Source organism: Perca flavescens, chromosome 1 (genome assembly GCF_004354835.1).
Source record: "Perca flavescens isolate YP-PL-M2 chromosome 1, PFLA_1.0, whole genome shotgun sequence".
NCBI classification, from domain to species: domain Eukaryota; kingdom Metazoa; phylum Chordata; class Actinopteri; order Perciformes; family Percidae; genus Perca; species Perca flavescens.
In genome coordinates this window covers 6,257,671-6,401,849 of record NC_041331.1, presented here as the reverse complement: position 1 = coordinate 6,401,849, position 144,179 = coordinate 6,257,671, and the positions used below count along the sequence as shown (strand labels likewise).

Genomic DNA, 144,179 nt, shown 5'->3' with positions numbered 1-144,179 from the left:
GTCCCGTGTGTCAGCTCAAAAGCATTGACGAACTTGGTTGCTATAGAGGTTGCAAATATTTGCAACTCTACTACTACTGAAGAGTCAGACATAATGTGTGTCACTTCCTGGAACAGGTTAAATGCTATGGTTCGCCATGCCTGCAAAATGTTGAAGCCATTCACCGCCAAGATGAGAACCTTGTGCTCAGCTAGACCACGTAGTGAGAGACGAAGTCGGACCGTCTCCATGAATAAACTAATGGTGGAAGATATAGAGAATGACACTGATGTCCACTCTTTGTCACCCGTTTCCACCACAACTATGGAACCAGAAACCCCGGATGTCTTACCAAAGGACAGCATTGAGACGGCAACAGCTCAAGCTGTCGAAGATATAATTAAGGAGGAGATGAATAAGATCACTGAACCTCTTTTGGATGTAGTGCCGGAGCCAGAGTATGAGCAGCTGAAATCCAAAAGCTCTCAGGAGATTTCAACTGTTGCAAAAGACATTGCTCAGTCAATTGTCAAGAGCTTGGAAAAGACTGATGCTGCAGAACAGAAGCCAAAGCGCGAACTGTTTATAAAAAAAATAAGAAACAAGATCAAAGCCTTTTTTGCAAAGTGCTTCATCAAAACTTGGATTCATCGTATGCTGGTGCAACTGAAGGCCAAATTCCACCAGGACTCCAAAATTGAAAGCAGCCAGTCAGTGTTGTCACTCCTAGATGACATTGACTCTCTGCTTCAGCCACAGCATGGTGAAAAAGCACGCTGTGGAAACAAAGTCACTGTATTCCGGGAGCTCAAGAAGATTTCCAGTGGTAAAGACATGACATTCACACAGGCACTTTGTGATCTCCTCTCCAGTCACATCTCACCTGGGATGATCCCAGATCCAACTAGAGCGAAGGCATCTCACAGGACACATCCTGACTTGTATGCTGACATACAGAACAAAATGTGGAGTTTCCTGGGAATGCTGAGGTGGTGGCTGAACACTAAGGTCAGCGGGCACAGTCAAGAAGCTGTTGAGCGATTGGAAAATCGATCACTGGCACCAACGCACATCACACCAACACACATCACACCAACACATGTCACACCAACACACGTCACACCAACACAGTCACCAGAGGCGTGTGAGGATGCAACAGCAAAGACATCAAGAAACAGAATGTCCATCAAGGTGATCATGCAGAAGCTGCTTACACGCATGTTCAAGAAAGCAAAAGTAGACTGCAACCTTAACAACCCTGAGGACTCCATTGATCGTCTGCTTGAAAAAACATGGGCTGCAGTCAAGGGTGTTGATTTCGATACCACCACAAAAACTTTTACAAACCTGGACAAGGACATTTTCCAAGACGTGTGTAGGAAGTGGGGCTGTGCAGAAAAATTGCTGGTCTCCATGAATTTAGGGGAACCAGCACTGGAAGACTGTATTGTCTACTGTTTCAAATATCACCTGATGAAATCCAAGAAAACAGGGTTCTTCTCATCTGTGTGTAAAGCCATCTCCAATATTTGCAGACGCAGAAATAGGGATTGGCGTTACATGTGAGTAAAATGTCATCCGTCTACTATGTTAGGGTTTTCTCCGGGTGCTCCGAGTGTTTCTCCCATATTTAGTATATAAATATATAACAAAAAACATTAGCTTAAAAAAAAAATATGATTTTTTCCTTTAAACTTAATGTCATAAAGAGCTCCAGTCCAGCCATATAGCCACGTCTCCACCTCCTCCACTGGCCTCCGCCCTTCGTGATGGAGGGACAGAGGCCAGTGGAGCAGGAGGATATCTGGATATGAGGCAGGACTTTAGCTCTCAGGGTTTCCCCCGGGTGCTCCGGTTCTCCCACATTAAATGCATATTAACATTTAACAACTACTTCAATAAAACTGAAAAAAAAAAAAAAAAATCTGGTTACCTCTGTGATCATTTACAATAAGAACTGTAAACATTCAACTCAGGCTGAAGTTCTGCTGATAATAAGAATAATTTATACTTTATTATACAATGTTTTCACTCTGTTGTTAGAATACACATTACACACAGGCCTGAAATACACACACATGCTTAGTACCTGCACGTTGGCAGTGCCCAGTGTCCAGCTACCAGTCCACCACCACACTTTGGTCTGTATGGGCAGTTGAACCAGTGACCCTCCGCTTCCCAAACCTACTCCATACGGACTGAGCTACTGCCACCCGAAATTTAATTTTTTCAGTCAGTTTCATTCATGAATTTCACATTTGTGTTATAAGAACTATTAACCTTAATTAATTTCTACATCTAACTTTTGGAGAAATGCAACCCCACGTCACGCAGTTATCTTCGTTGTTCTTACTTCAATGACCAGTGGTGACTGGTAGAAGCTATTAACGTTAGGCCTGCTAGTTTGTTAGCAAGCTAACCCTAGATAGCAGTAAGGTTAGTTAGCCGGGCTAATAAAACAATAACGTTAGTTACATTTCTAGCTTGAAGCGCACGTCTTTGAGGCTAAATTACAGAGTATGAGACCGCAAAGCTTTATTTTTAAAGTAGCATACTATTACAAAATACGGATTCAAGTTAGGCTAATGCTAGCTTGTTTATGGTGTGTATATTTAATTCACGTTACATGACAACAAATTATAGACAGCATGGCAATTTTTTGTCAGTCTGTTCTTTGGGCAAGAGGACACCTAGGTAGGATTAACAGGATCCCAAATGCAGCCAGTGTGGTGACCTCCATCAGGAATATCTTCCCATCCTCAGAATACCAAGGCTTTGAATATTTGTATGACATTTAATCAGAGGTGGTATTCATCTGCATAACTAAAATAGATTGATGAACCTCACTTAAAAACTATTTTTTATCTTTTCAGTGAGTATTCTGGGACTGTGAAGGTTCAAATTTACTCAGATGTCTTGCCACTGATTGAGCTTTTGTCAGGTTTTTGAACACCTTTGTCCTGGGCCAGGGTGACTGTTGTCTCTGTTTTCTGCTGTTGTAGTGCCACACGGATTAACGCAGACTTGCACCTGCGGATCACACCAGACACAATATCCTTTCTGAAGGTATAGTCCTTGTCCATCTTTCTGGGTGTGACCACAAACTGTTGAGCACTTTCGGAGTACTGGTGTTTGGGTTGTTTCTGACCCTCCTTTGTTTTCACAGTCTCTGTTGACATTACAGTTGTGGTCCAGCTACACTAAGGCATGCCTCAAAGGTCTGCCCCGGGAACTTCTTCCATTTTGTAGTGTATTTAGTGTACAGAGAGATAGGCTCTCAAGGTGCCCTTTATGAATGCCTTCAGTAGTTTTTTCCCCAGTTTTTTTAAAGAGCGCCTTGTCAAGGACTATTTTTTGAAAGTGTTCAAAGGCAGAAGAGTTTAGCTTAGGGTGACCAGATTTCCCGGAGCTAAAACTTTGCACGTGACCGTAGTGCTCGTGCACGCACACGATTTTTAACGTGAACATGTGCCAGCCCAGGTCAGACATATCCACAGACAGTAACTTCATTATTTTGATCGTAGGCTCCTCATCTAATAATAGTGTTTTTTCCTGTAAAATTAACAAAAATGCAGCAACAGCCTTTTTCAGTTTAGTGTGAGATTTATGTTGAGATTTTTTCTAAAAAAAATATTCTTTGAAGTGTTATTTATTCCAATAACGCCAAAAGAATTAAAATAATTTATTGAAAATTTTGAGCATAACCACTTCATTTCCTGCATTCTGGTGAATATTTATGCATACATTTCTACCTTTTTCTGAATCAATGTATATTGCAACCTGCAAATATCTGTAGCCTAGGCATCATTTAGCTTACTCCTCCTTCCTGTTTGGCGTCTTTTGGTGAGGAAGTAACCTCCTTAAATGTGCATATGACAATTATTCACCTCAATGATACATTAATTTATAATAGACCCCTGGACTGTAATATTTCAGATGTGTTTGAGCAAGATTTCTGCTCATGTCCAAAACTTTGTGCACCTTCAAAATACAGTATATGTGTTCTCGCAGGCAGTTTCGACTTACATTAGCTGTTTAGGTTTAATTACTAATGTTAACTAGCATGTTAGTTAGCAATAATTAGCCTGTGCTTATGTTATCTCCTTACATATACCTACACTCTCCGTCTCTGTAAGATTGGAAATTATTGAGATTTCTCTTGGCACAGCTACCAGAAGACTTACAACTTTCAGACACGTTGCTCACGTCACATTTACGTTGTCTCTTTCAGTTGGAGGCTGCGCAGTAAAGCAAGAGATCACCGGAAAAGTGCTTCTAATAGCCTTCACTGGTCTCCGTCCAGAGCAACGAGGTCTATTGGTCCATTATATATGTCAATGCGCCAGGCCCGCCAGGCCCCTTGTTGCTGCCTAGGCCCCTTGCTTTCTTTGCCTTCAAAATAAAAGCCCCTTCTTTTTTTTTTTACTTCACAAAAAAAGCCCCCTTCTTTTTTGGCGGGGCTATCGGCTAGCTAGCTAGTTGCTAACATCAGGGTTGGCTAGCATGACTGTATTAAGATCATGCCTATATAACATTACTAGCTACAGACATAGTGATTACATGGCCTTGGTTCTCTCTTATGATACATCCTGTATGCTGTAAAGCTTTTAACGTGGATGAGAGATAAAGCCATGGATGAGCTCTGTTCCTGAAACTGCAGGCTAACTGCTAGCGCTAGCTAGTAGCTAGCTAGCTAGTAGCACGACATAATGATTAAATCTCCTTGGTTGTCTAGTTAAATACATCTATCGTTTATTTAGCTAAGCATGTAAACGATCAGGAACAACGAAAACACAATGTTTAACGTTAGTGAATATTTTCACTGTCCCGGTCACGGTTTCTGCCACTGTTCTGGAAAAATATGGCTTTTGGTCTCGACCGAGTCAATGTGTCTTTGTTATGTGTATAATAATATTGGAGGGAAAGTGAAACACAGCTTGGACGGGGATGCTGTTCGGCTTTTCACAAGTTTAGCTAGTTAGCTAACGCTACGCCGACGTTTGCTAACGTTAGCGCAGCAGCGTTAGTTAAATACCGGTATTACAACTGCCTTCGGAGCTGCGTCCACGTTGTCAACATAAGACATGTGGCGTTAGAGCTCATTTTGTATCGTACTTTTATTGAATGAAATATTAAGCTTTGCTCCTATGAAATAGGTGTTTTTGTAACATTACACACAAAGCTAACTGGCTATAGTTAGCCTGTACGTATGCTAGCGGGATTAGCTAACGTTGCGTAGCCAGCCAGCAACTTTGGCAATCGGCAGTAGTTTCGGCAAGCTAACCACAACAGTATGTCGCCCACAATCAACCTCTGCTGCTAAAAGCAGTCAATCTGCAGTGATGTTTGAAATGGAGACACATGGATGTGTTAGCTGCCGTTGTTAGCTCGCCAAAACTACTGCAGACCTGCCAACCTGTACGCATTTTGCATAGTAGATACGCATTTTGACATCAAAATACGGTGATACAATTTGTCACTTTAAACTACGCGAAAATCAGGTGACTGCTTTGAGTTCACTTGTTGACGTGCAGTAGCCGTCTCAGTCTAACTCTTGATGATAGTAGGCAGCAAAACGTATGGCTAAAACAGCGTAGCAGCCACAAGCATGCTGAAAAAAAAAATTAAAGAAGAAGAGTTCGACCAATCACACCGTCGGGTCCCTTCCTCTAATGTCAAGCGGAAAATCGGCTACTGATAGTGTTATTCATTCCTCCCTCATTCCTGTTTAGTTTGGTTGGTTTCCCCCATATATCTATGGGTTTCCCCAAGGGAGGATGGTGCTTGCAAAGGTAAACGGATTTGATGTAGAAAGGTGAAATTGTGAAATGAATTAATTTACATAGCTTACCTGTCAACTTTGGAGAAATATTATTTATTTATATTATTATTATTAAAGCCTTGCATTTATAAAGCCTTGGATTTCGTTACAAAGGTCTTATATTGTTTTGCCTTTCCTATGATTAAGTTCATACCGTAACAAAATTAACTGTTACTAATGTAGGCTAATTAAAAACTGACCGGAGGGAGCCCGTCGCTGGACGCACCCGAGACACAAAGTAAACACCCCTCTCTGACCTATACCGGGGGGTTAGCGGTTAAACTGAGCGGAGGATGCGCGGAATGTGTCGGTGTCTGTCGGACCTTGGCCGGCCGCTCGGCCCCTTCAAACAAAGCTCAAGCTAACAGACTAACGGCTTATTAGCTAGCCAAACACCGAGCGGTAACATCTGCAAAGATTGGCTCTGTGAGCGCATTAATCTGCTCGGTGTGCGTAACAAACAGAGCCAGCAGCCGCCGGACTCTAACACCTGTTGATCCGTGCAGGATCACACTGTGAGCGGACTGTTTAGAGACGATGTGACCGGCTGGTAACGTTAGCGGTTAGCTGCTACTGTAGCAGAGCTGCAAGGAAACGCTGAACTGAGCTGTGTGTTTTCAGTGTTAAACACTGCTGCAGGTGTTCATGCACAACTGTTGTTGGTGATTTGCAGAGGTGGAAGACTCAGATTATGTATTGCAGTAAAAGTAGAAAAAACAGTGTTGTAGAGTTACAAATTACTTGTCAGTTACAAGTCCTGCATTCAACATCTTCCCTATGTAATAGTACAAAAGTATTATCAAAATATACTTAAAGTACCAAAAGTAAAAGTGCTCATTATGCAGTGTAATATATTTTATTTTATTGGATTATATTATGATCCAATTAATTGTATTAAATATGACCGATAATTTAAATAAAATGTTTTATTTAATTCAAGTAGCCTACTTGAACATAATTATTTTCTAGGGTTTAAAATGCATACAGATTTGACATTTAATGGCACATTTATTCCGGGTGCGTGCCACTGTGTTCATGAACCAGAACTTCGACAATAAATCAGTAAGTTGCTACTCAAAAACGTTTTTCAAGGTTGGCAGGTCTGCTACTGCCGAAGCTGCTGGCTGGCTATGCAACATTAGCTAATGTCGGCTAACATACGTACAGGCTAACTATAGCCAGTTACCTTTGTGTAACTAACAAAAACTCACCCATCTCGTAGGAGCGAAGTTTAACGTTTCATTCAATAACATTATGGTTCAAAAGGAGCACTAACGCCACAGGTCTTATGTTGACAACGTGGACGCAGATATAGGAAACTCCAAAGGCAGTCGTAATATTTACCTAGCTGTCTAGGCTAACGCTCTTACGCTAACGTTAGCGAAACGTCGGCGTAGCATTAGCTAACTGTCTAAATTTGTGAAAAGCTGAACAACATCCCCGTCCAAGTAATAAATAAACACTAGGCAAATATGTTGTTACTGGAGCTAGTAGGCTACCATCAAAACGTGAGATATCTAATCAATATGTTTACAACTGTCGGGGGGTTTCACAGGTGGGACTGGCAAGTTAGCCCATAGCTAGCATGATGCTTTGTATTTTCTAGATCTAGATAAGTTTACCAGTACTTATCTGAACTAACGACATGATCACTGTCACTAGATATAAAGAAAACATTGACTTTCACTTGGTGCTATTCATTGACAGTAAAAACACATCTTCCTCATCCCAGTCAGTCACCATAGTTACAGTACTAGGCTGATACACAGTCACCATAGTTCTAGTACCAGGCTGATGCACGTCTCCCCAACGTGACGTCATCCCCGAATTGTTAAAAAAAAAAACCTGGCCTTTAACAATGATATACATATATTGAGTGCTATATGTACCTATTAATCAACAGTGGTGGTTAACCTGCAACATGGGCTTTAATACATCCATGGTCCAACTGCGTCTTGTAAACTAATGGCGCGTTCATGCCACCTCGGAATAACAGGGACCACCCCCGTGGTTACGTTGTTTTTCCGACTGGCAGCGTTCACATGGTCGGGATGAGTGTTCTTCTTCTTCTGTTATATTGGCGTTTGGCATAACAACTTTTTGCATGACTGCCACCAACGGTTGGCCGTAGCCTAGAGCATCTGGTGTGTGAAAACATGGAGGCCACAATAACAAAAGATTTTCTGCTGTTTTCTTATACGAGCATCCAAACAGCACATGGACAGGTGTTTGTTTGTGTTATCTGCAGGACAACCAACGGGAAAAGACACGGATAATGTGTTGTGTTTTTATACATAGGCCTATTTATGAATAATTTGAAACATATTATGTCTGTGTATGTTTCTTGGCAGAGGCATTTGTCCACATTAAACAGTTTATTGTCATTAAAATATGTTCAGTGAACCAAAGTCACCTCCATCAAACGTCAGTTGTCAACAACGCGTCACCAACTGGGGAACTCGGGTATCAAAATCCAGCCCGAGTTTCCCACCTCTGATTCCCACAGGACTTTAGGTGAATGGTGACGTTTTCACTCGGAAAAACGTTTTTCCGATGTCCATGAACGCACGGTATCCCTGAAAGTCTGAAGTTGCGTGCCAGCAGGGGCGTGGCGTGAGCAACTGCTGCAAGCTGCAGTTGGACCTGGTTCTCCTGGTTCGAGCATAGTTGCTCCTCAATGGATCAAGTCCAGACCGAAACGGCAGGGCTAAGTTTGGCTGGCATCCAGGCTACCATAAATCTACATGAATTGTAAATAAAACCTTATAGTTTTAAAAACTAACAGCCGCCTTGGAATTTTAAGGTTCTATCTTCATAAACAGAGCAAGGATGGCTCAGTGGGTAGAGCAGGCACACGTATACTGAGAGGTTTATACTTTGACGCAGAGATCCAGGGTTTGAATCTGACCTGTGAAGCTTTCCTGCATATCTTTCTCACCTAGTTGTCCTGTCAAAAAAATTAAAAGTGGAAAAGCTTAAAAAAAATAACAGAACAAGGAACAATGATTATCAAAGAATTTTAACGATTTACTTATACATACTGTATACTGTGTTAATGTTCAATTTATAGAATAAAAAGGGTCTTTTTATTGGTTAATATGTTAAATCTTACTGCTATAACACAATATTTTTTCCAGTGCATCTTTTTTCCTTTCATCTTTCTTATTCAAGATAACAGTAAATAAAATGTTAATGAATGATTTTAAAAATGCATGGTCTGATGTAGGTCAGGTTCTTCGGTTTATCAGAGTCTTTTCAGTAGAAAAGCAAAACGAGTTGAAAGAATATTTAAAATCAGTCTTTAATTTGATAGTTTATCAAATCATTTTTAAAGAATTTAAATGTAAAACGCGTCATACAACATTACACATAGCCAGGGCATGAAATTAACACCCGCCAAATGCGGGTGAATTTTGCAATTGGCGGGTAACACTGTCAATCTACCTGCCACTTTGGCGGGTAGCCAATGAGAATTGAGTGATTCAGATGCGTAACAAGGAGTGATCGAGGTAGAGGTGGAGTGACCCTGCCCGGAGGAAGCCCGGGGCCCCCGTCTGGATCCAGGCCCAGATGGCGGGCTCGTCAGCGAGCGTCTGGTGGCCGGGTTTGCCATGGAGCCCGGCCGAGCACAGCCCGAAAAAGCTACGTGGCCCCCATCTCTCCATCCCATGGGCCCACCACCTGCGCCCGCCCATTCACTTCTCATTCTCTTCCAACTATTCATTAAAACCAAGTCCGCCATATAAATCAAAATTAACAAAACGATCAATTGTATCAATTATGTGGGCTACGTTACTGTTTTTTTGATTCAGCCCTGGAAGTTACAGGGAAAATGTACAAGTAATATTTTATGTTATGTGCCAGGTGTGCTCAAATGGCTATTGGTGTGCTTGAGCACGTTTTAAATGTCTAGTTGACCAATCAGATTGTCTGGTCGGAACTACTTGTTGTATTTATTTATTTATTTTATTAGTTTATTTGTCAGGGACAATGTACAAAATACATTAATCTTACGAAAAGATGTTTTGTACCAGAGTTAGCTAATGCTAGTTTCCATCTGCAGTCCCCGGGCAGGTGCACACAATATTAAAACATATTACAAATAACTGTCAATAGTAATAAGAAATACATGCAAGATTACACTAATCAGATGTTTAAATAAAAAACTAATCAAAAAACCATCACAGTCTAAAATATATACAACATAGTCAAAAGCATTTACCTCAATATTACATTTGTAAACTTTTAAGTGTGCTGATGCTCACATAGCTGGTTATCAAGGATGTATTTCTTTAAGTTTTGAGAGAAATTATTCAAATCTACAGACAACTTTAGACTGCCTGGGAGTTGATTCCATTGTTTAATGGTTTTAAATGAAAAGGCTGTCTGTGCAAAGGCAAGTTCTGTTTGTATGTTCAGAATAAAGTTCTACAAATTTTTTCATTGAGGGTGGAGCAATATTATTAACAATTTTAAAGACGGTATTTTATATTTACTGAGAATATTACAATGATGAAGGGCTTTTCTATCAAGCACTTTTAACGCTTGATTATAGACCGATCTAAGGGATTTGAGTGTAGTCTCGTTGGCCTGAGACCAACAGGACAAACAGTAGGTGACGTGTGGTGAGATCATGGCATTGAAATACATGAAAGATGCTTCAATTGTCAAACTATTCCTAATGTGTCTAAAAACAGAGATATTATATTTAATAGAGTTGCACATTCTTTTAATATGTTTTTTAAAACTTAGAGTTTGGTCCAAATGGACACCTAGATATTTTATCTCCGTGACAATGTTAATTTTGTGTCCATTAAAATAGATGTTAGGCATATCTTTAACTTTATTGGACTTAGCGAAATACATTCCAACAGTTTTTTCGATGTTTAGTGTTAAGCAAGAAGATTTAACCCAATTACTTATTTTGTCCATGGCTGAGGACAATTTAGTAGCTACTATTTTCAGCTCTGTTATTCCACTCTTAGTTTGCATCTTTCCAGTTAGTTTGTCTATAGTTTGCCAAAGTTGTTTAGAATTACCCTTTGCTTGTTTAATTATATTCAGATAAAATGTTGCTTTTGCTTGTCTTATCTGCTTAGTGACTTTGTTTCTAAGTCCATTGTAGATCAGACGATCAGTTGTAAGTCCCATTTTATGAGACTTTTTTAATGCTGAATCTCGAGTTCTCATCAATTTCCATAGATTATCATTTAACCAAGCTAGAGGGATTTTGCCTTTAGGCTTTACCTTTTTTCCTTTAGAATGTTTAAAAACAAGCTGTTGAAACTTCTCTATCAACTCACTAGTAGCTACATTACTGTCTTTATCATTTACCATTTCAAACCAATTTACCTGTCCTATTTCATTATCAAACTTCTCAATATCTTTCTTGGGGATATAGAGTACAGATTCATTAATATCAGCCTTATTTAAATTTCGGTAACGCGCTTTTGACAGTTTCCTTGCAATTAATGTTAAATTATGATCAGAAAGACCGGTTATTAAATTATAAACTTTACCGATACGGTCTGCTTTGTTAGTAAAAACTAGATCAATAAGTGTTTGAGAAGTCTTAGTAATCCGAGTTGCTTTTTCAATTATTTGGGTAAAATTAAATTTTTGAGTAATCTCCTTTAGTTTTTTTCTACTATTTTTATCCATCCAATTTATATTAAAATCCCCCATGAGAAGTATTTCTTTTGCCTCACATTTTTTAAGAATGTCAGTTAGGTGATCAAAAAATATATTATTTGCTGTCGGAGGCCTATATAAAACAAGAACAGCGAATTTCCGGAGACAGCCGAATTTTTATCCCCACACATTCCAAAACATCTCCTACTGATTCCATGTGTACACATTGAAAACTGTCCTTGACATAAATCATTACTCCGCCCCCTTTACCATGACCACGGTCACGCCTGTAGATGTTGTAGCCTGGAATATGAACAGCACTATTTGAAGTGGTGGGTTTTAACCAAGTCTCAGAAAGACACAAAAAGTCAAGGTTGGAATGTGTTAGCAACTATTCAAGTTGTTCAGATTTCGATACAGCGCTTCTTATATTTAGGTGTCCCCCAAATACACCTTTAGGTTTATAATAATACCTGACAATGGACACCTCATCAGGGATTAACCCTTACTTATAATACCTTAAAGTGCTCATATTATGCTTTATTGTGTTAAATATCTTTTTGTGCACGTTATTGGTTTACAAAGTGAAAAACCCCAAAGTCCACCCCAAAGGGACTTACCATCTTCCAGAGAAAACACTGTCCACAAACTGCTCCAAACAGTTCTATTGTAGTCCAGCCTTTACTTCTGTGACGACCGTGCGTCACTTTGTAACACACGTTATAATGCTCGCCTAGCTGCTAGCATGGCACTCCCTCATGCTCTGCAACTGACTAGCTAGTAGTACTTACCGCGTATGTGCGACTCCCAACAAAGATGGTACAGAAGTGCGATACCTCACTCTCAGTGGCGGCTGCTGGTCATTCAAAGAGGGGAAGCTCATTTTTGGCCTACATAATACAAATTGTCCATTTATTTATGTTAATATTATAATATATATATATTTATATTTATATAGTAATGCAATAATTTAATTATATAATAATAATAACTAATAATGTAATTATTATAATAATTTACAATATCCATGGGAAGGTTTCATCAAGAGGAATGGCCAGCAGTACATTTTCTTTGTCACAGCACAGCCAGCTAACTTTGTCATACCAGGAGAGCTGAACAGACCTGTTACTTTGCCCTGTCTTTTGCACTAAATCAATCTTAAGTGTTGATCTAACCCTGCTGTTTAATTCTAAGTTTCTCCTCGTAAGGAAGACTTTCAAATGGCTTCGCCAAAATCAGGTCGACAATATTAGCAGTGTCTGCCATCGTGTGCAGTTTTCTAGCTGGCTAGTTCACCCCTACAACACTAGCCTAGCCTACTGTATGAATGAACAAACATCTAACAAAACAATATTAAACTCGAAGGAGGAAATGTAGGAATTAGGTTAAACTGAAACAAGGAATTGGGTGTATAATTGTATGAAATGTATGATGAAAATTGGCTAGCAATTTTGCCAGGCAAATACCAAGAAATAGGTTGCAGCAGTTCGTGTTTCAACTAGACTTGTAAAATCTGCGAAGGGACTGAGCTGAGCTGTGCTTGAAGTTGAACAGCTTCGGCGACTTTTTATAGTACAAAATCGCTGTCAATCAAAAGGAGATACAGGCCTTCGACAGACCCTCCAATCATCACGCAGAAGCCCAGCGTCCAGGCCAGCCCAGTGCTCCATTGACCCCCAGAGACGCTGAGCGTCCGTGGGCGGGACATAATCGCAGCATTTATCCAATGACCGTCTAGTTTCAAAGCGCTGAAAAAACTGCTCAAAGCAGTCCCATTGAAGTCAACAGACGCTAGGCTTCAACGGGGAAATGCACTGAGACGCTACGGGAATGTATGAGAAGGAAATCAAGTCGGCCAATTCTGAACCAACTCGTCTTCGAGATTAACGTATTCTAACGCATTTTAGTCAATAAAATGTTAACACAATAGTACATATTTGACCATTTAAATTTTAGACATTTTAGGGGAAGCTGTCTTAAAGAAATCGCCACTGCTCACTCTGTAGCTAAAACAGAGAGCTCAACACAGGGTGAAAAGAGGAGCTGCAGCAATACAACAAAACCACATAAACCTATTCTGGTACAACCTTTAAATACAATTATGAATCTGAAAGTGAGCATAATATGAGCACTTTAAGTTCTTAAAGCAGGACAGAGGAGGCTTCTGGTTTTTATTCTTGCTATCTGTGCAATTAACTGAATTTAAGGTTGGAAAAAAATCCCAGCAGCATTCTATGTTCTCAGAACAGAAACACCCTTTATTTTATAGGGTGTGATATCTCCAGCGATGTAATGTAACTAAGTACATTTACTATTGTGCTTAAATACCAATTTGAGGCAACTTTTTGGTTTTACTCTGCTACAACTCAGAGGCAAATAAATACTGGCCAAATTCCCATGAAGTTTGGTATAACTTTCATGGTCCCAAGAGGATGATCCCTAAAGTTATTAAGTGACTTCCTGAAGCATTAAATATTTCCTTGGTCCAACACCTTGGATCATGACATGTTTTCTTTTAAAATACTGACCAGATTTGCTTTCAATTTGCAGGAGATATAAACTAAGTAATATAAATGTACAACATTTAGTTGATTAATTGATTAGTCAACTGACAAAATAATGAATCAACTATTTTGATAATGAATGAATTGTCATTTATTAATCAAAACATTTCTTTCATTTGTCACTTTCTGGTTGCATCTTCTCCAAAGTAAGAATTTGCTGCCTTTCTTTGTTATATGTTACAGTTTTTGCCCAATTGCTCAAACACGTTCCTTAAACTATAGCTGAATTTCTAAAAAAACTATAAAACACAAAACTGAAAAGAGATGACGATTCTGTCAAAACTCCACAAATATCTTGCAAAACTAAACACGGCACTCAAAACCATGTTTTCACTTCTCATAACGGATTATTTCACCAAAACTACACACACAGCTATAATGTGAATATCTCTTACACAGCATCACGTGAACACTGGTGTTATGAATTTAAAACACTACACTCAAAATACAGTTCATATACGTTTTGGCTTCATGAGGTCATGTTACATATTGAATTGTATTGAATTACGTAGAAATACACATACAGCATAACGACTGTTGCCAGATTTTAAAACTGTAAATATATCATAAATATACTGCATTACCACAAGCATTGTATCAGCATATGATAGGCTAAAACGGACTTGTCTATCCGATGAGCTCCAGTTGGAAAACATTCACAACCCAGCTTCATTCTGTAAACTTAAAATAAAAAAATATAAAAATTGTTTGAGTCCTAAAGATACACAAATGTTACTTATTTTGGCAAAAATCTAAAGTAATTGCACTGACAAGTAAAATTAAATTAAAATTAATTAAATTGAATAGCAGCACAATCTATTTAACCTAATCTTTAACTTTACCTTTAGGCTTGAATCAGCCATATTTGATTCAAGCCTGTTAATTAATCCTAAACCTAAACTAAATTATAACTCTTTTGAAAGTCTTGTTCTTAATCTTCAACATCCAACACGGAAATCATTACAGCCAATTATATTCGTTGTTGTCTACCGAGCTCCAGGTCCGTATTCTGAATTTTTATCTGAATTCTCAGAGTTTTTATCATGTGTAGTCCTTAAATCAGACAAAGTACTTATTGTAGGTGATTTTAATATCCATGTGGACGTTGACAGCAATAGCCTTACTACTGCTTTCAACACACTACTAGATTCTATTTGCTTCAGTCAGAGTGTGCATGAGGCCACGCACTGTTTTAACCACACCCTCAACCTCGTGCTGGCATATGGTATCAAAATTGAAGATGTATTAGTATTCCCGCAAAATCTTTTATTATCAGACCACTTCTTAATTACTTTCGAATTCTTAATACTGGATTATACGAAATTAGATAAAAGCTACTATACTAGATGCCTATCTGACAGTGGTATAGCTAAATTTAAGGAAGACATTCCAACAACACTAAACTCATTACCTTGTTTTAATACAACAGAGGACCTTTATGTAAACTTTAGTCCCTCTCAAATCGACAAATGTGTAGATGGTATTACGGCCTGCCTACGGACTACTTTAGACTCTGTTGCTCCACTCAAAAAGAAGAAGATGAAGCAAAGGAAACTAGCACCTTGGTATAACTCCCAAACTCGTAAATTAAAGCAAAACTCGCGAAAACTTGAAAGCAAATGGCGCTCCACCAAAATGGAAGAGTCTCGTTTGGACTGGCAAGACAGTCTGAAAACCTATAGGCCGGCCTTCAGACATGCCAGATCAGACTATTACACAAGGTTTCTTTTCAGCACTGTAGCCAGGCTGACAGATAGTCACAGCTCTACTGAGCCATCTATTCCTCTAGCTCTGAGTAGTGATGACTTCATGAGCTTCTTTAATGATAAAATTATAACAATTAGAGATAAAATTCATCACCTTTTGCCCTCAACTTCTAATGGTTCACCTTTCAACGCAGGACTGCTAGAAAGAACGACTAGACCTGACATATATTTAGACTGTTTTTATCCTATAGACCTTCAACAACTAATGGTAAAGGTATCTTCAGCAAAGCCATCTACCTGTCTCTTAGACCCCATCCCAACGAGGCTACTCAAAGAAGCATTACCCGTGGTTAACACCTCTCTACTAGATATGATCAATATGTCTCTATTAACAGGTCATGTACCGCAGTCATTTAAAGTAGCTGTGATAAAACCTCTTCTGAAAAAACCCACCCTCGATCCTGAGGTCTTAGCAAACTATAGACCTATATCCAACCTTCCCTTTCTCTCCAAGATCCTTGAGAAAGTAGTTGCTAATCAGTTATGTGATTTTCTCCATAGCAACAGCTTATTTGAAGACTTTCAATCAGGATTTAGAAAGCATCATAGCACAGAGACGGCACTGGTGAAAATTACTAACGACGTTCTAACTGCTGCAGACAAAGGACTTGTCTCCATATTTTTTTTATTAGATGTTAGTGCTGCTTTTGACACTATTGACCATACAATCCTGTTACAGAGATTAAAACACTTAGTCGGAATTAAAGGAATCGCACTAAGCTGGTTTAAGTCTTATTATTCTGATCGATCTCAATTTGTTAATGTTAATGATAAATCCTCTAAGTACGCGAAAGTTAAACATGGCGTTCCACAAGGCTCAGTGCTTGGACCAATTTTATTCTCCTTATATATGCTTCCTCTTGGTAATATCATTAGGAAACACTCAATTAACTATCACTGCTATGCGGACGACACCCAATTATACTTATAAATCAAACCAGACGAAACAAGTCAGTTAGCTAAACTTCAAGCATGTATTAAAGATATAAAATCCTGGATGACCTATAATTTTCTGATGTTAAACTGTAAAAAAAATGAAGTTATTGTACTGGGACCTAAACACCTCCAAACTTCATTATCTAAAGATATAGCTACTCTGGATAGTGTTGTCCTGGCCTCCAGCACTACTGTCAGAAATCTAGGAGTTATTTTTGATCAGAATATATCCTTTAACGCCCATCTAAAACAATCATCGAGAAAAGCCTTTTTTCATCTTCGTAACATTGCCAAAATTAGGAATATCCTGTCTCAAAACGATGCTGAAAAACTAGTCCATGCATTCGTTACTTCCAGGCTGGACTATTGTAATTCGCTACTGTCAGGTTGCTCAAATAAGTCCCTGAAGACTTTCCAGCTGATCCAGAATGCTGCAGCACGTGTTCTGACGAGAACTAAGAAAAGAGATCATATTTCTCCTGTTTTAGCTTCTCTGCACTGGCTTCCTGTGAAACTCAGGATTGACTTTAAAGTCCTTCTCCTGACCTATTTTGAAGGCCAGTGTTTTCCAGGTGAATAAAGTGTGCTAAATAATGTGATTTGTGCTTAGAGTTTTGCAAAAAAACAGTGATTGAGAATTTATATTTGAGTAACAACAATCCAATTGTGCTTAGTGTTTAGCAGTCTGGAGGCTTGTTGTTGATACCATAGATATATACATATTTATGGTTGATACAGGAGCTTCAAATTTTTAGAATTGTGTGCATAGTTCCATTTTTCGTGTGTATACAATGGAGAGAAAACCCCATTGTAAACTGAATATCTCTTTGGAATGTTGGTCCAATAAAACAAGATGTTACTTGACTTCCGAGAAACTGGAATGGACATTTTTAACCACTTTCTTACGTTTTATAATTTAAAAAAAAATATTACTAACAACGGTTGCTAAGCAGCAGTCATTGTTGGGTGGGCGGGGCTTATGGAACAGTCAGTCAGATTCTAGAATACCTTTGATGTCTTTGATCCTTTGATGAAAACAGTATAGGGTCATTTAATTAACTCACCTTTCATTCTAACTGAATTTCCTTTGGAAACGAGACATGAAACGCAAGCAGCAAATAAGCTTATTAAATTAACGGACCAGTTTGTGATCTTATCGAAAATAATTGACCATCAAAATCCACCATTGAAATAATCGACCATCGAAATAATCGACCATCAAAATCGACCATGGAAGTTGAAAATAATAATACACCAACAGTCATAATGCCTAGACCAGGAACACCAAAGACCGAAGACATCCCGGAGATTAAATTAGATGTTATTCTCCCAGCGGTCGAATCCTTCTCTAAAAGTATGACAAAGGAACAGTGGGGGTTGTTGAATTTAGGCACCCCTGATCATGCCACTGAAGTTATGTTGGCAGAACTACTTTTGGACATTATAAGATCACTGTCACAAGCCTTGTTAAAGGTTAGGAGCAAAAATGAAGTCCTGTCTGAGGAGAATGTTCTGTCCAGTATTGGCAACAAACTCTCTCAGAGTTTTGGCGAGGTTTTGGATGTTGAGAACCAAGTCCCGTGTGTCAGCTCAAAAGCATTGACGAACTTGGTTGCTATAGAGGTTGCAAATATTTGCAACTCTACTACTACTGAAGAGTCAGACATAATGTGTGTCACTTCCTGGAACAGGTTAAATGCTATGGTTCGCCATGCCTGCAAAATGTTGAAGCCATTCACAGCCAAGATGAGAACCTTGTGCTCAGCTAGACCACGTAGTGAGAGACGAAGTCGGACCGTCTCCATGAACAAGCTAATGGTGGAAGATATAGAGAATGACACTGATGTCCACTCTTTGTCACCAGTTTCCACCACAACTATGGAACCAGAAACCCCGGATGTCTCACCAAAGGACAGCTTTGAGACGGCAACAGCTCAAGCTGTCGAAGATATAATTAAGGAGGAGATGAATAAGATCACTGAACCTCTTTTGGATGTAGTGCCGGAGCCAGAGTATGAGCAGCTGAAATCCAAAAGCTCTCAGGAGATTTCAACTGTTGCAAAAGACATTGCTCAGTCAATTGTCAAGAGCTTGGAAAAGACTGATGCTGCAGAACAGAAGCCAAAGCGCGAACTGTTTATAAAAAAAATAAGAAACAAGATCAAAGCTTTTTTTGCAAAGTGCTTCATCAAAACTTGGATTCATCGTATGCTGGTGCAACTGAAGGCCAAATTCCACCAGGACTCCAAAATTGAAAGCAGCCAGTCAGTGTCGTCACTCCTAGATGACATTGACTCTCTGCTTCAGCCACAGCATGGTGAAAAAGCACGCTGTGGAAACGAAGTCACTGTATTCCGGGAGCTCAAGAAGATTTCCAGTGGTAAAGACATGACATTCACACAGGCACTTTGTGATCTCCTCTCCAGTCACATCTCACCTGGGTTGATCCCAGATCCAACTAGAGCGAAGGCATCTCACAGGACACATCCTGACTTGTATGCTGACATACAGAACAAAATGTGGAGTTTCCTGGGAATGCTGAGGTGGTGGCTGAACACTAAGGTCAGCGGCCACAGTCAAGAAGCTCTTGAGCGATTGGAAAATCGATCACTGGCACCAACGCACATCACACCAACGCACATCACACCAACACACGTCACACCAACACATGTCACACCAACACAGTCACCAGAGGCGTGTGAGGATGCAACAGCAAAGACATCAAGAAACAGAATGTCCATCAAGGTGATCATGCAGAAGCTGCTTACACGCATGTTCAAGAAAGCAAAAGTAGACTGCAACCTTAACAACCCTGAGGACTCCATTGATCGTCTGCTTGAAAAAACATGGGCTGCAGTCAAGGGTGTTGATTTCGATACCACCACAAAAACTTTTACAAACCTGGACAAGGACATTTTCCAAGACGTGTGTAGGAAGTGGGGCTGTGCAGAAAAATTGCTGGTCTCCATGAATTTAGGGGAACCAGCACTGGAAGACTGTATTGTCTACTGTTTCAAATATCACCTGATGAAATCCAAGAAAACAGGGTTCTTCTCATCTGTGTGTAAAGCCATCTCCAATATTTGCAGACGCAGAAATAGGGATTGGCGTTACATGTGAGTAAAATGTCATCCGTCTAATATGTTAGGGTTTTCTCCGGGTGCTCCGAGTGTTTCTCCCATATTTAGTATATAAATATATAACCAAAAACATTAGCTTAAAAAAAAAATATGATTTTTTCCTTTAAACTTAATGTCATCAAGAGCTCCAGTCCAGCCATATAGCCACGTCTCCACCTCCTCCACTGGCCTCTGCCCTTCGTGATGGAGGGACAGAGGCCAGTGGAGCGGGAGGATATCTGGATATGAGGCAGGACTTTAGCTCTCAGGGTTTCCCCCGGGTGCTCCGGTTCTCCCACATTAAATGCATATTAACATTTAACAATTACTTCAATAAAATTGAAAAAAAAAAAATTAAAAATCTGGTTATCTCTGTGATCATTTACAATAAGAACTGTAAACATTCAACTCAGGCTGAAGTTCTGCTGATAATAAGAATAATTTATACTTTATTATACAATGTTTTCACTCTGTTGTTAGAATACACATTACACACAGGCCTGAAATACACACACATGCTTAGTACCTCTAGATGCACTGATGGAGAGTGTGTGGGGGGGCTGCAGCTGTCCATGGACAGGTGCCCCGAGCAGTTGGGGGTTTGGTGCCTTGCTCAAGGGCACGTTGGCAGTGCCCAGGAGGTGAACAGGCACCTCTCCAGCTACCAGTCCACCACCACACTTTGGTCCGTATGGGGAGTTGAATCAGTGAGCCTCCGGTTCCCAAACGGTCTGAGCTACTGCCACCCGAAATTTTATTTTTTCAGTCAGTTTCATTCATGAATTTCACATTTGTGTTATAAGAAAGTGTTTTCTTTTGCAAACAGTGTTATTTTTTTTCACGTGAAAACCATTTGCATCAGCATTAAAGTCACAGTCACGACCCAGAATAGTAAGTAGATATGTAAGGGTTAGGGCTGTTTAGCAAATAATACTAATTTTATTAACCTTAATTAATTTCTACATCTAACTTTTGGAGAAATGCAACCCCACGTCACGCAGTTATCTTCGTTGTTCTTACTTCAATGACCAGTGGTGACTGGTACAGTAGAAGCTATTAACGTTAGGCCTGCTAGTTTGTTAGCAAGCTAACCCTAGATAGCAGTAAGGTTAGTTAGCCGGGCTAATAAAACAATAACGTTAGTTACATTTCTAGCTTGAAGCGCACGTCTTTGAGGCTAAATTACAGAGTATGAGACCGCAAAGCATTATTTTTAAAGTAGCGTACTATTACAAAATACGGATTCAAGTTAGGCTAATGCTAGCTTGTTTATGGTGTGTATATTTAATTCACGTTACATGACAACAAATTATAGACAGCATGGCAATTTTGTGTTCTTTGGGCAAGAGGACACCTAGGTAGGATTAACAGGATCCCAAATGCAGCCAGTGTGGTGACCTCCATCAGGAATATCTTCCCATCCTCAGAATACCAAGGCTTTGAATATTTGTATGACATTTAATCAGAGGTGGTATTCATCTGCATAACTAAAATAGATTGATGAACCTCACTTAAAAACTATTTTTTATCTTTTCAGTGAGTATTCTGGGACTGTGAAGGTTCAAATCTGGGATTGTGAAGGTTGTGCGACTTGAACAGCTGAGTAGCAGCGACACCATCAGCTGGTTTGAGTCGAGCTGAGACGGGCAGGTTGAGGATTTTAAAATTAATGCGCTGTTGATATCTTCTATAACAGACGCAATGGCGGAATCTAGCTACACATTTCCATTCTCCAGCGAACGAACAAATTCAACCCGAGCGTTCTTTGGTGACGTGGTTGATTACGTTACTGGTGATCATCTGTCCATCATCGTTTAAAGCCCGCCCTGACAATTTGAGTGGTCCTAACAGCTCTGTTTTGAGCATAGTCGCTCCTCAATGGATCAAGTCCAGACCGAACTTCCCAACCTCAAATGTTGTGGGCGGGGCTAAGTTCGGTTGGCATCCAGGCTACCAAAAATCTACATGAATTGTAAATAGAACCTTATAGTTCTAAAAACTAACTTGGAATTTTAAGGTTCTATCTTCAAAAACAGACTAAAGGTGGCCGGTTTGGCTCAGGGGGTAGAGCAGGCACACATATACTGAGATGTTTATACCTTGACGCAGAGGTCCTGGGTTCAAATCTGACCTGTGAAGCTTTCCTGCATATCTTTCTCACCTAGCTGTCCTGTCAACAAAATTAAAGGTGGAAAATCTTTAAAAAAAATAACAGAACAAGGAACAATGATTATCAAAGAATTTTAACGATTTACTTATACTGTTTTAATGTTCAATTTATATAATAAAAAGTGTCTTTTTATTGGTTAATATGTTAAATCTTACTGCTATAACACAATATTTTTCCAGTGCATAATTTTTCATTTCATCTTTCTTATTCAAGATAACAGTAAATAAAATGTAAATGAATGATTTAAAACATGCATGGTCTGATGCAGGTCAGGTTCTTCGGTCTAAAACTTTTCAGTAGAAAATCAAAACGAGTTGAATGAATATTTAAAATCAATCTTTAATTTGATAGTTTATCAAATCATTTTTAAACAATTTAAATGTAAAACGCATCATACAACATTACACATAGCAATACTGCCACTCATTCAGATGTAGGTCCGTGGTCCGGTGTTGCAAATTTTGCCCTCACTCCAACTTTAACTTGCTCAGAATCTGGCTCAACTTCACCAGCCTGTGGGGAAATTACTGATATTATACCATTGCTGTAATCATATAGCGCAATAGAAAATAAATAAGAATCAAGTATAAAATTAAAATCCTTTTAGGCCCATGTATTCCTCCATTATCAATTTTAGATAGTAAAGAGTAGTGCAATAATTAAAAAGTCCTTTTCTTTATAGCAGTTCACAAACACACACACACACACACACACATACACACACACACACACAAACACAATCAATGAGAATCAAGTATAAAATTAAAATCCTTTTAGGCCCTCTCTGCCTGGTATTTTCCTCTCTACAAACACATTACAACACCATTAGAGAAACAAATACAGTCACATCCAAACAATGCCTTGCCAAACATCAGTCCAAAATAGATTTTTATGCTAAGCTAGCGCTAGCTAACATTAGCTAGCATTAGCTAACATGTCCTAATTCTAAATGTTGTCCTCAGCGAAATCCAAATGCCCTAATGCAACTCCAAATGGAAATTCAGTCATATCCAATCATTTCCTTGCCAAACATCATTTCCAACGTGATTTGTTTCGTATTCTAAGACTAGTTACTGCTAGCTAATGTTAGCTAACATTAGTTATTTTTAAAAGTTGTCTTCAGCAGAATCCAAAGCATGAGAACAACAAAATCCCACTGTAGGTTAGGACTTGCCTCAAAATGATGGCTAAATTACATGTAGGCTACTAAATTAACATTAGCACACTATCAGTAGCCTGGTATTATAGATAGCCTATTTGGTAGTGATTATCTCCTCAGCTAATACTGCACAGGAATGACAATTTCCACTAAAACTAAAGCGATTTTAACAAGAAAACTCACCTGTTCTTTGTTAGTTCATCGATGAAATCAAGAACCCTTAAATTGCAGGTAAATCTGGCTTTGATTTTACGAGACATTCTAAATACTGGGGTTAAAAAGACAACCTGGCACCATAAAGAGACAGTATTTGATTGGTTCTTCTGTAAATATTCCAAAAGATGATTGGGCTACATATAGAACCTTATAACTCCAAGTGTAACTTTGTAGATAGAACCTTTTTGTTTTCTGAATAAAACACCCAAAATGTGTGACATATATATATTGCCAATAAAATGAAGTATTTTTTTTATCAAGTGTCTGGAATACAGTGAGTCTACATTATTGATCTTGAGATATTGAATATGACATAAAGGGTGTCATTGTCATTGTTGTCGACTATCCACTGTCACTATCTAATAAAGCTAATAAAGCCCTGAAAAATAATCTTTAATGGACTGTTCGTTTTTTATTTGAGGGGCTACCAGTGCCTGCCGGGGTAGCTGGCTTGCCGCCCGGCCTGTCCACCTTCACAGACCCCGCTGTGAGCTGGCTGGAGCTCTATAGACAGGATTGGAGATGAGAAGTTTAACTGACACGTAACCGCGATCAGCGCTCACACGCTCCACTTAGCACCAACTGCAATGTCTAATTTTAAATAAATGTAGCCTACTGGCAGTCTGGCACACGTGAATGCGCAGTATTTTCCGTGGGTGCTTGAGCTCGAGGCAACGTGAAACCTTTGAGCTAGTCACCTTCATTATATTCCAGCTCCATGTCAGTGATGATACTTTGGTAACAGGTTGCGCAGTTAGCTATAGGGTTGCATTCTCAAAGAAAGCAACTCCAAACTCATGTTGCTGTCATGTTGCGATTTTTGGTGGATCAGACCCATCTGCTAGCAATTGGGGGCCGAGACTGAGAGCTAAATAGAACAGTATGCACCAAACAAGCCACTTTGAAATGTTGCTGTTTTCATGAATACAAAAGTTGTATTATTTTGTAGACCATAAAATGTTGGGTGACCCTCCCCTCAACAAAGAATAAAAAGACATGACCCTCCCCTATTTTCCTCCGGTGGTCCATTCCATAAATACCGACCGGTCCCTAAAAATAAAAAGATACAGTATATAGGCCTACTATTTGTATTGCATTTAAAGTATATGTGCTGTGTATCTGCTTGTGCTTATCCACATCTCCTTTTGATCTGTTTGGATAGATTTACCAAGGGAAATCAATTATGAATAAGAAGTCTTTCTCAATGGGCATTCTTGTCTGTACTTGTGTTCTTGTGGACCTGTGAAATGTCAGTCACAGGTCAAGTTCAAAGTCTTAAGATCGACCAGAAGTGTTGTTCTGTCCATTTTACCCAGGATGTGTGAACTCGTTGTGGACAGGTATCCCAGCATTGATTTTGTGTCAAACAGCAGCAATGTTGGATGACAGCCAAACTTACAAATGCTATCATTTTTTTCTATAACTAATATTGTGTCACCAAATTTAGTTTTAAGATTTTTGACTTTTTTTTTTGTATTGTTTTTTAAGATGCGAGAACCCACTACCTGGTCAATGATGGTCAACCTCTTTCTTCATCCCCAGGGACAACAGTTTTATCTCTGCAAGCCTTTTGGTAATTTACTAGAGGCACTCAAGTCTCCAATGTTTTAAATATTGGATATAATAATTCAGGGTTGTTACTAGAAATATTTCGTCTCCAGTTCTTTGGCAGCAATTTTTTTTATTATTATTATCCCATTCCAAGGTATGATTTTTCCATCTAAAAGGTTATGTACTGGGAGAGAGAAATGTGAGGATTATAAGATGCTGAATCAGTTCTCTGCTCCCGCGGTGTCAGGGACAGAATGATGTCTGTAAGGCTTCACTGTTTTTTTTTCCCACTGTCATCCACTTCTACTAACGCTGCAACAACTGTCCATTTTAAAATTACAGTACACCTCAAAATACAAATGCAGTCATTATCTACAACGCAGTCCAATGAAATTCCTTTGAAGTAGGTAGTGAGCAGCAAGTTTGTACCCATGATTTTATCTTCCATCCCAAACTATTGAAATTAAAAGGGCCATCTTCCCACGGCCACAAAAAAAGCATAAAATATCCATCAAATTAGTGCAAACTGCATGTGCAGCAAAAATTAAGAATTATGTGTCCACTCTATTCCAAAAGATAATTTCCCTACTATCAGTCTTCTGTTTTAGAGGTGCTAACAGAAACCAATCTAAAGTCTTTAAGTCCTATTTTACAGATAAATGTCATAATTTTGAAGGTCAAGACAATCATTTCGGATGTGATCTCTAACACCGCATAAATTAACAGATTTTCTGGTCACGTGGGGACAGTGGAAACGAGCCATAGCCATAATTTTTACCAGTTATTGCGATGAATGGAGCACCTGTAACGCCGCTAATAATCCCTCACTCATGGGTTAAAGTGGTCCAGAACTATCCAGAATGGTGTTCGGGCACCTTTTATTAATACATTAATTAATGTATTAAATTGTTTCCCGTTTGTTTAAAATAACACCAAATATAAATTTCAGTGTTTTCCCTATTCATTCTTTGCAGCGCACCGTCGTGAGTCCATGAACAAGGCAACGGTCTGTGGTTCGTTCAATTGTCTAAAAAAGCAGGACAGACGCCTACTATCTAAACTGGTAAAGTCAGTTGAACAGGTGAAGATCACGTTGTCTATCATCACGTAGCCTAACGGTTACAAACAGGCTCGGTATATCGACATGGTAGGTAACGTGCTGCTGATCAAAATTCAGTTAAAGGATTTGTTGATGCTGTTTTGCCCTCATTGTTCTCCGTGAGGTTTGCTGAAAGTGAATGTAGCCCCGGTGTTTTATGTGGAGTGACTGTGTCAGGCTCCGTTAAAAAATTTGCCTTTTAAATGCTTGTCAGCAGCAGGTCACATGGTGACTTAGGTGGCAATTTGGCCTTGTGTGCTCTGATTAATTTGCCATGCAGTTATCACACCAGTCATAATTTAGTTTTAATAAAAACTCAACTCCTGCTGTTTTTCACCACTGTTTTGGAAGAAGGAAATAACAAGAGGGTAACAGGTGAACTAGCTGAGTGAGTTCTCTTTAAGTGCTTTGTAGTGGATGGAGACTTTAAAGTAGTAAGAAACTTTAAATTGTGAAAATTGAGAATTTAGTGTTGTTTTAGCCGCACCTCCCTGCCCTCACTGCACATAAAACTGTGTTTGTGCACAACTACAGGTACAAGGTAAATAGATACAGTAACTCCCCCCTATAAGAGAGCATAGACTCAGGTGGAGCTTGTGTAGCTGTATGAATATAGCTGCCATGTTCATCAGGTGACAGCATAGCTTTCAGGCAGTTGGCCTCATTAACATTAACAAGTTCCCCTATTGGCAATGGGTTATTTTGCTTTTCACTTTGACACCAAATCCTCCGCCATCGTCTTGTTGGTCAGCTCTCCTGACTCCTGCTACTCTGCTGCTGCTGTATGGAGCAGACGGCGTCAGTTTTAACCGGACGTGTGAATTATTCAAAGTTCCAGTAAATCACTCTCAGTGTTCTAATCAGTCAAAACGACAGACGGCCTTCAGATTTTTCCGTCATTGTTCAAATAATTTATTCAATTTAGTCACGGAAATTATTTGATTAACGGCGACATTTCACAAAACACTGACATTCCGCAAAACACAGTGACATTTCACAAAACACTGCCCTCTTGACTGCAATCAGGCCGCACCTCTGGGTTCACGACACTAAATCCTGCGGTGTCCTCTTGTGCGCACAGAGCAGTAACTGAAAATTGACTTGTGGAGGTAAACAGATAAAAATAAAGAGAAAGTGAAGAGAAAGTACAGTAACTGACAGCTGCTGATTTTGTGGACAGACGGGATGGTCATCTGAACTGAGCATCATTAACATGTTGAATGAGAACTTCCGTTTGTTGTTGCTGACAGGCAGACAGCGAATTGGAAATAAATTCCCATTAAAATCAAGCGGCGGCTGTTTTTTTATTTTTCCTGTAGCCGGCTAACTTCTGCAAAAGCGTCCATATACACCAACTGGCAGAAGAGGTAACAATGAAAAAGCTAAGCACTGGACTACACACAGGACAATTTGTCTCATCAGTCAATATGTCAACTAATCAAAACAAGCCGCCACTGTTTGTTCAAAACGACAATGGCGAACATGATAGACAAGCACCTGCCAGGTATTTTTTGAAAGTGCCTGCCCTTTCCCATACAGTTCCCAACGATGAACAAACCATGTTGAGGTGGTTCGGGCATCTGGTAAGGATGCCCCCTGGGCGCCTCCCTAGGGAGGTGTTCCAGGCACGTCCAGCTGGGAGGAGGCCTCGGGGAAGACCCAGGACTAGGTGGAGGGATTATATCTCCAACCTGGCCTGGGAACGCCTCGGGATCCCCAGTCGGAGCTGGTTAATGTTGCTCGGGAAAGGGAAGTTTGGGGTCCCCTGCTGGAGCTGCTCCCCCCGCGACCCGACACCGGATAAGCGGACGAAGATGGATGGATGGATGGATGGATGGAACAAACCATGTGGCGTGTCAGGTTATATACAGTACCATCCATTTTTGATCAAGGAACCGATATTTCTTACGGAGTTGCTCATCTTTTGTGCTGATAATTCAAGAGAGATAACAGAATTAAGGCCACATTTGACCCTTTTCACATGCATTCATTCAAGTAAAGAGAGGATCAAACCCATAATCCACCCACAGTCTCTCACTGAGGGTGGCCTGTACAGCCCGCCTTTTACTCTGGATGTAAAGAGTGAGATGAAGCATAATGGAGGAGGGACGGAGGGAGGAGGGAGCAGACCAGTGAATGTGTGGAATGAAGAATTGACTATACAAACAAATATTGCATACACACTTAATATCGTGGTAGATTAAATTGGCATGGCAGCTGATATAAATGAAATTGATATCCAACAGTGCTCCTGGAATCTATATCTCTCTGCTTTCCATTTACAAAAGCCCATGGTAGGCAATATTGCCCTAAATGAGGTAATGTGGAGACGGCCAGTGAACGTGATAGAATGCGCACGGTTTATTTTATTATTGTTTATGTTGACTTGCCCTATGATGTGTGAGCTTAAGTGTTTGCACCTGGATGCTTCCCTGCATGTTGGAGACAGATGAATTTGGTTAAGTGTAGTGTCTGGGACTCCCCACTCCCCAGAACTGAAGAAGAATTTTGGATGAGTAGTGACAATATCTGCAAGAATCAAGCGACAAATAAAACAGGTGTCCTTGTCTGGATCATCTTACATACTCAAGATGAGTTTGATGTTATTCCTCAATTAAGCCAATAAGGATGTATATTTGTATTTTTGGCTAATGTTACCATTTTGGCAATTGTGATAGTGACTGTTGTACAACATTGCGCAATTTTAATTTCAGCTTTTAAAAAATGCTGGTCGGGGGGATCAGGTGACCAGCACCCGCTATGGTTGCAAGAGACTAGAGCTCACCTCCGTATTTCATTAAATAACCAGGTCTATTACTTTTTCTTCTACGCCAAATCGTTTTGTTTGTTATCACGGTGACTCAGTGAAACTGAAGTGAGATGCAGGAAATTATGGTATGTGAGACGTAGCAATCTGACTGCGTCACATTCACGATCAAACGGCTTCGGATGCCTGAAGGGATACAACACGAGCTACACGCTGAACGCAACTTGGACTCGTTTATCTGCTGGCCGGCAGTATATTTGGAATAATAAACAACCTAGGCTAAAATACTCTACCCTGCAACGTACCTCAAACACGGGAGGCTTGGCCCTCCCCAACCTTAAAGTGTATCACAGAGCCTTTCAGCAACGGGCCTTCGGAGTGTGGATGGACCCCTCATCTACAGTCCCATGGAGAGAAATAGAGCAAAACCTCACTAGAAGTCTAAGACTGCAAGACCTTGCCTTTGCAGGTGTGTGTCCAAAAAAGTATATGCTAGCCTATGGCCCTATTATCACCAACACATTGACCAACTTTAAACAGGTGGAGGAGCAACTACGCTACACAAACAAGTGGCATTTGAACATCCCAATTTGGCACAACACACACTTAATGTCTGGTAACAAACCCTTTGCTTGTAAGCAGTGGAGTGACAGAGGAATTTATACTGTAAACCAGCTATTCAATGAGAAAGGTATGTTGAGTTTTAAAGATCTAAGAGATAGTTTTGAGGTCCCCAGGACATCCTTCTTCTTGTATTTGCGCTTAAGCTCAGCCCTAAAATGTTATGGAGTACCATGGGGAAACAGTCTTGTGCCGCACCCAGTCATTAAATGGTTTGTTGATTTTCCTGTGAGAGGATTACCATCCAAGATCTATGCTAAACTGATGCAAGTATCCATAGGAGAACTCCCAATAGTAAAGAAATGGGAGCGAGAGCTGAGCCCTGAGGGGAACGCAATTAATTGGGAGACAGTTTGGGACAACATTAGCCATTGTTCCAAAAACCCAAATCACCAGCAGATCCACTTCAACATATGTCATAGGAAATATTGGACTCCTCAGAAGAGATACGTCTCTAAAGTCATTCCCACTCCCTATTGCACGTTCTGTCAACCTGAACAAACTGGAACTTTCCTGCATATGGTCTGAGAGTGTGAACAGTTGCCTGAGTTCTGGAATAAAACAACATCAATAATATCTGATGTGATAGGATGTCGAATTCCTACTGACCTGATTTTTTTGTTACTTAATGACAACTCTAAATTACACCTGCTTGGGAGACAGAAGAAAATCTGGCTAGCCAGTTCAACCGCAACCAAGAAGATGATAGCTCCACGCTGGCTCCTGTAAGATATATTTTTTATGAGAATAAAGTAAGAGGCTTTAGAGTTCATGAGCTGACCTTGTCGTCGCTGCTTCTCTGGGTTATGAGAGGCCATCTGGTTTTTGATAGTGATAAGAGATTATAAAGGGAGTATGGGATATATGATTGGGAACTGAGAAAGGTCTTGTCTGACCGGAGGGGGCAGAGACGACAACGGAGCAGTGTTTTGCAAGTGCGAGAAGTGTAGCACAGGTTATGAAGATGGCCTCAGCGCTCACACAACTGCAGAAGATTAAGGTTGATGTGTTGACAAAGCATTCCACTTGACACAGACATTGCTGTTCTGAAAAATTGTCTGGCTGCCCAAATTATTATTTTATTAATATAATTTACTTTTATATATACATTATTTTATATTTAACGTATGATTTACTTATTATTGAAAAACAATATGTCTGTGGATAGACTGGACGTCTATCAGCACTCACAGGTAACGCTAACAATGACTTTTAAAGCATGGATCAATGCATTCTCATAAACAGGCTTGTACAACAAAAATGTACGCACACCGTTGCGTACAATATCTTAGGAAAATAGGTCACCGCCGGCTGGTCACATGACGCCGGCTACAGAGCTCCGTGAGATGTCGCTGTATCAGCGGCAGTTGGTCATTCAGTTTACCCGAGAAACGGTTACTGGGAGGCTGCTACAGAGCTCCGTAAGATGTCGGCGTATCAGCGGCAGTTGCTAGTTGAGTTTAACCGATAAAAGGTGACTTTGAGACGGGTACGGGGCACCGCGAGCTGCCGGTTAAGTTAAGGCACCAAAACGACTTGTTAAATTTAGGAAAAGGATCATGGTTTAAATTAAAACACTCCCAAGGTACACGCATTTCTTGGCTGACAGTCTTTTGTTTTCCCAGGAAGCAAACTATGCTCTGCGGTTTAAAAGTCCTGTGTTTTATGATCCACACCTATCCACTCCGACCTCCTCCCTACACGGTCCACAGCATTCTTATACAGCGGCAGTCACTGTGGTAGCCTGGCTCCACCCTCCTACGTACTTCCACTCAATTTTCATTTCCCTTCAGTACTCCGTCTGGGTTTGCGGTATAGTCTTGGGTTTTCTCCGGCCAAATATTTGGCAGTCCAATCAGCAAACAGAGGGAGTGGCTGAGAACAATGACGTTGAGGATGTGCGCTAGAAAGATGCGAGCGAAGCCATTCGGTCCGTTGTGGCAACGCTGGCAAATATCCAGATGTTAAAGCCCGAGCAAGAACAATCTTTGCTGAGTTGTGTTGGTGGCCATGATGTTGTGGCCCTCCTCCCCACGGGGTTCGGGAAAAGTTAGATTTTCCAGCTCGCTCCGTTAGTGTTGAAGGAGTTGACTAAGGCTAACGCTAGCGATGCTAATGCTAAATATAAGCCGATAGTTGTCGGTCTCCCCTCTTGTTGCACATGCGCATGACAGACAGTATGTCACAACCAAACATTAGCAATTGGTTATGGCAGATCCAATAGTTAACCGAGTACCCGCCTTCAAGGAAGTTGACACTTGTCAATGGAGAGTGGCCAGACTCTCTGTACAAATGAAATGTACCAGAGTCTGGTAGGCTATCACTGTGATGCATGCAGCAAAAAATGTGGAATGCTTACGAATTACAATGCATTACTTTACGAGGCTTTTTGTATGAATGGTTCATGAGAACCGCCTGCATGGATATACACTGAAGAGATAACCCAATAGTGCAGGTATGTCCTTTAACTCCGGGCTTCATCAAGACTGTGCTGCATCACAATATACTGGGCATTTCCCAGACGGTTTTTTTCTGCTGTGTGTGTGTGCGCATAACAAGGTATGGCTGAAATATTGCTCTGTGTGCGTGTGTGTGTGTGTGTGTGTGTGTGTGTGTGTGTGTGTGTGTTCTATTTAGATTACAATCCATTAGCTGTGGAAGTGGGAGTGCCTGTGCTGAATGGAGGCTTTTGTTCGGCAGGCGCATAAATAAAGAAAGCTAACACTGAAATAACCTTGCTAATGACATGCCACATTTTAATACAAGTACAAATCGCCCTCCGTTCTACTTTATAGTTGTTATTATTCCAATTGTGTGCGTGTGTGTGTGTGTGCGTGTGTGTGAGTGCGCCTTTTGTTTTCACAGAGAAAGAGAATGCAGAGTAAAATATAGCGTTCAAGATTAGATTATTTCCAGACTTTATGTCCCATCTACTTCAATACACAACTACATACATGCACATACACAAAAGGTGACCTTTGAATCCTCATACCATCCACAGTACCCCCTACCCCCACCCTCCCCATCCTGATGCAAAGCAGAAAATAACAGGCTGTAAACTTCCTAATGTTGAATTTAAATTATGAGGCATGGTGGGTAATTTTAACTCTTGCACACTGACCGGGAGACTCACATAATTGACATGTTACACACGCCTCTTTTGTGGCCACGCTTACCTGGTGCATCTGTGCCACACGGGGTGGGATCAGAAATAACACATTATTATAGGTGGTACATAAGAGGCTGTGACAGTAATGGCCAAGCACATTCACTAGATTCACCACCTTTAATCACAGACCTATCCCTGTCATGGCGCACTGACAGTTCGGGAATCCTGTAGACAGCTTTTCCTCAGAGGAAACTTATTGCTGTCTGGGAGAGACATTATTTTTAAACCTTAGTACCAAACCCAAACGATCTGTATCACATCCAGTGGTGTAGTCTACGTGATACGCAGGTATACGCAGTATACCCACTAAGAAAGCTCCAGGATTTCCATGTACCCACCTAAAAATGTGCAATGGCATATAACAACATACATAGGCTGAATAAATGTATTTCCACTTTAAATTGGTGCATTAAAGTGTATCACAATGCAGAAAATGAAGTCTTTGACGCTCAAAATTTCCTCGGGGGAGCAGACCCAGATGGCCCACTTTGATATGTCCATTCTGAGCCATATATTTATGTAGAACAGTATACCCGCTAAAATACATTAGACTACACCACTGATCGCATCATGTTTCTCAACACAGCCACACATGTATATGGTTCTTTTTGTTCAGTTAGCGGAGCGCACCTATGACGTGTGCACACAAGCTGGGAAGTTGTGGCTCGTTTCGAACCACTGTTCCTACGATGACAAGTTTACATACACTAGTCAAATGTAGAATGAAAGGATGTTTTGCTGCCTTTGCCTTTTAGCTATAGACTGAGAAAAAAATATGTAATTCACTGTGCAACTCAAAGGCTACCGCCTGCCGCTACTGGTGAATTTTGGGAACGTGTTCTTGCATGTTACTTGATCCATGAGTTGACGCCATGAGTCAGTCAACACACCTTGAATGTCAAACTTCCATTTATTTTTGTTTCTCTTGCTTGACCTAAGCTGAAGTGATTATTGGATCTTCAAGCACACGCTATAATATGAATTTCAACCAGGCTATATTAACTGCAAATATTTGATTTCCTCACTTAGATAAAAAGAAAAGGTGGCGGAGCGTCGTTGTGGTAAAATGTATTCCTGTCAGGGTGGGGAAGCCTTTAAAAAACATAATTTTGACCAATAGGTGTATGGGGCATGGAGTGTGAGGAAGCAAATAATTGCTATTATACTTTAGATCTTACAGGCAGCTAAATATGTACCTAATTGAACCGCTACTGAATCCTTAATGTTGAAATGGCTACAAACCACTTTGTGCTGCCTAAAGTGAATTAATCTATTCACAGCCCCTTTGGTCTTTCCATTAACTTATCGATCAAGCTACATCTGAAATACGCTTCACGTAAACCCACGATTAAAACCAGCACAGTATCCTCAGGAAATATGTCCACATTGGACAATTCTGCACCTCACAATTTACATCCAGTGCCAATGTTCCGTGCCAATGCAGAAAGTAGTGTGTCCCTTACTATATGGAGCAAGGTGGAAAGTAAGGGTGTGGAGGTTGGGATGGGAATGTAGGTTTCATGCAGAAAACTGGAATTTGCATCCCACCAAGCTGTAGTAACCTTTATAAAAATACATTTTTTTTGTCATATCTGCTGAGATTGTCACTTCATCCTACAGTTGTTCCCATGTGCAGATATTATAGAAAGTGAGAATACTTAAAAACTTTAGCACTGGGTGAGAAAAAAACAAAGGTTTCTAAACATAATCTGTGGTTTTGCAGAATTGTCCGGTGATGGAGGATGTATTCAGATCCTTTACTGCAAGTAACAGTCCTGTATTGAAAACGCCACTTAAGTAAAAGTACATGAGTATTTTTGGCAAAATGTCCATATTTATAATGCAGATTAAAATTCCCCCTGTAGTGTTATACTATTGCTGTATATATTGGATTTGTATTACTGATATGTAAGTAGAGCAGCATCCTATAGCTGTATAGCTGTTCAAAGTAGAGCAAATTTTAAATACTTCACCGTTTCGAAGATTAATCCACAAAATGCACCATATTTTATAAAAAGTCATGATAGTTTTGTTTTAAAGGTCCCATGGCATGAAAATTTCACTTTATGAGATTTTTAACATTAATATGCGTTCCTCCAGCCTTGCTATGGTCCCCCAGTGGCTAGAAATGGTGATAGGTGTAAACCGAGCCCTGGGTATCCTGCCCTGTCTTTGAGAAAATGAAAGCTCAGATGGGCCGATCTGGAATCTTCTTCTTATGAGGTCATAAGGAGCAAGGTTACCTCCCCTTTCTCTGCTTTGCCCGCCAGAGAATTTGGCCCACCCATGAGAGAGAGAGAAATCATGGTTTCAAACAAGCAAAGTGGCAGTTGGTCAAGGCTACGCCCCCACCCTCCACTTTGCCCCCCCTCTCTCCTCCTCAGTAGCTACAGACACAAAAATGGCACATCCTAAGGAAAGCTCATTGTGGGACTGGCTCTAGTGGCTGTAATTCTGCACCAAGGCTGAATTTCGGGAAAGAGACTTCAGATATAGTATTAGGGGACCACTAAGGCCTATATAAAAACATCCACAGAGCACCATGTCATGGGACATTTAATGTAAAATCAATCTTTAAAAGTAACTTAGCTAAAGCTAAAGCTGTTAGATAAATGTAGTGCAGTACAAAGTACAATATATCACGCTGAACTATAGTGAAGCAGAACTAGCATTAAAGTGTCCATATTATGCTCATTTTCAGGTTCATAATTGTATTTAGGGGTTATATCAGAATAGGTTTACATGGTTTAATTTTCAAAAAACACCATATTTTTGTTGTACTGCACATTGCTGCAGCTCCTCTTTTGACCCTGTGTGTTGAGCTCTCTTTTTTAGCTACAGAGTGAGACATCTCACTTCTATTCCATCTTTGTTGGGAGTCACACATGCGCAGTAGCTAGGTAAGGACTACTAGGTAGATTCTAGCGCAGCTAGCGCTTAACCACCTCGTTCTTAATGGCAAAACACTGCTACAACACTAACAGAACTACTTACATGTCCCTCGTCTACCGGTATTCCACGCAAAGATGGAAGTGCACCCTCGTTTAGAAGAAGGCTCCCAGCTAATCCTGCCTTGTACAGGCCCAAGTTGGAGAAACATCTAGCTGATGTGGTGTTAGCTAAAGTGGTTAGCACACACCAAATGTTTCGGCCGATGACGTAGACGGCCCTGCCGATTTTGACCAGCTCTCCTGGAGACTGAAGGCAGGTTACATTCAGAAACCCGTATCTCACTCAAAACAGCATGGATGGTTGTTTTTTTCCAAGTTTGTATGCGTGCGGAAGCACCACAGACACAAAATAACACCCCAAATCCCAGAAAAAGTGATTTTTTCATAATATGGGCACTTTAAAATGGAAATACTCAAGTAAAGTACATTAAACTTGTACAGAACACCCAGTCTCCATTCGTATACTGTAGCACTCTCCCTACTCTGTCTGCTCTGCATACGGTATATTATAATAACTTGATATTGCTCTACTTCCCCTGTCTCGCTTTTTCCCTCTGCAATAATTCGCCGTTTATTCTGCCCCTCTCCTGTTTCTCCCCTCTTTTCCTCATCACGAATGACAATTTCGTGTTTCTTTCTAATCATTTCCATTTGACAACACGCTGCACTCACACGCAAACACCGTCTGGAGAAACAGCATCTTTATCCCCACAGGAAGCTGTAGTGTGTGTGTGTGTGTGTGTGTGTGTGTGTGTGTGTGTGAGCTCGGCGGTGTGTGAAAGGGTGGAAACGGGTGATATTTTCTCCCAGACACACTCTGCTCCAGCTCTCTGACTACACCATATGGAGCCCATTACACCCATTTATGAACATTCTACATCAGATACACACACACACACACACACACACACACACACACACACACACACACACATTTATGATACACTGGTACTCACATACAGGAAAACAGATTTGTTTGATAGCACAGCGACGGCATAAAAAGAGCATATGTCATGTTATAAATAAGAGAGCGTCAACATTTACCCCTGCAGTGTGTGTGTGTGTGTGTGTGTGTGTGTGTGTGTGTGTGTGTGTGTGTGTGTGTGTGTGTGTGTGTGTGTGTGTGTGTTTGTATATGCATAGTGTGTGTTGAAGAGGCCTGTCAGTGCAAGTCTTCATATCTGTGTTTTGTCCCATGCGCCTCACTGTGTCAGTGCTATCACACCCTTATCAGCTCACTGGCACCAAACCGCTCTGTCTCGTACACACACACACACACACACACACACACACACACACACACACACACACACACTGCCTCAATTTACCCGCTCCTCTGTTTCTCTCTTTATGTCATAACTCTGAGGGATGGTCAAGCCGGTTTCAGCTGATACAGCGTTATTTGAATTTGTTTGTCGGTATCAGGTTCATGCTCGAAACTGTGTGTGTGTGTGTGTGTGTGTGTGTGTGTGTGTGTGTGTGTGTGTGTGTGTGTGTGTGGGAAGGTGTTGGGTGTTTGGGGGGTTGTTTTGTCAGTTTCCTCTATATAGTTGTAAGACTTGGCTGCTCTGCTGCGCTTCACTTCCTACATCTTAGGTGCCAAGGAGTCCCAATGCCAAGCTGTGTGTGTGTGTGTGTGTGTGTGTGTGTGTTTGAGAGAAGAGAGAGAGAGAGAGAGAGAGAGAGAGAGAGAGAGAGGGAAAGAGAGAAAAACAGAACGAGATACAAACCTCATGTTATGTGTGTGTGAAGTTGTCACTGTGTCATCACTATACAGTTCAATAGACTCTGTTGGGGGCAAGTGGTTGAGTGTGCACAGACACACACACACACACACACACACACAGACACACACACAACCTGTATATACTGTAGAGATGATGGTTTGTTATTAACCAAACCGTAACTCTTGTAATACAGCACCCCTCCTGATAAAAAGCTCTGTTAAAACCTGCATGTAATTTTTATTTCTTTTACATACATATCTGGTGATTTCCTTTTTTTTTTTATTCTAAATATGCCATATCGGTTCGATATTTTTCGAATATGTCACAATATTTCATTTTCTAAATCAATAAAATAATCATTATATTAACACAATGATGAAAGTAATTTTCATTTTAAAAGCCCTGCGTCCTACCTGACATTTTAGGGATTTTATTTTTTTCTATAAAGGATAAAAAAAGGATATGTAGGTTACCATATATGCTATATGTACATTGAAAGAGTATTTGGTTGCTGTAATCATGCCTCCTCTCTAAAATAGAGATGTGTACTAGAGTGCGGATCGGGACACATTTTTCCGTAACCGAACCCGACCCAAGCCCGACAGGCATTACGATATTTATGTCTGAGCCCGACACAGTTAAAATCTCATTTTTTTTCTCATACTAATGACACATGTACATGTAGCCTAATATGCATGTGTTTCGTTATCACAGCTACGTACATAAACAAATTTCCCCACACAGGAAGACGGATGTTAGGGTAATATTTTAAATTTATTTTAATCACAAAAACGAACCTTTGCATCAAGTGAAAAAGGCCCATTGGCTACCTACATAAATAAGCTGTTTTTAATTTAAAATGTCCAATGCCTTATCGCGCTTTTGTGACCGAGCCTGACCAGAACCCAACCATAATTTCTAAATAGCTGTCCGAACCCGGCCCATCGGGTCCCATCGGGGTCGGGTATCCATCCTCTAATGTGTACTGAAGTGTCATGACTTGGACTCAAGTCAGACTGGAGTTATGAATCTGATTTTTTACACTTCAAACTTGACTTTGACTTTAACACCAACGACTTGGGGCTTCACTTGGATTTTAGCTTGTTGTCCTGTGTGACGGGGCGCATGGCTGACGTCACGGTAGCGATACGCTACCTATTTTTAGCTCATAATACTGAGTAAAGAGGTTGCCTGAATATGTTTGTTTGACGTGTCCATATGTTCGGTTATTTATGCTGGTTTTATATTATCGATCATTTCATCAAATTCTCCATATTAATCCAGTTGTTTTATGCGCAAATGTAACATCTAATACTGCGGTGATCAGCTATAACTATATTCATTTTTCCTATTGTTAAACCGTACGGATTGTCACAAACAGAACCACGCATGTCGAATCACGCAACCATAGGTATGTCTTTGTTAACTATGTATATTTATTGTGTTTAAAAGCTAGATGTCTTGTGTCTTTGTTTAAGGGAATGATTAATCATGTACATGAGATTTAAATGTTTATATGTATTTTGGCTGTATTTAAGCTTTATTCACACACCTGCGCCACCCCTGTATTTTCTATGTTGGTATGTTCCAATTTGAGGGGCTGGCATCAGGCTATATAGAGCCACGGTAGTATTTGCTCGAGAATGCGAAAGTAGGACGTAAGTCTGTTGGATGTCCTCAGTGAGATGACTTGAATTAAGGTCAATGATTGTACTGTCGTATATTTAGCTTATTTACTTGTGACTCAAGTCAATTTTTATTTTATGTTCTTGAAAGTATCTTTTTTGTTACTTTCCTTAAGTTTGTTAATTTTTATGTTATTTTTGCCTATCTGGCCTTAATTTGGTCAATGAGAATAAAAGCCCATCCTTTAAACTTTCATCTTCGTCTCACCCTGAGTGTCAACATCTGCTCACGACTACTCACCGCATCTACCCTCAACATCCTGGAATGACTTGATATTCTCCCAAAGCTCCCAAAATGTGACCAGTGAATCAACTCTTCATTGTTCTGACAACGGATACACTTTGAATTAATCCGACACAAACCAATCACATAGTGCGGCAGGAGAAAAAAGGTGTGTTCGTTGCTAACAGGCCCAGACTAACCTCAGATTATTACATACTTGTTATAATCATTCAGCTCAGAAATTACAAATGACTAAGTGTATCAAAGGAATAACACACGTAAGACTGACCGGATCGGTTTGGGTTTTAAAAGTTGTGTGTTTTTGATAATAATACACGCTCCTAGTTTTAAATGATGTTTGTGAAGGGGGCAGATGGCCGCCCACCAAGAGTTTAAAGGAGGTTTTTCCTTGCCACTGTCACACCAAAATGCATGTTGCAGGATCACAATTCTTTTAGTCGTGAAAGGAAGAGGAAGTTTGATTACTGTCGAAGCTGCTTGAGACCAAGAAATTGCACAGTGACAATCATGGAATGCATAAAACTGTTTTCAGTTTGATTTGCTTTGGCAACCTTGCTTAACATTTTTACATCTTTCTGAAATTCAGAAGCCAATCTAACACAATACAGAGATGTTATTTCTTAACCTCTTCCTGTTCTGTGTATACAGCCTGGTCCATTAGCATTTACGAATAATTTATTGTCTGATGGTAGCCGACCCTTGGATAGTCTTACATTCCTGGACCTATCTCCACAGTGGAGTAAGGTCTGGCTGCACCACAGATACATTTTGGGATAGGAGAAATAAGATGCTCTGGGTTGTTTGCATTTCTTTAAACCAATCAGAAACGCCTTGGGTGACCCTAAGCTCCAGACGCAGCAACGCTCGCTCTACAAATTGGTCTCGGGAAGGAACTTGTTTTTGTGTAACATTAGCAAAAGCAAACGCCACCAACAATATTAAAGGTGCCCTGCCACACAAAACCGTTTTTACTTGCATTTTTTTTAAATATGTTAGGTCCATATGTGTTATGTTATGTTGTGAATGTGAAAATGAACTGCTACCTCTTTTGTCAGCTCTAGCCACTACAAAGAAATACGCAGAGAAAGCAGGCCAATTACAAAAGCTGGTCAGTCTGACATCATGTTGCCGGAGCTCTTTACTATTCATTAGCTCACCCAGTTGGGCTGGGTAAAGGATTCTGACAGCCAGGCTCTCATTGGCTAGTTGTTAGCCAATCAGATTCAAACAGCTTAGCTTGTTGAATATTAATGAGAACTGGAAGTCTTCCTGTAGGCTTTCTATACCACACTAGAATGGCTTGAAACAAGGTAAGCAAGGCATTTTTTCCACAAAAAAATGTTACAGAGTCCATGGTAGAACTTCAGACATTACCACAGAGCAATGAAAAACGTGTGGCCGTTCACCTTTAAGTGAAGTTAACGCAATACAGTAATGTGAGCTGGTTAAATTAGCTGGATACATCAATACATAAACCTCATTTGCTCTTACCAGTGTATCACCGTGTGTACTTTGTCCACAACAATCCCACCAGTCGGTCCCAAAATGTCCCAGTTAGAGAGGAAAGGCCGTAAACATATTCTTTGTAAATCTTTACAATCTTTCCCAGAAAGAACCAAGCAGGCCTGCCTTGTTGCACAATCCAAATTTTCTTCAACCTTGTCAGCATGTAGCTTGCTAGCTCAAAGTTAGTTCTTGTTTCCATCACACAGAGAGCATAAGGCAATTATCTCAAAAATGTACTCATAAGGCAATTATCTCCAGACTAACCCTTGGATCAAAAGCATGTTGACATTGTAATGTTCCAGGGTCCAAATGCCATATAGGATGCTATCCATTAAGTAAAGATATGATAAAGGAGGAAGGGAAGAAATGTCAACACCTGATGCATAAGGATTCCAACTCCAACTGCATCACAATGGCGAACACTGCTACAACATCATGTTTGGTGGCAGTTAGCAACATTTGTCAGCCATAAAGGGGCCTGCGTGGAACAAGAAATTGAGGTATGAGTTGAACTACCACAACTCCGCAGAGGCTGAAGCGTCTGGCTAAACTTTGGAAGCATCTTTTGACAAAGCTGTAAAACTGTCACGGAAAACACTGGAAAATAAAGTATTTTTGTAGGAGACGTTCATGTTATTTTGTCGTCTTGGTGTCGGACCAGACCAACACATCAGTTTAAACCTTAATTGGCCTGTTGTAAAGGATGAAACCTTGACAGTGACAGAGCTGAGCTGTTCAGCGCACAGCAGGTGCATACCATACACCCTCAGCTCCACCAATCCACAATTTTTCACTCATACTCTCACCTGATTGGCTGGCTAATTGATTGGCTGTCAGGGTGACTGATGCCGTTGGTGCCCCTATCCAACATATCCAAGGTAACGCACTGATGCGATACCCGAAGCTCCCCAATCAGCATTTCTCAGTGAACAGAGCGAGAAGGCGAGCTGTGTGTTCATCTATCATTCTGATAGTAACTGGTACAGCTCCCCTGGCTCTCACAGTTGACCCCATTCAAACCGTCTTTTAGTGAAACTGTACTGTCGCCACACACGATTGATGTGTGAGCTTCTCTGACCTTCTCATGTAGGCTAATGGAACTCCATAATAACCTGCCTGCATTATGTGGTTGGTTCACAATGGTTGAAATGACATGAAATTGTATTCCATCCTTGCCACCATACGCCACCTCTGTTTTTTCAGCAGCCATGCATTATGCTTTGTACATGTGTTTTTAGGGGAAGAGAGGGAGAGACACTATTTCCCCCAAATACTTACACTTTAAAGTGGGCATAATGTGAAAAGAAAACCTGGGCTTTCATTGGAGGTCTTGGGGCAGTCAAATGGAGATTGTTGTGTGTGTTTGTTCTCTATTGTGTTTCATAACGATCCACCCTGGTAAGTGGATTTCTAACACCCAGAGTGTTATTATTGCATCTTTCAATGGTTTCACTGATCTGTTGCAGTTATTTGAGTGTCCAGTTTACCTGTTGGCTGTGGAGGGGTCAACCTCTGCTGCTCTACATTTGGACTTTTAATTTGTTTTACTCTTCTTTATTCTACAACCCTTAACCCTTCAAGGAGGTATATGACATGTAAAAAAAAATTAAATACTGTATATAAAAAAGGAAATAGAAATAAATTCAGTGGAAGGCAACACTGTCCGATAAAGGGCAAATAATAATAATAATAATAATAATACATTTTATTTAAAGGCGCCTTTCTCGGCACTCAAGGATACCGTACAGGGATACATAAGACATTTAAAAACCAGCCAAAAATATAAATAAGTCAATAAAGGTGAGGTTAAGGTTGTACAACCTCAGCCAGATGCCTGTCAACCCCACAGTGATGACAAGACTACAGGAAGTAAGTATGACAGCACACAAGCTACAAAGTCTGGCACAGTGGTTTTACACTTTTGTTCCGATTAAAGAAACAGTTCATTTTAGCTGTTATTGGCTGGGGGGTTACACACCCACGTGGTGCCCAAAGACTCTTAAAGCACTGAATATAAAACCATCAATGTGCTTCAGATGTTTGTGGGATGGTTGAACAGCATCTGAAACCACCACTGTAACCTTCAAAAAACTACACTCTCTCAAAAACTCACAATCTATCTGAGAATCACGCCCACTTCGCGCAGTGATTGCCCAGGTGTGCGAAGGTGCGCCAGAAAAGCCCACAGAGAACTATTTGCGCACAGTAGCAAAATTGGCGGTTAATAATTAGCCTACATTTATTTATTTTTCATTTTATTGGTTTATTTGATAGGGACCGTGCATATTCATGAACATTGCTGTACAAAAAAACACCATGTAAATATGCCAGAATTAGTAAAAAAATAACCAATAAATAAATAAATAACCTGCTGTAGGCAGGTGACATAGGACTAACATAGAGACAGCCAGCAGTCATACAGCACTGGATCATTCACTGTAAATTAAAAGGTACATAATGGTGACATATACGTTGCCAAAAATAATAAAATATATACAAACATGAGAGGCAGAAACTGTAGCTTTAATGAATTGTGGTAACAGTCCTTTTTTCACAAACTATATTAGCGGTGGACCAAATTGCCATAAGAAGATGTTGAGCTGCTTTTTCCTGAGTATTACGGTAGGAGGCGGGCCATGTTAGAGCGTGGCTGCTCGGCTGGGCGTGTTTAGTCTTTGTGTATACGGCACGGCTCAACGTCGCAGAGACGGACACATAGCCTCTACGTACAGGGGCAGAGAGAGGGGCGGCGTATGGTGTATGGTGTATGGTGAGCCCCAAAACAAACCGTCCGTGTGTCAACACTGCCGGCGTCTCCCCCTGCGGTCCGGTTGGATTTACGGTTGCGTCTGCTGCAGCTGAAGGAGGTAGACTATAGAGCTGGTAGAGCCACTGCAGGCAGCAGGAAGGTCAGGAGCGGAGGATTGAGCCAGCGGAGGCAGGCAGGCAGAGAGGCACAGGAACCCCGTTCACCGAGCACCGGGACCCCGCCCGCTCGGCCGCAGCATTCCACCGCAACGCTGGAGCTCACCGACGGTCACAGCTGTCATCCAGGTAACATGCATGGAGGGCTGTAGTATAGAGTTTGGGGTGACTCTGTGGTTGGTCCTCTGCGATGCCCCGTGTAATTCCATTATACTGCTATATAGACCTGCGACTTTACTCCACCTTTATTTTGTCCATTCGCAGCACTATGTTACTGTGATAGTCATCAAAGTTTGTGGAATTATACAGACGCTTTTATGCTCTAAGCGCTCTTCTGCTTCTTCTGACTATAAGTTTCTATAAATGATAACAATTGGCATGCTTTTACCACTCAATTATAGTCTATTTTATTAATTAAAAAAAACAACTAAATATTGTATAATTTATTTCTCTGACAATCAGTTAGTTGTTTAAATATTTTTGAAACAAGTAATTGCCACTGGCACCAGCTTCCCAGCTTCATACATGTTTGATGGTTGATTATGGATATTTCTGAATTCAAAATATTTCTAAGAATCAGAATACCTTTTAGGTTCTGAACTCAAGTCGGTGAAAACAAACATGCTATTTCCTATCTTTTCACAGACCAAACAATTCATTGATTAATGGGGAAAAATAGTTTGCCGACTAAACGACAATAGTGAAAGTGGGCCAATCTTAGTTGCAGCCAAAAAACATAAAATAATCTGGCTTTTTCTCAACAGCAGGCTCCATCACGAGGCAATTATTTTCTTTCCTGTACTTCCAACCATGACGCAGACTCATTTTAGAGATGCAGTTAGTGTCTATCAAGTTGACAGTATCCAAAGTCAGTCAAAAGTTGTTGCATTTTCATTCAAACTCCGTGCCTGTTAGTGGTACACTGATACTTGTAATGACTAGCCTATAGGTCAAGTTCAGGTAGTGACCTCCTTCCCATCAACTTAATTGTCTCCGGGGAAAATGATGCTGTAGCAACGACCCCCTGTGGTTCTCATCCCTCCCTAGGCAAAAGGCAGCCGGAGTCTGTTTGTTTGGTTGTCACCGAACAAATTCATCATTAGTTTGGTTTTTCCGTAGTACTAGTAGTAGAATAGTGAGTTTATTGCAACATGGTCACACGTATTTGGCATTTTCTGTCACATTATGGTCACTTAAACCCCCTGAAAAGCACATTTTGAGTAATGTTTTCTCAAGGGTATTCTCCCTGGCTGATTATGGAGCCCCTGTTTTAGTGCTGTTATCTCAGAAGTCATAAAGCCATACTGCTAATATTCTGGTAAGTGAGTTTGATAAAGCTGGGGAGGATAGGAGGGTTGCGGGGTAGGGAGTTGAGGGCATCCAGGGTGGAGGATTATGTCATTAAGAGTGTTTGTTTGTGTGTGTGTGTGTGTGTGTGTGTGTGTGTCTACCTCGAGCTATAACCTCTGTTGCCTGCTTTGGCTATGTCTTATCAATGATAGAAATGCACACACAGGCACACACACAAACACACACACACACACACACACAGAGGCACACATACACACAGGCACAAACATTTCTACTACTAAGCATACCTCCTGCTAATGGATCAGTTATATTTTATCGTGTGTGTGTGTGTGCAATCTATAGCACTGATGATGCACGCACACAGACACATGCTCATGGTGAAGCTGTCTACTTTGTATGCATACAAAATTTTCACAGTGTATACTAAATGATGTGCATGCTCTTACGTTATTTGCATTCTGGTGTGTGTGTGTGTGTGTGTGTGTGTGTGTGTGTGTGTGTGTGTGTGTGTGTGTGTGTGTGTGTGTGTGCGATCGCATGTGTGCATGTGTGCGTGTGTGCGTGTGTGTGTGTGTGTGTGTATGTGGCTCAGTCTCCGGGTGAATGAGGAGAGAGGGGAATACAGTGGGGACATGGAGGGAGGGAGAAGGAGGAGATGGGGGATGGAAGGTAAAGGAATAAGGGATAGTGAGAAGGAGGTTGAGAGGAGAATGAGAAAAGGATGGGGGGGGAGGAGGAGACTTCTCTCCAGTGTTTTTCTTGCTCTAATTTGCGTTGACAGCTGCTCCATTGGCTCAGGCTCTGAACCAGCCTTTACGTTGTTTTGGAGGGAGAGAGAGACACTAAGTATCCTTCACTGTCTCTCTAACGTGGCTTAATTGGTGAAGCTAAAGTAGCTACAGTCAGACTGGTGCAGGTCTGTAGTTTCACTACAGACGTTCTGTAGCCGTCTCTCGTCTTGCTAATTGTCCAATACCTCTGCTTTGTATTATAAACCAACCAGAAACATAGATTGTTTTCTGTGAGAGTAATTAGGACAGCAAGGGTTCATTATATTCAGAAAACAAAAAGATACGTATCAGTTTTAATTGTGAAAATATTAAGGCTGTTGATCGATTTCAAATATATTTGATCACGATTGATCGCATGATTTTCTATACTCAGGATTCATTGCAAATTAATCTAAATTTTTTTTTTTTTTTATCAGTTCTAAATGTACTTGTATTTTTCAAGTTCTTAATTCTCAAGTGGTATTTGAGACTCGAGGTACTCCAGTGGTAACTCAGTTCACATCGACGGTACATTAAAATAACTTAAGTCTTGTGGAGAGAACCATCTGGAGGGGCTTTGAAACTCAAAGCCAAAAAATGAGTGGCGTTGAAAGGAATTTACGTTAACTTGTTAAAAAAAAATATGAGTATCAATATCCTTAAAAATCTCCAAATCTACACACTTTTTTAAAACGAGCAGCGTGATTTGAAATAGTAGTAAGCTAGCTTTTCTGAGTATCTTGTGTCTTCCAAGTGTTGTGTAGTGTGGTGTTTGTGTTGCTTAAAGGTCCCATGGCATGAACATTTCACTTGATGAGGTTATTTAACAATCAATATGAGTTCCCCCAGCCTGCCTATGGTCCCCCAGTGGCTAGAAATGGTGATAGGTGTAAACCAAACCCTTGGTATCCTGCTCCGCCTTTGAGAAAATGAAAGCTCAGATGGGCTGATCTGGAATCTTCTCCTTATGAGGTCATAAGGGGAAAGGTTACCTCCCCTTTCTCTGCTTTCCCCACCCAGAGAATTTGGCCCACCCATGAGAAAGAGAGAGAGAGAGACATCATGGCTTTCAAACAAGCGACGCATGGCAGTTGGTCTAGGCCACACCCCCACCCTCCACCTTGCCCCCCCTCTCTCCTCCTCAATAGCATTAAAAGCTACAGACACAGAAGTGGCACATACTAAGGAAAGCTCATTGTGGGACTGGCTCTAGTGGCTGTAATTTTGCACCAAGGCTGAATTTCGGGAAAGAGACTTAAGATACAGTATTAGGGGACCACTAAGGTCTATATAAAAGCATCCAAAAAGCAGCATGTAATAGGACCTTTAACTTCTGTCAGGAAGTAGTTTGTAGCATTGCTAGCTACAGTTTGCTAGTGGCTTCTATTAACACTGGAAATTACGGATTTTTTTTTTTCTCAACCAATTTCTAAAGATTTTACGTCTTCAATAGGAACCAATGGGCATGGGGCGGAGAGCCACAGACAGGATGGGGAAATTGGATAGTATTGAGAGATTGACTTTAACACATTGTTGGTTTTTGACTTTTCATGGGATTCGTTCACAATAAGAAATAAAATGGACAGCATCAGACTTATCATTTAAAGCATTGGAAGTGGAAATGAAATCTTAAAAACTGACAGGCTCCCCTAAAACAAAAAAAACAGTCTAGCTCTTTGGAGGTTTAAGTAATCTGTTAACTAGGACTGTTCCAAACGATTATTTTTTAAACGATTAATCTAGCGATTATTTTTTCGATTAGTCGACTAATCTAACGATAAATTTTTCGATTAATCTAACGATTCATTTTTCAATTAGCGATTATTTTCCCATTGCTCAATTATTAACAATTTACACATTCCAATTCCAATTCCAATAAAGTTCAAATCTCTATTTATTAAAACTGTTTAACACTGCACTGTTCAAGTAAAATGAATTTTTAGTGTAACCTGAAGCCAGATACAAAAATAAAAACGAAGAAAAAAAGAAGTTGTACAGTTTTTTTTGTCTCGTTCCAGTGATTGGCACATCTGGGTGATGGCGTCGGATATGCGTTAGCATGTTGGATGTATTTCCACTCACATACTCAACAACTGCTGAACAACGCCGACACACAGTCCTCGTCTTATCCACCACTCTCTCGCCTGTAGCCTACTACTGGAACTGACCCGAAGACCAAAGTTTTTGAGGCGGGGATGGAATGAGACGAGAAGTCATGACACGGGAGGCTCCAGATTGCAGTCACACAAAGTTTTCCCAAACTTGCGATCTTAAAGAGGCTGGCACGGAACTCTTGTCCTTTCGTGCTGCTACCTCTCACTCACTCACTGGACCGTCGACCTGACAAGAAACTGCACGTAGGCGGTAGAGCTCGGCTAGCTTCAGAGCTAAGGCGGGGCTACAGTTTAGGTGTCCCTAGAACCCGCGTATCTAACAGTAGTTCCACATTACATTAGTTCCGCATTACATTAATTAATTTGCACGCAAGTTTTATTTATTTATTTTATTTAGTGACGCGTCAACGCAAATTATTTTTGCCGATGCATTTACATAATCGATGTCGACGAATCGTCCCAGCCCTACTGTTAACCAATGCATGATCAGAGCATGGCACTAAAATAATATAATATAATAATGACGCGCCAGATAGGTTGTTAACACAGAACCATCTGAGAAGCTGTCATTGGAAAGTGTTTGGAAAAGGGCAGGTACTTAAAAAAAAATACCTGACAGGTGATTGGATGAAACATCTGTCTATCACGTCCACCATTGTTGTTTCAAGGCTCTGACACACCAGCCCCACGGCCGATCGTCGGCAGAAAAGGCAGCCGGACTGATCAGTCGGCTCCCAGAGGGTCAAAAAAAGTGCCTCGGAACACACCGACTTGAGCGTACGTTCTGCGCGTGCGCGAGACGTAATACGTCTCCGTAACAGCGGGCGGCGCTAATCTGTATTGTCGGCCAAAAAATGAAAACCAGAAATGACGGAACATCTCTCTAGTCCTAGTAAACACCGAGCACGCTGTCGTCAGTCATTGTTTTCATCAGAGAGTGGTGATAGTAGTCAGGAAGGATCGTTGTTGTCACTCGCTGAACAGAAGAAAACACGATGGCTAGTAATAAGAAGATACTGGCGTTGTCAGCTCCAGTTTTCTTGTGCACTGATTCGCTAGTCAAGGGCTAGCACACCACCAATCAGATTGGTCCTTGAGTCCGACTGGTGCCCACTGGCCGATTCAACAAATCAAATTGGCAAAAATGAACGCCGACTGACGACAGCACGGAACACAACGAACAGACTTGAGTCACTGACCCCTGTCCGACGGCCGATAAAAAGGGTTGGTGTGTCAGCGCCTTTTTAAAAGGAACAGTCGCGGCCGTCACACACCTAAACCACGCCAGTAGCTGCTCCCCAGACGTCGATTGGTTCAGTCCGCTGCTGTTTGGACACAAACCCATTTACTTGAAGCCTGATAAGATGGATTATGGTGTGACATGTGATCCCGCAATTCTTGTGTGAGCTCGTCATTTCACAAAAATCCCGCTGTTGTGCAAGCTAAGCAAAATAACCCCTGTGTCCAGATTTGTGTTCTCAGTCACCTGCCTGTGATGATACATTACGAGTGTGTTTGTCTTGTCCTCCACACTATTATTTCAGCTTATTACAGCTCGCGGCCTGTTTTTACATGCCGACAAAGTGACAATTAGGCTTTAGACAGAGCTCTGGTTTATGATGTTAGCCAGGCTTGTGTTCACACGCACACAGATTTGTGCACATACACACGTTTGGCATAGGCTTTAGTCTAACTAAAGCTGTATGTTTTCGACGATATGGTTGCGTCGTCTGTATCAGCATCTACTGTATTGGGCTGTTCTCCAGCCCGTGGCTGTGCTCCCACTCTTTCTTCAGTGAGAAGTCATATGAGGATCTGTGGTGACTGTGTACATTTGCACATATGCAGGTTTTGGCACCGGGGGAGCAACACGGGACCAGATGGATGAAAAGAGGTCGAGTGTAAACGATGAGGATAGATGGATGAGGAGAGAGCAGCAGGCGAGGGAATGGTAGAATATTGTGATAGATAGCTCAGGGACAGAAGATAGTATGTCATCATGTAGCACCCTGTGGGCGTCATACGTCAGCTGTCACAGCAGTACGTGCACCGTCCGTCCACCCTCCCAAATGCCGCACTGGACAATTCGCTCAAAATTCGAGAAATTGATTTGTGCTCAGTGGGGTGAAATAAAACTTCATCTTCAGAGCAAATTACTTTTGAAAATAAATTCCAAACTCTCAACTTAAACTGAAGTCCTGATGTCAGATGACTCCTATTAGGTGCCCCATACAGATGAGAAACGTGACAGGGTTGGTCAATAACACTGAAGTCTATATCACAAATTGGCACAAAAAATTCAATAAAGATAAATGTAGATATAAGTTGTTTTTTTAATCATCAGTCATTTTCATGCTTTCTCCTGTGTGATTTCCTTGTCCTGATTGATACTAGGGATTTGGCTATCAGCCAAATTGGTTAAAATTGAAAGAGGAATTTAAATTCCAGTATATAATATATAAAGTACATAAACATAGAATTGAATTAAAATAGATCAGTCCAATTGTCACTGATACCCGATCCAGCTGTTTGAGTCAGTATTGGCCTGATATCAGTAAGGGATCGGTGCATCCCTAATTTATACAGCATTACAGATTCTGCTCAGGTCGTGTTCTTCCACTCTGTAAATGTAGCGTGTGTTTGTGGGCACCTCTCCCTGACTGCTTGTTTTCATTTTATTTCCTCATCAAGTTAACAAGCTCAGCAACTTAATTAAATGAATGAGTTGGTGGTTTTGTGTGAATGGATCATAATCAGTACAGGCAGCTTCAAGTGCTGTGTATGTGTGTGTGTGTGTGTGTGTGTGTGTGTGTGTGTGTGTGTGTGTGTGTGTGTGTGTGTGTGTGTGTGTGTGTGTGTGTGTGTGTGTGTGTGTGTCTGGGGACTGGAGCTGGAGCAAAGGATTGTGGGTGCTGTCTGGTTCTGGTTGACTGGCCGAGAGAGAGAGAGAGAGAGAGAGAGAGAGAGAGAGAGAGAGAGAGAGAGAGAGAGAGAGAGAGAGAGAGAGAGAGAGAGAGAGAGAGAGAGAGAGAGAGAGAGAGAGAGAGAGCCTGTAATTAGTGCTCAAGGCCAACCGACTGCCACATTCCACATCTGTAAATGACAGAGTGCAGGCTGGACTCTGTCTGTCTGTCTCTCTGTCTGTCTGTCTGTCTGTCTGTCTGTCTCTCAGTCTCTCACAGTTTGGTCAGACCAGTTGTTTCCACATCATGGCGTTTAAACCCCCAGAGGAGCAAGGAGATGAAGGCGGTCCTTATCGTCCTCCTCCTCCTGTGCCTTTATACTCGCTCGTCCCCCCCTCTCCTCCTTCTGTTACTCCATTCAGGCTTTTCTTATCTTATACTAGGTGACCATTCTGCCGGTGTTTGTGCTTCAGCAGATCACTAGTATCTTCTTGATGCTACAATATTCTTAAAGCCAGTTGATTTAATGTGCTCAGTTTTGCACAGTTAGCTAGTTACTATAGTGTTACAATACTCCATCTCCTAAGCATCCATGAGCAGGCAGTGTTTTATTTGATTGGTAATTCCTCTTCTAGTTCTTAATGTAACTGTGCAGGTAAAAATAATTTTGGGTGGGTCGTGATGATGTCTACTTTGTGCATAATGTATCCTTGTTGCATTTAGTGTTGCTTAAAATATGACCGATGCGTTTTTTTGACTGTAGCTGAAGTTATACCTTAACTTTGAGGGATTCCTGGCATAATGTGCTTCTGCTTCTGGGACAGAACATTTTTTCAGGAAAAATATTAATCATAATCAGAGGTGGGAAAAGTACTAAAATATTGTACTCAAGTAGAAGTACCAATACTTTGATGAAATATTACTCAAGTACAAGTGAAATGACCTATCTGAGTAAAAGTAATAAGTAGTTCATTTAAAAAACCTGTAAAATGGGGTGGGGGGGATCTCTCCCATGTAGTGAAAATAGGACAAGGGGACATAAATCCAAAACTATTTAGTTTTTAATTAAAGAAAAATCTATACAAATGTATAAACATCTATACAAATGTATAAACATGTAATAACAACACAACACATGTCACACATGACATTAGATGTATGTGAATTAATTTAGCCAGTGTCCTACATACGTTGACCTACGGGTTGCTAGTGCTAGACAAAAATTAGCAATGCCAGGAAACATGTTTAGCTAATTGGCAGTTTGCTATTAGTCATGAAAACTTAGTTGAAGTAGGGCTGGGCGATACGGAATAAATCAAATATCACTATGTTTTTGACCAAATACCTCGTTATCGATACCGCAACGATATTGTAGTGTTGACTATTGGTGCTTTCACAAAATATTTACACAATGAGATTTTGAATTTATAATCATCAGTAATGTGGATATAATGACTAAGTGGGTAAAGGCTTATACAACAGTTAAAACAGTCTGGTAAGTTCAGAAAATGAAATCACTTTACTGTAATGCAGCCTTTAAAACCAGGAATAGACAACACTTATGTCATATTACGATATCCAAAATCTAAGACAATATCTAGTCTCATATATCGATATAATATCGATATATTGCCCAGCTCTAGTTTGAAGTACCAATGAACAAATACTTACCAAAACATGCTTCCGCAGATTAGATGTGGAGTTATTGAATGCTGCCAGTTCAGTCACCATTCGCAGGCACATCTGGCATTGCATGATGATACTATGGACCTTTTTCACAGCAGACATTTTGACTTGTCATAGTAGGAAAAGCACAGCTGAAATTGATAACCTTAACGATGGCTCAATTCCATAAAGTGTCCCAGTAAGCTATTTCAGTGAGTCAGCATGCACAATACCAGGACCTCTCCTAAATGGAATGCAGTCATCAGTAATGGCTTTGAATGCACCTGTGCTTTTCCTACTGTGACGTGTCAACATGTCTGCCGTGAAAAAAGGTCTATTGTAAAACACTGCAGCGGTAACATTAACGTGTCAACCTCAGCTGAGTACGGAGGAATGTCTTTGCCTTCCCTACCGTTTATTATGTTAAATGTCTCCTGTAGAAATAATTCAGAATAATCGGACACAAAATATAATTAATGGACTGTCCATTCCTCCTCTTGTGCAAAGCTGAAGTGAGGAGCAACTTAAGTTTTTTTCTTTTTTTTTTCTTCTTCCGTAATCGGATATAGGATAGAAGACAGCCATGAGGATAACTAAACAATGATTATTGTTTTCATTATATTTCATATCACACTGTCTGTTCTCCTGGAACTTTTACCAGCCAAAAGTTAACTAAATAAAAAATGCGGTGATGCGGTTATCATCATAGCCCTGTGGGTGTGTGTGTGTGTGTTTTATGGTCTGATGATTTGCTATAGAGCTTTACTCCCAGGTCTCTCCCTCCTCAGTGTGATGGATAGCATAGCGCTTGCCGGCTGTCCCCTGCGTTAGACTGTCTATATGTGACACTCTCCATAGAGGAATCAGTCAATACCAAATAATTCTTTTTTATATAACAAGGCAAGAGAGCACCAATCTGACCGTAGGCTCTGTAACAACACTACTATCTTTACAAACTCATGTTAAATGCACATAAATGGAAAATGAAGTTCCAAATATGCCATGCTAAGGGGTCAAGGAGGTTAGAGAAGATGGAGAAGAGTTTTTTTGGGGTTGGAGGAGGAGGACTGAATTTTGGTCTGACAGAAAGAGCTATTGGCTGCAGAAATAGAGGCAGTGAAGGATGGGGGAAGAGACTGATAGGTAAGCAGGTCGTCAGGGTGTTTTGATTTCCTTTCCGCTGCCCGTATAGTTGGTCTCCCAGCACGCACTGAGTCAGACAACCACGGAGCTGGGGAGGGCTCGCCGTGAAGTAAGAAGACAGAGAGAGTCTAGAGAGGAGGCTAGAGTACCGAGGAGAGCATCTGTGGCAGAGTTGGGATGCACGAGATCAACACAACGCATTTAAAAATTGAAAACATTACACCTCATAAGGTATTGTGTTTCGTAACACAAATAAGTGCTGGGTCCGGATTGACTTGCCGTTCGGACCTTGGTCCGGACTTTGAGAAGCCCTGGTCTAAAAAAATCCAACGTTTAGCTACACGGTGTATAGTAGAGGGCAGTAATAAAAAGAGATTATGGTAGAAGTAGGGCTGCCACCTCTTAGTCGATTAGTCGACTAATCGGTCGTTTTGGTCTTAGTCGACTAAGATTTCTTTAGTCATTAGTCATTTTTTATGCTTATTCATGCTTAATTACTTATTTCCAAGAAACTTCTGAGCACATTTATGGTAAACACAAGATTTATAGTGGTGCTTTTGCAGGATTAATTGTGGAGAAACTCAGTTTTACTGATGGTTAATTAACTACATTTATATTGTGCTTTTCTAGTCTTAACCACCTCTCAAAGTGCACAGCTCTGTCAATTAATTCAACTAATCGATTAGTCGACAAAATCGTATAAGTGTTAGTCGACTAAGAATTTCTTTAGTCGAGGACAGCCCTAGGTAGAAGCCAACATACCGATGCAACACAGCGTCTATCCTCATCAGCTGTGTGTCTTTGTGTGGGTGTGTATAGACACTCGTGTGTGTGGACACCATGCCCAGCTGAATTATCTTTGTTCCGTACTGCCTTTCCTACCCTAAAGTCCTGTCAGTACTGTGTGATGGCCTGTCACACTTAGACAGTTCGTTTGAGTGGTAGGGAGGTGGGCCGCGTGTTTGCGTGTATGTGATCCCTGGCCTTTATCTCGGGAATCCTTTCCCCCTCCTGTGTGTTTGTGGTCTAAGGCTTAAAAAGTACGTATCTGAAACAGTTCTCCTGATATAAATCTGCTTTCGTGAGTCTGGGTGTGAAGCAAGTTGTTAGTTCTTACATTACCATGATGGGGAATCACATGCAGAGACGTTCTAGCATAATAGGCCTGTTATATTCCCGCAGCCGTGATGTCGATGAGCTGCGTGATAAAGCAGCTGCTGCTGCCTGTGTGTCTGAGTTTCTGTTGCAGCATGACCACAGATAAGGAGTGGAATTTAAAGGAACGTTCAGACGTTTGGGGAAATATGCTTGTTTTGGCTTTTTCTCCGCGAGCCAGATGAGAAGATTAGTAACCGTTACGTCAGATGTGAGACACGTTTGTGTCATATCATTAACCCCACCCTCGAACCTTCAAATATATTCCAATGTTTCTGTCCGAAGCTTTGAAGCCCCAAAAACGGTATTCAGGACAGCCCTAGATATTTGTCATCATTGCCGCCTTGGGACTCCTGTTTGTAGACACTCATTATCTCATGACATGGTGCTCTTTGGATGCTTTTATATAGAACTTAGTGGTCCCCTAATAATACTGTATCTGAAGTCTCTTTTATATAGGCCTTAGTGGTCCCCTAATACTGTATCTGAAGTCTCTTTTATATAGGCCTTAGTGGTCCCCTAATACTGTATCTGAAGTCTCTTTTATATAGGCCTTAGTGGTCCCCTAATACTGTATCTGAAGTCTCTTTTATATAGGCCTTAGTGGTCCCCTAATACTGTATCTGAAGTCTCTTTTATATAGGCCTTAGTGGTCCCCTAATACTGTATCTGAAGTCTCTTTTATATAGGCCTTAGTGGTCCCCTAATACTGTATCTGAAGTCTCTTTTATATAGGCCTTAGTGGTCCCCTAATACTGTATCTGAAGTCTCTTTTATATAGACCTTAGTGGTCCCCTAATACTGTATCTGAAGTCTCTTTTATATAGACCTTAGTGGTCCCCTAATACTGTATCTGAAGTCTCTTTTATATAGACCTTAGTGGTCCCCTAATACTGTATCTGAAGTCTCTTTTATATAGACTTTAGTGGTCCCCTAATACTGTATCTGAAGTCTATTTTATATAGGCCTTAGTGGTCCCCTAATACTGTATCTGAAGTCTCTTTCCCGAAATGTAGCCTTGGTGCAGAATTACAGCCACTAGAGCCAGTCCCACAATGAGCTTTCCTTAGGATGTGCAATTTTTGTGACTGTAGCTATTGAGGAGGAGAGAGGGGGGTGCAAGGTGGAGGGTGGGGGTGTGGCCTTGATCAACTGCCACTTTGCTCGTTTGAAAGCCATGATGTCTCTCTTTCATGGGTGGGCCAAATTCTCTTGGCGGGCAAAGCAGAGAAAGGGGAGGTAACCCTGCTCCTTATGACCTCATAAGGAGGAGATTCCAGATCAGCCAATCTGGGCTTTCATTTCTAGCCACTGGGGGAACATAGGCAGGCTGGGGGAACTCATATTAATGTTAAAAAACCTCTTAAAGTGACATTTTCATGCCATGGGACCTTTTAAGCATTAAGGATTTTTAAGTTTAGAGTGGAGGCAAATATTTCCAAAACTAGCGTTAAAGCACAATATCTCACAGTATATAACAACACATTGAAGATGGTTAGTAGGGGTGCACCACTCAGAAAATGTCACGATTGGATTCTGTATTGATTTTGGGGGGGGGCATGCGTACATTTGTGTTTGTCTCTGTCTTTGACAAACACACACACACTTGACAGGCGCCAGTCTCTGTAATATCTGTAGACAGCTCAGTGGTCCATCCCAGCACTGGCAGATGGTGTTCATTGACCCTTCCCCTTCCTTCCTTTCTAGCTCCCTATTTCCTTACTAGCTTCCTTCCTTAGTCCCTCCTTCCTTTCTCTTCTTTCCTACATCCAATCTGGATAAAGGCATGTCCTTCTCCAGCTTTGAACTTTGAAAGCCCTCTCCAGACTGTAGCAATTGCCAAGGATTTAGTGCTACCCACTGTGTGTGTGTGTGTGTGTGTGTGTGTGTGTGTGTGTGTGTGTGTGTGTGTGTGTGTGTGTGTGTGTGTGTGTGTGTGTGTGTGTGTGTGTGTGTGTGTGTGTGTGTGTGTGTGAAGTCTGTCTGTGTCCAGCTTCACTGCTCAGGGATGAAACTGTTGAGGTACGTTTTATAGAGTAGTAATTCACAATTTTTGAATACTTTTCTACATATTCTTTCAATTCAATTTTGATAAAATTCAATTAGGCTGCATTTTAAAATGGATTTGGTTTCCGATTCAATAGGATTCAATATTTTTAGTGTATACATTTTGAATAACTAAATAAAAAAAGATAAATAGTTTTTCATCCCATTTTTCAATTACAGAATCAGAAATATCCCAGATTTCATGTGTAGTAGGTAACTTTTTTGCCAGTACTCAAATGCTGTCAAGTGTTCTCCTCAGTTCTGGGGTCAGTGTCATCCATCTAACTTAGCCATATGAGCACATGTCTTTGGTAATGTAAATCAAACACCTTATGACTTCAGGAATTGGTCTTCAACCAGGAGCATTTAAGGGCTCGCTATCAGCAGTAGAGATGGCCCGATACCATTTTTTGCTTCCCAATACCGATTCTGATACTTGAACTTGCGTATCGGCCGATACCGAGTACCGATCCGATACCAGTGTGTCATATCTTTTATTATGTTTTAACAACTGTATACTACTATCCATGTATGGATGTGATATGATTTCTATCTTTTTTGTCGGTCTGGCTCAGGTTAAACTCTTTGTGAAACATGAACAAACACAAACCATGAATGCCACAGAACTTTCTTTTATTATCCAGTTTGACAGTCAGTTATAACGGAAAAAGAACATAAATAAACTACTTTAAGATTTTCTTTAGGGCTTTATTACGTGGTATCGGATCGGTGCATAAAACTCCAGTACTCCCCGATGACGATACCAGCGTTTTAGGCAGTATCGGAGCCGATACCGATACTGGTATCGTTATCGGAACATCTCTAATCAGCAATCTAAATATAGTATACACAGTAAAGAACTTTTTTCAAAATTCTGCAATAATACAAGTGTATTACATAAAGTGGGCTTCGTGAGTGTGTTTCTATGTACGTACATTTGTGTGATTGGAAGGACTTGTTAGAAGCTAAGGCTGGGATCCAGGCCCCATAATGTGGTACAACAGTGTGACAGTGTGCATCAATGTCAATGGTGGATTTGTTACTCACTAAAACTAGTCATTATGATGGTTACACTGTCACACTTCTAGACTTTCCAAATTTTATCAGACTGAATAAATCAAATTCTCAGAGTGAAACGAGTCTTTTTGCGGGGGTTGTGACGCTAAAAAAAAAATGTATCCACTGATTTACCGATGTCTATTTCTCCATGTAAGTCTTTGGGGAAAGTATTTTTGGGCCAGAGGGCATCACGTGACGGGCCGGGATTTGCAATTCCACTGTTTGGCCACTTTGTATAATTTGCTTCAAAGCCCGGCGCACTTCCTAGAGGCCTGGCACTAACCAGGCAAGTGCACCAGGGATCGTTCAACTGAACCAAACAGTTTAGATGTGAAAGCACCCTAATATGATTGATGGACCATGTGGTGTTGTTTGTCTCTGTTGCAACTAATGTGGAAGAATTTCCAGCTTACGAGCTCATGCCGTGAAGCGTGATTTAGGCTTCCGCATTAAAGGTGCCGTAGGTAGGATTGTGAAGATCAGTTAGACACCCCCCTTGGCCCTGATTGGTGCATCTGAACAGGGAGCGGTGGATTTTTGCAAATCGCACTACAGGCTGTAGGTGGTGTTTTAAATCTATGCCGTGGCTACTTATGTAGAAACACTACACCGGACCCCACGCGGTAGCCTGACGTGCACTTCTGAAAAAATTTAACTCGCTCCCCTGTGGCTTGGTAGCGTTGCGTTTCCCCCCCGACTCATTTCCTGGTTCACCTTCTCCGTAAACAACATGAAATCAAGTAGAGGGTTAACTTTTCCTGCTACAAATTTCCTAACGTGGTCAGAAAGCACAGGGGAGACACTTTGTTTCTCTCACTATGACTCTAGAGTCGGTACTCGCTCCGAAGCTAATCACGTCACTCTCTCACTTGCTCTACCACACACTCCCCACGCACACACACATGCCGGCCCTGCTATTCTCTTAAAGGTCACATGACATGGTGCTCTTTGGATGCTCTTATATAGACCTTAGTGCTCCCCTAATACTGTATCTGAAGTCTCTTTCCCGAAATTCAGCTTTGGTGCAGAATTACAGCCACTAGAGCCAGTCCCACAATGAGCTTTACTTAGGATGTGCCATTTCTGTGTCTGTAGCTATTAAGGAGGAGAGGGGGGGGGAGGGGCAAGGTGGAGGGTGGGCTTTGACAAACTGCCACTTTGCTCGTTTGAAAGCCATGATGTCTCTCTCTCTCATGGGTGGGCCAAATTCTCTGGGCGGGCAAAGCAGAGAAAGGGGAGGTAACCTTGCTCCTTATGACCTCATAAGAGCAAGATTCCAGATCGGCCCATCTGAGCTTTCGTTTTCTCAGAGCAGGATACCCAGGGCTCAATTTACACCTATCGCCATTTCTAGCCACTGGGGGAACATAGGCAAGCTAGTGGAACTCATATTAATGTTAAAAAACCTCATAAAGTGAAATTTTCATGCCACAGGACCTTTTAAAGAGATTGACGCACACACCAACGCACAAGTATAAGTCGAGACAGTGGTACCCCAGGTCTCATTCAGGTCAGAGTCCAACATTACAGCAGTAGGTCATAACCTATCTCAGGCAGAGTAGAAGTTCAACTCTGTGTCTCCAAGATGACGGGAGACATAACGGCTGTTTGATAAGACAGCGCTGCCTCAAAAACTCCCATCCTGCCAAGGCCAGGGAAGGAAGTTGCATACACGTACTTACACATTCACTCACTCACTCTGTCACATTCATTCTGGCAGAAATGGCAGTAGAAACACTGGATAAGATGTTCGTTGACCCAGACTGTCAAAGATAAATGTGCAGCTTGGTATCTGGGCTACCTACAGTACAACTGGACTTGTTAGGGAGGTAGGAATAGTTGTTGTACATGATCCAATAGCATCTTCACTAATACATGGATGATTGAAGAAAGACCTTATTTGGTAATCTTTAATATTGTATGTCCAGCAGGAGTTAAAATACACATTCAGGAAGACAGGAACTTCAGAGTTGGGATGGCACTAAATGACACTACACTGTGGTTAAACTGTACTGCTTAATCCTAATTCTTTTCGATTCAAGATTCATTAAATGCTTGTCTGAACCTTGTTTACTTATCCATACTTATTTGTCCAGCTGCCACTGAGTTTTCCTTCACTAACTACAAAATGCAATGCTTTTGAAACCTGTTGGAGACAAGGAGGTCAGATCAGATCAAATCAGATCAGGCACATGTTCGTCAGACCCTTTACCAAAAAGTATCAATAAGACATTATAAAAATCAGGCTTTAATTGTTGGATTGCAACTTTACAGAAAACTGGACAAATCTAGCCACTGTTTTTTTTGTTTTTTTTTCACAGCGTTGCTTTGCCCAGTGCAGTTTGTAGTCTCGCTAAACTGCCAAACTGTGCACAGCGGTGCTTTGAGCTACATGCTGACATCAGTTTTCTAATGTGATTATGGCTCTGGATGAAAAGTCAGATCAACACTAAGGTTGTTCATCCTGAGAGGGGCAGGCAAGTTTTATACCCACATTACGCTGCATCACCCAGTTCGCATTGACACGTCTCTCTGGCTGGCTGCCCTGCCTGTTTCAGAGCAGGGAAAAAGTCATGACAAGCTGCCAAATGAACATAATAGGCACTTTGCTGTCACAGTGAAATAGTGTATTCTGTGCTGCATGAAAATAGGCTTTCATGTAGTCTCACTCAGTGATATGATACACCCCCCCAGGTTTCTCCACGTTGCTTTCAGATTCAGGAAGTCACTTTTTTGTGTTCAAAATGCTCCGTTTTATAAATGTATTTAGATACTTCACGAATCCACTTTATTATGGCTCTCTTGTGATGGGAAATACGAGTGGTTATGGATGTGAGTGTTTATAGTGTATGCATGCAATCATCTGATATGGGGCTGGAGACGGAGTGTCTTGTCTGTCTGTGGCCCAGCTGTCCAGGGACGTGTTTGTGGGTGAGCGTGGGAGTGCAAGTTTGTGTGTGTGTGTGTGTGTGTGTGTGTGTGTGTGTGTGTGTGTGTGTGTGTGTGTGTGTGTGTGTGTGTGTGTGTGTGTGTGTGTGTGTGTGTGTGTGTTTATCCCCACCGTTATCTGTGACAGATAGTTATGAGCAGACAGACTGACGCTTTCCCAAGTGTTAGCCTTGGGGCGGACTGGGGAGAGTGTGTGTGTGTGTGTGTGTGTGTGTGTGTGTGTGTGTGTGTGTGTGTGTGTGTGTGTGTGTGTGTGTGTGTGTGTGTGTGTGTGTGTGTGTGTGTGTGTGTGTGTGTGTGTGTGTGGGTGTGGGAGAGAAACAAAGAGATGAGCATCTGAAATGCTCTTTTTTTAATCGCAAACTCCACCACTTTTGGTTTTCTTATTCTTATTTTCACAAGTCATTCAGTCTCACATCCAGTGTTAAAATGCTTCTTCTTTCTAAAAGGACTAAGCCCATTTACTACAAATTATGCCTACTTTATTTGTACATTAAAGAATTGGTTTGCATTTTATTTTCTGGCAGAGTTAGATGGGAAGATCGACAGTGGTTAGTTGGTTAGGTTGGTTAGTGGTTTTAGGGAATGTAACTTGTGCAGCAACTTGTCAGGAACAAAAACCATGCATTAAACTTCAAACTGGAAATAAATACTGGAATTGTTTAAATGCTCTGAGTGATTAAAATACAACGCATGTTCTTGTAGTGTCATTGTTTTTTTTTCCTACATTCAGGGCTTTTCCTGAATAGATAAAGTTTTGGCGCCCCACAAAGAGGTTTTAGCCAACGCCAAAGGAAAATCACGAGCGCCAAGGCGTCTGATTTTCAGCATTCAACATCACTAATAATTTATTGGTCAGTAGAATGTATTTCAAACTGGAAAACATTACACTTCATAACTCTTTGTGATTGTATTGTTTTACAAATTAGCTACAACAGTAATAGCAGTTTATGTGAGTCACTCCTAAATTGTTCAACTTCGGAGCAAAACGTGCTCCTTGGGTAAAAAGTTACTGTCAAGTCCTTTTCATATTAATAAAAGAAACTGGACTTTTTGGTCAAGTGCAGTAGGCCAAGGTCCTGGATGGGAAAGTCCCCTTACTGTCTACGGGAGTGGCGTGGCTTGGACCCAAATGCAGAGAACACAGAGCAGTGTAGGGTTCAAAGATTTAATAAAGCAAAGGGTACAACAAAAAGAGTCCTGAAGAAACAGGCAAAATATTTCCAAAAAGTACTGAGGGTTACAAAAGACCAGGAACACGGAACAAACTGGAACACCGACAACATACCATACCAGACAAGAGACGCATGACACGACACGACAGTACAGTACAGTACAGTACACAACACCACAATCCAAGGCAATGATCCGACAAGACACAAAGAAAACACAGAGACTAAATACACAAGTAAACGAGAGTTAACAAGGGGCAGGTGACACATGGGCTGGTGAACAGGTGAAAGACAATCACAAAGGCTGGAAAACCAAAAGACAGGAAGTAAAACAAGACAACACATAAGAGAACAGAGAGACTAAAAAATAAAACAGGAAATGGAAAACCAACAGAAAACATGAAACCAACTAAACACAGAAACTTGACACAGGGACGAGACGTGACACTTACTGCATTATATTCCATAGTATTTTATACTTCTAATTAGGGGTGGGAATCACCAGAGGCCTTACGATACAATATCATCACGATACTTGTGTCACGATACAATATTATTGCGATTTTAAACATATTGCGATATTCTGTGATATATTGCAATTAATTACCTTTTTTCCAACTTCAAATTTTTCCCAATTTCAAATTATGTCCCCAAAAGGAAACTTTGTCAACATCTGTTTTATCTAAAAAGATACATTTTATACATACATTCACTTGGCGTCTGTGTATCGATACAGTATTGCCACCGAAAATATTGCGATACTATGCCTTATTGATTTTTTCCCCCCACCCCTACTTCTAATTGTTACCTGCCACCAGAATGTTTTGTTTTCTTTAAACATAAACGCATTACCCATAAATCAGTGCCTAAAAATGTATCAGAATGCAAGAAATTAAGTATTTGACGCTGAACATGTACTGGTGGAGGACCCCCAGACGCCCAATGTTTCCCATACATAGGTTATACTTGGGAGCCCAGCCCAGGCAGATTGTGACTCGCCTAGGTAGATAAAATCGGAATAAAAGTTTTTTTTAGAATGCAGACAGACCAGCGGCCTCCAGCCCCCCACTGAGGTCGCGCCTACATAACAGCGCCAACGATTCACTCCAGGCTCAGAGGCTGGTAGTAGCACGCTGCTTGTAGTGATGTGGCTTTCCGTGGGATTGACTGTACTGATGAAACGTAAAAATGCCGCAGCTACACCGCTGTGAAAGCGCCCGGAACGTCATCAGTCAGTCGGTTTGAAAAAAACGACATTTTATTAAGTTGGCTGTAAAACTTTTAAACTACAATCCAGATTTTTTTGGAGCTACTGTTCAGATGAGATCTTGAGTGCAACAGGACTTAACGTTATATTACAAAACAGTGTGTTAATTAGGATCCTAGCACTTTCAAAAAGGAACGACGTACAGACAAACTAACCAAATTGAATTCACGTTAGCCATAACAACGTTATTGTCAAGGTTTGTGTAATAGCAGGCTTGGACCCAAAATGAAGAATGGAGCTACAAACAAAAGGTAAAAGCTGGCAACCGAGATCCAAACAAAAATCAATCCAGTGAAAACTAAGGAGCGCAAGAAACGACAAGGAATAAACTCCACAGGGAGAGACGCAGGGAATGCCAACGATCGGACAACAGACAGAGAAAGCGCAGAGACTAAATACACAAGGTAATAAGGGCAGTAACGAGGGGCGGGTGACAAGAGGACTGATGAACCGATGAGACACATCAGGGCCGGTCAAGACAATCACAAAGGCGGGGAAACGCACAAGGCTACAACACTACAAAATAAAATAAGAAAAATGAAGGCATCAAAAACACACACAAGGAGAGAACCGGGAAACCAAAACAGACCATGAAAAGAACCATGAACAGGGAATGAGAATACAGCAAAAACAGGAAACGGTGAACAAACAGGGAATGAATAAAAAAAAAACTGGAAAAACCACAACTGAAACCACAGCCCTAACAGTTATAATGCACCAGCGTCATGGTTATAGCTTGTTCCATTTGAGCATGTGCAGGAAGTGATAAGGGCAGCAAGTATGTATGGGAGCTGTTATCAGCAGCAGCCAGTGGAGTATACGGGTTTGCAGCACTGAACAATCCCAGCACCTTCAGTAAGCCCCCGGGTGGAGAATGTTTCAGTCAGTGTCAGCCCCCGCACAACTGTTTTAAACAAGCTGAACGTTTGTCACGCAGCACTGAGTCAGTTTTGTTTTTGCGCCGGTTTTGGTTGTAATGCTTTTATTTCAATTGCCGTTAGAAGTGCTGTAGGTAGGATTGCGAAGATCCAGGAATTAGCCAAAATATTTGAACATCGAGAACTTCTGAGTCTCTCCCCCATTTCCGCTAAAGCCCAAAACTGTCTCCTAAGCCCCTCCCCCCACAAGGGAGAATGAATGCGTGTGCATGAGCAGCGATTGACACGCAGTTAGACAGCCCCCACCTGGCCCTGATTGGTGCATCTGAACAGGGAGCTGTGGATTTTTGCTACAAGCTGTAGGTGGTGCCAGAGGAGCTGGATTTTTTTTTTTTTATTACCTGCTTCATGTAGTTCTACTGGAACATAGGGTCAGTTTCAGCAAATATGACAGAAAGTTAGTTTTATAAGTAGGGCTGGGCGATAAGGAGATAATCAAATATCAGTATATTTTTGACCAAATACCTCGATATCGATAACGCAACGATATTGTAGTGTTGACTATTGGTGCTTTCACAAAATATTTACACAATGAGTTTTTTTTTAAATAATCATCAGTAATGTGGATATAATGACTACGTGGGTAAAGGCAAATAATAGAACAGTTACAACAGTCTGGTAAGTTCAGAAAATGACATCACTTTACTGTAATGCAACCTTTAAAACCAGGAAAAGACAACCGTTATGTCATATGATGATATTACGATATTCAAAATCTAAGACGATATCTAGTCTCATATCCCGATATCGATATAATAACGATATATTGCCCAGCTCTATTTATAAGTCTTACCTACTGCACCTTTAATATATAAAAGCAGAGTAGGCTGGAGATATTGGGACCTTTTTAGTCAGTGTTGTACGAGTGCGACAGCAGAACATACCAATGCAGACCTGTTACATACCGAACTTAACCCTCGTGTTGTCCTCCCGGGTCAAAACTGAAAATCAACATTTTTTTCAATTTTTTTTCGACATATTTTTTGATGTTTTTTTGAACATTTTTGACGGGGTTTATTTTTTACGTTTTTGTCGCTTTTTAAAACATTGTTAGTGCCTTGTTTGATGCTTTTTTCAAAGCTTTATTCTGCTGTTTTCCAGGCTTTCAATGCCTTCAGTCGCTTTTTTTCAATGTTTTTGGTGCTTTTGTCACTTTTATGTCATTTAGTCAACATTCTTTGACTTTTTTTTTTTTACATTTTAATTGCGAGAGCGCTGCTTTGAACAATCTGTGTTATTTTTGGGCAATTTTGTTGAAATAAACCCACATTTCTGATTTCTGATATAGAAAACTTTGAAAAGGGGTCAGACTTGACCCGAGGACAACAGGAAAAAAAAAGTATCCAAAGCAAATATTTGTTCTGATTGAAGTTTCTTGTATTCTATAGGGCTCCTGTCCTGCTCTGTGGCCCCTGAATCATTCCGAGTCTCATTCCACCAAAGGCACCCGCAACGGATACGATCCCTCACTGGCTTCTCACTACTCAACACAGGCAATTGAGTTGTAGGTGAGTGCTTTCAAACCCTGCACCAACCTTCACATTCTGATGCTTTTAAAATATCTTTGAAATGTTATTTGGTTTATTTAGAACAGGTGCATGTATAAGTATACTTTTCCCCATAGACTTACATGGGGAAAGAGACGTCTGTAAGTCAGTGGGTATTGGAATTGGTGCATATAAATTCAGCAGAATGCCGAAAATTAAGTTTTGACTCTTACATGTTTTTAGGGGAACGACCGCCAGATCCCCCACTAAATATATGCCCCCCACCACACACACAATGTTTAAATGTAACTCCCGGCCTTTGCGTATACACATACAGTATGTGTGTGTACCATGTGCAGTTGTGTGTCACATTAATAGGATAATAATATGGGCCAGGATTACAGACAATGTGATAGAGGGATTACCAGGATGAGTGGAGGAGAAATAGGAGAGAAAGGGGAGGGAGGGAGGGGGGGTGGAGGAGGAGGTAGGGAATGAGGGAGGGAGCTGGTGCTTGTTTAAAGGTGTAACAGAGTGTAACTGCATGGGTTAGAAAAAGCTCAACTCTTCATACAGTAAAGGCTGCTATCACAGACATACACAGCCATGCTGTAAAATGCCAACAAGATTGGCAGTGGATACAGTTTCATTATTGTTGGAACAAGGAAATTCAATCAGCCTATAAAGAATCATCAGAGCTACTTTGATTTTTCAGCAGCTCTCTTCCTCTCTCCCTTTTGTTTATGCTTTTCTCTCCCCATGGGTTTTTGTTTGCCCTGTTGGCTTTCTTTCTTTCTCTTTTTCCTTCTTTCCTGATTTGCAGATTTAACATGAGATGACACGTAATCAGTTATGAGGGCTTTTCTCTTGATGGCGATACATAACAAGTGAAGCTTTAGAAATGTATAAAGAATCAGCCAAAAATCTTTGCGCTGTTCACCGAAACTTAGAGAGAGCCTTTAGTTAAATATGCATATTTCTTAAATGACTATGAACCTAATTTAATTGTGTAACGCATGCTAACCCTGTAGCTGTCGCTACCCTGTGGCTGTCGCTACAGGGTTAGCCTAGCTTAGCATAAATACTGGAAGCAGGGAGAAACAGCCAACTTGGCTCGATCCAAAGTTCTGAAGACCACTTGGTTAAAGGTATACTATGCAGCTTCCGTTTTTTTGTCAAACAGCTTCCCCTAGAGTCGCTGTGTTGTGCGTATAATGAAAGGCACTCAAAATAGATATCTATTGCTGGTCACCGATGTCCAAAAGGTTCTGGTGGGTGTAGTAGATGTCAGCAGAACCGATAGTAGTAAAGCAATTTGTGATTCTCGCGAGATTTTGTCGGGGCGCCATCTCCCAAACCTGCATTGCTGGTTTGGCCAGCGGCGTATGTATGATGTAATGTCTGATGTAAGCATGTTATTTTCAAGATGTGAGGGCTGAGGGGAGATGGCTTCCCCTCAAGGCAGCAGGTATAGTAGCCACATGCTAACTAGCACTTATTAGACACCATGCCATCAGGTCAACATTTCCACTTGTACACCAAAAAAATAGCAGATTACCATGATATGAAATAGCTGAAAGTCTGCAGAAAACTGCTTCGTAGAGAGAGGCCTGCTGGAATTTAGGAGATAAGTATGTGGATAATACCAGCTCCTGTGCATGTCCGAATGTATCCAACTTCTAAGATAAATGGGCTGACTGAAACGCAGGTACGTAGATTATTTCAAAATGAATGGATAAGTTTGAATGGAAGGAGAAGAGTGAGAGATAAAGAAGAAGAGGATGAAAAGGAGGAACTAAGAGTGAATAGCAGAAGAGGAGAGGAGACAGGCATGGAGGAATAGGGGCTGATTGGCTGACTGATTTCATGAGTCACTTCTCTGCAGGCTATAGAGGCTGGAGAGACAGGTGGCTGTGTGTGTGTGTGTGTGTGTGTGTGTGTGTGTGTGTGTGTGTGTGTGTGTGTGTGTGTGTGTGTGTGTGTGTGTGTGTGTGTGTGTGTGTGTGTGTGTGTGTGTGTGTGTGTGTGTGTGTGTGTGTGTGTGTGTGTGTGTGTGTGTGTGTGTGTGTGTGTGTGTCCACGGCTCACTGTAGAGTGTGCGTGCGTCTGTGTGTCGAGGCATACAGAGATACTGACCAGATTTGATTTTTGATGTTCAAAAGTCTTAGCCTGAGAAGGAAAATACTCAGGAGAGGATAAAGGTCATAACACACAAACATACGTACACACACACACACACACACACACATATTGGAGATGTAGAAGTTGCAGGTTTGTACACAGACAGTCGACCAATACTCACACAGCATTGAACAGTCAGCCAGTTCATATACAGCTCAGCCTTGTGTATTGTTAATTTTTGTTGTGGGAAATTCTTCAGCTCTGTAAATTAAATCATGTCATTAAAAAAAATAACATTGTATCTTTGCTGTTTATATCACTGAAGCTGTAATCAGATGACATGTTCTCACAATGAGCAACCTCTAAAGGGAGAACATACCAAAACCTGCTTCATTAACATTTTTACGTTCCAAATTTGAAGCCCTTATGTATGCATTTTGAAACTGCCAAATTTGGTGCCTCCATTTTTTGTGTGCAGAAAAACACAAATTTGGCTTTGGTTTGCACGTGCAAAGACTAATAAAGCTAATAAAGCTAATAAACACGTTTACATTAAAAGACATCATACCACATCCAGACAGGACACATTAAAACATTATAACACATCCATGGTGAGGACTGGAAAAGTAGATATAAAGTGCTCTTCACTAGTTTAGGGGGGCGGAGGGGCTTTTCTGAGTTGCCTGCGTGTTTGCTGTCTCTGTGTCGTCGACGCACACCTAAATTGAGGATCTGTGGGATTAATTTATAAAAGAAAAGGAAACATTGTTGCCCACGTGTGCATGACGGCAGAGCACCGCTGATGATATTACTTGTGATAGAGAGCGCCATCTCTTTCACGCTCATTACACCAATGCATCACAGTTCATTTGATTGTGATACAGACACTGTTGTCAGCGTCGATCAGAGGAGCCTGAACTGTGACTGGATGTGTGTTGTTGCAGGGAACACTCCATTGATTCAGTGTCATCACACACACAAACACACACACACACACACACACACACACACACACATGCGCAGAAAGAGCCAGCGCAGGATCAATGAGGCTGCATCAGTCAATCAATGTTCTGCCCTGGTTATGAATTAGATCTTGCCTCGACAAGATCGTGTGTGTGTGTGTGTGTGTGTGTGTGTGTGTGTGTGTGTGTGTGTGTGTGTGTGTGTGTGTGTGTGTGTGTGTGTTTCCAATAACTTATCACTATTCATGCAGTCTGATGGTGCAATTTAAAACCCATTCCAAAGTACTTAAAGACCCTACGTTTTCATCCATTGACATTTGTTTTTTAATCATTAACACTTTTTTTGTCTTTAATTTTTCTTGTATTGTATTATTTCAATACATTCTTTTATATGGCTAGGACAGGTGTATCAAAATGCACAGTTTGAGTGTGTCAAAACAGTAACTCAGTTTATTTGGGCTACAAGGTCTTGGAGCCTTTTTGGAATCTTTTTGGAGTGATGTGGCCAGTAGGTTTATTGTCCCTTCTTTTACTCTGTTTGTGACAGGATCACGAGTCATCCCCCCCTCAGTGTGTTTATAACACACACACAAACGCTTATTTAGCCTACAGCATAGTTTGTTTTGGATAACAGTTGTTGTATGGAAGTCCACGGATGCCAATATTAAAATACAATAATTTCATTAAACTGAAATCTAATTTTCCATTTGTGTTTGCATGATTTATGAGAAAATTTCAATGAAAAAAATCAAATCCTTCTTTTCATTGTTTTTATTTGGCAATACAAATTGTGCAGTGAAATACACAATGGCATACTCTTGAGGCTAAGCCAAGAAGGCTAGTGCAATATAGGATCCTAATTAAGAATTTGAGTAAATTAGAAAAAAATATACACAAGGGTCAAAGATACAGAAATATTAATATATGTATTTTAATCTTTGAAATTCTATAGTGTATACTGATCCCAGTTATAAAGCAAACTATACAATATTGTACAGTAGTGCAATTATTCAATGTGCAGGGCATTGCAAAGGATTCACAGAGGAGAGTGTGCTGGACAACGCACAGGATATACTGCCTCATTTAGTTTTATCATGTGTGCCCATTACAATCAAATGTTTTTATTTAATGTACCCAGGACTCCCTGCAAAGTACCGTTGGTTTCATTATAAGGGAACTTTACATTTAACCAGACGTCAGTGCAAAGCTGATGAAGAGGGGCCACTGCTTTGACACAGTCAAGAAAAAGCTCTGTAAAGTTGACTTCAAGTTCTCTCTCCACTATCTATGCACACTTAGGGCCCTATCTTGCACCTGGCGCGGCAAAACGCAGCGCAAAGCCCGACGCAAGTGTCTTCGCTAGTTTAAGACCGAAGCAGTTGTCAATTTCCCGTCCAGCGCATGCGTCGTTTAAATAGCAAATGCACCTGCGCCCATCTCTGCGCCCATGGGCGTGCTGGTCTTACAGGGAGGTGTGTTCAGGTGCATTCTTGGCGTATTGCTATCTTGAGGCAGTGGGAAGTGATCGCACCATTGACCAAAAAAAAAAAACATGGTCTAAAGTCAATACATTTCGGCATTTCATTGTTATTTTAACAGCAAATTAGTAAAATGCGCCTAGGCTCGTGCACAGCGCGCACACTATGCTTGTTACACACACACAACCCGCAAATTCGCTATCATAATAGCAATGCGCCAAGGTACAAACGCGCCTGGCTTTTAAAGGGAATGGGAGATGACACTCTGATTGGTTTATTGCATGTTACGCCCAAAACACACCTATGAATTAATTAAGACGCTAAGTACAACCCTTTTGAACAATGCCCCCGGCACACGGCCCCTTTTTTCCGCCATCAAACTAGCAAAAGTGGATTTGGACACGCCCTAAACGCACCTGCGCCATACACTTCACACCCTGCGCTTAGTTCGTTAAAATAGGGCCCTTAGTGGGATTGTTGATTGCATACCAAACCTTTTTTCATACCAAACCTTTTTCCATGACCCTGCCATCATAAAGTTAACCTGCACTAGTGTTGTTCTCTCATTTTCTTTTCTCTTACTTTCTTCATCCAGTTATTTCCCTGCTGGCGATGTTGATCTTTTGACTTTAGGTGAGGCTAATAAAATGACATTTGATGAGTCATTTTGGGGATAGGTGTATGCTTTTCTGTTCTGTTTAATATGTTTAAAGCTTTACAGCTACTGCTCTAAGTTATGTCATGCCAGCTGTACTGCTCGTCTTCTTTAATTAACTGCTTGACTAGTATCTAACAGTGGTTGTGTGACAACGTTTTGCTTCTGAACTCAGATAAAACGGTCACTAATTGTCACCCCTGAAAGTAGAATCCAAGGGGGTAAGCGTCTGTCAACAACCCATAGGTCCTATGGCGCCATTTTGATGCTACCAAACAATCACCCGACGTTAGCATCCCATTGACTGCCATTCATTTTGGCGTCACTTTGACAGCGAATAACTTTACATCTGAAGTGTTTAAAGACTTTATTTGTCCATTGTTTATTTCTAAAGAAACACGACAATGTGTAAAAGGCTCCATTACCTTGTATCTCACATTATGGCTCCGTAACGACATTTTTGTAAAAATAGGCTAACGATTGTGTCATAACCAAGCGACTTACTGTCGCATAGTAAAGGAATTACCGTATTGTACAGGAGAAGCTCGCAGGCAGTTTTGACTTACATTAGCTGTTTGAGTTTAATTACTAATGTTAACTAGCATTTTAGTTAGCAGTAATTAGCCTGTGCCCATGTTATCTCCTTTTGTATACCTACACTCTCCGTCTCTGCAAGATTCGGAATGATTGAGATTTCTCTTGGCACAGCTACCAGAAGACTTGCAACTTTCAGACTTGTTTCAGGTTGTTCACGTCACATTTACGTCGTCTCTCTCAGTTGGAGGCTGCGCAGATTGGTCCAGTTTATATACTGTCTATGGTAGAATCCCTCAGATAAAGCAGCATATGGGTGATTTAGGCTTGTCTGTCCAGCCGAGCCTCAGGAGCTTAGGTGTTGTTTTTGATTCAGCAATGTCCTTGGAGCACCACTCTAAACAATTAGTTAGAAACTGTTTCTTCCAACTGAGGAATTTTTCCAAATTAAGAAACACTGGTGTCAAAGGGTGAGTCGGAGACGATCGTTCATGCTTTCATTTCCTCTCGCTTAGATTACTGTAATGTCTTTTTACCTGTTTGAGTAAGAAGGACTTTACCGTCTCCGGGCTGTTCAGAACTCTGCTAACTCACATTAACAAAAGAGCACACATCACACCTGTTTTTAGCGGCTCTTCACTGGTTGCCAGTCCAGTATAGAATTCAATTTAAAATCCTGGGGTCTCATTTATAAACGTGGCGTACGCACAAAACGGGGATGAAAACGTGCGTACGCCACTTCCCACGCAAAGGTTGTGATTTATAAAAAACAAACTTGACGGGAGAATGTGCGGTCCTCCACGCACACTCTGACCCATGCGTACGCACATTTTGGAGACAAAATAGGAATTGGCGACGCAGATGGTGAGGTGGTGAACTGAAGTCAGACTGCAGAAAGTACATGTGGGAATAAGGGTTAGGCTACTCTTAATATGTTTAAAGGTGCAATATGTAATATTGTGTGTAATACTGGCAGCTAGCGGTTAAAATAGTTACTGCACTACCAACTCAAAATACTGGAGAGTCGTCTCCCCCGCCCCCTCCTGCCCAGACTCGAAGTTCACGGGGGTTGCCAGGCTGAGACCGCAGCATTCACAACAATGTTGCTAGACGCTTTTCTCACATAGCCAGTTATTACTCCACAGCACAGCCGAGTAGCTAACGTTAGATGCTGGCTATATTGACAGTCATAAAAGCCCGTGCTCACGTGGAGCTCTGTAACCAACTAACAGACACACTTTTTCGGCTTAAAATTACAGTATGAACCACTAAAAACACAACAACCTCACTGTTCTCTCCAGACGCCAGTCAGGCACACTTCCTCGGCTTAGAATTACAATACGAAACGCTAAAAATACCGCTACCTTGCCGACGGAACACACTTCATTGGCTTAGAATTACGGCAACAATCGCTAAACACACTGCAAACTCATAGTCTCCTCTTTCCGATTTACAGCCCCCCTCTCGTGGCTTAAAATAACTCACTGTTGTCGGCTCCAGCCGCTGAACTACACATTGTAAACAGCCATGGGCTGCATGCCTGGTCCTCCCGGTAACGTTAACAGTTAGCAGGGTTAGCATGGCGGCGTTAGCCAGGACCAGTCGGGATCACTTTACTGGCTATGTCTCAATTGTTTTTGCGAGTAACCAACTCGGTTACTCTAGCTATATAATTCAATGTGAGTACACAAATGTTGAAATGACAAAAAATGCCCGTCCCTAGTAGCTGTGATAAATTAGCGTGGAGCTAATGCTTACCTGTTCAGGAGAAAATAAGCCAACTCTGCGTCCTTTTGGGCTCTAAGCTGTCTCCATCTTTCAAATACATCTCCAATATTTACCAGGGGGTTGTTACGTCTCTGGTCACGCAACTGTTAGAAACATGCTGTTTTCTTTTTTTATGTCATGTAGAATCTATCTCCGTTGATCCTGTTCGTTTGTTTGCTGCTTTCATGGCTGTACTACCGTTACAGCTGTAGCGCGCTGGGTTTACGTTTTTACAGGTATATATCTGGCAACCCGGCCTGCCTGTCAAACTGGGCCGTTGATAACAACACACAGATCAAAACATAAACATAAATTCCGTCACGGAATGTAAATTTCAAAAAGAAAAAATACTGAAATTAGCATTGTTGTCAGAAAAGATAGTATTTCAGTTTAACATGTTTCCTTAATATCTGATGAGGCATTGGTGTCATTTTTGGATTTATTACAGTACAAATATTACATATTGGACCTTTAAGTATTAAAAAATAATGCCTCACGCACATTTCTTCACACCATATGAAGATTAAATCCAGCAGTGTTATTTGCGCTTGTACTGAGTGATAATTGTTCCATAAACACCTCAAACTCAAATCTTAAATAAAAACTCATTCTTAATATTTAATCAGTGCTGTCTCACCGTCACATTGTCCGCTACGGAGCGCAGGAGGAGGAGATGGCCCGACTGCATGGAATACAGGATAGCATCAAATACCCTACCATTAGATAACTGCACAACACAGTGTAAATAACTAAATATCTGTCTTTAAAACTGTGCATATATCATCAAATGTCAAAGTCTGGAAATGCAGCCGTTAAGCTCTCGTGCAATCGTTACGCTCTATGTCCTTGTTATCGGTCTAAATTTAATACTGTTTATAACCAACCCTGCATGAAGAAAAGTGTGTTTGCTTATTACATTTCGATTTCAAATTGTATCTCGGAGTGAGGGATACCACTAGTTGTTGCTGTGATTTTAGCAAGGTGTCAACAATCACAAATTGTTGTAAACTAAACATATAAATACTGCGGTGAACCTGTGCGTAATGCTGCATGATGGCACTCCTGGCACTGCAGGAGGACTGGAATGAATGAATCAGGAGAAAAAGAGACTTCAGGGACCATGACGATGACTGGCTCATATGCCGATTTAAATTCCCTAATGTAGCTGTAATAGTAATATAGCTGCGCTCTTGGATCTATGTACTGAATTGGGTCCAGTAGAGAGGGCAACGCGCCGGAACCGTGCCATCCTGGTCCAAATACAGGTCCTCGCCACTCTGGGTGGAACCGGCTGTTTCCAGAGGGAAATGGGGCTGTCAATCGATTAAAATAAATTAACTAATTAATTGCACAATTTGCTGTAATTAATCGCGATTAATCGCTTTTTTTAAATTGAGACTGAAGCTTATAATAATGGATATTTAAATGCTAAATCACTTAACTTTGCAAATATGAAGAAAAAAACAAGGAAAGGTTCTGCTAAGTTCAGAATGTTTAATATCTTTCAGAACAACAGCAGCAACAATTTGGCTTATTTAGTCCTGCTGAAGGCTGCTGAAACGGCTAGAAACTGTCTGACTTGAGAGCAGATTTTTGTCACCGTCCCCGGCTGCTGTCGCCTGCTCTCGTCTACTTTACAGGCGAGGAGCAGTTCATCTCCAACAAGCCTATGTTCAGTCCCGGCAGGGCAGTCGGGACTCACCTGGAAATGACGAGCGCAATGAGGTGACTAGAGTCTCTCAAAATCTGACGAAAATCTTCTAAACTGACCTTTGTTGAGCTGAAATGAAGAAAGATTTAGCAACTGCATCACGGCCTATTTCTCGCTTAAAATATTTTCAGAAACCTGTTTCAGTGAACTATTTTAGTACAATATGAGCTCGTATTCTGAACGGCCGCCATGACAGTCTGGCTTTGGATTTCCGGAGAAAAAAAACCAATGTGACGCGTTCGTCCAATCAGCTGCCGGTTTTCATTACTTGGGCAACAATACAGAGTAGCGCCGCCTGCTGTTATCGAGGCGTATTACGTTTCTCAGCCGCCACATGAAGTAAACAAACACAGCTGCATTAATTTCGTTAATTTTTTTTAACGAGTTAAATATTAAAAAATTAACGCAAAAATTAACGCGTATATTTTGACAGCCATAGTTTTTTTAAATAAATATTATACATAATCTTCAACTACATCAATAAGGCTTGTTTGGATATAATATATAGTTCTGTTAAATCTTATTATATACGTCAGGTATATCGAAGCTGTCCCCGAGTACGGTAATGCCTGCTGATTTGGAAGATTTTATGAATAAATGTAGTCTATAGATCCGGTTTCCATACGCTGTGCGACGACAGGCCGAAATTATAATTCAATTGGCAGCAATTCCCGAGCGTCTGAGAGGTTTTTTGTTTGTTTGTTTGTTTTCTCCGCCAGTCGTCATGATTTGGCATGTTTCGGTGTAATGAAGAACAACTGCCAGGGTCATTAACATACTGATCAGCATTCACGAGGTGCTTTACATTGACTATTTATGGTTAAAAATGGGCATGTATAGGGCGGGATAAGAGGCTGATCCACGTACGCATACTTGTAGTCAATCTGTGATTTATAAAGAGAACATTGCTTACAGGTGTGCGTAGGCACGGTTTTATAAATCTGACTTTTTTCCGGCGTACGCCAATTTGGGTTTTTGGGCGCACGTACACTTATAGTAAAGATCCTACGCACAGTTTTATAAATGAGACCCCTGGTCCTTACTTTTAGAGCCCTGCACAGTCAAGTTCCTCCCTACATCTCTGACTTGATACAGCTTCATACTCACACCCGTAGTCTGAGGTCATTAGGTCAGAGGCTATTAGTGGTTCCTCACACTCATTTTTAGAACTAGAGGGGACTGATCACTCCAAGCAGTAGCTCCTAGGCTGTGGAATGACTTGCCTCCCTCTCTACGTTGTGTGAATTCTGTCGAATCTTTTAAAAAGCAATTGAAGACTCTGCTATCCAAGCAGGCTTTTAGTTAGTCAAGGTTATTTTTTTATGGTTGTTTGTTTTGTTTTCTATTTGTATTTAAATGTTCTTGTATTTTAATTTGTCGTATTGTATGACATTTTATTGTGAAGCACTTTGCGATTTTTATCTGTGAAAGGTGCTATACAAATAAACTTTACTTACTTACTATACTAACCTTCTGGGTTGTTTACTTTTTACGGAATAAAAGACGCAAATCATAATAGTCGTTGACTGTTGTAATGATGATGTTCCCTCTTTTCCTTTAACTCTCATTCTCCAATACACCCATGCCCTTTTCTGTCTTTCTTTTCTTTTTTATCTTTCTCTTTTATGCTCTCTCCCTCAACAAATTAACTATATATATATACTGTATATATATATATATATATATATATATATATATATATATATATATATATATATATTATAAGTATGATTTGCGCCCTATAAATGTTTATATGTCCTTATTGGATGTCAGTTTCATTTGTTTAGCTTGCAGACTGAGCTTTATAATGCTATGTGATCTCCTCTATACATCTGTTTTGTAAAACTTTTGGATTTGTTCTTATTTGCGCAATCTTTTCATATCTTTTGACCAAATATGTCTGTACTTTATGTTTGAACAGTGACAGTGCTAAATAGTATTTAATTGGAAAGTAGATGCCGCTAAAGGATTTTTCTTTTACATGTGAATATTAGGAGCCTTTTACCAAAAAATGGATTCACTCAGAATCCCCCCCTCCCCTCCAGCCACAGTGAAAATAAGCTTTTATCTTTCAGGCTCCTTCTGATTGGAATAAGTTACCATTAAACACTGTTCTCTGTCATCATTTAGCTTTTTTGAAAATGTGTTGTTTTGTCATCTTAAAGCAGATTGCCAGTATTTTTAGTTTGAGGCTTCCATATAATATTTCTTATGTTAATGTGGTCAAATACTGTGTGGCCGGGTTGGCTCAGTTGGTAGAGCCGGCGCACATACAGTACATAGAGGTTTATGGGTTTGAGTCCAACCTGTGACGATTTCCTGCATGTCTTCCCCCTCTCTCTTCCCTTTCTCACCTAGCTGTCCTGTCCATTAAAGGCGGAAAAGCCCAAAAAAATAATCTTTAAAAAAAAATTATATATATATATATATATATATATATATATATATATATATACTGTATACCCAGTTACATTTGTACACTTATGGAAAGGGAGGCAGAAAGAGTTTTTGGGATAAGGGCACTCCATACAGTAAATGCATTGCATTCGGCCCTCCTGGTCATAATGGTGCTTATCCAAGCTCAGTCATTATGGATTTTTTATGTTGATACTGAAGCTTATAGGTTTCGTTTCAGTGGACTTAATAGCATATTATCAAACCTGACTTATGATAGCATAGTCAGTGGATCATTGAGTTCTGTATGGGACACATTACCTGAAACAGGAATACTTGAAAAATGAAATGGAGGGGTCTGGTTTTATAAGCTCATAATAATGTCCCCTTTCTCTTGCTCCACAGTTTCTTTAAAGCTACAGTCCTGTGTAGTGTGAAGAACAATGCACTCTTCCTGTTTTCTTCTCTAAAACAACCCAGCAGATTTCCACCACTGTATCAATTAATTTCCATTACATTTTTCAATTCAATTTTATTTATAGTATCAATTCATAACAAGAGTTATCTCAAGACACTTTACATATAGAGTAGGTCTAGACCACACTCTATAATTTACAAAGACCCAACAATTCCAGTAATTCCCCCAAGAGCAAGCATTTAGTGTGACAGTGGCGAGGAAAAATTCCCTCTCAGGAAGAAACCTCGGACAGACTCAGGCTCTTGGTAGGCGGTGTCTGACGGTGCCGGTTGGGGTGTAATGAACAATGGCAATATTAGTCACAATAAAGACAATAAAGTGACTAGAAGTAGTAGTTGTAGTAGTTCATGGCACAGCAGGGCACTGCAGGGTGTCACAGGCCACAGCAGGGTATAGCAGGTCGTCACAGGACGTAGCAGAGCACTGCAGGGCGTAGTAGGTGTAACAGGGCATAGCAGGGCGCGCAGCAGGGCCACCGCGACAGGCTGCAACCATGATTTAGGGACTACCCTAATCCAAGGAAACATGCTGGGCAAAAAGAAAACATATAGACTCCGGGGAATAAGCTCCCCAGAGCTAGGTTAGTAACAAGAATTTCTGGGACATGGATGTACACAGATGGAAAGAGAGATGAGAGAGAAGCTCAGTGTGTCAAAGGAAGTCCCCCGGCAGTCTAAAACTTTAACAGCATAATTAAGAGAGACAGGTTAAGGAGAGGAGCCTGGTCGGGCTAGAACTCTCCCCAACCAGTTCGGGCTATACTGGCCTGCCTCCCTCTACTTTGATTATATCATTGATTATATGGTAGATGAGTCTAACGACTATGAAGAGAAGCAGAGAAGAGAAGGGGTGCCGTGTCTGTAACGATTCACCCTTCCCCGCCGGTCTAGGCGAACGCTGCAACTCCTCACTCACTAACTATAAGCTGTATCTAAGAGGAGAGTTTTAAGTTTACTTTTAAATGTGGTGACTGTGTCTAAGATGACTATCTGGGTACCTGTGAGCTTTAATGTATTTTTAAACACGGTAGAGTACAATGATGGTCTAAACTGCATTTGAGATTTGATTTGGACACTATTAGTTTACTTTAAGCAACCGCTAGTGTGAATACATCAGTAAACTTCCAACTTCATGAAGTTAAAATGACAGTTTCTCTGCTTCTATAAACATACATGATTCTATCGGCCCATAAGCATGATTATTCAAAGCTTTGCCAATGAAGTATTTTGTCATGGCGTGACCAGTAGAAGATAATTCATGCACGGTCAGAAGTTGGTGGTAGTTTAAACAAACCTGCGGAGCCTTAAACCGTCTTGGAAGATGATTTGTTTTTGTCCCAGTAGTCTAGCCTGACAAGTCAGACCCACATCAAGATGTTGGGTCTGGGAACTCACCATTGGCAGGGCTCAATCCGAGGGGCGGGATATACGGTTGTCTTTCAAATTACCACTGCACTCATAGCCAACCAGAGCAACGCTAGTTGATAGATTAAACTTTTGCCGTATCCGGTCGGCAAAACTCCGAACACATCTTCCTTTTTTTAAGAATGACTTCAGTGCTTAACTCCAAGTCTTCCAGAGTTGCAGTTGCTCAATGGTGTTTTTTGCCTCCAACGTCAAACACCGTCGTGGCTAAAGCCGATTCGAAAGACCGATGGTTTTCAAGTAGCAGGGAATTCACGTGGAACCGCCGCAACTCTGCCGTCCTTATGTTAAGCCCGCCCACCCACTCTACACACGATGTGATTGGCCTGACCAGAATTAGTTTTTTCCAGATCGCAAGCCAAACTGAGAGTTGCTAGACTGACCCTGGCTGCAAATTACATTTGCTGCCCCTAGGGTGCATCTAGATTTCTAGGCTACCAGTAGTCATCGCTACCAGAACAGCCTGAAAGTTTGTTTTGATATCAAACTGGGGATTTCAATGACTGCAGTTTCCAAATAATGAGAGATTACATTATTAAGGTGTTAGGATAATAATTTTTTTTAAAGAATGGATAAAATCACTGGAGTTCTCTTAAAAGTTTGTTTACTTGCGGCAAGTAGAGTCAGTTTAAAGCACTTCAGCATAAGTACAGAAAATGAAAAAAAATGTACAGGGAAAAAGGGAGTAATATCACACAAAGAGAAAATTTCTTATCTCTGGTCAGGCTTGTCGTCTCCTCCACATGCCCTGCCCTCAGGGGTTTTCTTTGCTTTCCACAAGGTCAGTGATAATCATGATTATCACATGAGAAACGAAAATGGATGCAGTTTCTTATGCAAATAGTTTAACATTAAAATGAAGCAAAGACTATAGCAAGCATAACTTTTCTAACATAAAGTCTTAATATGAAGGTAAATATGGTGCAAAATGTGAGAACTTGTAGAATACGATGTGAGAACTCGCAAAACAAAAAAAATTTGAATCTGTTTTTTAAATGTGAAGTCACAGAAAAAATATTAAAAAATGTGTAAATTGATTATTACATGAACACAATGACAGCTGCAAACGTGTAATGCAACTTTACTCGTATACTTTTTTTTTTTTTTTACTCTGGTTCATTTTCCATCACAACCACAACTCAGTGATTACTGTGGTGGAAGTTTCCTTTGCAGCAGGGGGAGGAGTTTTTAGAGTTTAGCAAATTGAAACAAATAAGACAGACTGAGACTAAAACCAAATTGGGTTTTTGTATTTTATTAAAAAAGATATATTTGCAAATATGGAGCAGCATGATTTCACAAAAGCCCTCAGCCCAGTGTAGAGTCAGTTCCTCAAATGATTGAACAGAAACACCAGGCTTATATGCATCTTCAGAGTGACAACACATACGCACTTGGCTTAGTATGACGCTACAATTTTGACAGGCAATCTGATACACGTGAAGACAATCAGAGAAATACAAGAGACATCTTGGAGTCATCTCACCTCCTCCTCCCTGTATGACTTTCACCCCCCAGTTACATCTTAACTGGCATGGGAAAACATGAGATAGTTTTAGGGTGACCTTGTACCTTTATCGGTTCAGGCTAACAGCTCACAAAATGTTCCAGACTGGATGTCTCACAAAGTTTGAATCAAAATCTACATGTGGAAAATGAGATAAACTCTTTCAGCATTTGTGAGAGAAGTAAAGTATAAATTAAACATAAAAATATAAGGAACTGTGCTTAAATGTAATTTTCCCATTACATTACAACCTCTCAAATCTGTCACTGCAACGTCACACATGTGCTCTCTCGCATCACAAAGTGGCGAATCTGCGCGCCTCGACTTTTACAACACTTTTGGTGATACATTTGGTGCAAAACTAATGATAAACCTGTGGACTTAGGCTGTGGAGCTCTGAGCCAACAGAATGGGGAAAGCAGGGTTTTTATCACCAGATGGGGGACAACTCTGCTCGGCTTATTTAGCTATGTAGCATGGAAGCTTGGTGGAAAAGCAAGCTAGCGTTAGCTAACTAACCAGCCAGCCCGCTTCTAAATAAATACCTTTTAATTATCTACACACTTTTTAACAGTCAAACTGAAACACGTGCGGTGAGCTCCAGGTCCTGCAGACTTTTTCTGTGACTTCACATTAAGAATACAGGTGTGTGAAAATTTTCTACAAGTGCACATTTCAACTTACAAGTTCAGGTTTTTTTTTTACAAGCTCTCATGTGTTTATTTTCTTTGTGTGACTTCAAATTCAGATCACATGGGTGTGTGAATATTTTTTACAAGTGCTAATTTTAACATACAAGTTCAGGTTTTTCGTTCTGCAAGTTCTCACATCGTATTCTACAAGCTCTCACATTTTGCACCATATTTACCTTCATATATTAAAGGGTAACTGTGATATTTAAAAACCTGGACCCTATTTTCCTATCTTTTGTGTCTAAGTGACTGATGGGAACATGTTTTTTAAATTGGTCCAGTATTAAGCAAGACCACTGCAGCTGGCAGCGGCAAAACAAGCTGCAATGTAACATTAATGGGCAATTGCGCACCTTCCATCCATCTGTTTATGCCACTGACAGGCTCAGATTATTATTTCTAAGTGTCTGGCAACGTTGTGGAAAGGATCCCTACAGAGATAGACCTTTTTTGTTAGTTCTAAGTAAGATCCTTTTTGTTTAACATAAACATCCCCGAATTTGCTATCGCTAAACTCACCAGACTGCAATTATCCATGTGGCAAAAAAATGTTTTTTGCCTTTGTGCAAAGACCACCGCAGGCTGAACAATGTCAGAGAGAAAAAGACAAATTACATCTCCAGACTCAGAGCTACAGGTGCTGACCGATGAGGTGCAGAGGAATTCCTCAAAACTTTAGACAATTGGAATTTAAATGTGACAGAGAGAAAGCATATTTGGGATTTAATATCCCTGTCTGTCGGTGCTGTTGGTGTTTTCAAATGCACAACTTCAGACTGTAAAAGAAGATGGCATGATTTGAAGCAGAGGACACTCTTTATAAATGTGTTTTCATTTATCACCAACTCCCTGAAGACGCTGATAATATCACCGTAAGTGGGTGTGTCTGTTAGTGCTGATCTTTGTAAATCTTTTGTAATAAGGCTTATTTGCATAGGAAGGGGCCAATTTTCGATTCAATGCATCTTTATTGTCCCCAGAGCACAATTCAGGTGCAGCATAAAAAACAGAAAACCTGGGAGAAACGTACTGTACACGACAACAAGTAACAGTAGTAGAAAGTCCAAAGTGCAAAAATAATTAAGTGGAATATAATTACATTTTTATATAGGCTATGTGCAAATAGCACAGGAGCACCCAGATGCTAATTGCTAGGCAGCGCAGGTAGGGGTGCATTTGCCATGGCTTTGAGAATTACACGGTTTATTTTTGTCTCATTTGTGCAGGTTTAGCGGCCCCAAAAGCTGTGCAATCCTTTTGTGAAATTGCCTTAGTTTCTCTCTTAATAAACAATCTTTCTAATCGCATCACGGCATGTTCTGACAGATAGTTCTGGTTAGCAGCAAGCAAAGGTGTAGGAAGTACTTCTACTTGATTAGATTAGATACATTGCTAGTTCACACTACACAGTTTTTTTAAAGTGCCCATATTATGAAAAAAATTAAACCATGTAAACCTATTCTGATATAATCTCTAAATACAATTATGAACCTGACAATGAGCATAATATGGGCACTTTAAAGTATAATTGCTGTAAACACAATATTAGCAACAAGTTTCCATTCAACTGTAGCATAAAGTCAAAGTTTCGATATTGTGAGTTGGGTTTTTTTTCTTGAATTTTCTGCGTTTCCACTAACTTTTTTTATCTGCAAATTAATAATGCGCATGAAGATAGGTGGATGGAAACGCACCTAGCGACAAATTAGACTTTGGCGAACATGTTAGCTAACAGCTATTCAGTCAGCTCTGTTTTGGTCTCCACCAACTCCTGCTAAAAATGCTCTGTAGCCGCTAGATGCTCCACTATGTTCACCAGCTAGTCTCTAACTGTGTCTGTCTGCTGTTAAATGCTGAGCAGGTAGTGCACGTTGAGTTTATTAGAGCCTTTTTCACAGGTAAACAGCTTCCTGCTGCGGCTGGAAACAAAGTTAATATGAGCAGGGAGACCGAACCCAAAACAGGCAGGCTGTAAAGTTTCACATAACACATAGTCATTCAATCCATTGTTAACATAAAAATGTCACATTGTGATATTTTCCCCAAATCCTTTATGCCTGGTACCTGGTTGTACTCAATGAAAAATGAGGAGTAAGGCCTACCAGAGGCTTTTAGTCGTCTTAGCAATGTGCTTATGTATTTATGGCATTACATACTAATGTCCACAAAGTATTGTGGTTATAACTCATTCATGTTATAATTCATGAATAGCTCACCTTGAACACAGAACATCCTGAACAGAAGATTTATTAAATGTGGTGCAATTGAACACCTCCATTAGGACAAACCGAGATTATTGTTGTATTTACACATTCATATGCACATGTGTTTAGTCCTTGACATCTGTGTGTGTGTTTGCATGATTGTGTGCTCTTGAATTTAGTCTGATTCTGTGTATTTGTTTAGTGTTTCATAGTCTTTTGTGCCTGAGCCATTAAACCAACATCGCCATAATGATAAGCCTCTCTCGGTCTTGTCTTTTGCGTGTGTGTGTGTGTGTGTGTGTGTGTGTGTGTGTGTGTGTGTGTGTGTGTGTGTGTGTGTGTGCGCGTGCGCGTGCGCGCATGTGTGCGCGCGTGCGTGTGTGCGTGTTAATGATCCCCTTGTTAAAGTTTAATGTCTCTGTTCCACTGTTGTCAGGGAGATTTACCACTGAGCCCTATGGGAAATGTCTGCCCCACTGCTCTTAGCCTGATGGCAAACACACACTCCCAAACACACCCGCACATTAGGTTGCACAAGTGCATCTGCATGCACAGGATGCATAAATGGCTGTATAAGTCATGTCACCTCCTGTATATCAGTTTCATTACCGCAAGTGAGTCAATGAAGACAGCAAGTGTCCTTGCTCTCTGGAGGGGAAGTGTGTATGTGTGTGTGTGTGTGTGTGTGTGTGTGTGTGTGTGTGTGTGTGTGTGTGTGTGTGTGTGTGTGTGTGTGTGTGTGTGTGTGTGTGTGTGTGTGTATGTGTGTGTGTGTGTTGCACATTACTTCACACATGGCTTACTCCAGCACTAGGTCAGGCATGTTGTTTATGTCTTTGTGCTTAAAGCAGTCCCTCCCCAGGCTGAAGCAGTGACACTAGCTCTCCCTCCTGTATCAGCTAAATGTGACATAACGGTTTATTTGGACTTGGACATACTGGCTTTTGAGACCATCATGTCCAAAATCAAATCAGACAATATAGTTTGTAGTACCCTCCTACATACAGTATATTGTTCAGTTTTACAATGGATATATTTTTTGTAACAGATGATATAACAGCTCTTGCCTCGATAGAGAGGTAAACATCACAAAACGCATTACGACAGACTTTCACTTCAGATTCAGATTCACTTTATTAGCCATTTGCAGTGTAACCCACATTGGAAAAAAAGTGCAAGTAGCTCAAAGTGCAAACTCAACACATAAGAAGACACAACATAAAAACAGACAAACAAAGCCACATAAAACCTCAATATTAAAATGCTCAATATTAAAATGCTATACAATGAAATCCATACATAAACTTGATAGAGATGACCTGTTTTTCATTTACATTTTGATTGATTGATTGATTGATTGATTGATTGATTTTGCATTTATCCATTATGCATTTATCGCATGTGTTCAGATCTTCATTACTGTGTTGGGTAGTAACTGATCATTACATGTAATCAGGATTACTTAATCAGAATACAAAAAATAAGCAACTATAATCAGCCCATCTGAACAAAAATGTGTAATGAGATTATAGTTAGTATAGTGTTTCGCGATACCAACTCTAAATGCTGAATATGTTGCAGTGTATATCAAAGTAAATTACTTTTTTAATGGTGACCTAACTAATATTTGTTTTAGTTTTTTAATGATGATTTATGAATAGTTAAGTTTTTAATTCCTCTTTTATTCACATTGAAAATGGAAGATGAACATTTTGAGTGAGTGCTCCTCTTGCGTTACAAGAACAAAGTCCTCCATGTGTCCTCTCATTAAACAAAACTGTACACAAAGGAAACAGCATCCCGCATGTTGTAGACGACACACAGTAAATATTTTATGTTCTTCTTTACCGATGAAATAAATGTCAGACTGGCTGACTGACATGTGATGTGCATTCTTCTTAGAAAACAATCAGTTTTTAGAAATGTCTCATGATATATTGTCTCTAGAAGGGTATCATTCAACTTTTGTTTTTGTTAAAGAAGGAAAAGAAAATCTCAAAACTATCTCAGTACTTCTAGAATCGAAAGAAGCAAGCGGGACAAAAGCATATCGTCCCGGCCCTACATCACATCATCACGTCATTTCATTGTTAAGGTTGAGTGCAGCTTTAACAAGGATGGAATGATGAGCACTAATGGCACTGTTTCCATATTTGCACATAGGTGTTAACACTGTAACCTCTTATCTGCAGCCGCTTTGCAACATAATAAATGCTGAAAGGAAATGATGAAGAGATCAGGGTGTTTTGAAATGTAAATGTAACTAGATGGAAGCAAGGAATAAACAGTGTGGCATGATGGGTAAGCAGGCTTTGATTAGAGAACAGAATTAACCTCATGCATTTTTTATTTCCTGGATACATACCTCCTAATAGATACTGCCTCCTGTGATATCCTTTGTGGAGCATTACAGCTTTATGCCATAGCGCTATACGCACACACACACATGCACACATACACATGCATGCTCAAACCTGTGCTCATTTACTCAAATTCAAACACACACACAGACTCCAACAAAGGCAAATAAAACCAGACATTACAGCACGAAGGCATGTCACAAGCAGCCATCCCCACATACTTGCCCCCAATAATGGTGTGTGCCACCAGCATGAGTAATGGACCGTATTGTTGTGCTCCTCACTCTTCAATGATTAATATATATTTATATTATATCCATTTCTGCCTCTCTCTCTCTCTCTCTCTCTCTCTCTCTCTCTCTCTCTATACCTCTGTGTCTGTAAATTTCCTAGAGATGCCAAATATGGAGATGAGGGAAGACCCATCTGGTGAAGAGTGAATGAAAGAAGGACGGAGTAAAAGAAACAACAAAAAAGGAGAAGAGCAAGAAGCAAAGAAGGAGAGGAACAAATCAGACAGGAGATTTGAAAGGAAGCCAAAGGAGGAGAAAAAGGGATGGTGGGCAAGATGTGAAGTGCTTCACGAAAGAGGAGAGACGAAGGTGAGGGTAAATAGAAACGGGGAGCGTTAGAACGAGGACACCCACAAAGTCCTAGGAAGAGACGGACAGGATTCAAAAGTGAAAAGAGAGGAAGCCACACAGGACCAAGAAGCCGGGAGCTCTGGAACGGTAGGAAGAGAAAGCGAGAGACTGGTTGAGGAAGGGGGAGGGAAGAAAACATCTGGATGGTCTCCACAGCGACAGCCAGCAGGTTACCCCCCCTCCGAAGATGGCCTCCAACTTCAACGACATCGTCAAGCAGGGCTACGTGCGCATGCGCAGCCGCAAGCTGGGGGTGAGTGTGGCTTTTATGTGTGTTCCCTCTCCATTCATGTTTTATCACACTCATCACAGAAGGATAATCTCAGCTTTACTCAAGTCGACACATGTAATGAGCTGTACCTGAAAAACTATTAGTTGTAAGGTGTAGCTCAACGGAACTACAAAGCAGGTAAAATATCGCGCTGGCAGGAAGGTTTGCCGGGAACACTGGTAGACTTTTATTTTCAGTCTTCAAAAAAACATTAAAACAAAGAATAGCACAGAGGGAACGCCTCTTTACTCTGCTCAATCCAAGGGGGTAAGCCAGCCTCTGCAAAGCGTACCTACTTTGGAGCCATTTTGATGCTAATAAGCCATCACCTCCCGTTAGCATTCCATTGACTGCCATTCATTTTGCCGTCACTTTGACAGCGAATAACTTGACATTTGAAGCGTTTAAAGACTTTATTTGTCCATTGTTTATTTCTAAAGAAACACGACAATGTATAAAAGGCTCATTACCTTGTATCTCACGTTGTGGCGCAGTAGCAGACGTTTTTGTAAAAATAGGCTAACGATTGTGTCATAACCACGCGTATTTCTGTCACATAATAGACAAATTAAATGATTAGTACACAATTGTACTAATTAGACAAATTAGTTCAGGAGAAGCTCGCAGGCAGTTTCGACTTACATTAGCTGTTTAAGTTTAATTACTAATGTCAACTAGCATCTTAGTTAGCAATAATTAGCCTGTGCCTATGTTATCTACTTACATATACCTACGCTCTCCGTCTCTGCAAGATTGGGAATGATTGAGATTTCTCTTGGCACAGCTACCAGAAGACTTACAACTTTCAGACAGGTTGCTCACGTCACATCTACGTCGTCAAGCTCAGTTGGAGGCTGCGCAGCAACGCTCAGCACTCACCGGAAACGTGCTTCTAATAGGCTTCACTGCTCTCCGTTGCAAGTCTACGGCGTCGCTTTGTCCATTAATTTTGGTTAAATTTGGCTCAAACTGTTCTGGTGCTGTTTCTCAAACAAAACATCAACTCTCACATTCTACACACACATATAGGATTAGAGCCCGCTTCTCCGGTTCAAACAATCCTTCATCTTTGTTAATTGATGTAGGAACTTTAAATAAAGAAAATTAAGAAAGAGCTATGAAGAGTAAATGTCTACATTTATTAACAAAATAGTTAGTGAGGGAACAAAATAGCTAAATAGTTAGTGAGGGTGCGGGTGCTTCCTCACACTATTTTTCTAAGACTCCTTAAGTATCTATCCCCACAGTGTAACGAAGGGGATTATGTGTGTGTTAGTCAGATTATGTGTACAGTAATTATTTGTAGATGGTGCTTAGACGTTTTATTTTAACGTCATGCTTTCTGAAGTTTTAACAGTCTAAGGCAATCCACATTGCATCCATTGTATTAATATTTCAGCCATTGTGTGTCAACTGTACATGATTGCATTGTGATGACACATTGTAATGATGCACAGTTTGAGTTATTATGAGTTATATATTGCGTTGAACTCTATTACGTCCATAGGCCCCATTGTAGTATAACTTGGCACATTTACACAGCACAAACTCCATTCAAGTATCAAAATGCTCAATATTGCACGGTAAATGTAAGTCATGTGCATAATATAATGAATTACAATCTACTCACTTCCATTGTATTCATAACACTGCCTGTGTACAGCGGAGTAAGCTTTAAATATTACATGTCAAACAGCTTTTTCCATTTTTATTTTAATATGGTGATAGAACGGCCATACAAGTGTGTGAAAATGCTAAATGAATTATTGCATTTTCATTTTTGCTCAGAAAATACATAAGTGTAAAATTATGATTCTAATGTGGAATTACATTAGCATTTTCAAGTTTCCATTGGCATTTTAATTAAGTCCCCTATGGACTTCCATAATATTCAGTACAAACTATTACATTTTCAGTCAGTATTTTACAATGATCAACTGTAGTGGACTCATTTAATCACGCTGCAAAAAGCCTCGGGAAGGTTTTGGTGGAACATGTGTACGTTCAAAGGTTGTTTTAGTCGTGCAACAGAAAACTCAGATTGGACAGATAGTCTAGCTAGCTGTCTGGATTTACCATGCAGAGATCTGAGGAGCAGTTAACCATAGTCCTCATAAATCCACTGGAGTTTAGAACGCCAGCACAAAGAAAGAGGAAGGTAACGGACATCCGGCCGAAAATGAGGGACATCCAGCGGAATTTCAGGCGGCACCGGAGCAATCCCAGAAGTGGAAGGTCGTCGATATAGACTACTCTGACAGAGACAATGTTAGATACCAAGCCACCAAGATGCATCCTCAACTGCGCAAATAATTTTAAAAAGTATACAGCAAAAATTCATGCTTTCAATTATAATATAAGTTATTACACACATACATTTCAAAACGGTCAAAATGACCCTGATGGCTGTTTGTTGAAAGCTTGCAGAAGTATTGTTCCATCCAAAAATCATGCTAATCTGCAGAAATGAGCACAGCAATCCAGTGGTACTCCAGTTCCACCTGTTACAACTTCATTGTCCTCTAATTCAGGAAGTTTTAAACAAAGTGTAGGTATTTTGAGGGGAGACACTACAGGCAAAAACATAATTTTTCAATTTTGAAATTTTTGGGCTATTTTGCTTCCATAACATGTCTTCTTTCAGATTAGAGGGGGAAAAAAACATTCAAAACACACATTTAGATGTTTAGTTTACCACAGTTGTCTATTTGCGCCTGTACATTTTCTCTTAAATTCACCAAACGTTAGCATTAGATAATTAAACTAAACTTACACTTCAAACAAATTATCATACAAAAAAATATGTATGTTATTGCAAGTAATCAACTGAGGAAGTTTCATGGTAATATCTATTAGTTAATTAGCTTTCCCTATTTGCCTGCAGTGTTTCCTCTTAAATCACTTCAATTTCTTTTCCCGGACAGCTTTAATTGTTTTTACCTTACTTGTATGATGTGTTAATACAGCTAATCAGTCCACTACAATCAAACCAGTCCTTACAACATATATTAGTAGCAGGCAGATTTGTATTGGCAGATTATTTCAGTCGGCTTATGAGACCTAAGGTTTTAATACTAGGTATGTTGCTAGATGATGATGTATGAGCTCTTATTAAACCCATTGAACCTCCACTGTCTGTTCTGTGTACACTCCTGCCTGTGGCTTGAGCTGCATGGGGAATGCTAATTTGAGTGAGCATGACTCACATTCAGATGGCGTATGCACTGGAATTCAACTTTGCATGACTCATTATGGAAACGGACAAAAATCAATTTTAGCGGACTTCCGGTAATGGCGGCGGACTGATTAGTCGTGTTTTCAACTCTCCCGCTCCACGTTCCTGTTATTCGTTATCTACCTTCACCCATCTTTCTAAAAAGCCATTATTTAGTTGCCTTATTGCTTTTTCAACATGCCCAAGCCGTCAAAACAGAACAAGCCGGACCATTCTCAAGGTTTTACGGAAGAATGTGCTGATTCGTGCGATGGTGGTGCTAGCAGTAGCCATGCTGCTAGCAATGAGAGCTCGTTACCTGATTTATCACATGGGGCTTTGTTGAAACACATTGCCGAAGTTGTTGCAGAAGAAGGTCGAAACACGCAAAAGATGCTGAATGACTCTTTTGTTAAGCTGGAGTCTGGGCTGGACGTGAAAGTGGATTGCATCATCAAACGCATCGATGAGGTTGCTGCAGCCACCAACTCCTTTGCGACGCGCCAGGCTGAAACAGAAACTCGTATCTCTGTCCTGGAAGATGACTTCGCTCCGCTTAAAGGGAAATTGGCCGCACTCAAGAAGCTTAACTTGGCACTTACGGAGAAGGTTACGGATCTGGAGGGGCGTTCCAGACGGGACAATATCAGAATCCTCAACCTCAAGTAGTCCGTCGAGGGAAGTGACTCCATACTTTTCTTGGAAACTTTCATCCCAAAACTGCTTGAGTTGTCAGTCCCGAATATTGCTATTGACCGTGCACACCGAGGGCTTGGTACTCAAGATTCATCGCTCTAGAGACGTCGCTACAATTCTGACCGCTGCTAGACGCAAAGGCCAGCTTCGATATGAGGATCAACCTCTCCGTATCGCTCCTGACATTTCGCCTACAGTTCGTGCCACAAGGAGATCCTTCAATACGATCTGCACTGAGCTTATTAAGAAAGGCATCCGCTTCCAAATGAACTTCCCAGCCGTGTTGGTCTTCAAAGCAAACGGCACGCAGAAGACCTTCAGAGACCCGAAAGACGCCAAAGCCTTTATGGACGGTAATTTGTGAACTCTTTTGGCCTTTCGCTTTACTGGTAATAAAATCCTGGTGTTAAAGGCTTCACCCATTTTTCATCAAGACATAAATCTTATTCTCGAATTGACTTTATTTTTTCTTCTAGAGATTTGTTTTATTATATTGTTAATGTTAATTTATTACCAGTGGCTTTTTCTGACCATAATGCAGTGATTGCTTCTGTGTTGTTAAATTCAAATCCAGCTAGTAGATGGAGTTTTAACACCACGCTACTCCGAGATGAAGCATTTAAAACCAAGTTTTCAAGTCAACTATCAGACTTTGTAAACATAAATAAAGGTTCTGTGGAGGACCCGAGGACAGTCTGGGATGCTGTTAAAGGTTTTATTAGGAATTTTACTGTATGTTATGCCTCCAACATAAGGAAAGCTCGTTCATCCAGATTACACAATTTAGAGTCCAAATTATCAGCATTAGATAGCCTATTACAACAAAGTTATGATGAAGAGGTTAGGCTTCAATTTCACCTTGTGAAAAAGGAGATACAGTAAATGCTATTATGAAACAGCGGGCCGAATTTTTAATTCATAGGACGCAACAGTTGTACTATTTTAATGGGGATAGACCCAGCCGTTTATTAGCCCTTAGATTGCGGTCCAATGAACACTTTGCGAATATCAGTACAATTAAGTCCAAAAATGGTGATATTCTTAGTGAACCCTCACAGGTTAATGCTACTTTCCGCAGCTTTTACGCCTATTTATATAGCTCTGAGATATCACACAATCAAGATACTTTTACTTTCTAAACAAAATACTGCTTCCTAAGCTGCCTGAGGAAGACTCCCTGGAATTAAACACCCCCATTACCTTAGATGAGCTTAAGGAGGCAGCGCTTATATGTGTGACACATGATATGTGTAGCGGCAAGTCCCCTGAGTTGGATGGAATTCCTCCAGAATTTTATACTACATTCTGGGACAGTTTGGGCCTACTATTCTTGAATATGATCCAAGCCGCTATTGAGAGAGGGTCCTTTTCCAGGGATGTGAATATTGCAGTTATTACGCTTTTGCTTAAAAAAGACAAGGACCCCAATGATTGTTCAAATTATAGGCCTCTATCCCTTCTAAATGCTGACTTGAAAATTTATGCTAAATTGCTCGCGCGGAGGCTCCAGCCGGCCATGACTAAGCTTGTTAACTGTGACCAGACAGGCTTCATTAGAACTAGATTAGCATCTGATAGTGTTAGGAAGTTACTCCATATAATTCATGGGTCATCTTCGTTGACACCTCCTACCGCGGTCCTTTCCCTAGCCAGCCTTTGATCGTCTGGAATGGCCATATTTGTGGTCAGTGTTGAAACTCATGGCTCTGGGGTCCTCTTACATTCATATGATCAAGGTGCTGTATGCGAACCCCACAGCCATGGTTTTGACAGGTAAGACTTGTTCTTCACTGTTCAACATAGCCAGAGGTTCTCGACAGGGATGCCCCCTAAGCCCGCTTCTTTTTGCACTCTCGCTAGAGCCACTGGCCCAGACAATACGCATAGATAAAGCATCAACCTTATCACAATGTGTGGGTTCAATCATCATATTTCATTATATGCAGATGACATCCTTCTTTTTTTAAGCAACCCACTGCAGTCCATTCCTAACATTTTAACTATTTTTGACAGTTTTGGCGAGATTTCCGGATATAGAATAAATTGGTCAAAGTCTGCACTTCTTCCACTAAATGACGCAATGAGAAACCCAGCATTACCCTCCGGTATACCAGTGGTTAAACAATTTAAGTATTTGGGCATTGTGATTGGTGCTTCATTGTAGTATATAATTAAGACCAACTATGAGGGCATCCTGTCTAAAATTTCCTGTAACTTGGATAATTGGTCTTCACTTCCAAATTCTCTTAGATCGCGCATCTCGATTATCAAAATTAATGTACTCCCTCAAATTAACTTTGTGAGCTCTATGCGGCCCTTGCCTCCCCCTTGTCGTTTTTGGGATAGGCTACAGAGCATAATTACTAAATTTGTATGGAATGGCAAACGTTCACGTCTTAAACTTTCCACGATGCAACGAGATAGATTCGCTGGTGGACTTGCACTTCCGAATTTTAAGCTATATCACTGGGCTTTTACTTTACGTCCCCTGCTTATTTGGTATAGTGACAAAATGGATGTTTCGTTCCTTGGAGGGAAATCTAGTTCTTCCTCTGAAGTTAGATGAAGTTTTATTTGCCAATATTCCTCTAAAAAAGTGTACGCTCCGTTTCGGTCCTTTAGTGTCACACGCTCTGTCGGTCTGGAGAGCAGCAGAAAAAGCTTGTAATATCCGTTCTAATTGGAATCCCTACTCTCCTATCTTTAATAATGATGGTTTGCTAATTGGTAAGCGCCCTATAAAGATTGGCCAGTATCGTCAGTGGTTCGACAAAGGAATTCACTCCTTGGGTGATTTAATGGGTGACAAAGGCCTTCACTCCTTTGAAGAACTCTCCATTCAATTTAACCTTCAGAGCTCTACCTTTTTTTTTTTTACTTACAGTTGAGGGCAGCTATGAAGGCTTATGGGGTCCCTTGGTTGGCTCCTCTTAAAGACAACCCTTTACTCAAAGTGTTACGTGAAACCTGGGGTACAAGAGGTTTGGTTTCTAAATTGTATAACTTTTTTCTGGAAGAAATGCTTCCTCCTCTGATAATTGATTCTTCATGGCGGGCAGATATTCCGGACCTTTCCCCCAGTTTTAATTGGGTTTGGGCTATGGTAATGCATGCCTCAAGGAATCCGGATCATCAACAAATCCATTTTAATTGTATTCATAGGACTTACATGACTCCACGTAAACTCTATAGTATGAAGCTTAAACCTGAACCTAATTGTACGCTGTGCCATACAAGGGAAATGGGTACTTTTTTTCACATGATTTGGGAATGCCCTGGGGTTGCTTACTTTTGGAATATGGTTAAAGAAAGTTTGTCCACTTTATTAAATATTTCGGCCCCCTTGTCCCCCTCTGTTTTTATTCTAGATCAGGGGTGGGCAATTATTTTATCCACGGGGCCACATGAGAAACAGAAAATATTGTAATATTAATATTAATATTATGAATATAAAATATTAATATAATATTTGCTCCCCCCAAACTAAACACACTGCTTTACCTCCGACTTCAGTAAATAAATACTTAGCAGTCCAATTTTTGTTGAAAATCCTGCATTCGGCATCTACCTTTCTTTTTTTTAGCATGAGCGGACATTTTTGAGCGCTAAAGTCCTCTTGTGACCTGCTCGTGACAACGATCCAATAATGCGCACGTATGATATACGTATAGCGTCATTATGTACGTGAATAAAAACAACAACTGCAAAATAAAAGCAATGCAGCTTTAGTCCATGCATGAGGTAAAATTAGAAAATGTTTATTTTGTAATTTCCAATTAACCTTACACGGGCCGGTCAGAGTCAACCAAAGGGGCGTATGTGGCCCGGGGGCCGTAAAATGCCCAGGTCTGTTCTAGATGATCTTTCTGATATCCAACTTAACAAAACTCAGAAACAAGTGTTTTTAGCTGGTTTGACAGCCGCTAAGAAAATAGTAGCAACGAGATGGAAACCTCCACATTCTCTTAATAAGCAGTATTGGGTTCTCACATTTATAGATGTGGTGTATCTCGAATTGTCTACTGCACGCATTCATGGCGCAAGAGAGGACACCATTAGACTCTGGGCCCAAACATTGGAAAAACTCAAGGGTTTACTGAGTAGAATTTATACCCCCTTTTCTCTGTTTTTTTGGTCATTTTGTTTTATTTTTGTTGTTCTTGTTCATCTGGTTCATTCATGTTTTCCTCATTATTATTCATATGTCAACTGCGTAGATTTCTCTCAGCTCTACTCCACTGTTTTAATTATTATCCCCCCTTTTCTTTTTTCTTTTTATGGATATTTTCTAACAATTCTAATAATCTGTAGTACTTAAATATATTTGTGTATATTTTGATATTTTGAAATATGTTCTGTAGGTTTGTTTATTATTTATTTATTTTATGTAATCTCTCTGTATATTTTGTTATCCCACTGATATATTGCCCTTTATAGCCTATTTATCATTGATTTATTCATTTTTATTCCGTACTGGCGTAATTTCTGATTGTTTGTCTTCGTTGTTACATGTCATGTTTGAACAATGTTAAAACAATAAAAATTTGATAACAAAAAAAATAAAAATCAATTTTAGCCAGGTTCTGTTCAAGAGCTCATTTCAAATAATGGCCTCCTCTGCTATCGCTGCTCGCACAGCCTAGCAGCTATAAGTGTGTATGTGTGTGTGTGTGTGTGTGTGTGTGTGTGTGTGTGTGTGTGTGGGTGTGGGTGAAATAGAACCAGACGACGATATCTTTGGCCACATTAGCGGCATGGTTCTAAGGATGGCAATGTTGGTTGGTCCAGTAAAATAACTGAAAATTAGAAAAATATCTCAACAACTACTAAATGGAGTGCCGTTAAGTTTTGTACAGACATTCATTTTCTCCAGAGAATGACTTCTAATGTCCCGCCCTGGTTTGAGCCAACATTGCGGACCATAGTATCCTTGTTCCTTGTTCTTTATACTGTAAAGTCATAGAGTCCTACTGTTTATCCAGCTCTGGGACACTCTGGGACACAGCTCTGGGATACTTCCTGAGACCCCCTGTGTCTCCCCGTACTGTGTCCTCTCCCGGCCCATGGGCCTGGCCAGGCTTTGGATCAGAAACTGTCTGGCTCTGATGCTGAGAATGATTGTTTTCTGTTGGGCTGTCTTAGAAAAAAAGAAATTCGTAGGTGTCTAACGATCATTCTATTTTGTCGACTAATCAATCGATTAGTTGATTTAATCATCAGATTTCCCCCTACTCATTTCCTGGTTCTCTTTCTCCATAAACAACATGAAATCAAGGAGAGGGTTCACTTTTTCTGCTACAGATTTTCAGCCATGGTCAGAAAGCACAGGAGGGACACTTCATTTCTCCGTCTCCGCTGCCAGAGTCGGTACTCGCTCCCAAGCTAATCACCGTCACTCTCTCACTCACTCTACCATACACTCCCCACACACAAACACCGGTTCTGCCATTCTCTTACTTACTAATCATTACAACGGCTTAGGCCACTTATGTAGGTTAAGGCATTGGCTCTGCGTAGAGACTCGCAGAAACATAAATCCCGCTTAAGACCAAAATGACCAATTGGTCGACTAATCGACTACATGGGGGCATGTAGTTACACTGAATGAGTCTTCTTGTGTTGTCGTTATATAGATTGGCTTAACAGTACATTGCTGGGAAAAAGCCTAGACATCCGGCACCCACTCTCGTTATCTCTGCTATCAGAGCAGCCCTAGTTTTCCTCCATCATGAAGTTGTGGGATGATGCAGGTTTAAGAATCTGCTTTTGTTCATTTGTCCATGCTTATCTGGCTTCTCAGTGAGCACGTATCACTTTTAGATGAGATTCAGGACTTCTAGTCGGGTTTAAAGGATGTACATTGGTGGGATAAATCCTGACGCTGAACGGGGGTCAGTGCCGCCCAGAACAGTTGTGATTGGTTTATAGAAATACAAACAAACCAGAGCGTTTTTTAACCCTATCCCAGAATAGATAGATGGTGTAGCCAGACCATACTGCAGAGCTGCCGCTGACACAGCGCTGTGGAGACAGGTCTGACAATGCAAGACTTGAGGACTTTTGAAATCAAATTGATTGGCACATGAAATGTGCTACTAATACAAGCAACATATGAGCATGGAAGTGGTATTGATTGGCCTGGCCAGCATAGTTTTTATTTAAAAATAATTCACATAAAATGTTATAAACTCGTTCTTATTTTCAGTACATTTGAGCCGGGTGTCGAATTAACGGGATCAAAGCAGTTCTAATTAGCGTATCCTTTTTCTTACACTGCGGTCGGAGTGCCGCGTCTTCCTTTTTTGCCTCATTATCTGTATCCTTCCTCCACATTCCTTCAGTGTCTCTCTCTCTTTTTGCCAATTTTCAGTTTGCTCTGTTAATCCATCTTCTCCGCGTGCCAGTTTTGTCAGCAGTCTGCCAATACGTTGTGATGTGTAGTGTGAAGCAGAGCTACATTTGGCATTACGTTTGGCATCAGTGGAATGCAGCTGGCGTGCTTTGGACATGAAAGCTCCTTACTGGTTTTACAGTAATATAAAAACGCAGTCAGTAAATATATATTATTTCATGTTCCGGTTTTCCTTTTACTTACTGAGCTTAGTGCCGTGTCATTTGGTGTAAACCGCACTTACAGTCAAGTGGGGAAAATGGCTAATGTTAGCCTCTGACACACCAACCCAATTATCGGCCGTCGGACTGTCTGGCGAGGTCGGTGACTCGAGTCTGTTCGTTGCGTTCCGTACTGTCGTCAGTCGGAGGAGCCTTCTGCATCCATTTTGGCCGATTGGACTTGTTGAATCGGGCTCAGTGACCAATCTGACTGGTGGAGCGCTAGCCCTCGACTAGCAAATCAGTGCTTCTTCTACAAGAAAAAGCCAGAGAGCTGACAACGCCAGTATCTTCTTACTACTAGCCATCGTATTTTCGTCCGTTCAGCGAGTAATGACAACAACAATCCTTTTTGATTACTATCAACACTCTGATGAAAACATTGACTGACGACAGCGTGCTCGGTTTTTATTTTTTGGCCGTCAATACAGATTAGCGGCGTCTGCTGTTGTGGAGATGTATTACGTCATGCGCACGTGCAGAACGTACGCTCAAGTCGGCGTCGCTTGCGTGTGTTCCGAGGCACTTTTTTGAGAGACGGGAGCCAACTGATCAGTCCGACTGCCTTTTCTGCCGACAGTCGGCCGTTGGGTTGGTGTGTCAGAGCCTTTAGCTGTAATTATTAGTATTAGAGTATCAGGAATTTCTGACAACTACAGACTACTAACTGTATTACTAAAGGAGCTACACTGTACACTGCTTGGATGGCTTCACTTGTTAACTAACCCTACAAATATGTAATGTGATAAAAGCATCTAATTTGCATGACTACATGGCTCTAAACATCTTGGAATAATGCATGAACACTCCCAAGCAGGCAAGGTGTTCCTGTTTTTCCCATTCTGCCATCACCGTGAATGCAACATACAGTAAGGGTAATGTCAGAACTTAATTTTTTGGGCATTGGCTTCACTTTTCAGACCTAGAAGCTTTGTCCGTTATTTTTACAGCCTATGCTATTAACACATCCAGCAGACACCGAACAACTGCATCATTCATTTGGATTCCAATGAAAAAAATATTCCATTTGAATAGTAATTTTTTAACGATGCCAAGTTGGAACCGGTTCTTGATGCCCAAATTCGAGTCTCCACCAACTTCTGAGGGAAAAGTCTGTCTTTTTAGCATCTAAATGCTCAACTATTCTTACAAGCTACTAAATAAGTGTGTGTCTGCTGTGTACAGTGGGTTTATCCGAGCTTTTTCATTGAAACCAACAGCGGAGGTTGATGGGAGCGCTGAGAGTGAACAAAAACAGTAAATGTGCGGGCCATGGATCCAAAACAATAAGCTGAAAGATGCTAAAAAGCTCTGCAGAGCTAAGTCGAAACCCAGCGCTGGGTGTTAATTCCCTGTGGGCTCGTCACGCGCCACTTTTCACATTAGAGATTTTACTCATTTTATCCATTGTTAATTTGAGAATAGTATTAGTGCAGCTTTAACATGGAATAAACAGTCTTTTGCTAGCTTTTGTTTTTGAATTGATGATACACTACATTCACATTTAGGAATAACATTAACAAAGTCGTCGTAAGCCTCAGATTTGTTTGGATACCCTGGAGGGTGAGCAGTTTCACTCAGTGATCCAACAGTGTTGTAGAAAACCCAGCCGAGAGACAGGGTTCAAGAGGAGGCCATGCATACAAAGAGAGGTAAAAAAGCGACTTATCGGAGTTCTCGCTCTGCATCCTCAGGGCAGAGAAGACATGCACAGCTGAGGTCCTCCTCAAGGCTGGGTAGATACACTACCCAAGTCATGCTTAATTTACCTCAGCAGGAACAACAAAGCCAGAGGAAAAACAATCCAGACATGCAAAATCCCAGCTCACACTGATTGAAACTAACCTTGCATGCACTGATGTACCCATGGAGCCCAAGTGTTTCCACGCAACGGTCTGTTTTTGGATTCCTGCTTGAGTATTACCACAGTCCTCTGAGCATAACGAACTGTCGTATTGATGAGATTGATATTCATCAGCCTCTGGGCATGAGGCAAGGGTTCCAAATCCCCACACCCTCCCTGAAGGCATAGTCAGTGTCTTAGCAACAGTAGATGGTGTTTGGCACGCCCCCAGTTTGGAGAAGCAGGCAGGAGTACTGACACGGAAGCTAAGCAATGTCCTGCTGTGGACGGGGCAGCAGCTAAACGTATTTTAGACACTTTTCTGTGACTTTGTAGTCTAATTATCACCAGACAAAGCTCAATCTTTTAAGATTGAACATTAGTCTGGGGAGTCTGCTGCTGTATTTCCTACTGCAGAAGAGGCGTGATCAACGGGCATAGTTCAAATTACTCTGTACGCAATTGTATAATCCTTCAACCAATCAGACCAGTGATCCGGTTGACGTACTTACACGACAGCGGCATAAACGGGTTGCTGTGCTTCGGTGGCCGCCATATTGAATGTAAACAAAAAGCTGCTTGTCGTTGCCTCTCTATCGTCATTGTGTTAAACCCGCCAATAGCGCCAGTTGAATAAGCCAGTTTGTGATTGGTCCCCGCAGATTTGTAATGGAAGCAGGATAGAAAAATGTACAGGTTTCCAGCCTGAGCTGCAGTGCCTTGTTTCAGGTGTCTAAAATACGTTTAGCTGCTGCACCTGTCCACAGCAGGAAATTGCTTAGCTTCCTTGTTGGTACTCCTGCCTGCTGCTCCAAATTTAAATGTATCTAACTGTTCTCCAACTGTCTTAATCATTCTGAAACCAGAACACAACTGATGTTGAGGATGACTCATTTTTCACTCATGCCACCTAAAGGGCGGAAAATATTGTCTGATGTTACTATTTTTATTTGATGGGCTACATACAGTAGGTAGGGTATGAATTTGGCGTAAACAGCATTAATATTCTTGAAACCTATTTTTGTTATACTATGCTGGAGTAGAGTTAACAGAATGCAATTTGGGTTAGGGGTTAATAGTAATAGAGGCTTTGCTGCATTGATTGACTGAGTGAAAATGACACAAAGTTGAAGTTATTTTTAAACCCTAAAAGATTTGGGGCTTTTGAAAAAAAACATTTGGGGGTGGAGCCCCAGAAGTCACCCCGTCACTCCGCCCCTGTGGATAAGTACCTTACAACCCCACTTCAAAACATCCAAACTATCCCTTTAACCAACCCCCCCCACTGATTAAGCATGCAGCTGATGCACGTCTCTCAGATGGTTAATAGGCAGCAAATCTAAAAGCATATGTGAGATGTGTTTGTACCATCTGTCCAAACGCTTAGGTGTGCCTTATGGGGATGAGGAAAAAAATGCTTGTGTACTCCCCCACATTCTGCATGTAGCAGTAAAATACATTTCTCCCCCCCTTCAAATCCATCCACAACACTGAAGCGTTGGATGCATTCCAAACTTTGAGATTAGTAGGCAAAACACTCCTGAGACTGGTGTGTATTTGAATATGGAGGGAGCTGTACTTAATGCATGACACCAGCATTCAAGTAGTTCATGGACATCGTTTCCAGTAATGGCACATTCTGGATGGACTGGAGTACCCTGAATAATTCATCCATTCAGCAAAAATGGTCAGCTACACTTTGTGTTTCAAACACTTAACTTTCATACCTTTTAAGTCTTGCCCCGCGGCAGATGAATGTAAAGTTTAAAAATACAAACTGTAAAACCTACTGTAAATTAGTAGGAACGCCTACCTCAGTGTTCAGAAGGAGTCACACAGTTTGGAATTAAAAGTGACATTACCTGAGGCCTTAATGAACTGAGAGACGACACACATGCGTAGGTGAGAGCTCCGCTAACATGCAGGATATATCACTTCAGACACCTCTGATCTCCGCTTAACCAGCACCGATATCTGGTACAAAATACAATGAGTTTCACAATCATGCACACTGAAGAGTGATTCCATTAAATCCCTTTTAGCTGTCTGCAAATGCACAGAATAAGTTGGGTTGATTTAAGGGCAGCTTTGATTGCTTTGGCTGGAGATACAGTACAGTACATACGGCTTTCATGTGTCCACAATTTGCATGGACTGCTGAGTTAGCGTTAGTTTGTTACAGAGATGACGATCTTTAGGGTGTTAATCTCTCTGATTGTCATGTGTTTTTTATCCAAATCAGTATTCTTATGATGTATGTTCTTCAAATTTAATTTCCCTTGAATGATAATCCTGTATCCCAACATCAGTCTTGTCCCCAAATGTGTGTGCTTCTATGCTGCGAAGCAAGAGAAAGAATCTGTGAAGGCCGCTTGTAGAAGGACAGTTCCGTTTACGGGACATTTGACAAACTTTCTCTTAGACCGAAAGTCAGAATAACACATCACATGAAGAAAACGGAATGCATTGTTGAAATGATAAAGAGGGAAAATGAGGTGACAGTGGCTCATTGGCAGTGGCATTCAGATTTGAGCAAAGTGCATGTGAACCAGAACTGTGTGCCTGTATTCAGATTCCAGATTTACCTGATGACTTTTAAGGGAGGAAAAAAGGAAGGACTCTAATAAAGAAATGTTAAAAATGTTAGTTATATGCAGTTAATATGGCAAACTCGACAGCAAACAGCTGCTTATTTACACATCCAGCTGATATGGAGAAGCATAATCATTCATTTGGAGTCGTGTTTGTAGTCACCTGACTGAACCTCAATTGTTATTGTATATTTCTTGTAAATTTGTAAATTCTATTGTTTTGTTATACTATATTCTTAACAGTATTTTTTTTATATTTCTTACTTTCCTTTCTGTTTTTATTCTTTATATGTTAAGTGAGTGTTGTATTTTGAGAGCAAAGATTAACCAAAGTCAAGTTCCTTGTTTGTTTACGCAAACCTTGCCAATAAAGCTGATTCTGATTCTGATATTGATGAACGTAAACCAAATATTCACTCTCCTTTTAGCTCTGTCTCGGTTTTCACCTCCTCCTCAGGGAAATATCTGGCTCTTCAGCTGCTATGTTCAACATTACGCCAGGACCCGCGTAAACATACACGCCACTATATCTGTACGCATTTTGAGCTATTCGCGTGTATGTCTACGCTGTATACAGCAGACGGCAGTCTGCAACGTCACAGCGTAAAACGCGAGGCTATCTGTTATCGCGAGGCTATCTGTTATCGCGAGGCTATCTGTTATCGCGAGGCTATCGCGAGGCTATCGCGAGGCTATCTGTTATCGCGAGGCTATCTGTTATCGCGAGGCTATCTGTTATCGCGAGGCTATCTGTTATCGCGAGGCTACGGTTGGGTTTAGGAAAAGAACAACCGGTTGGGTTTAGGAAAAAGAAGAACAGGGTTGGGTTTAGGAAAACAACAAACGTGGAAAGGAAACGTGACACGCGGGACACAAAGCCCGCTCTCCTGGGTGAAAGTCCCGTGTTTTACTCATCCTCCACCTCGACCAACCTCCCTACGTGGATTTTCGACCTTTCATGCTACTCGCTACAGCGTCAATTCACACGCAATCGCAAGGTAATGTAAGTCAATGGAGGCCAAACGGCGTTTATAAACACTACTACAAAAATTGGCGTGTCATACATGCGCCACTTCATGAGATCAGTCTGCCTATGTTCATGTTTTTTGAGGGTTCGTCCGTGCAAGCTACACCTTTCACATCACAACTAGTCATTTGTTCAGGAATGAAACAAATCCAGGTGTCAAGCAGGAGTTGTTATGCATAACCTTTCGTAAAATATCATACGAACCCGTTCATGAGAATGCATTGAACAACGTTATGGCATATTGCATATTTTCCTCATGTCGTGCAGCCCTGATAGATAGTAGTAGATAGTATAGCTTATTTAGACTAATATCAACATTTAACATAGTAAAAACTAGTTCTTTTCTCAGTCGGTGCACTGAACAAAAGTACATGATCTTTTTCACAGTTCAGTCCAGGCAGTCTCCCACTCAGCCTGCCGCATCCAGTTTTCTCTACTCAGGCCATAGAACCTGTAAATGTGTTTTTATATGCCTTGAAGGCATCATTATGTAAGCAGCCTTCTGAGACTGAGAGCTTAGCCTGCGCTAGCTGCCTGATCTGGCCCTCAGCTTCACCTCTCCTCTCAGCGCTGCTCTGGCCTGCCTGCTCCTCCACAATATCCTCCTCCGTTCCTCATCTGCTGCATTTTTTCCTTTGGTTTTTAAGACCGGGCCATGGTTATCAAGAGGGAAATTAATAAATTAAAAAAGAAAATAGAAATACATGAATACATTTTGATTTAAAAAGCAATAATTGCATGAAAACAGGTGGTTGACGAGTCTTACAGCTCGAGTCCGAGTCAAGTCTGAAGTCTTTTGGGTGGAGTCACAAGTCAAGTCTGAAGTCAGCGGTTTGTGCGACTTAAGTGCAACTCGAGTCCCCATCTCTGGTGTCTACATTACCAATTAATGCCGTGATCAGACTAAATTACTTAAATCTTTCCAGCTGGTCATTATGTCACAAACATTGTCAAAATATGTGAAAGGAAGAAAAAAATAGAACTTACAAGCCTTTCTATTGGAACCCTGTTAGGCATTTGGTCTTTTGACACGTTCACTGTTTCAGATTAAGGGATTGTAGTCATACATTCTTGCTGTGTATTTAGGATACACAGTTTTCTGAATCCCTCCTCTTTCTCTTCAATCATTGCTTCATTTTTACAGATGTTTGTGGCTGAGAGTTCTTGCTCCTGTTGGTCAATGTGCGAGAACATGTCATAGAATTTGTCAAACTTGGCAAGAGACGGCAAAAGAAATCCTGACTTGCTCGTCTTTCTGTAAGTACAGTAAGTCACGAGGTGTCCCAGATGCTGTGTCAATGACACACTGCAGAGGATGAAAAAACAGCTATTGTCACACCCGACACTCATTATTGTTCCCAACACGCCACTTCTGACTAGTCGGGCTGTTATGGGGCTAATATCAGGCAGTCTGATCTTTGAATAAGAACACAAAATCCCTTTTTTTGAATGTCTCTTCTAAAGAACGCAAATATTACTTTTGTGAATGATGACAACCAACGCATTCTCATGAAGAGGTATGTATGATATCGCACAACAATTCCTATGATATCCTTCGAAATGACTGCAACCTCCGACCGGTCATGTGACAAAGTTTAGCTGACTGGTCACATGACAGTTAAGTTTAGCCTACAAAAGTTTAGGCACCAAAACGACTAGATAAGATCAGCCTGTGACAATATATCTTGACAATGTGCTGGTTATGCTTTCCTGTTAGTTTTTCTGACTCACTCTGATTTAAGCACTGAAGTTTTTGACTCTTAGGAACCCTGTGATTGATGTCAACTGATACATGTTGTAACACACTGTAAAGAGAAATGCAAGTTTGAGTACGCAACCAGCCGTGTCAAATAGTTCCAAGGGTTGAGTGAGTGTTCAATGCGTTCAGTGTGCAATGTACTTATATTTCTGACATTTTCCATTCAGGCATGTCAAGGCAGCGTGATGTTCATTTGTTATGTTGACACTTTTTGCAACATAAAACTCTGTCAGCTCAGCAGATGGACCTATGAGATGTGGTGTGAAGTTGTGACCCCACTGCACAAGAGCGTTCGTACACACACACACACACACACACACACAAACACACACGAACCGCCAGTCCGAAACTATAGGAAAATGATTATACATGTATTATAAAACTGAGATATTGTGTGAATGCATGCACGCTGGCTCGTCAGCATCTCTGTGCTCTCGGCCCACGCTCTCCTACACACACTCTTTCCAAACTTCATGTGTCCACCTATGTCCTCGTAACAACTTTCAGCCTGTAAAGGCTGTACCTCTGGCTGCTAAATATAATTTACTGTGAACATTTTTTTTTTTTGTCTGCATGCATGCAGATACAGTACATACAGTATATGCACACACTAACACAAGACTGCCCTCCTAAGAAGAACGGCAGCATTAGTCATGCCCCAAAACCACATGCTGTATGTCTATGTTCAGCACCCTCTAGCTAGTTTGACAAAAATCATTTCCAAATGAATGCCTATGTTACTCTGTGACTGCTAGATGTGTAAAAACGTATACTTTTTGCTTACATCTTAGACATAACATTGTAAGACCATATGCGTGCTGTTCATCTTATTGTGGAAATAAAAAAATAAAAATAAAAAAAAGGAATGCAGACGTATATGTAACTTTTCAGGTTTGTTAACATTGTTAGGGATGAGTCGTCTGGTAAAAAAATCCAGTATCGCAATATATATTGCAGGAAAAAAAATCTTGCAATAATATATTTATTTTCAGTATCCTGCATATATCCATGGTGCTGTCCGTGGTGCTGAAGTAGCAGATGGATATGTAATTTCAACTTCTTTCTCCGAGTCCCGCCCTTTTGTCGGTTAAACTTTGGATCTACATATAATATTCTCTTCATCTTGGATCTGTAATATTCTCTAAAATATATACGGAACCAAAAAAGTCATTCATTTTGGGGGTGCGAAGTCGGGGGTGAATGAAACTACAGGGGCGGTTCTCCCTGTTAAATATGACAAGATAACCTACTGATGTTAGTTATATCCACAGTGGGTTCATGACCATTCAGCCGCTATGGTTGCCAGTGCTGCAGCTAGCTAACATTGTGCATTACAGTACAGCAGGTTGCCAGATCATCAGGTAAAATATTCCCCACATCTCGCTTACTCTTCCTATTAGGATATGTCCCAGTCTCGCATTGCCAGACCATACTCTACAGCGCTGCAGAGGAGGGTCTGGCTAGTCCATACAGCATTCTGGGATGGGAGAAAAACGTGCTCTGGTTTATTGCCATTTCTTTAAACCAATCACGAACATCTTGGGGGGCGCTAAACTCTGGACACAATGACGGTGCAGCTGCAAAATAGCCTCGGGAAGGAACTTGTTTTGGTGGTAGATGTGTTCGTTTAAAAGTTGTTTTAGTCAACCAACAGAAAACTCAGATTGGACACATAGTCTAGCTAGCTGTCTGGATTTACCCTGCAGAGATCTGAGGAGCAGATAACCATTGTCCTCAGAAATCCACCAGAGTTTAGAATGCCAACACAAAGAAAGCGGAAGGTGGAATTTCCTGCGGCACCTGAACAATCCCAGAAATGAAACGTCGTCGATATAGACTAGGACATGTCCCTAACTGTGTACCGTCCGTTTTCAAATGTACGCCTATGTTGAGAGCATCACAAATGAAGTTCCATTAAGGCAGAAATCTCAAATGAAAATGTGCAAATCTCTCTGCATGGCTACCCACCAGTAGAAGTAGTGAGTGTGGAATGTGTGTTTTTCTTTTCTTATTTGGGTGAACGGACCCCTTTTTGATGCAAATACAGTAAACGCATCATAATCTTTGAGCGATCAACCACATCCCATGATGCAGTGCTCTCCTCATCCTCCTGTGCGGTTACTCAGTGATGTGCAGCACATTCTGGCCAACATCGCATATGATGGAATAGTTATGGGAGGCATTGAAATGACTCCGGATGAGTTTACCGCCTCCACATTGATAAATGAAGCACACAGATGATCACTCAAAACCTTTATCTTGGTAGCTGTTAACACTGCCCTTGCTTTCTGTGAGAGGAGCAGGCCAAAGTCATTGCCAAAAATAGCAGCTAGATGTTCGCAGAGCCACTGTTGCTGAAAGGAGTCATGTGCTATACCATGAGTCTCCAGGCGGTAGGACCACGCAGCAGAGGTGGCAGCCTAAAGCTTACTGAAGCAGGTAAGATAAGATCAATCTTTAATGATGCCTGTGAGGACATCAGGTAGAGAGGGACGCAGCATTCCCAGAGGCACTGCAACAGCACATCGATCCACCGTGCCCAAAGCTGATTGTCCTGCTGGGAAAAGATGTGTCTAATCAGATCGGAATAGGTCGCACTTGTTTGTGCAGCTGGCCTCCTTGTCTGGGAATTGAACCCCAATCCCTCTGTGATTGGCAGGCACAGTGCTGATTCAGAGGAAGGTGCTTTTGTCTGCTTTAAAAACTTCCATCAAGGGCGCCTGGGTAGCTCACCTGGTAGAGCGCATGCCCATATATAGAGGTTTAGTCCTCGACGCAGCGGCTGCGGGTTCAACTCCGTCCTGCGTCCCTTTGCTGCATGTCATTCCCCCTCTCTCCCCCCTTTGATGTCTTCAGCTGTCTTATCAAATAAAGGCATAAAATGCCCCCCAAAAAATCCAAGATGCACTAGAGGAAGGCTGGTCTCACATTGCCAGCTCTATCTTCGCAGCGCTGTGGAGTAAGGTCTGGCTACACCACACACACATTCTGGGATAGGAATTTAGTTTAAACCAATCACAGTCATCTTGGGCTGTGCTAAGCCCAGGACGCAGCGATGGTGGCTCTGCAAAATAGTCTCAGGAAGGAACTTGTTTTGGTGGACCATTTGCTCCCCGCAAAACAAACTCTAGTGATGGCCAAATGAAGCTTGGTGAACCATTGTCTTTATTTTCTGAGCCCACAAGATGGCGGTCTTGGTTTTAAGAGAAAGGCCTAAGGCATTCCGATTCAGTGTATTCTCAACCCTTTGTTGAACAGAGAACGCCGTCTAATCAGAAAAATAAAGACAGTGGTTCACAAAGCTTCATTTGGCCATCACCACAAAATGCCACATACAGTATTAAGTAAAGTTAACTTTTCACACAATACAGTAACGTGAGCTATGTAAATTAGCTGGATACATGGGTAAACCATAATTTGCTCTTACCAGTGTATCGCCGTGTGTACTTCGTCCACAGCAATCCCACCAATCGGTCCCAAAACGTCCCAGTTAGAGAGGAAATGCCGTAAACAAATTCTTTGTAAATCTTTACAATCATTCGCCGAAAGAACCAAGCAGGCCTGCCTTGTTGCACGATCCCACTTTTCTTCAAAACTTGCCATTTTCAGCGTGTAGCTTTCCAGCTCAAAGTTTGTTGTTGTTTCCCGTAATAAACTGAGTTTGAGAACGGCAACACACAAGAGAAAGCAGAAGCGGAGGGGGAAAGCCAGACATCCGGTGCGTCAGCCACGTGCTGGATGTCAAGTATTATCCTGAAAATGTACTTCTGTTGATCCAGACTAGAGGAAGGCTAACCAAAAGTTAGTCTAGTGGACCTGGAATCGACGCGGGGCAGTTTTCAGTGGTCAGCAGAGAGGCTGTCACTGATTAATGTTACTGTGGAAGTAAGCAGTGAAACTACGTGTGGCAGTAAAGGACATGCTTGCTCAGCAGACCTCTTCTTAATAACGTTGTGATATGTATGACACATTTAATGTGTCAGGGTTCTAACTCATGCCCTGTAAGAGCAGGTTGCACACTGGTCAGACTCCTTACAGTATAATCCTTATTTGAGCATGACGTTTTATTTTTAAACCTTGGGGAAAAAAAGTAGTTTGGACATAAATAAATCTTGAGAAAGACCAGAATAAAGCTTAATATTTTGTCGACAATTGATTCCTAAAGACTTGTGGATATTGGCAAATGTCAGCATTCTTACATACTAGTCTAAGGTGGTAAAACCTGGTAAACATAACCTGCATCTTAACATTGTCACTGTGAGCATGTTGTCATGCTAACATTTGCATTTCAACTTTTGAAAAATTTGGGGACTTTAGCCTCAAGTGTGCGGCCTTTTGCCAGAAATCTAGGTTTCATCTTTGACCCAGCATTACAATTTGACAAACAAATTAGTTCTGTTGTCAAATGTAGCTGTTTTCATCTCAGGACTATTGCTAGACTAAAATCCTTCCTCTGTCGTAAGGACTTGGAGACTGTTAGTCATGCTCTTATTTCGTCTTGTATACTGCAATTCCTTGTATTCTGGGATATGCCAATCATCTTTATCACGCCTGCAGCTTGTCCAGAATGCGGCTGCTAGATTGTTGACTGGTACCAGAAGGAGGGATCATATCTCCCCAATATTGGCTGCTCTTCACTGGTTACCGGTCAAATATAGAATTACATGGATTGGCCCCTTTATATATTGCTGATCTCCTTACCCTACATCACTCCTCCAGGAACCTAAGATCGTCTAATCAGTTCCTTTTGGCTATTTCACAGTCTGGGATGAAAACAAAGGGTGATCGTGCCTTCTCCGTTGTGGCCCCGAGACTCTGGAACAAACTTCTCATTCATATTAGGTCCTCCTCTACTGCAGAGATCTTAAGTCTTAAAACACATTTTTATTCTTTGGCGTATGATTTGGTTTAGGGACATTTGTATAGATGTGTGTTGTTTGTATGATGTTCATTGTGTCTATATTTTTAACATAACATAATATAACTTTGTACAGCACTTTGTTCAGCCTAGCTTGGTTTTAAATGTGCTCTATAAATAAATTGACTTGAATGGTCAGAAAATACCAGTGAGAAACTGCTGCCTCTAGCTGGTTGCCCTGAAATGTGTGCAATGTGTTTATGCTGTGTTGCTTTTTTAAAGCACCATATTATAGCAGGCATGATGTTCAAATACATGGTGGTCATCAGTTTCACAATCGGGGCTTTGCAGACGTGCTGCATTGCATGTATCTTGTCCTGACAAGGCAGAATTCTAAAACATAAAAATGTTATGGCAGGTCGGATGGCACCTGTCCTGATCAACAATAAAGTTCACTCAGAACAGCCAATGTACCAAAAGACACATTTTTATCAGCTTTTAAATCAGCAGCACGAGTCCGGTAGTATTTAAAATCACCAGCTGGCTCATTTTCCACTTTTTTACAGTAAATGATTCAGATTCCGCACAATCTCCCACAGCCATGGATGTCAAAGAGCTCTGGCTGCAGCACAGGATCACAATGTGTGGAAGCATTTGGACTAAATAAAAACTGCAATGTTCCATTTTTTTGTAAAATCACTTAAAGGTCCCATGACATGGTGCTCTTTGGATGCTTTTATATAGGCCTCAGTGGTCCCCTAATACTGTATCTGAAGTCTCTTTCCCGAAATTCAGCCTTGGTGCAGAATTACAGCCACTAGAGCCAGTCCCACAATGAGCTTTTCTTAGGATGTGCCATTTCTGTGTCTGTAGCTATTGACGAGGAGAGAGGGGGGGCAAGGTGGAGGGTGGGGGTGTGGCCTTGACCAACTGCTACTTTGCTCGTTTGAAAGCCATGATGTCTCTCTCTCCCATGGGTGGGCCAAATTCTCTGGGCGGGCAAAGCAGAGAAAGGGGAGGTAACCTTGCTCCTTATGACCTCATAAGGAGAAGATTCCAGATCGGCCCATCTGAGCTTTCATTTTCTCAAAAGCAGAGCAGGATACCCAGGGCTCGGTTTACACCTATCACCATTTCTAGCCACTGCGGGACCATAGGCAGGCTGGGGGTACTTATATTAATGTAAAAAAAAATGTCATGCCATGGGACCTTTAAACATTCGATCCAGTCTATCTCTCCACCTCTACAACACCATGATAACACCTCTTCTAATATTATTATTAATATCCAGTTTCATTCTTGTTCTGTCTCAAACTTGATTATGACCAACTGACTGATTATGATGTTCTTTTTCTTTCTTTCTTTTTGGTCTGTTTTCGTTTTGTTAACTGTTGTGTCCAATTATGATTGTACTGTATATTTATTTATCATTAAGGACCCCCTTCGAAAACGAGTGGCTGCATCTCAAGGGGTTACTCCTAATAAAGAAATGTTCAACTTCAGACAGCAGCCACAACACACACAAAGGGCACCAGACTTTAAACCACCACCCAATTTAGCCTTCTAATGTCTACTTACGTGCAGTGCTGATGTCAGTTTGCAGGCTAGTCAGCTGTAGCACATTAAACAGCTTAAAACCGGTAAATGTTAACACCAGTCGTGGTTCTTTCAGTTATCAGCACCACTTCTATATGTCTCGGTGTAGGCTTGTGCCGGTTGGGGAATCAGATTGTATTTCGACGATTAAAGGAATGATCTGGGATTGGTTTTTCATATGCATATATTTAAGCGATTTTAACTAATTTATTATCAGAACAATAATATCTAGAATCTGTGCCCTACTGTTGATTTTCTTGTGGAGCAGTAAGTCCGCCCGCTGAGCCCCGTTAATCAGCACGAATGGCGAGTGAATTTAAAATCCTTAAAGTTAATTACAAAGCAGTTTGCCGTCTCTTTTCCATGGATCTGACACTTAATGGGCTGTGCTTCTTTTGGACAGTTACCCAGCCGCCCCGGCCGTTGCCAGGGGACGGGAGCTTGTACATTAAGTCAGCTCACACCGATTATTGTGACTGGGTGTTCAGGAAAAACTCACAGCAGCACATCCCATTTCGCATACTGTACGTGAAGAATGTTCTGGAGACCTTGATGAATAACACAAAAGCCTTAAATGAACTCTCAATTGAGGAGACAATTAAGGAGGCAGTACAGTTTAACCATGAAGTGGTATTGTGCAGTGCCGTCCCAACACTCAAGTTCCTGTCTTCCTGATGGTGTATCTAATCTCATGCTGGAGGCGTTGCGTTTAGCTGAACCTTTTAAGGTATACAAACATATTGCAGGCACCTAAACACAGATGCTAAAGCCTAGTTCAGCCTCTCTCTCTCTCTCTCTCTCTCTCTCTCTCTCTCTCTCTCTCTCTCTCTCTCTCTCTCTCTTTCTCTCTGGGAAGTATCAGATACTAAAGCCCAGTTCAGCCTATCTCTCTCTCTGGGAAGTAGGCAAAAGTGAGGCTGGCCCACTGACCTCCAAAAGGAGACAGTCCTGAAACTTCTGTGGCAATACTGTATCGATACACGGGCACCATGTATCGATCTTTTATAATATAAATTGCACATGAGAATTTAACATTTTGGTACTAGAATAATAAAATCAATTGTTTTTTTTAAGTCCACTAGATGGTATAGTTGAGTTTTTCTTTTTTAATAAAAACTTTTTTTAGCTAAAACAAATGTTGACAAAGTTTTCTTTTGGGGACAATAGTAATAAAATGCAATATATCGTAGAATATTGCAATATGTTTAAAATTGCAATAATACTGTAAAGTGAATTAAGTATCGCGATAACATCAGAATCAGAAAAAGCTTTATTGCCAAGTACGTTTTTTACACACACAAGGAATTTGTTTTGGTGTTGTAGGTGCATGTCACACATTCTCTAAATATCAGAAGGTTAAGAAAATCAAGTATTAGAATATAAACAATACAAGTATGAATATATATATACACAATATGTATTACAAAATACAGCTGGAAAGAGCAGTACAGCAGAGTAAGTACAGTGGCATGTAGAGCCAGAGGTGGGGTGTGGAGAGTGTCAGGGTGGGTTCCGGGCCTTGTTGATAAGGCTAGTGGCGGATGGGAAAAAACTGTTCTTGTGGCGTGAGGTTTTGGTCCTGATGGACCTCAGCCTCCTGCCAGAGAGGAGTGACTCAAAGGGCCCTATCTTGCACCCAGCGCAATTGCCTTTGTACACCAACGCATGTATCATTCCTCTCATCTACGCAGCAATTCCCATTTTTGCAAACCATACATAATTACAAGGAAAAATATTACTGAAAATGCGCTTCAGGTGTTTGGATAGGTCAGGAGGCACTTTACAGTACAGTCCTCAAAAAGTTGCAGCATTCTTTGTGGCTTGTGTTTTACACAATATTTCCATAAATCATGGATGTGTTGATGACATAAATGAGGAAATATTAGAGGACTTAAGGAGACGTGATATTGAACTACTGCGGGATTGGACACTTGGGGGTCCGGGAGTGGTAATGCGCGATGCGCTCCTGGTGGAGCGGGTGGACAGAGATGGAGTTGGGGGAGGAGGAAGGGGCACAACAGGAGCAGGTGGTGCGTTTGGAGGCCCACGCTCCATGGCTGCAGCAATCCTCTCCAGACTTGAGGAGATGCGCCCGAGAGGCCGCAGCAACATCGCCACCCGGCCAAGATAGGCATTTATTACTCTGGCGCACGACTGGCGTGCACCAGGCAAATCCGCCGTCATAATAGCAATCCGCCGTGGAACAAGCGCGCCTGCACTGAAAGGGAATGTGAGATGATTGGTTATTTTCACGTTATGCCCAAACCACACCTAGCTACTTCAGACCAACCCATTTTAGATTTGCATTGGGCGCCAGACCCATTTATCCCGCCGTTATAATAGCAACAGCGCCCAAGAACCACCCACAAAGCTACTTGCGTTCTGCATTTCTTACTTGAGTTTCAGATTGTTAAAATAGGGCCCAATGAGTTTGTGGCTGGGGTGGGAGGGGTCAGCCACAATCTTTCCAGCACGCTTCAGAGTCCTGGTGGCGTATAGGTCCTGGAGCAGCGGCAGATTGCAGCCAATCACCTTCTCTGCAGATCGAATGACACGTCTGCCCTTGTCCTGGGCAGTGCTAGCAGCGTACCAGATGGTGATGGAGGATGTGAGGATGCTCGATGATGGCTGTGTAGAACTGCACCATCATTGTCTTTGGCAGGTTGCCGCAGGAAGTACATCCTCTGTTGTGCTTTCTTGATGAGGGAGTTGATGTTCAGCTCCTACTTGAGATCCTGGGAGATGATAGTTCCCAGGAAGCGGAAAGACTCCAAAGTGTCAATTATGGAGTTCTTCCTGAAGTCCACACCCATCTCCACCGTCTTTACATGCCATATCGTGGGGTCTCTAGTGATTCCCACCCCTTCTTACCAAACAGCTGTCTACTTTCCTTGAATCCGTAGAGAGACCAACAATAATTCTACATGAACATCTACAGGTTTGGTTATTAGAGACTGGCTGAACATTATTGTGCCCTGATCTGTGACCTATGAATGGCATGAGGTTGTCATACCACACCATGTTGTTTCTGAAAATTCCACCACACTGAGGACTAACAGCAGCTAACATTAACGGCCGAGTTTCCCTGGTGCGGAGCTTCGCCTCTAAAACGACAAATAAACCACAGTTACTATTACATGTACAATTACTACATTAGGTGGCAAAGGAATAGCTAAATTTGATGCGCCTATCAACAGTGAGCCGAAGAGTGAGTGAGAAAAGCCACCGCTAACTGCTAAACTGAAGTAGCTAACAGCGTGTAAACAACCGTGGGATTAGCGAGAAAGTCGCTAAAAGGAGATTGGCTATGAGTGCTTGAGCGAACTAGTGTAACGTTAAGTTTAAATGTAAAGTGGATGATTAGCCGCTGTAATGAAGAATACGACAAAATCAACTGCGTCGAGCTACCGAAGCAAGACGCTATCAACGCGGTAGCACGTCAGCACATCAGCCGATGCCGGTGTTGCCAGTTTCATTCGTGAAAGTGAAAGCCGCTCCGCATATGCACAATATGTTATGTCCAATTACGTGTTGTAGCTTGTTAGACTGGCGATCAGATTTGAAAATATTAGAGATCGCCCAAGCCTATCTCGGTGCCAGCCCACCCACTCTAAAGGAGTCTGTGTTTGTGTTTGTATGTTTGTGCGTACTTCTTTTTTTTGTTTTTTAGTAATAAAAATAGTAACAGTAACTGTAATTCAGTAATCCGTAATTCTAACATGATTTTTTCTGCAGAAATGTGATTATTGTTGTGATGTCAGTTGGACTTTAAGCACACGCACACACAAACACACCAAACACGCCACTCTCCTTTGTCCATGTCAGATGGGCTGATGAAGAAATGCGCACTCAGCCGGATTGTGACGCTGTGGCAGCGAATGGTTTGGTTGCCGTGGCAGCATAATTAGGTGGGTGATTACTGTGGCAGCAGGGGGTGGAACATGACGTATTGCTCTCCTGGGAAACAGCAGCCAGTCGGAAGTAAATGACCTGACCCTGGTTTTCTGTTTCATTCTCTCTTTCTCCATCTCTTGTCCACTTTTATATTTAAAAAGATTTTCAGAACACACTGTGTCCCAGCACGCCTACAGCTGTTTTGACTCTGGGTTTGTTTGCTAGTCTGCAGCTGAGTTTGATTGTCTCCCTCATCCCCCCCATCCACAACCTACAGGCCTCACGTTTTTATGACCTACTACATATGATCCAGTGTTCATATCCAAAATCTTACTTAATGAAGTTGCTAGATATAATATAATAGATCTGTGGTTTGAGCAGCTTGTTAGAGACTTCCTCTGGTCCAGCTGGCTCAGATGAATGGCTCCTCTAGACTTTCCACATTGGTTTGGACCTAATAATAATAATAACAGGGCTTAAAGTATTCCGGCACCGTGCCGGATCTCCGGCGTGCGGCCGTGATGAAAAAAATAAAATAAAATTGGGAGCTTTCATGCGGTTTATTATTTTCGAGTCAATTTATTTCACCTACCAATCATATGAGAGGAACGCAGCTCTAACTAATGCAGGTCTTAAATTAGGCTACTTGGGCCTGGTGCCCGATTTCTGGTATGACTATTTTAGAAAAAGTGAATAAATTAAAAAGTCCATATGGGATTTGTTTTTGATGTGCTGGATTTAGCCAATCATCGAACTTCCACCTACCAATGAAACGAGTTCTAGCCAATCAGATGCAAAGTAGGGCGGGTCTTTGCCCGAAAAGCGAGAGTGCGATGTGGTCTCCGTGGTAACGCGGCTAAAAAAAATGGAGGCAAAGTTTATCAATCTTGGAGCATGTAGATACAGCTTTAGTTGAGAAAGGAGTTAAAAACAAATGGCGCTGGGCATGAATAGAGGACAAGAGGAAAAGGGTGGAGACGGGAAGCCGTTTAGCACTTGGTGTCTCAAATTGAGGGAGCCGGGTGCTTGCTTCTGCAGCGGACGTTCAAGGAAGATACTGGACGGCAGCAGCGGTAAGAAAGTGCTTGCTAGTCATTAGATGCTAGTCACAAAGCTTCAGTCCGTGCACTCTGTCATACGAGTACGTTACCGGCAACGACCGCTACTGCTACAGCTGCGACTGCGCCTTCACTGACCGACCGTGTTTGTGATACAAACAATATGTCTGTGCACGTTCATAGCGGAACATGATTTGTCATTAACGATGGCCCCTGTTTAAAAGCTATCTGAAGCCCAAACTGCCTTGACAAAGCTTTCTGTTTGGAATCAGCATGGCAGGTAGCCTATTTAAACATAACGGCCTTGTGCCAGAGTTTAGACCTCTAGCTATATGAAACGTTTTTAATAAATGTACATGACAACTAATATCAACACGGACAAAATCATGAATGTACTAATTCGCTTTTTTGATGATGACCTGGCCAAAGTAACAACACAACATCTAGAAAGTTTAGTTTTCACAATGATTCATTGTAGGATTTATTTATATATTATTGCAATATGTAAATCCACATTGACTCTTATTGACTTAATTTAACAGATGGTTGGAAGAAGTAAAAGTTTGTCCAAAACCTTTTACTTCTTAAAAATTATGACTTTTATTATTGTTTAATGTAAGAAGGACTTTAACTGTTTTGCCAATCAAATTAACTTTAATGAGTGCATATTGAAACATTACACCTCCCCCTTCAAAAAAAAGTTTCAGGCTCAGGATTTTTTTCACTGTAAGCCCTGTAATAATAATACATTTAAATTATTAGGCGCTTTACATGGTACTCTACATTAACTGTAGATACATTACCTACAGTAATGTATCCAATTTGTTTAATACAGAGTCATTTGGGGTGTTTGTGCATCTCATACGGTTGTACTGATCACCTTACAGCTGTTTCTTCTGTAATGGTTGTGTATAGGGGTGTCACAATTTTGATTTGAAATTGAAAATGGATCGAAATGAGCTTTCGATTTTGACTATCGAAATCAGAAGCAGGATTCTAGGGATTCACCGATCCGACTTTTTCAGTCCCGATACCGATGCCAGGGCTTTGTGTATCTGTCGATACCCGATACCGATCCGATACCGTTGCTGAATTAATAAACTGTATACCTTCCCCCTCATACCTCACTTTCCACCATATGGAAGAAAGTAATGGCACCAGACCTTCCTAACTGAACATTACTTTCCTGTCTAAGACAAAATAAAATGTCATGTCATGTTAATGTCATCATGTTAATGTCATCATGTTTACTCAAAGCTTTTTACTAAAGGGTTTGGCTCCACGACATCATACAATAACTTTATATGAAGGGGAATCCATGAAACAGTTACAGAAGCTAAACTATTTGTATTGTGCAAACTGCAAAGTAGTAAAATAAACTAAAATCGAATGAATACACATACAAACAGCTTTAACATTGTTTCCCTTTCAAAACAAAGTAGTTGTAAGCTAGTTGTATAAACACTACCTTGGCCACAGGTAAGTTAGGTTGTTGTTGTGTGGTTGTAGTGGGCGAGTGAGCGGAGCTCCGCTGTCAGCCTCCTTCGCTGTTTGAATAACGTTAGAAGGTTGTCGGACGTATTTCAGCGAGGCCGTGGGACAGTCTGGCGAGGTCAGTGACTCAAATCTGTTCAGTGTGTCCCGTGCCGTCGTCCGTCTGAGGTGCTGTCGGCGTTCATTTTGGCCGACCTGACCTGTTCGGTCGGCGGCAGGGCCGTCGGGACTCACCCGGAAATGGCGAGCGGAATGAGGTGACTAGAGTCTCTCAAAATCTGATGAAAATCTTCTAAACTGACGTTTGTTGAGCTGAAATGAAGACAGATTCAGCAACTGCATGGCCTATTTCTCGCTTAAAATGTTTTCAGAAACATGTTTCAATGAACTATTTTAGTACAATATGAGATTGTATTCTGAACGGCCGCCATGACGTTCGTCCTATCAGCTGTCGGTTTTCATTTCTTGGGCGACATTACAGATTAGCGCCGCCTGCTGTTATGGAGGCGTATTACGTCTCGTCTCCTCTTGTCTTTTTGATGTGTCCCGAGGCAGTTTTTTGGACCTCGGGGACGCGGTTGATCATATCGACGGGGTTTTCTGTCAATGGTCGGCCGTCGGCTATATGTGTCTACATATATATATATACTACTTAGTAGTAGTATACTACTAAGTAGTATACATGAGAGCGACGGGCAACAACAGTGGCTATATTATGTCCGATTTGTTAGAAACAAAAAACTTGGGAACAACAGACGGCTCCTCTCTTGAGCACACGTTGTTCTGGTGTATCTCCGGTCTTTCTTCATCCTCTAGCTAACTTTCTTCTCGGTTCTTGAATGTGCAGTAGCGACCGGAGCATCTCCCAGCTTAACAGACTGTTATGCTACCTGGCTAGCTAGGCTAGCAGCTGTAATCTTACCCAGCATGCCATTTGGAGGTTTAGCTACATTTGTAAATGTAAAATTATTAGTGTTAGAAACTGTTTGTCTGAAATTGTTATATGCTATGGTGTTTTATCATTTTAAAGAGAGTTAGTTGTGGGTTATTAATTGTTGTGTTATGAAGTTACTACCATGAGTGAAAAGGGACGCAGTTAACAGGGGTCCCAGTGTCTGCAAGGGAGAGAGAAAAAAAAAAACTGGATTGGCCAGCTATTTTGTCAATATCGGGGCCGATACCCGATCCAAATATCGGATCGGTGCACCCCTAGGCGATTCCCCCAGTATTTTTTCAGTTCAGTTGACATATTTCACAGCACATTTGTTGTCTATTTGATTGAACAAATCAAGTCCACATTGGTGGTGGTATCCCACTTCCTGAAGTTTTTTTTTTGTCTTGCAGGTATTTAGTCAATAAACTGTTTTCCATACACATTTGAATTTCTATTATATCTATTACCTTGCAAAAAGATATGTATTTGTATTTGTAATGAATGAATTAAATATTTGATACATTTTCATTTTTATAAACAGTATTGTGTTGCTTCTATCCCCTATGTTAAGCACCTTGTATTGTAAAAAGAAAACGGTTGTGTTGACTGATGTTCATTTTATCTTTGTACCCTGACCACTGTCTTGTTCTCTGTCATCTCTCAGTCACAACCCCCCGCCCTCTTTCGCAGTCTAGTACACACTGTCTTTCCTTCATTATTGCTTCATTATCTCTTGCTGTTGTCCTCTGTTCCGCTCTTCCTCCCTCCCCGCAGCCTCTCTGTATTTCCTTTGACAAAATGTTATGGGCTTTTTAATTGTAAGTCAATTTACTACAGCTGCTAAATATATTGCCCTTTTCTCTCTCTTTCTCTTTCTCGCTCTCTCTCACTCACTCTCTTTGTCAGTGTGTGTGCGTCCGTGCGTGCGTGCGTCCGTGCATGTGTGTCATGCAATTACAGCTTATTGGTGATTCTTACCACTGCCGAAACTGCTCTTTTAGCTTGCTGTATTTCTCCCTCTTATTCCTCCATGATTTTTGACTCAATATTGCAGTGGTATTCTTCATTTACCACAGCATTGCAACTTTGTCCATAATGTAAGGCTTACATTAGGCTTCTATACAGTATGTCTTAAAGGTCCTATGACATGCTGATTTTTGGATGCTTTTATATAGGCCTTAGTGGACCTCCTCTAATACTGTATCTGAAGTCTCTTTCCCGAAATTCAGCCTTGGTGCAGAATTACAGCCACTAGAGCCAGTCCCACAATGAGCTTTCCTTAGGATGTGCCGTTTCTATGTTTGTAGCTTTAAATGCTATTGAGGAGGAGAGAGGGGGGGCAAGGTGGAGGGCGGGGGTGTGGCCTTGACCAACTGTCGTGCTTCGCTTGTTTGCAAGCCATGATGTCTCTCTCTCTCTTTCTCATGGGCGGGCCAAATTCTCTGGGTGGGCAAAGCAGAGAAAGGGGAGGTAAACTTGCCCCTTATGACCTCATAAGGAGAAGATTCCAGATCGGCCCATCTGAGCTTTCATTTTCTTAAAGGCAGAGCAGGATACCCAGGGTTCAGTTTACACCTATCACCATTTCTAGCCATTGGGGGACCATAGGCAGGCTGGGGGAACTCATATTAATGTTAAATAACCTCATAAAGTGAAATTTTCATGCCATGGGACCTTTAAGCTATATTTTAGTAGTTAAAGGAACACGCAGACTTATTGGGACTTTAGCTTATTCACCGTAACCCCAAGCGTTAGATAAGTCCATACATACCCTTCTCATCTCCGTGCGTGCTGTAACGCTGTCTGACGGCTCCACTGGTAGCTTAGCCTAGCCAACATGCAGGTGAATGGTTCCAGTAATCCTACTGCTCCGAATTGTGACAAAATAACACCAACATGTTCCTATTTACATGTTGTGATTTGTAGAGTCACAGCGTATACAAAAAACAACGTAACATGAGACACAGCCATCTACTAACCGTAAACAAACCAGGAACTATATTCTCAGACAGGCTTGCTGCAAAGCAAATCACTCCGCCCAAGTACTATATTCTTCCGCCTGAGAATATAGTTCCGGTTTGTTTAAGGTTAGAAGACGGCTGTGTCTCATGTTACATTGTCTTTTGTTCACGCTGTGACTCTACAAATCACAACATGTAAATAGGAACATGTAGGCGTTATTTTGTCACTTATTTGGAGCAGTAGGATTGCTGGAACCATTCACCATTAATTTCTGTGCTGGCCTGATGCCGCTGGAGTCATCAGACAGCCTTACAGCATGCACGGAGATGAGAAGGGTATGTATCAACTTGAAAGATGTCGAACTCTGTGGGTTACGGTGAATAAGCTAAATTCCCAATAAGTCGTCATGTTCCTTTGAAGCGTAACTCTTGCTAAAATTCAAACTAGGGTCTTTTTGTGAATGTACCAGAGTCAAACTTTCGTTTAAAAACATAATTAGGACGGAAGCGGCACTTTTAAGATTGACCGTATTTTCATTTTCGGTCAAATGGCCTTTTTAATGGCAGTGCTAGGGGCACTACTATGATCACATCAAAATAACTATTTCTAAAACACTATGAAGGCTCAACACAACATGAAACTTTGCTCGAAGTATCAACAGGGCCTCTACACACAAACTCCAGCATTGAGAACATTGTTTGTGTACACAGAGTTTACTTAAAAAAAACTCACTTTAGCAGTTGGTTTTTCCACTCGCCGCCATCTTGCCAGTCAAAAAAAGTGTTGATCATGCATTTTGGCGAGAGTTACGCTTTAGCATTGCCAAAATTAAATCCATGCAGCCTAAACACAGGGACAGAGATCCACTGTTTGTCAGAGGTCCATCATGTATTCCACTGGACACAGACTTTTCTGAGGTCACGCAGTTCGTTACTTTGTTATCAGTTTCTCTTGCTGGAAAATTGTCTGCCTACTTGAATTTCAACTTCACCATTAATAAGGAACTACAGGCTACAAATGCATTCCTTTCTTTATTAAGACTTGTACAGACTGCGTTTACCCTGTCCCGTTCCTTTCCAATCAACTTCTTTATTGGTTCCTATTGTATTGATTATTCTATATGGTTAAGATTTGAATATCATTTTATGAGTTTTTTTCAGGTGGAGTTGAACTGTGGACAAAGTCAATGTTTTGTTTCAAGATCACTAGATTATTATTATTATTTGGATAAAAATCCCACCACTGACCTGTGCCTGTTGATGTCTCCTTCACTAACCGTATTAGTCAATCATCTATCAGTCAATCAATCAATTAATCAATCCATTTAATTGGTCACATGTAATTAAGGATGGATACTGAACTTCGATACTTTTTAGGCACCGACCGAATTGCCTCCTTAGTATGGATTATCGGAAAAATGCCTCATCATTCAATACCCAATTTCAATACCTGAGGAGTAAATCTCATTCAGAGTCAGTGTGCCAATAAGCATGCAGCATGCTTCTACCAAGATCTAATAATGCTGCTGATTGGCTGCTAAATGCATGCAGGAAAAACTCTACATTGAGCACAGAGACGGGGCTCATGTGTTGTTGTATTTTGAGAGGCTTCACTACAGCGTACCGTAATGTTGTCATTTCTTTGATTAAATGGATTTTTATCAAATTTGTATCCAAAAATGTATCAGGAGCCAGTATCGAGGTCACGGTATCAGTATCAAAAATCTTTGAACGATACCCAGTCCTACACGTAATCACATTGCAGTACAAATATGATGCTGGAGTAGAAAGTCCTCCAGTGTTTGAGTTGAGTCAGTGTGCAGCGCCCAGGTCAGACCCTCGGTGGCCCACATCATCACTCTCATCGCTCTCACCAACCAGCCAGCTGTTTTCAGAGACAAAGCTGTGATAAAGCCACTGAACCCTACCTGCTCAGCACCAACAGCGGACAGACACAGGAAGAGTCTAGCTGGTGAACATAGTGGAGCATTTAGTAGTTAAAGAGACAGATATTTCCCTCAGGAGTTGGTGGAGACCAATCAAGGAGAGTGAATATTGACATTCATCAATTTGTCAGAAACTCAACTCCAAAGAAATGATAAAGTGCATATATATATATATATATATATATATATATATAGTCTATCATACTATATGATCAGCACCACTCACTTTATCATGTCATTATGTCTTCAAATACTCTGTATAGTTTATATTTTTGATTCTATTCTATTTTTGGTTTCTTATTATTTATTTCTGTTCCTTTCCATGCTTATCTGTAGTTATTTCTGTTGATTCTTTTGTACTGATGCAACAACCGTAATTTCCCCTATAGGGATCAATAAAGGTGTATCTTATCTCATATCAAGTGTAACTGCCATAACAGCTTTGTTATTGGGGTAATAACAAAAAATGTAAAAAAGAATTGCCAGCCAATATCAGTTTTCGTTTGTTTTGGACAGGTGTTGGCAACTGTGAAGGGGCAGTGTTAGGGGGATACAGCATGAATATGTGTCAAATTATTAAATTAATAATTAATGTCTGGTGGAAGCCAAAGTTTTTGTTTTTTCTTCATGTACATCCCTTCTGCTTTCATGTCTACTATCTCTTTTTAGCCCCTCCTCCACATCATCCCTCTCCCTCCTCGCCTTCATCTTTCCTTCCCCGATATCGCTTCCCCATCCTGTGTTTGAAGTAATCGGGTCTCTGCAGTGGGAAGTGCTAAGTGAAGTTAAAGAGAGGAGGCAGCGAATGGGGAGGGAGGGAGCGGCGAGTGCTAATTGCTCCCTTCTCACATCTTCAAAGGTGAAACTGATGTGAAACAGTTTGTGGTTTCTGTTATTCCAGAGGGCTTCGCTTACATTAACACATGAGGAAATGATGACGTTAGACCAGGCACGATGCTACTCTAACCTTTAAGTGCCCTGTCGGCACGAGATCTGAATGGATACGTGGGCATTTTGAGTAATGGTCGGCTGTTTTTCTTCATTCATCACGCATTTTCCCTAGCCTGGTCCTACCAGACTCTGGTACATTTCATTTGTACAGAGAGTCTGGCCACTCTCCATTGACAAGTGTTAACTTCCTTGAAGGCGGGTACTCTGTTGAAGTTTAAAACTATTGGATCCGCCCAGAGCCACTCTCTACACACAACCAATCTCTAACGTTTGGTTGTGACGTACTGTATGTCATGCGCATGTGCAACAAGTGGGGAGACCAACAACTATCGGCTTATATTTAGCATTAGCATCGCTAGCGTTAGCCTTAGCCAACTCCTTCACCACTAACGAAGTGAGCTGGAAAATCTAACTTTTCCCGAACCCCGTGGGGAGGAGGGCCACAACATCATGGACACCAACACAACTCAGCAAAGATTGTTCTTGCTCGGGCTTTAACTTCTGGATATTCGGCAGCGTTGCCACAACGGACCGAATGGCTTCGCTCGCATCTTTCTAGCGCACGTCCTCAACACTCCCTCTGTTCGCTGATTGGACCGCCAAATATTTGGCCGGAGAAAACCCAAGAATATACCGCAAACCCAGACGGAGTACTGAAGGGAAATGAAAATTGAGTGGAAGTACGTAGGAGGGCAGAGCCAGGCTATATGTGCCCGTCAGTTCAACTGAAATCAGTATTTCTTCATTTTTAAGTGTGTGCTCAGACTAGATTAGCCACATGTGAAAATGAAAATGTATTCTGAGTTTAAAGTCAGAATTGTGAGAAATAAAGTCAGAATCCTGAGAATAAAGTCAGAGTCCTGAGAATAAAGTCAGAATATCTTCTCAAATACATGTTTCACATTGGCCCTAAATCCTCTTCCATATATTTCAAATGTAAAAAAAACTATGATTTACTAAATGATTTGGTTCAAAAACCAAATCATTTCAGACTGATTGAGAAGAGATTAGAAGGAGAAGAGATTTGAAAGGATGACATGTGATACATTAGCACTGCTGTGTTATTTATATGTCTTCTTTCACACCCCTCCGTGCTGCATGAGTCACTGTTCCAGCCACAGAAGTAGCAACACAGAATTATTTATCAGAAAGTGTCGCATCTCATTAAATGAAGATATCCATATCCATCAGCTTCCCTTTCTGAAAGATGCATTTAGCCTATTTATTTTTAATGCCTATCTTACATCTTTAAGACAGGTGGTTCAGCATCATGGGAAGTCCTGCCTTGCAGATTTACCCTGTATGAATACATTAAACCAAAAAGTCACATGGAATTATCTTATTGCAAGTGCTGATTTTTTTTATTTTTTTTTAAAAGGCTGCATTTCTGCGCCTCCAAGCTCAGTTAGTTGTCTATGTAGTTTTCTATACATCACAGAGCAGCAGCCAGAGGACATGCATGAGTTTTTAGAAAGAGCTGCGAGTCACTTTTTCTCCACTGGACAACATTTTACTGCATTGCTCTCTCCATCTTCACATAAAACCCAAAGCCTCAACAACTAGTTCACAGCCTTGTTCTCAGGTCTTTTCAGGCTCATTCGGGTACATTTTGGAAGTACCCAACTGAAGGCAGAAAGGAGGTGTAAGGGATCACCAGTGAAGCAAATCAATCACTCGATATTTAATGATGTAGCCTTTCACAGCAACTAGCTGGTAGCCAAAGTGCTTTACATCAAGGAACAAGAATTAAACAAAGCATACAGTTAAATCAGAAAAGAATAAAATCTAACATCAGAAAAGGTTACATAAAAGCAGGAGGAAGAAAGGAAAATGTCACGGCGCTACTATGTATTAAAAGCCATTCTAAATAAATATGTTTTGAGGTTAGGTTTAAAAAGAGCTAGGTCTGTAATAGTGCAAATGTCAAGGGGTAACCTGTTCCAAAGTCTCGGGGCACATCAGCCCACAGTTTATATCTCGACCGTGGGACTTCTAAAATGAGGTGCTTCGGTGATGCAAGGACCTGTTGTGCTCGCTAAGGGTTAAAATCTCGGCCAAATACGCAGAGGCCAGGCCATTAACGGCCTTAAAAAAAAAACATTAAAATCATAAAATTGATTCTAAAATGCACCGGGAGCCAATAGAGAGTGTAAAGAACGGGGGTAATGTGTGCACGTCTGGAGGGTATTCGTAAAAGTTTTCCTTAAATAACTGCAAGTTACGTTGAAGTCAAACTTTGACCCTTGACATTTTTATTTTTAACCCTCATGTTGTCCTGGGGTCAAATTTGACCCGTTTCCAAGTTGTTGTTTTTTTTATATCAGAAATATGGGAGGTCGAAAAATAAGCTTCGGAAATGTCGAACAAGGTGACAAAACGTTGGGGGACTACGAAAAAAACTTCAAAAACACCAGAAGTAAGTGTCAAAAACTTTGGAAAAAGTGGCTAAGACGTCAAAAAAGTGACAAAATGTCAACAACAGGGACAAAGACATTGGGGGGTGGGGGCGGATCAATAAAACATTTTGAGAAAAAGACAATCATTTTTTTGTTGTTGAAAAGAGCAACAAAACAAGTTTTTTTTTCATGGTCGAGGGAAAGACAACACATGGGTTAAATGCAATGCTTTTGACATTTTTGTTGTATTAATGACCATAGTATGTGTGATACAGCTGTTCTCAGCTTAGCAAATAAACATAAATACAACAGAATCAACGATAAATGAAGGATTAATGAGGTAACAGACAAACGCATCATGTCAGCAAGTCCACATATGATAGCATACAATACGTACTCCTTTAATAAAAACAGTCCACTGTAGGCCTTTTTATTTCTGTTACTAGTTATTAGTGACTTTCTCTCCCAAAAAAACCTCAATGTACAGGACTTGTTTTGGTTCTGTCACATAAGATAACACAAAAATATGTAATATTGTAATAATGTTGGTGTGTGTCTGTGTGTGTGTGTGTGTTACAGATCTATCGGCGTTGCTGGCTGGTTTTCAAGAAGTCATCCAGCAAAGGACCTCGTCGTCTGGAGAAATACCCTGATGAGAAATCTGCCTACATCAGAGCCTTTCCTAAGGTGTGTGTGTGTGTGTGTGTGTGTGTGTGTGTGTGTGTGTGTGTGTGTGTGTGTGTGTGTGTGTGTGTGTGTGTGTGTGTGTGTGTGTGTGTGTGTGTGTGTGTGTGTGTGTGTGTGTGTGTGTGTGTGTGTGTGTGTGTGTGTGTGTGTGTGTGTGCGTGCGTGCGTGCATGTGCGTGCATGTGTGTGTGATAAGTATACTCTGCAGGAGAAAACACCAAAGCTAAAGAGTTGACAGAAACACACTGACAGGGATGAAAGCAGTCAGCCTCCACATTAAAGTCTGATTCTTTTACTTCTGAGCTCAGCGAGAATCAACATCCTTTCTTCTTCTCTTTTACTAGACTCTCTCTCTCTCTCAGAACTCACTCATCTTTCACTCTTCATCATCATCACCTCTCCCTCACTTGACCTTCCACTTTTACACCGGCGGAGTTAAAGAGAAGTTGTCGAGTGACTTTGTTCTATTTTTCATCAGTTTTTTTCCCCCCCTAGTATTTTCAACATTAGCACAATATCATTTTCCACCTCAAGACATGGTGATGAATGTGATAGTTAAAAAAAAAAAAAAGCTGTATATTTTGGGTTATCTTCAGGAGAAAGTTGTCAGTCACTGCCCTAATCTAAAAATCCTCTCAACCTCTTTTCAAGTCACCATTCCAGCCTAAATATGATGGGTTTTACCAAGGTGTCATCCCTTTAATCAAATGGTAAGAAGTGAAATAATCAGCCCCGATTTCCACTTTGTTAACCATTTTTACCTTCAATCCGTTACCTAGGTGACAGAGATTAGCAACGTCAAGAATATCACACGGCTGCCCCGAGATACCAAGCGACAGGCGGTGGCCATTGTGTTTACAGACGACACGTCGCGCACCTTCACCTGCGAATCAGGTAACAGAGGGACAGCTCCGTATTGTCAGGACTTGACCCTTATCTCTCACTTCTAGTAGATGTCATCTCTCTTTATGTCTCTGTCTGTCTCTCTCTCTCTCTCTCTCTCTCTCTCTTTCCCTCTCTTTTCTTCTCAATTCAATTCAAAGGGGCTTTATTGCCATGAAAATTTCAATAGTCAAAGAAAGTTTCTCTCTCGCGCTCTCAACTTCAGTTTAAAGGCACACTATGCAAGATTTCTCCCTTAATATAACAGCTTCAAAGTCATTTTGATGGTAAACAAACTCGTAGTAGGGCGAATCATCCCCAATAGCAAAGCAAGGCCTTTTAAAGTGCCCATATTATGAAAAATAATATTTGTTTGTGTGCTGTTATTTTGTGTCTCTGGTGCTTCCACACGCATACAAACTTAGAAAAAACAAACATCCATGCTGTTTTGAGTGAGATACGGTTTCTGAATGTATCCTGCCTTCAGTCTCCGGGTGAGCTGTTCGGAACGAGTAGGCTTACCGTAGCATGCTAGCTCGTTCTCAATGGCAAAACACTGCTACAACACACACTAGTTCACCATAATCTACAAAAGAACTACTTCCATGTCCCTGTTCTGCAGGTATTCCACGCAAAGTTGGAAGTGCGGCCTCGTTTAGAAGAAGTCTCCAAGCTAATCCTGCCTTGTACTGGCTGAAGTTGTAGAAACAAACAGCTAGCTGATGTGATCCTTACCTAGCTACTGCGCATGTGCGCCTCTCAACAAAGATGGGATAGAAGTGCGATGCCTCACTCTGTAGCTAAAACAGAGACCTGAACACACAGGGTGAAAAGAGGAGCCGCAGCAATGTGCAGAACAACAAAAATATGGTGTTTTTTGAAAATCAAACCATGTAAACCTATTCTGGTACATCCTCAAAATACAATTATGAACCTGAAAATGAGCATAATATGGGCACTTTAAAGAGCTTTATTGGCATGACTCGACATTGCTTATTTGATTGACAAAGCAGATTATATATAATGAAAAGGAAATTAACAATAACTGGCACAACATAAACTGTAACATGAACACCAACTTAAACATGACGTGATAAAGGCACGAAATTTACAATGGCACAGCAAAATCCTTACCACATTGTTATAACTCTGACATATTTACATATTTACAGGAAGCTATTGATCTAGATGGGTGTTTAGTTGTTAGAAACGGATGTTTACTCCTGTGTGGTGTTTCCGTGGTCATCTCTTGATTTTGTGGCAGGAGGCGACATAATTAGCTGCTAAGATGCAGCAGTTTTGAGTTCTCGCCTAAAACACATTTCAGTTCTTCCCCGTCTGAAAGCGTCTCGATAGCTTTACACTGACTTTTGAATTAGGGGAAGAAGATTTGTCTAAATGGCTTGTATTTGTGTGTGTGTGTGTGTATCTCTCTCTCCAGAGCTAGAGGCGGAGGACTGGTTTAAGACGCTGTCCATTGAGTGCCTGGGCACACGGCTCAATGACATCAGTATGGGAGAGCCGGATCTCCTGGCTGCTGGAGTGCAGTGTGAACACACAGGTCATTCCCACACAAATACACAAAATCACACATGCACAGTAAAAGGTTCCATCTCAAGGGGACGTTTAAGGTTCTACTGCCACCATGGCAGATCTGGGGTTTAGTTTTGGGCCTCCGGCTCAGATTGGCTCTCCTTCAAACACAACTGGTGGTGGTGATCGCGTTCCCCCGCCAGGAACCAAGACACCGCAGAAGACTCGAGCGGTTGCGGTACTCATACTGACCGACAGACTCACGCACTGGCCACGGTTACATTCGGTAGCCTGGTGCGGTCTCCTCATGACAGTCTAACTACCATGTAGCAACATTCACTTCTAAAAGTTAACATAACTACCAAGATAACATTACGTGTATTTGTATGTGATATACTTTCCCCTTGGTAATGTAGCATATGAATTTCCATGAACACATTTATTAAATGCATGAATTTGTATGTACATAATCATCTAAGATGCACGAGAAATAAAGGCTTCTGGGATCGGTTAATAACTCAAACTTGCCGAGAACCTAGACACCCGTTTGAATATAGACTCATGCAGTAGCCTCGGTTACGGTCTCGTTCAGTAGCCTGGTGCGCGGTCTCCTCGTGACAGCCTAGCCTAGCTACCACGTAGCAACATTCACCTCTCTAACATTTAACTTAACATAACTACCAAGATAACATGGCGTGTATTTGTATGAGATGTACTGTACTTCCCCATTGATAATGTGTGAATTGCCATGAACACTATCCTCTAAGATGCACCAGAAACAAGGCTTGGTTACATTACACTCGAGCGGGCCGGCCGGTTGCACGGTTACATTCGGTCTCGTTCAGTAGCCTGGTGCACGGTCTAGGTAGCTCATTTCCTGATTGATTCTACCACCACCACTCCAGGGGAGGCGCTAATGAGCTAGATTACTACACACACAGTAGGAGAAGAATACCAGCTACACACAATGGCACGAATGAAGTAAAAGAAAAAAAACAGGAGTGAGTCGGTTCATTGCTGTTCATTGACGTATGGCACTCGAGTCTCCCGGTTCAGTGACAAGAGTCGGGTTACTTAACCGGCTCTTTGATCAGTTGGTCAACACTAGTGCACACAGCCCGTATTCGGAAACTGTCTTTAAACGGGCCATCAGGACTGCTGTACGGTTGTGATGTCACAACTATACTATATTAAGCAGAATGCGTTGCGTCAGTGCCTTTACAGTCATTCCCCGGCTGCAATGATGGTGCAGAGACGCTGAGAGTGCAGATGTGGAAGACCCGGAAATGCTGACCAATCAGAGCAGACTGGGATTTTTCAGGAGGGGTTTCTTAAAGAGACAGGTGCTAAAATGAAGCGTTTCAGACAGAGGGTGAATACAGGTTTATTCAGAGTTTTTTTCAACATTAAAGCATGTAAAGATATTCTAGTAGAAACCCAAAATACATTTATATACCTAAAAATGAGCATAATAGGGGACCTTTAAACCATTTCTGGAAGCTATGGTCTTTTTTAATTTTTACATACTGTACAGTATGTTATATCCTCTAAATTGCATATACACTAGGGTTTCTAGCATCGTCTTTTGAAACTTGTTTGTGGGGTTTTCTGTCCATATTCAAAGCTGGAAAGGTGTTTTTTTTTTTAAATATTAAACTAACAATTTTTTTGTTAGCATTCAACATTTTATCCTATGAGCCTTCTATGAGCTCCAGGAACTCTGTCAGAGACTCATGGCTGCTGAATTTGATGTTAACAAAGAAATCTTTTAGCTGTTGGAATACTGTAACAAGCTTTTCAGATGTTACTGTCCACTACAGTAGACAGATACATTTCCGAGGCAACTTCAGTGATTTGACCGCGATTAACCAAACATGCTACAGGGGGGCAACCGAGTCTGATAACTTTAGACAACATAGGGAACAAAACGGGAGCGGGACGGGATTCAGGAGTCTTTCTCTCGGGATTTTGCAGGACAGGATTTTTGGGGCAGGGGCAGTCACGTGATCGGGATATGACGGGAGTATTTTCGTGGGCTCGAGATGGAATGGGAGCGACAATTGATTCCCATGTCACCCTCTGCCGAGTACCGATCCAATACCAGTATGGATGTGAAATGATTTCTATCATTGTTATACAGTCTGGCTCAGGTTAAACCGTTTGTGAAACATAAACAAACAAACAATGAATGCCATAGAATTTTATTTCATTATCCAGTCAGTCGTAACGGAAAAAGAACATAAATAAACAACTTTTAAAGTAGATTTTCCTCAGGGCTAAATTACGTGGTATCGGATCGGTGCACAAACTCCAGTACTTACCGATACCAGCATTTTAGGCGGTATTGGACGCTTTTCCGATACTGGGAACGGTATCGAAACATCTCTACCCAGAACAGAGCTGACCTGTGGGGCAGGACGTCTGCTCTCTGTTAACTCTGTTAACTCTCGATGCTGGTGAAATCCCTGAAGCAAGTCACGCTGCGCTGTCAATGGGTCCCTGAAGTTGTTCCTGTCATCTCTCCTCAGAGCGCTTCAACGTGTTCCTCCTCCCCTGTCCCAACCTGGACATCTATGGGGAGTGCATGATGCAGATCACCCACGAGAACATTTACCTGTGGGACATTCACAACCCTCGCACCAAGCTGGTCACCTGGCCTCTCTGCTCCCTGCGGCGCTACGGACGGGACGCCACCCGCTTCACCTTCGAAGCCGGCCGGTGAGTCCAGGAGTGGGATGGCTTAGGGGAGGGAGGGAGGGGGGATGTTTGATTGCTGAACCCCCCCTTTTGAATCCCCCCTTTTTTATTTATTTTTTTAGCCAAGTACCCCCTGAACAGCACAAAACATTTTGGGTAGAAAAAACAGGTACCCCCTGCAGTACACCAAAGTACTAGTACTGCCATGCATCATAGGTTGCCACACACATACAGGGACAACACATCCATTGTTATAGAAGTGTGTATTTCAGATAAAGCTGTCAAACATTTATTACAACTCACTGACTTGTCAGTCATCTTACGGTCAGGCCAAGGATACCTCTCTCTCTCTCTCTCTCTCTCTCTCTCTCTCTCTCTCTCTCTCTCTCTCTCTCTCTCTGATTGAATAGGTTAGACAATGAATCAATGCTGGGTCAGACCTCCTTATCTCTTCCTCTTTGATAAAACCTGACGAGCTATGATTAGGTGTGTGTGTGTGTGTGTGTGTGTGTGTGTGTGTGTGTGTGTGTGTGTGTGTGTGTGTGTGTGTGTGTGTGTGTGTGTGTGTGTGTGTGTGTGTGTGTGTGTGTGTGTGTGTGTGTGTGGCAAGAGAGCCCTCTGTCTGTGGGCATGTTGCACTGCGTCACTCCCAAAGACTGTCTCGTTTGTAATGCATTCATTTACAGCTAGTTTACAGCCATTCGTTTTCCTAACAACATTGCTGACATGTATTACTACCATCACAATATGGACACACTATTTTCATTTACTAATAATCGCTTGGGAATTGATGATCAGAGAGCCTTAGGACTCAATGCCAATCCCAGCCACTAAAGTGTGAGGTCATCTGTGAAAGGGCACTGAGTGTGTGCAGACGTGCACTTGTTCTTTTTGGTCATTTATATGTTACAGGCTGTGTGCAAAAGAGTTGGATCAAGTGGAATATGAATTGTGGGCTTTGCAAACAAGCCAGGAGTTTAACTCCTAAATCATATGGCTGACAGGCAACTCAATCATTGGACAGTTTTGGTGATGCCATCCTGCATCGTCACCGCCTCATGCTCCCACATTAGGAAATAAAATTGATTGACTTGTGTATTTATGTCATCTAATGTCACAAAGAGCTCTCAGTGATTATTGACATGATTATAATTAGTTGAGCTCATTTTATGAATAATGACACACATGTAAAAATAGGACAAAAAGAAGATACAGTAATACAGTAAGTTTGAGTGTATTTGTAGCATGTGAACGTGTCTTTTAGTGTTGAAAAAAGCGCTATGGTTATAAAATGCTTAATTATTATATCTCAAGTGTAGTTGTTTAACTCCTTTATACTTTATAATGTATCGCCTCTCCTTCTCCGGTGGTCTCAGTCTGCTTGTTTGGTCAATGATTATCTGATTATGTTCTCCCAATTCTTGACTAACTCATAAACAGGTATTTCTGAGCTCTTTTTGACAACAGATGACGTAAATACACACATCAGGTTCAGTAAAGTGCTGCATGACTTGCTGTCAATCAATCAGTTGATTTCATTTCCCCATGTGGGTTCATAGAGCGGTGACGATGCAGGATGACATCAAAACAGTCCGATTAATAAGTTATCTGTCAGTCCACTTGTGACTGACTTTATGTTAAAGCTATAGAGCGTAGTTTCTGTCGCCCCCATGATGTTTTTCTAAGTAATGACAACAACACGGCCCTTCCTCCATGCTTTTGCTTGTAGCCAAGGAGGACACGGAGGATTAAAAAAACATAATGGACTCTTCAGAAGAGGTAATTATCTTCACTCGAATTTCGGGGAAAGTCGCCGGACGACACCATTTAGTAAAAATAGCCATGCTGAGAAATACAGCGGGTACAGAGAGTTTTGTGGAGCTCATCGGCTTAATTAGCTTTGTATCAACTCATTTAGCAATGGCTTGAATGTAACGTTCAAGAATATAAATGCCACTTTATGCCACTTTAACTATGATTACAGCTAAGGCCTAGTCCACACATACTGTACATAGGGGATTTTTTTTTTAAACTTAGCTTCTTCTCTGCTTTTTGGCTATAAATATAAAATAGTGCTGGTTTGAACCGCTAACAGGAAGTTTCACATGGTTTCGCATACATGTACAGTTACTTACTCTTCCATTATATTTAGTAACAGAGGTGTTGGAATGGTACAGAGCCAGGTAACCTTCCGGTAACAGCTTGTTTTCAGGCTTCTGATTGGCCAACATGGCTTTAGGGTTAGGGTTATATCGCCACCTGTTGGTTTGTCATGGTCTTCACAGCGTTTCAGTTGTGTTTTCACGTTCTAATTTGGACGGAGATTTCTCTTCTTTAAATAGTGTTTGTGTGGACAGGATTTTTCTTGAGAATGAGGTAGGGAAAAACAGGTATGTTTTCAAAAATACCCATGTATGAGTGGACTAGGCCAGAAGGATACAATGCATCATGTTTTTTCTCTGATCTGGACCAAATGTACTCCACTCAAGTGAACTAAATACTATTTATATCGGAATTCTGGTTGGGACACGGGGTGGAACGGCTTTAAAACTGTTGTTGTCAGAATGAAACAGCATTTAGATCAGAGGACACCGATTCACTCCCTGAAATCCCACGTTGATTAATTTCTATTAGGTGTAGTAGGAGTACGAGCTCATTAAAGTATGTATGTAAGTACTGTAACATTCTCCATTATATTGTGCTGGCCATTATGCCAGCCCGTGCTGTTTTGTACACTGAGTTGCTGTTATGTGCAGGATGTGTGACAGCGGTGAAGGCCTCTACACCTTCCAGACCAGAGAGGGAGAGCAGATCTACCAGAGGGTTCACTCCTCCACGCTGGCTATCGCCGAGCAGCACAAGAAGGTCCTGCTGGAGATGGAGAAAAACAGCAGGGTGAGAGCCCTTGGGCATATGTTTAGTTTCAACAATGGGGAGGGGGGGTAACATTATAACCGGGGGTTCTGTTTGTGGGTCCTCCCCCAAACCCTTTTGAGCGTCAAACACTTCATACAGTATACTTTGTCTGAAATGTTTGAAAAACATATATTGACTGGTAAGAACTAGGGCTGGATCTGAATATCAGACTATACGGATATTCATTTGTTGGGTAGGTATTCAATTTTCAATTGTGGGATTTGATCATTGTTTTATTTGTTTTTGCTTTTTGCTGTAATAAAGTCCAGACGGATTCAACTTTTGGAGAAACGCGACCATAAAAAGCAGACCTAAGAAGGATATATACATTTCTTGCCTCTTTTTAGGGAGTGGGTTGTCTTTCATATTTTTTGAGGGGGGACAAATCTCCCACTTCTAAATATTGAGGGGGACATATCCCCTGCATCTCCCCTGAAATCTACGCCTATGCTAACATCCGTACATCCAGCTTATGTTCACAAATATTTAGATTGAACTTTCCCAGGCCATGCAAATAACAAATTGTAATTCTTAATTTAGGTGGTGTTCCCCTTGAAGTTTCCTGTGATAATGCAGTAGTTCTGTGGTAGAAATTCACTAAAATATCTGTAGACATTGTTAATTGTGGTTGAAATCTACAGTGCTCTTTTGTTAAATTCCTGATGTTGTGTGTTGTGTTTATGCTTATGACTCCCAGTTGATGTCTGTGGGTTCAGAGCCTGGCTCCTACCCCTGCACCCCAACCGCCATCCTGCCCCGATCCGTCTACTGGCACCACATCACTGGAAACCAGACCGGCATGGATCCTGGTACCGGAATGCCCCACACAGGCCTTTTGGGCAATTTCTATCTACTCTTTTTCTTATGGCATTCTATTTTATACAACTCTATATGTATAGTGCAAAAACATGCCATTTGTATTGTGCCTGTTCTGGATTTCCTGGCTCCAAACAAACCTGCTGGCACCAACATGGCTGAAGGAGAAGTTATAAACACCAAAGTGTTAAGGGCAAACTTTGATATTTTTCAACCTGGACCCTATTTTCCCATGTTTTTGTGCTATTTTTGACTAATTGGGACAACAATGTTTTGTCAGTTGCAAAAACAGCACTACTCAATGTAAATTGTGCATAATTTCCCAATAGGATTACATTGCAGCCTGTTTTTTGCAGCTGCAGGGCTCTCGCTCAATACAATCAATCCATTTTTTTGTGTCACATGAAATTGTACAAGGTACAATTCCAGTTAAATGTTATCCCGTAAGTTCCTTTATCCTATTCAGGATTCATCATAAAACCTAGTCTCGCATTGCCAGACCTTGCTCCACAGCGCTGTGGAGTAACATCTGGCTACACCACACATACATTCTTTGCATTTCTTCAAACCAATCACAATCGTCCTGAGCGGCGTTAAGCTCCGACACAGCAATGGTGGCTCTGCAAAATAGTCTCGGGAAGGAACTTGTTTTGGTGGAACATTTGCTCCCCGCAAAACAAAACGCCACATACAATATTAAATGAAGTTAACAGTTCACACAACACAGTAACGTGAGCTATTTAAATTAGCTGGATACATGGTTAAACCTCATTTGCCATTACCAGTGTATCGCCATGTGTACTTCGTCCACAACAATCCCACCAATCAGTCCCAAAATGTTACCCTGGAAATCCAGAGCACAATTTGAATTTGCTCAGCGAGTCACTCTGGCATTGAGTAATGATGCTCATTACCCATGCCCTTGGAGCCGAGCTGCACCAATCACATCGGTGTATCTGATATAGGCGGGCCAGAGGCGAGCTAAACAGATAATGACAGCGCTGCGACGTCTAAGTCTGGAATCAGTCAGTAAACATTGGTCGTAGTGTTATCCAATTGCGTGCAGTGATATTTTCAAATGCATGCTTGGTGCCGCCCCTCGAGTTGGGCCACTTTCATTACTCATAGCCAGACCCTTAATCTTTCGAATTTGGGTCTGGATTTCCAGGCTACCAAAACGTCCCAGTTAGAGAGGAAGTGCCGTAAACATATTCTTTGTAAATCTTTACAATTCCAGTACACTCTTGCCCAATGGATTTGGTTGGGATGTGGGCAGTTTGGATCAATTTCAAAACTTGTTGTGCCCATTAGTCACTTAGGCACAAAACGTGGGATAATCAGGTCCAGGTTGTAAAATGCAGAAGTTTCCAGAAGTACAGAGCAGGAGTCAGGCCCAGCTTAGCATAAAGAGTGGAAGCAAGGGGAAACAGCTAGCCTGGTGCTGTCCACAGTGAAAAAAAAACACACCTAGCAGCATTTCTAATGACCACATTGTATGTTGTTTGTGCTACAGTAACAGCTGTGTTCCTGCTCTTGTCTGTAGGTGATGCTGCAGAGGACGACCTGCTGTCCACCCGCCTGCCTCCAGACCGCCATGCCACGCTGCCCCTGGCAAACACACATACACAGTCCCAGCCGCACATACCCACACACTCCCCGACACACTACCCCACCTACCCTGGACAGTGACACACACACACACACACACACACACACACACACACACTCAAACACAGAAGAAGATGTGGACTTGGAAAAAGACACAAACACACGCATGCCCACATGCATGCAGGCACACACAATTCAGACACACTGAAACACACTGTCTCTCATTATATTAGTTTTACAGCCCAACGTTACACCTCACAGGAGATGTTGTAGCCTAACACTGGCCAAAAGACCATGCTGAAAGCAGGAAGTGACAACTAAATACAGCGAAAGACTGCAATGAGATTGGTCTTCCTTACATGACTGCAGCTCCTACAATTCCACAGTAGACGGGGGATATTTGACGTTTTTCCACACTCAGGATAAGAAACTCTGGCAGATTGGCATATATGGCTCTCAGTATGCTTTAAACCACCTAGGATGTATTATGTGTTGTCCAACCAAGTCAAAGTGTTTCCACCTGTTCCGAATGGACACTCTCGAAGGGTGGGTGAAAAGCCTTGAAGAGCGATTTGTAGGGATTTTATTTATTTATTTACTGAATCTATACTACAGTTTTTATTGAAATTATGATTTAAATAGTAAATCTCTGGAACCAAAATTAGGAGGAACCAAAATTACTTTGTGAGATTAGAAAAAAGACTGTGGTTTGGGGTTAAAACAATGTGCATACAGTAATAAATACGTGGAATACATATGAATTAGAGTGCATTGCTTTCCATTCCAACAGCCAGCCTAACACCCCAACTCAATTTAGTGGCTGTAGTCCATCATATGCATATGAATATGTATTTTAAACCTCATTAGTGTCAAAACTAGCACTGGGATCCATATTAATTGACCCAGCTTGGCCGCTCCCTCTTATGTGATACATATTTTTTCATATATATTTCTCTGATTTGAGGAAGACATGAAAACTGATGTCACTGTAATGTATATAGCTTTTTTTTTTTTTTTTTTTTTTTTTTTTTAAACTGATAACGTTTTATTTTATGAGTCCATAAATTCCTTTTAGGGAGAGAGAGACGTGTGTAATTTGGTCCTAATCATAGGGAAATTAGGAATTTCCTTAAAAGAAATGCTTAAAACGTAACTCTCGCCAAAATGCAACCTAGTGATGTGAATGTACCCGAGTCAAACTTTCATTTAAAAGCATAATTAGGACGGAAGTGCCACTTTTAAGATTGACCGTATTCTCGTTTTCGGTCAAATGGCCTTTTGAATGGGAGTGCTAGGGGCACTACTATGATCGCATCAAAATCGCTATTTTTAAAACACTAAAAAGGCTCGACACAACATGAAACTTTGCTCGAAGTATCACCAGGAGCTCTACACATGAACTCCATCATTGAGAACACTGTTTGTGTTCACAATGTTTTACTAAAAAGAAAAGTTTTAAACAACTCACTTTAGCAGTTGTTGTTTACGCTATCTGCCATCTTGTCAGTCAAAAAATTTCGATCTCCGAATGCGAATGAACGGACTCCATAGGACGAAATGTCAATAAGGTCAATATTGTTTTTCACTAACGACAGAACAACAAATTATCCATGCATTTTATATGGAACTAAGCTTTAGGAGCTTTCCATCTTTACTCTCCTCCCTGTTACGTTGCATTCGGAGATCGACACTTTTTGACTGACTAGACGGACAGCGACCGGAAAAACCAACAGCTAAAGTGAGTTGTCAAAACCTTTCTTTTTAGTAAACTCTGTGTACACAAACGGTGTTCTCAATGCTGGAGTTCATGTGTAGAGCCCCTGGTGATACTTCGAGCAAAGTTTCATGTTGTGTCGAGCCTTCTTAGTATTTTAAAAATAGCGATTTTGATGCGATCATAGTAGTGCCCCTAGCTCTCCCATTCAAAAGGCCATTTGACCGAAAATGAGAATTCGATAAATCTTAAAAGTGGCGTTTCCATCCTAATTATGCTTTGAAACGAAAGTTTGACTTGTGTACATTCACTAAAAAGACCCTAGGTTGCATTTTAGCGAGAGCTACGCTTTAATTTAAATTCATTTATTGTTGGAAACCTTACTTTAAATAAATGTTGAATTTTTGTCAGTTTTCAAGAATGAAACCTAACACCATGAATGCCTTTGAGGAGAAACTGTCCAAAAATGTGTGTAGATATCATATTTTGTTGGATTCACTGCATCAACACTTCAAGACTTTTCACCCGACCTTCGAATGTGGCCAAATGGAACCGGTACGAACACTGCAATGTGTTTGACGACATATCATAGAACCTAGTTCGTCAAGGCCTATTAAAGCCTTTATTGACAAACCTATCTTGTTACCAAGCTACCGGGATAGATTTGTTAGAGTTTTAGTGAGGAATCTGTGAAATGCCAAATTTTTGGTCAAACTTCCTCTGTTTCTCATGGTGTGTATAGAGTAGGATTATTAATGCTGGATCTGACATTGTAGCTTGAGTTTCTCACCCCAAAACTGAAAAAATTTCCACATGGCTGCCATGGGATGACGTCAATAAGGCCCAGTGTTTTACATTGAATGCTGTGTGGACCGGGACTTCATGGTGCCTTAATAGCACCACATGGACTGTGCTATCATTGGAAATACACTGACATCTAGGATTCCCTTGTGGAAAGATCCCGCTGTTCCAGTGCCAGCTGACACACTTGTCCGAAGAACACTTGATTAATAACTGTATGTCCGCGACTGGATCGATGCCTTCGATTTTGCTGATAACTGATGTGACTTTGCAGTTTCTGGATCTGTTTGCTGTGCTAAGGTTCTGAACCTTGGAATGGAACTATGATCGGATTAATTTTTTAATGGATTGGCTCCTGTACTAAACTGGATATTCACCCTTAGAGCTTCAGACTTTCTCTGAGATGTATCCTATTACACCTCCTAGTAGCCTCATGCTTCTATTGAGCTATATTTGCACAACCCTGTTATTTTCTTAGAATATTCAATGGCTTAGAAGTGGAATAGGGACTTACAGTGTAGAGGTTGATAATGCGTTTAGATTGAACCTGCCAATAATGGATATTCAGTGTCTTTCCACTTTCAATGCCAGATATTACTTTTTTCCAAATAATTTATTTCTAACTAGAGCGACCAAACCCTAAACACTGAAATGGGAATCTCTCTACTGAAACACAGGAGAATGATAGGAAAACATGTTCAAATATTGGCGTTCACAGACTTTTTAAAGGGCAGAGGTGGGAATGATACAGGGGCATCTCTTTCTCCCACAAGGTTAGGGTTCATTTCCACCCTTAGGTCAGAGCGGAACTTGAACTAGAGGGGAGTTAGGGCTACCTGAAGGGGCACAGGCAGGAACTTGGGCTGCCTACAGGGGCACTAAAGGTACCTCATTTTGCCTACACGATATGTGACATCAAGTGTGGAATTATCCCATTGGGCTCGAGACATATCATGGTTGTTAAATCATGTTTTCTTTCCACAAAAGTCACATGTGAGCACTTGAGCATATGACAGGAATATTTGGGCCAACCTTAAAGGCTCTTAACCCGACCACAGGGGCACTTAGGCTGACCAATGGGCACTTCGACCACTCAAGTACCCTACGGTGTGAGCAGTAATCAGCAGCTAGTGTCACAATCTGTTCCATAAGGGTTTCTTCAGCTTCCTATACATGGCCTACAGTACTCCAAACCTTTTTGTTGCTTCCACTCAGTCAAATTATTCTTGGGGGACAGATGGTCTTAAGGGATAATTCTAGTTTATTACAACTTGGATCTGATTTTTAGAATGTTGTGGCCATCATTTCTATCGGTAATCATACCATTGTACTCACAAGTTAAATAATGAGATCTGGGAACACAGCAACTCGCTCAAAAGAAGGTGGACGGGGCAAACCGCACAAGAAGTCCGACGATCAGACAAACCCCAAGGTTAGCCCAACTTATTTGGGAAGAAAAAATGAAGATTCACAGTAATAAATATTATCTAAAGTGTTTAATTTTGCAGTTCAAAGTTCTGCTACGAGACCTGAACCCGTCCAGTCCTGACAGAGTATCAGGTTTTGGGTCGTTTTGGAGCCTTAAGTTGCGTAAAGCTTGGGTCTTGGGTCTGGCCCGGCTCGGGTCATTGTCATATGAAATGTATTTAAATATTTATTATATATCGCCGCTCTCGCTCGTAGTTGTCTGCTTTCAAGTGTGTCATGGAGGAGAACCTTAGAGACATCCATTAGCATGGATAACTAACAGTCAGCAATGAATGAAATAAGGCAAAAATTAATGTAGCTTTGGCTCTTGGGTTGGGTTTGAGTCTCAAGTTTGATGGCATAAGGGTTCATCCAGGTCAGGTGTGAGAGACAGTGGTAAGAGCTGGGTTCCGGTCTCAGTTTTAGGCCCAAGCAGAACTCTACTATAGTAGAACTACAGTCTTCCTGGTGAATCAGGAATTATAAGCAACAATTCAGCTGGCCTTGCTTTAATCTGGTTGAACTGTTTGCTTGTTATCAAGCTGTCTGATCATCTAAATGCAAAGATGTTGTTGTTTTTGCTCTGTTGCAATGTTTCGAAATCTCATTAATGGTTTTAGTGAGTACAAGATTACAATTATAAAATTCCCCGAAATGAAGGGTTCATTTGCAAAAACGGCTATCTCTGTTTCTTCACAAATCATGTTTTATTTTGTGCCAGCCAGGGAATATCAGTCATACTGGTTCTGGGTTGTTTTGATAAGCTATCTCTATCGTTTTTAATTTTCATAAACCATGAATTTTTTATTGTGCACTCAAAGGAATGTCAATCAAACGGGTGTTGGTTTATTCATTTTAAGAATGGCTTATATCTGTTTTTGCAAATTAACTCTTCATATGTAAAAAGGACCCAAGTTGTAAGAAACCAAAATTGTCTTACAATAATGTCGTCATTCACAAGGGGGCATTAGCTTCTTCGAAGGTCAAAGTCTTCCCATTAAATGCAGTATTGGTCAACTCTGTTATTGTCAAAGTGTATCATAGTTAAAGCAACACTATGTAACTTTTCTCTCTTAGGTCCCCCTACAGGTTGTCTCATTGGAACTACTGCTCGCGCTAAAAGTTACATAGTGTTGCTTTAAAGCTATAGTGCGTAGTTTCTGTCGCCCCCATGAGGAATTCTAAGTAATGACAACAAAACTGTCCTCCGAAATGATGGACTCTTCAGAAGAGGTCATTATCTTCACTCGAGTTTCTGTGTGCGAAAGTCACCGGACGCCACATTCTTCTGAACATAGCCATACTGAGAAATACACAAAGAGTTGTGTGGAGCTGACAGTCTTAATTAGCTTTGTAGCAACTCATTTGGCGATGGCTTGAATGTAACGGATGTTCATTAATACAAAAAGTTACGCACTAAACAGTCCTTCCAGAAAAAGGTTTTTTTGTGATTGTTGCGGGCAAAAATCCTTGATTATGCGGCACGTTTTCTTAAAAAATGCGATGGAATATGCAGGATATTTATGCAATTTTATGCGATGAAATTGCGGGAACTTGCAAAAATTGCGGGAACTTGCAAAAACTGCGGTTTGATGAAAAAGGAAAAAAAAAGTGATTCCCCTCCCCAACACACTGCTTTTCGATGACGTTCACGTCGCGTAATTACGTCACTTCATTTCGTTTCCATGGCAACAGGGGAAAATGGCTGCTCTTGTGTGAAGTAAACGCAACTTTTTCAACTTTCTGCTAAGATATATGTGACTTTTTTTGCAACGAAAATGCAGGGAATATGAAATCATGCAAGCCCCGCATATTTTGCGATGAAATCGGCAATTTATGCGGCGAAAGAGCGGCTTTGGCTGATTATGCATTGAATCATGCGATCGCATAATCGCGTTTTTCAGGATGGACTGACTAAAGCTTTAAGGGAGGTTACTGAAACAGATCTACATCTGGCCCTTGTATAGGTGAAACATCTGTATCCGCCAACATTTCCAGCAAGAATGATTCTTAGGGTCATTCATTTCCAATCTAACATTTTAAATTTAAACTTCCCTCCTGTCTACCCTGCTAACCCCAAATCTGTTTAAGGAGGCTGCCAAAGGAGAAAGACAGCTTGGCTTTGCTGCCTTTGCCTTCTATTACACTTTGCCACAACCTAGCTATTTATTTTGTCTATACTTCAGAGGTGAGGTAGTGATGGGAGGAAGATGATTAGCATGCCAGGATGGACGGGTCAGAACAATAAAGGCTGGATCATGTGTTTCTCAACTGTGGGCTCATATGGGAGATTTCCTCAGATTGCTACCTTTTTGATTCTCTCAAGGGTTTAGGACAGGTAATATGACAGTGGAGAATTAACCACAGCAATGTGACATCTAGGAACTGTGGAAGAGGATTATGGGACAATGTGAAAAATTAATTTGGTGTTCAGACTTTTAAGTCAGAATTCTGAGAATACAGTCAGACTTTATTCCCAGAATTTTGACTTTCCCACAATTCAATCACAGTTGTCTTTTCAAACTCGGAATTCAAACACATTTTTCACATTCCCTTATCCTCTTGCGTCAGAAACACACCGACCACCTTGACACCATCGTGAAAAGCCTTGTGTCTGGATTGTGTCAAGATCTGATATAGCTTGATTATAGCGCTGGAAGCCTTGTACAACTCCCATTTCATGGTTTATCTTTTTCTTTTCTCATTTGAAGTCATTTTAAAATGACAGGGCTATGCTTGTTGGTCGTTTACATGATGTAAGTTGTGTACTGTGTGTAGCTGTGTTTTGTGTACTTGCATACTGTATAACTTGAGTTTTGTACATATTGCTATTTATTTCATACGGAATGTGTGTGCGTGTGAGAGGGAAAGAGCTTGACATGAGGGAATATTGCAACGTGTTTTCATTTAAAATGCAGACACCACTTTTTTTGTACCATGTAATGTTGGACACGCAGATGACAGCCGGTCCGCACTTTGTTGCCGTGTCTCTTCACACATAAATCTGCACCTGAATGAACAACAAGAGCGTCTTTACCATCCTGTCTTCTCACAGCATGGATCTTTTAGGCCTTAGATCAACCACAATCACATGCCACGCTGCTGTTTCTCTTTGGTCGTTTTGTCAAACAGTAGCATCCCGCAGAGAGATGTTTTTTTTTAAATTTTTTATAAAGAAGGCTCAGAAAAGCAGAACTCATTGTGAAAAGTCCTGTCTTGAATGAGCTCAACAAACTGAACCAGGATTAAGCTGTTTAAGCCAAACCAGAAGTTTGGCTAAGTCGAGTCTGGATCCGTCTTTGATTTTTGAAACGCAGACCTGAAACATCAAGCGCAGATCACATCCTTAAAGGAAACACACATGTAAAGACAAAGCTGTGATGTTCACATTTTAAAAGAGATAATATTAGGAAGAACAGTTCAGTTGAATAATGCCACAGT

At 41.1% G+C, this 144,179-nt stretch overlaps 1 protein-coding gene across 1 annotated transcript; it reads left to right on the top strand.

Moving 5' to 3' along the window:
- The first annotated feature begins 43,409 nt into the window (after nucleotides 1-43,409).
- dok4 (docking protein 4) lies at nucleotides 43,410-137,945 on the top strand. The gene is made up of 10 exons (XM_028579245.1): nucleotides 43,410-43,735; nucleotides 65,487-65,606; nucleotides 86,266-86,769; nucleotides 126,197-126,304; nucleotides 127,084-127,198; nucleotides 128,628-128,747; nucleotides 131,248-131,437; nucleotides 134,173-134,311; nucleotides 135,030-135,141; nucleotides 136,692-137,945. The coding sequence occupies exons 3-10, from the start codon at nucleotides 86,704-86,706 to the stop codon at nucleotides 136,835-136,837; spliced, it is 996 nt and encodes a 331-aa protein (XP_028435046.1). The 5' UTR covers nucleotides 43,410-43,735; nucleotides 65,487-65,606; nucleotides 86,266-86,703; the 3' UTR covers nucleotides 136,838-137,945.
- The last annotated feature ends 6,234 nt before the right edge of the window (nucleotides 137,946-144,179 follow it).

Excerpts from the sequence above, each read along its gene's own strand:
- dok4 (XM_028579245.1), top strand. The coding sequence starts at position 86,704 with ATGGCCTCCAACTTCAACGACATCGTCAAGCAGGGCTACGTGCGCATG. Across the intron at positions 127,199-128,627 it reads CACCTTCACCTGCGAATCAG|AGCTAGAGGCGGAGGACTGG; the intron begins GTAACAGAGGGA and ends CTCTCTCTCCAG. Across the intron at positions 134,312-135,029 it reads AGATGGAGAAAAACAGCAGG|TTGATGTCTGTGGGTTCAGA; the intron begins GTGAGAGCCCTT and ends TATGACTCCCAG.